The sequence below is a fragment of the Ceratotherium simum genome, chromosome 14 (genome assembly GCF_057802395.1).
Source record: "Ceratotherium simum simum isolate JZ-2026a chromosome 14, ASM5780239v1, whole genome shotgun sequence".
Taxonomy (NCBI): domain Eukaryota; kingdom Metazoa; phylum Chordata; class Mammalia; order Perissodactyla; family Rhinocerotidae; genus Ceratotherium; species Ceratotherium simum.
In genome coordinates this window covers 17174184-17318362 of record NC_141913.1, presented here as the reverse complement: position 1 = coordinate 17318362, position 144179 = coordinate 17174184, and positions in this window count along the sequence as shown.

The window sequence follows — 144179 nt, the reverse complement described above, 5'->3', positions numbered from 1 at the left end:
TGCTCTGACAGAACAGGCTTACAACAGAGCTCTCACCCCTATCTATTCATCGAAGGGAGATCAGAGTTATGGAGAACCAGTAACTGGCAACTGGCTGTGTAGCTGTTGGATTATATAGAGATATATGGAGAAGCGAGGGGACCAGTTCTCACGGTACTGAGCTATGCCAAGGCCACATTCATTTATTCAGCAAGAACATGGTGCGCCTTACTGCATGGCAGACCCTGCGTTAGACAACGGTGATATACACGTGAATAAGGCCGGTCCCTGCCCTGAGCCCGGGGAAGTCCAGGATGAGACAGATGCGTCTCAATTCAGGAAACATTGCGTAAAAGATTCATGCTCAATTGTTTTTCATTTCTTTTCTCTTTTACTTTATATTGAATAAAACATATACATGGAAAATTGAATCATAAGCGTAGAGCTTGATGAATTTTCACAAATCAAACCATCCATATAAGCAACAACCAGATAGAAAACAGAACATTACCCGCACAGTGGTGTATTTATTTTTTCCATTCCCACAGTCATTATTTTACACGGCCTGGATGATGCTGGACCTCGGTGTGATAGATGGATCCAGACCCTCCCTGTCAGTGAAAAAATGAGCTGATGTGTCCTTCCTGCCTTGGATGCTATCTCGGTGTCATTCTCTGCACACCCATATTCAGTAGTAGGTTCTGTTGGGAAGAGAACTTCCAGTTTTCCTTACTCGGGAGTCATGGCTATCCCAAAACATGTTGGAGAAGAAGCCAGCCAAGATTTATTTCACATACTCTGTGTGCAAAAACACATTGTGAAATATAAGCATTAGACATAGTTCTTTAGGAACAGTCTGCTTACAAGAACAGAATCTATAACAGATAACTAATATCATGAAGCAGAATATAAAAGATACTAATGAAAGACATACCAGTGTTTGGGGGGTTTTGAGGAGGGGGTTCCACCAAGGCCCTTCAGGGGCTGTTGGAGGAGCTTGTGTGTAACTGGCTAAGGGGGATCAGAGGGAGGCATGATTCTGGTCCCTCAGATACAAGTAGAATAGCTCTCCTTTTATCTGTTTAGCATATTGGGATTCCAAGTAAAATACGATTCGGAAAGCATGGTTTGTCAGTGAGAAAGTCTCTAACAGCACTGGTGGAGGCTGCAGGTGCCCGGGGGACTCAGAGGAGGGAGAGCTTGCTGTGCTTTGGGTTGGGAAGGTCTGGGATGGGACAGCAGGGGGTAAGTGCATCTGGGAAGGAGGGTTGGGTGAGGCGCATCCTAAAAGGAGTGTGTGAAGAGGGACTTGGTGTGGCCTTTGAGGCCACCCAATATATGCAGACTTTGTAACTTCAGAAGCCATCAGGGCCAGGCTGGGAAAATCTGCAAGAAAGAGGTGGGGGATGAGGGCTGCAGCAGCTACGTGCACTTGTCCTGGGTGGCAGGGCAGCTGCCACACAGCTCCACTGATTGTGGTTCTGTGGGAGTTTTGGCTCGGTGTGGCTAGATCTTCAGATTTTTCAAAAGAGGCTGGAAATCAAGATTGTTACGTGCAGATATCCTGGTTTTTAAAACATTGGTTTGTTTTGTTAAGAACACAGCACCCAGGCAAGGACTGCCCTTGGGCTGCTACCTTGTGACTGAATGAGTCAGACCAGAAGGCTCTCGAGGCTCGGGAGAGGCTGTGACTTGGGGTGGGGGGACGATGACATTCAGCCACACCACACAGCGCCCAGAGGACAAAGCTGCGCGCTGGTTTGGTGAGCGTTTTCCCCGTCAACTTTGAAAGGTAGACACATTCTGATTGGAGCAAGATAGCAGGGTAACCATGGAGAAGCATACAATAACCACCTTTCTTAACAAACAATTTGAATCTGCTAAGGAAAAAACAAGCCTCTTCCCTTTCCTGAGTCTGTTCTTGCATTAGTAACTAGAGCTGAGGATAAGTAGTATTTTCCTCTGTGACTGGGCGTTTTGTTCTTTGCCGGCTCCTCACATCTACATAACTTCCCAAAGCATTGTTGTTTGTTTTTTCCCACAAATATTGACTACCTCTGGCAATTTATGAAGATGTCTGATAATTTCTGATCACCCACAGACTACAGTACTTATCAGGCTGAGAAATGACCGTGTCATCAGACGGTCTGCAGTTTACAAGTCTAGATAGTCCTTTTGAAAAGTGAGATGGGGCCACCCCTGCTCCTTCCAGGGTGTTATTTGTACAATCCAAATGAAATTCGAGCATCTGCTGCCACTGTGTTGGAGATCAAAGTGCTAATTACTCGTTTCTAGAATCTGCTTTTCTGACGATGGCTCTCTTAAAACCTGTAATCACATAGACACAATTGTGGAATGATGAAATTTGCTTTTTCATCTGAGGTTGACTTAAATGTCATCTAACCCGACCCTATCGATCACACCTGTAAGTGCACTCCAATATGGTTCCAGATTGAAAATGAAACAACCCCCAGAGCCCCCAAAACACACACAGAAAACATCATCAGCACCAAGACCCATCCCTCCACCCCACCAAGACCCAATGAACTTTTAAAATGTAAGTGTATGATTTGCAGTTGAGGTAGCTCTCAGACACGGCGACATAACTAATTTATGGTTCCTTCCTTTGATTACCTCTGGTCATTACCTCTGATCGGAAAGGAGCTCTCGATTAGAGACATGGTTTTCACACATGTGGGTCCAGTCCACTTCCCTACCTCTCTCCTAATGGCTGCAGGACTTGGTTGCCTCACCTCTGCCTAATGCATGCAGATCAGACACAAGTGCCAGCAGATCGTTCCCCTCGACTATGGCTGTCCAGTTCTATTGACACCCATCTAGGTTGGCCCACTCATTTCCTCACCTGAGAAATCCAGAACCATGGGGTATATCATCGGGCAATAGCTCTTGATAACAGGAACTCTTGAAGGCTCAGAAAGTAAAATATGTGAATTCATATTCAGTTTTAACAAACTAGGGTAATTAGTCAGTTGAAACGCAATAGGAAGTGACAGCCTGTGACATATAAAAGACGGCCGGCTGACAAAGACAGAGCTGTTCTTCATCATACTAATATCCGTTTCTTCATCAACATTGAATTCCTCAATCTTTTGGCATTTCAATTACATTGCAAAATGAATTTATAAAATTTGCTCATCTATGCTTTTTTCTTGTTCTCCTGAGAACGTGAAAGGAAACTTTTCATGCATGTCTTCTGTTTCCTCAACTTGCACACATGCTATGGTTTAAACTAGATTTCCAAGAGTTGCGTGTGTTTTGAATATCAATTGTACTTCACAGATTCGAAGGAAATGTGTGTGTCTGAAATGGATGGACAAAACAAATGGGGGGGAGGATTATAATCCATAAGCTCTATGAGGGCAGAGATCTTGTCTACCTTGCTCATGGATTCATCCCTACCTAAAATAGTGCCTGAAATATTGTAGGGCTCAGTACGATTTGTTGAATAGATGAATTCATAAGTGAGAGGCCCTTTAGAGGACTGTAGTGGGTTTAATGGTGGCACCCCAATAGACATGTCCACCTCCAAATCTCTGGAACCTGTGAATATGATCTTATTTGGGAAAAGCAACATTGCAGACGTAATTAACTTAATCTTGAGATGAGATCATCCTGGATTATCTGAGTGAGCCCTAAGTCTAATAACAAGTGTCCTTATAAGAGACACGCAGGGGGGATTTGACAGACAGAAGAGGAAGAGATAACGTGACTATGGAGGTAGAGATTGAAGTGATGCCGACATAAGCCAAGGAATGCTTAGAGCCACCCGAAGCGGGAAAGACAAGAAACGCTCTGGAGCCTCTGGAAGGAACGTAGCCCTACCGATATTATTGACTTCATACTTGTGGTCTCCAGAACTGTGAGAGAGTAAGTTCCTGTTGTTTGAAGCCACCAAGCTTGTGGGGATTCACTACGGCAGCCACAGGAACTAAAGGGACTCAAGTGAGAGACGTGGGCTGCTTTAGAACGTGTCCTGGGCAGAGCTGACTGCCTTACAGTAGATCTAAGGTGGAGCTATGCTATCAGACATCACCTTTGTGTTTCTGCATCCCTTCTCAGTTTCAACAAGAGGTGATGCTTGCGTGACAGAGGTGTCTTGAAGAAGAAGCCGTTAACTGTTGTGAGACACACATTGGCCCCATCTGTGGCTGTAGGAAACGACATTCTCCAAGTGTGACCTGCTGAATGTGGAGCAATCCTGGATCTTTCATGAATGTCACACAGCCTGAGTTCTGAAATTTTGAGAAGTGGAGGATCAGAGAATCCCACACTTTGTAAGTTGGAAGCGATCTTAAAAATCATGTTTAACACAGATAAGGAGAATGGAAAGCAGTGAAATAAGCAAATGCTCATTGCAAATTCCAGGAAAGGAAATTGGGGGAGGTGGCTAGAGGATACTCCAGGCCCATCACGTGCAGAGGCTGCTTCAGCCGGTGGATGTGAGACAGATGTATTTCCGGCGAAGATCTCTTCATCATGGTTTGAATTTAACCCCACGTACTTTGATGTGCCATTCAAGTCAGTCCTTTTCACTAGTTGATTACAACTGCATTGGGGCAAAAAGAGAAAAACAAACTGACATACACGAGTTTACTCTTTCACCTTATGCAGCCAAGTGGTGGACGCGTTGGCTCATAACCAGTTTCACCGAAACTATGGCACGCTTCGAGGTCCAGCGGGATTCAGCTTTGATCTTGAGAGAGGCTGTGAGGGGTTTGTTTTTCACGGGGGCTTCAGCCTACAGTTAAGTGCAAACACCTGCTGAAGTACTGGTAATTAGTAGGTAATTAGTAGTTAATGTTCTTAGAATTTAAAAAGAAAGCTTACATAAGTAATTACTTACTATTTCTTATAATGTGCTGCTTTTCTTGAGATTTCATATCCCCAGAACATTTGCCAAGTTCCTAGGCTCCTCAACATACTAAATTGTTTATTAATTACACACGTATATTGCTTTCAGGAAAAAAAAGAAAATACATTAAATGTTGGAAATAGGAATGAGTTATCTTTTAAATTACAGCAGAGAACTCATTTAAAACAACAAAATATGGGACTGGTAGCAGCTCTGGAAGGTGGCCTTAATTTAAAAAAAAAATTGGATGTGACTGGGAAGGAAGAGATGGATAGAGAATGAATGTTCAAGACCATTTAATAAAACACTAAGTGTTAAATACATTTTACAGAAGGGTCCTTTTCATGTCAGCAGACACATGTCTGTGCCTTGGCTTGTCAGAAAGATGCCAGGACTCCCATTCTTAGGGGTGAGCACTGCCAAGCAAAGCTGAGTGGTTCTAACAATCTGAGGCTCTCGAGGTGACTGAAATGGAGGGACACTGGAACATGGTAATTAGCGAGCTGTAACTATATTTTCAAAGGATTTTTGCTTTAGAATTTTTAAAGCAAATTTCCAACCCCTTAAACCTGGAAAATCTCCATGCCAACTGAAAATGGGCATTCATTCATTTACTTCATTTAGAGGCTAGAGCTTTGAGAATTATGTCTAAAATCTGTTCCTCATTTTAAATCACCTCAGACCTTCAGCAAAATAATTTAATAACTTCAATTTTCTCATCCTTAAAATGGGACTAACAGGTATGTCCGTTTTCTCCTTTCATGCCACTACCTACAAATGTACCTCATAGGAGTGTCAATATATGTCACCTTTTAATACCAGGGTGGGGGAGGAAGTCCCAAAATCATATATCTATTCACCACAGCCATATCTAATAATATATATATGTAAGAATAATAACTAGGTGATAGATACATATACTTCAGATATTATTTATTCCACAGTGTGGCTTCATTACTTTTCAGTTAATCACTGGTTGTCTCTACAGAATTCCAAGTTAAAGAATCTTTTGAGAAATGATTAAAGCAGGATATTTGGATAGAATAGAAGCAACTTAAAATTGAAATCAAGATTTTGGGACCCAGCGAGTTCAGAATAGAAGCCCCCTTGTTACATGATGCTCAAAGAAGCTTTTTCCTGTTAGGGGAAATAACGCTTGTAATAATTGGTCAAAGGAGCAGAGGGAAAGAAGGAAAAACTAGGAGGAACTCAGAGAAAGCTAGACCCCGAGCTGGCAGACATTTTAAAACCGTTTGTTCTTCTCTGAACATTTGAGAAGCTCTTCTCAGATGAAAAGAACCTTCCCTTTTAAAATACTATCAGAGGAGAAGAATTTTAAACTTCCTGTTTTTTGAAGATATTTTTAAAAATACATATCTGATAAATTTAATATACTATTATCTATATCCATTTTACCTTGGGCATTGTCAATAAACAAGGATAACCCTCTGAATTCTTTGGGATTATTTTATATATATTTGTATTTATATAATATATATAAATACATTGTATTATACATTGTATTTATATATATTTGTATATATAAATGTATCATATATATACATTTTATGCATCTATATATCTCTATCTCTATATCTACGGCTTATAATTATGTCATTAAGTGGAGATCTCCCAAGTGTATAACAATCTTAACTGTATACAGTGCTCAGAAAAATTGATAAGAAAAGCAATAGATAAATGTGCATTAGTCATTAACAAACAATTTTCAAAAGAGGAAATAGATTGGTTAAAAAATACACGGGAAAACATTTGATTTCACTGGTGATCAAATACATGCAAATTAAAAGGATGGGAGGTATTTTTGCTTGTCCAATTAGCACAGATGCAAAGATTTTTCTGATTTTTTATCCTTAGAAGATTTCCTGGTTTATCTGGGCTCTTCCTGCACTTTTATTTTGTTTTTCAGTTTCTTTTGTTGCTCCTTTTTTGATCAATAAATTTCCCCCTTTTCCTTCTTATTTCCTTTGGAATTAATTTTTGGGAGACTTATACATCTTGTTTTTGGAATTTATCCTTTCCAAATGTATCTGTCTTTAAAATGTCTTTCTCCTTTAAATTTTTTTTCCCGATTCTTTGAAGCTGTTTACATTTGACTTTTTAAATGATTACTTTTTGAGTTTTCTTGGAATCTGTCGTTATACATCTTGACCAGGGTATTTTCAGGAGATGGAGGGTAACTGTACCATAGGGTTAGCTTGAGGCTCTTTCCAACCTGTTATTCATTCTGTTTTTAAGTAAGGCATGCTTTTTTTCCTTGTCCATACTCAGTGTTTGTAATGGACTACTCTAGAATTGTATATTAGACAAATGTTCTAGAAAGAGAGACAGGCAGTTGAATTTCAGTTTTTTAATGTGTCATGTGACAAGAGATTTGGCACGTTCACTTGAGCCAGAAGATTCAGTGTAGCAAAGTGGCAAATGCCTCATACTCCTTCCCTTAGTAAATAGAACACAGCCGTGAACAAATGCACTGAGGAGCCATATTTCACTGGCAGGAGAGGAACAAATGTGCCCTCTTGGTCTCCAACTTTTGCTAAACTGTAGTGGCACAAATCCAAGTTTCAAAGAAGTATCCTAAGCCTCTGGTTCTTTTGGCTCGTAGCTGTCTGTGGTTTTTACAGTGCTGAGACTGCCTGAGCTTACGACACTCCGGAGTGAGTAACAAGGACGGGAGGAGATCCAGGCTGTGGCTAGCGCTGTTTGCTCAAAGCCATCTTGGAAGTTCAGTGAAGCAGGGGCCAGATCTTTTCTATCCTGGGTGCCTTGGGGGGTTGATCACAAACACTGATTGGGATCAGAACTGCACTGACGTGGACAATATAGATACAATCATGTCCAGATTTAGAGCAAAATGCTGCATCATGTTCCGGATCAAATTAATACACTAGGTTTCGTTTATGTCTTTTAACGGAGAACAATAGTGGCTCTTTTTGCTGCCTTGTTCCCAGTGAAATAGTCCATGTATAGAGTTTCTCTTTTCAGCAGCAGTTGTGTCTACAAATGCTATTCTCCAAACGACAGCTATTCTCAAAGCCACCAGGCGTGCCATTGCCGGAACAAAGAGGTGCATTAAAAGAGTCTTGACAATTTCAGCTCCTAGAAACACAGGGGTCACACAAATCTGCCAAGTTGAAAGAAAACAAATCACTAGGGCAAGACATTTTATTTAGTTCTAAACAGCATCTAGCACATGGATAGCATTCAAAAGCATTAATACAGCCATAATGCAAATCAACATGGGCCTGCAGACCAGGAGCTGGAATAAATTAGGCTAAACCCTAAAGAAATCAGACCATGAGTAAAAAGGAATTTCAATAAAATTATCAGACATTATTCACTAATATGGCAGTCAGTCATCCATGTATATCTTGTACAATGGGGTGAGTTACAAAAGAAGTCAACATGTATAGGTTATAGACTTAAAGTGTAATCAAGGAGACAGGACAAGCACAAATAAATATAAAGAAAAGAGGCAGAAACCATTATCCCACAGGCAAAAACAACGTCAGCTCTACGGAGCTTGAGAGGAGAATCCTGGCTATTTACAGAGGTAGGAATGTTGCTGGAGGGTTGGAGGGAAGATTTCTGTATTGAAGGGAGCAAGGTATGCTTCTTTTATTAAAATACTAGTATAAATATGCATGGGATGCCGGACACAACTTAGATTGAATTAAACTGAAAAGAACCTATAGGTCCTGAATTGATTTAGGGATTCATTAGGCTAAGCTAATAGGATCCTGGGTCTGCTTAGACTCATTCCTTCCTTCCTTCATTCTTTTATTCAATCAACAAAAGTATTGACAGCTTACTGAATTGAAAATGATACTAAATGCTGGAGATGTGCAGAAAAGTAAGTCATAATCCCTGTACTTAAGTACTAGAGGTGTTACAAAGTGAACAGAGGGAGTGACAGCCTCTGCCTGGAGGGTTAGGGATGGCCAGGGTTTGTCAGCCAGATAAGGAGGAATGAAAAAGGAGGATGTAAAGATCATGTTTTGTTCCAGAAATGGTAGAAGTTCCCTGTGGCTGCCCAGAGTCCAGAGGGTGAGAAAAAGTTAGGTAGGTGGGATAGGGAAAACCTAGGGGGATTGGAAAGCTCTGGGGGAGATTTGGCCTTGGTCATATAAGCAATAGGGAGCCCAGTAAGTTTTAGAGAAAGGGAAAGATATGAGAAGATCTGTGCTTTCCAAAGATAACTCAAGCGATGAGAGAGAACTCAGTGGACTACACGTGGAGGACTGACTGCCATGGTAGTCAAAAATCTTGGATAATTTTATTGAAATTCTTTTTTACCCATTGTCTGAGTTCTTTAGAGTTCAGTCTAATTTCTTTCAGCTCCTGGTCCACAGGCCCAATAGATTTACTTTACAGCTGTATTAACGCTTTTTTTTTTTTTTTGTGAGGAAGAGCAGCCCTGAGCTAACATCCATGCCAATCCTCCTCTTTTAGCTGAGGAAGACTGGCCCTGAGCTAACAACCGTGCCCATCTTCCTCTACTTTATGTGGGATGCCGCCACAGCATGGCCTGACAAGCGGTGCGTGGTGCACGCCCGGGATCCCAACCTGGGCCGCCAGCAGCGGAGCACGCACACTTAACCACTACGCCATGGGGCCGGCCCTGTATTAATGCTTTTGAGTGCCATCACATGCTACGTGTAGTTTAGAACTTAATATGATGTCTTCCCTGATGATTTGTTTTCTTTTCACGTGGCTGATTTGTGACTGCTGTGTTTCTGGAAGCTGCTTTCCTGAAATGTCACCCATGACTGGAAACCATGAGAAGAAAGGAGCTAAGAATCCTCCCTTCCCTCTCTTTGCATATTCTAGGAGCTAAGCCTGCTCTGGGAGTTTCCTGTCTTGGGGGCCCAATCTTCCTTTTTCATGGCCTCAGTGCAGAGAGAACGTGATACATTTTTGAAAAGCTAACTGCCTGTGGTTGTTCTGTGTTCTGCAGAAAAAGTAGGAACTTTGATGATACCTACAAGGGACACACATTGTTGTTTCTATAGTCATTGGATGATAAAAATTGTGAAATACTAAAAACAAACAGTAATGCTTAGTACATGGCAGCTTCTTTTCTAAGTCTTTTACATATATTCATTTATTTCATCCCTTACTGTAACTCTATGAGATTGGTACTACTATCATGAAGAAACTGAGGCACAGAGAGGTTTAAGTCATGCAGTGTTTGAGGCTGGGGTAAGACTCAAGCCCAGACGGTTTGGATCAAAAGGCTGTGCTGCTAACCATTTAGCTCTACTCTGCAAGTCACCTAATTCCACTTTATGTCAGAAATATGTATCACCTCTACAATATCCTTTATAAACTTGATCACAACCAGATCACATACTTCCCCAAACAGTGTATTTCAGTGTTGGACAGCTCAATTTATTGTGAAATTTTCTCCCTGAATGGAGCAGTAATCTGCTTTGCTGAAGCATCGGGAAATCCATTGTGTTGATTTCGGATCTCCGAAGCCGTTCAGAGTAGGTCTAACCCTTTCTCAACATGACACTCCTTTGAGGATCTGAAAGATGTTATCCTGTTGCAAACTCATGGATCTATTTATGCCCTTAGCAAGTTGGAGCTTCTCCTCTGCTTGGCCACCTGTTTTTCTAAACTCCCCTGAGAACATCCTTTCCAGAATGGAACATAATCTCCCAAGTATGGTCTGACCAGAAGAGAATATATTTAAGACCATCATCCTTCTTGTTCAGGGCGTTTTTCCTCTTTTGGTGGAATCTAAGGTCCAGTAGGATTGCCTGGGATTTCTTTAGCTGGGCTGTGCAGATTTCCTTGGCTGGAGTGAATACCACAAGGTGAGATGTAAATGAATGAAGTGAGGGATGAGGGCAGTTAGATACAGGAGAGAGGTGGAATTTAAAGCTCATGATGAGAAATTTACATCTCATTGAGAATCGATTGGGGCCTGCTGAAGTGTTCCGAGAAAGGGAGTGACACAATCAAAGTAACTCTGGGGTTCTTCTGGCAAGTTCACTTCCCTCACCTCATCAACATTCCAATACTGGTAAAGGTGGAGGAGGCTTGTGAGCATTTTGCAGGCCTGTAAAAGGTTTTTTGCTGATAGATTTGTTGTATCCTATCTTCAAGAGGGTAATAAATAAATGATAATGAGACTGATCTGGAAAGGTGTGTTGGTATTTGAGTTCAGGTATTGGGCTGGGAGTTAGGCATTGTATATCCTGTTCCTGTATTTGCTGTGTGGTTTGGGGTAGGTCAATTTACCTTCTCCATCTCCCCCATCACACTCACTTGCTTGTAAAGTACTTTGTACTCCTTAAATAAAAGATGTTATAAATCACTTAAAGATTTATTTGCTGAATATTTTTAAACTTAAAAGAAGAAGGTTGAACTCAGGATTCGTGAACTTCTGAAGGTAAACTAATCTACCATTTTCAAGTAGAATCATGTCAAAAACTTTCTAAGCAGATGGGTTATATGGATGGTAATATTAAATGAGAAAGAAGAAGAGGAGAAAATAATGATGTTGGTGATAATGATGATGTTGATGATGATAAAATGCTTATTGAACCTGACACCATGGACCACACATTTTGATAAAGCATTTTCTTGTTTAATCTCCCAAACAACTCTATGAGTGAGATACATTTGTTCCCCCAGTTCATAATGAGAAAACTGAGGCTCAGAAAGGTAAGTACCTTGCTCAAGGTAATAGAATTAGAAGAAGTGAGGTTGAGATGTAAATCCTAAACTCTAAGATTCTAAAGATTAAACTTTTAAAAACTCTGCCATGGTTTTCCAAACTTGCCTGATCCCAAGGATCACCTGCAGTCCTATTAAAAATCCTGAGTCCCAGTTCCTTCCCCTAGAAAGTCTAATTCTTAGGTCTGGGTGGGGCCTAGAAATATGTTCTTTTAAGAAACACCCCAGATTATATTTATAATAAAGCAAGTTGGGGTTGTCATACTGCACAGCAGGGGTTGGCAAAGGTTTTTTTAAAGGGTCAGATAGTAAATATTTTGTAGTTTGTGAGCCACTTGGTTTCTGCATAACTACTTTGCCCTTGTAGTACAAAAGCAGTTATAGACAGTATGTAAATGAACTTGTGTGGCTGTGTTCCAATAAGGCTTTATTTACAAAAACTGTCAGCAAGTTGGATTTAGCCTGTGGGCTGTAGTTTGCCACCCCCTGCTGTATATCTTAATTTTCTCTAGAGGAATCACTTGTAATTTCCTTAACACCATCTGAATACATTCCAGGGATGGACTCTTGTATAAGGTTCTGTCCAGACCTAATCTGAATTTTGAAGTATAATTTTAGTCTATTTTCCCTTATTCATCCCTGGGAACTTGCTCTTTTAGGGACTCTCAGGACAAATTCTGGTCCATGGGATTTCATTCTCTGGTTTGCCAGGGTCTCAGACAGTCATTCCCTCTATAGCTCACCAGGATGTGTCTTTTCACATTTGTACCTGCCATGGTGCCTAGTACATAATTAGTGCTTAATAAATATTTACTAAATTCAATATTGTATATAGTAAATATTTATTAAGCAGTAGTTGTGTGCTAGGCACTGTGGCGGAGTGGATTTTCAGGTAAAGGTTTGGAAATGCATGTCTAGCCTGGAGAAAGAAGATAAGAGATGCAGATCTGAGATCACTTTGGGGTAGCACAGCAAGCTAGAAGAGGAGAGGGCAGTGGAGACAAGTCTGGGAGGAGGCAGGTCAAAACCAATCAGTGCTGAAATTTGAGATGGAAAGGCCAGAAAAGAAGAGAACCCTTACTGGATGAGAGAAACTAAGTGAGGAGAGAGTTTCAAGAAAAACAGTTGTTCGATAGTGTCAACTCAAAAGAAGTCTAGTAGCCATTGGGAAGGAGGACATTTATTCATCTTCGAGAAGTTTCTTTAGAAAAATATGAGCACAAGCCAGGTTGCTATGAATAGAGTCGCTTGTGGGAGGAGAGAAGTGAAAGAATTGAAAGCAGTTAGAGTTTCAGATCGTGAAGGTGATAGAATTCTTGGTGATGATGAAGTTCAGAGGGTGGTGATTGAAGTGGAGAGGAGATCAACTTGGTTGGAATTGAGGAGGGATGGACAAAGGAAGGGGTAAGGAGAGCAATTGTGATCCAATTGCCATGGTTCTTTTAGAAGGTAGAAAAGTATCCTGGAGATCAGAAAGAGAGAATGGGGAAAATATAATATCAGAAGACATTAGACTTCAGAAGAGAAGCTTCTGTTAAACACTAAGTCAGAACAGGGACTAGAAATGATAGCCTTGTATAAAATGTTATTGCTTGGACCTGGGCTCCCACTAAAAGTTTTTGGGCCTGGAAAGCTCATGGTCGATTTCTTTTATTAGCCTCATTTTCTACCACATGAATATCTAACTAGATAACATGTCCCTTTCTAATTTTTTTTTTAAACTAAAAGAAAACAACAGCAACAATAACAAAAACTTCCATCTCTGGAAATTCCAATTACTTGATCAGGAAGTTGTTTTCTTGAAAGACATATTTTTCCTAGGGAGAGATTATTTGTTGTTCTCTTTTTTATACTATTTGAAGGGGAATTCAAAAAACTGGAAAGGCGCCAACATGAGCAACTTTGTATAGTTAAGCATCAGATCACAAGCCTAGCTTCATAAGGTCAAGGATGGAGGTCATCTGTAGAAGGGCCAAACACCTTGAAACAGTCTGAGGAAGCCAACGGAATGCCACATAGTAACAGCTGCTAGAGACAGGAGGTTGTCAGAGAAACTTTATACTGACGAGTAACTGAACCATATATATTCTATTTTTTATCTCTCAATCGTTTATTGATCTACCTTTACTACTTATGTGTGTAGAGGGGACTGTAGCCAGCAATCAGCTGCCAGAGCAGTAGGTGAGGATGGATGGGCCAACCACAAATGAGGGATCAGGTAGAGACAATGGGATTCAAAGAGGAGGATTCTGAGGAATGATGGCGGCTCCCACATCGGCTTGCAGGTGCACATATTGGTGCCATATGCCTTGATTTCTGGGTAGAACTCTCGATGTGCTGCTCCAGCTTTAAGCAGTGGGGGCTGAAACGGTCTGGCAGATGTGAGCATCTTGCCAGGGGTTGTCAAGTCTCTTTAGATGCTGGACACCAGCAACTGCAGCCTAGCAAAGGATACCGTCACAGCTCTAACCCTTAGCTTCTTGGGATCTCTATTGAAAATTTTAGCTGTCCCAGCAATGAAGATGGAATCCCACAACTTTTGCTAAAATCAGAGTAGTCGAAGCTTAATTCTAAAGTTTTGTGTTTTGTTTTGTTTTTGGCCTGGGATCTTAGTTTCCTTCCCTTCACTCCTTGTACAAATTAATAAAGAATATGTTGTCATCATCTTGCCCCTCGTCTGTTTGCATACGCTGAAGTGCAGTTACTAAAGCACTCATCTTCCCCACCTCTATAATTAATCTTCTTACTAGGCTTATTTTCTAACCTTATATTAATCGCTCCTTTAGACAGCTAACAACATCTAGTACTGTGGGAGAGAGAGAAAAGAAGCAGAACATGTTTCCACTCTTGAAGGTCTAACAGCCCAATGCTTGATGTACAGCTACGTGATGCTCATAAACAGACATAAGCACACAAAAAGACAATGAAACATGTGAAACATCAATACAGCTGCATGAAAGTAACTAACTCAATCAACATATATTTGTTTGCTTGTATTCAGAGGGAATGGAGGAATGTAAGACATGGGACCTGTGTGGGCTTACAAGTGGGAGGCTCTGTAAAGAAGGTGCCTTGAAAAGGATTCAGGGCAAGGCAGGGACATGAGCCCTGAGGCCAGGTGGCTAGGCTGGCGTATCCGGGCTCTGGCCAGGATGGGTTTCGGGATGTGTAGCAGAGATTTTAGATCTAGTAGCTATTAGAATTTTTCAAACAGCGGGTTGTAATTTGTTTAAGCTAATTTATTTGCAAGGACAGTCAACTAAATATGTGCATGCGAGTCTGGAGTAAACATATCTCATTTGCTCTCATGATCTTTAAAACTCTTATTTCAGTCCTTACAAATTGCAGTTGTGTTTTCCATCCTCTATGTATCCTTGCCTTATACTTTTGGGTGAACAGTCCAGGCTCCCCCTCTTTCGCAAACAGTTGGGAAGATTTTTGTAGGGTTATTATGTAGTGCCCATGTTGCAGCTATGGATTTTCTACCCCTGTGACCTGTGTCCATTATCTTCTCTGCTGATATTTCACAGGATGAATGAAATGAGTGCCTCTTCCATAGCAGGTGCTTTGAGGGTAAGGGTCTTGTTGTATCAGCTCCGTGTCCCTCACTGGCCAGCACAGCACCCTGTGCATAGCAGGTACTCCTGGTGCACATGTGGCCAATTCTACTTGCCTGTCCTGAGGTTATAGGGCAGGAAAAGATGAGGACTTTATGCTTTTGTCTTGAGCAGACCATAGGTTCATCCTATTAATGGAAAAAGATGGCGATGAGTCTTCTTTGAGGGTTTGAGGATGAATATGTACCTTGTACATTAAGTATAAAGTTTGACCGACTCAATCTCAACACTGGCAGTCGCCTAAGTTATTATTATTGGTCCTGCAATTTTTAAAGCACTGCATAGAGCTTTAGCTGTTTGATTCCCACTGACTTCCAGCTATTGTACATTCACATAATGGAAGCAGTTTGTCCACATGAATAAAACATCAATAAGATGTATGTATAAGTACCATTTAAGAAAAAAACCGACAAAGTAAAGCATACTTATATATAAAAAAACAGGGAGGCAAAGGGACCAAGTTTCCGGTTAACAAAATGTTCTCACCTAAGTGAATGTCTCAAGTCATTCCCCTGGATCAGATTCAGGTGGGGACATTGTCGCCCACATGCCTAGGGAAATGCAAAGTGACCCATGAGAAAAGTGAGAGCCTAGACGGTATTTTTTTCCTACAATGGGTTTTTTTACTTTTTGCTCTTTTTAATTGATTTTAAAGAAGGACATGGCTGCAGAAAACTCAGGACTACCTCTTTAAGCCCCCTGAGCAGGACTTAAAAGCTGGCAGCCCCAGCTGGCTTTCCTCCGTCCCTAACAACTCTCACTGAAATTAATGTGGCTCAAGCAGGGGCCAGGGCTGCCAGTTGTCCAAAGACAAATCATTGGTTTTAAGAAAAATCCCCCTTTTAATGATTCACAGTTGAATTTGGATTTAAACTCAGCTCAACAAGCAAACAAAATAAAGAGCTGTTGGAGAGGTTGGGCTTGAAGCTGCCAATATGCTGTAAGTCATGGAAGCCTCCCATGTCCACAGGGTTCACAGGCTTTTGGCGCTGTGGAACTGGAGTATGCAGAATGGAAGAGGTAACAACGAGGACAGGTGACATTGGAATAACATGTGGGTGTGGTGAATCTCAATTTCAGCTGCTCTTGCCCTGGAAGATCCAGGTTTCATTTCAACCTCAATCTACTTTTACAGAGTCAGTACTAGATGCAATGCTTGCTGCCAGGTACTAAGTGGGTGACATACACATGTAAAACACAACTTCTGCCCCCAGGCTTAATATTTACCTAGGAAAACAAGGCATATACACACAAGAAGAAACACAAAATTGAAATCCCAGATTCTCAGACCTGGCTGTGTCAGAATCACCTGGTAAGCTTAATAAACAGATACACACACGTACATGTACACATTTGTGTACACATCCACAAGCACCAACAGCATAAATAATGACAACCACAAAACAATTCCCTGCTCCCTCCCAGACCTCCTACTGAACCAGAATCTCTGGAAATGGGGGTCAGAAAATTTGTAGGTTTAAAATACTCTTGTTGATTCCTATTTTCAGCCAGGTATGAGAACCACTAACCGGGTGGCAAATGGTTTTGGGTAAGAGATGTGGGTAATTCATGCATAGGGAGAAGTCACTGGGGTGCCGCTAGTGAGGGAATGCTTCCAAGGGAGACAGCAGAAGACTCACATATGCACCTGCTCAGCTCTATAAACCTGAGCATGCTCTGATGTGCCATGGAACTGGACCAAAGTGGAGCTCCCCAAACTGGGAAGAATTTGTACTCTCAATTCCTCTCATCTTAAGGTACACCTGAATCCACCTTAGTGGATTAGACTTAAGCGAGAGTTGGGGTGGATGCAAGCTGCCATACCCTTATGACTCCTTTACTCAAACCATTCAATAGTGACCCATGTCCTGGGGTAGAGGGCTTTTCTCTTTCACAGAAAAGTGTAGTAGATTTTCCCAAAGATAAGCTTGCCACTAACATTTATTAGGCCCTGGCAAGAGAACAAATGGGGGCCCATAGGCCATAAGTGTAAGTATTGAACACACTGTTAAATAAAATATGCTCTATCCACTTTGACAAGAATTCCTTCCTAATGACGTGGTAGATCGGGTTCAAATTTAGGACTCTCGGCCTGTAGGAAGAACATAGTGGAGCAGGGAGACCTCACCACAAGCCTGCTGCACTTTCCCCTCTTCTCCCTCCCCCGAGTCTGTTCTGCACCGTGAGGGGCTATGTGCCGACCCCTCAGAACACACAACCAAGCTCGATTCACAAGACCTGCAAACAATGGTTTCCTGGCTGTCCCAGAGCTGAGGGTGCCTATACTAATACCACAGGGCTACTATCACTCAGAATTTTGAAAAGTATATAGCTTCATATGGATCAATTGCATAATTATTATTGGTTTGCTCCTTCTTAGAGCCTCTACTTTCTCATCTGCCAGATAGGAGATAAGAATACATGCCTCGATGCTATGTTACTCATGGTCATTTTCACCATCAGAGTTATCAAATTTTATTGGATTATCCTATATGCCAGGTTCTTTGTCACTAATCCTCACAACTCTGATAGGCATGTCTTGTAATTTCCATTTGCCCAAATGAGGGAACTGAGGCCCAGATTAAAGTACTTGTATAGAACATGTAATTATTGAGTGATGGTATTGAAATGGGTATTCAGGGGCTATCTGGCCTTAAAGCCCAAGGTATTTCCACTGCACTGTGCTCTCTCTCTTAGTTCGAAAAGCCCCTAAAGTCTGAATATGAGGTGAAGTGTTTTTTCCTCGCAAAAGAGATAACTGCCTTCTGTTCAAATCTTTATAGTCTTTTATGAGGTGCTGCTTCAATTATTTTATTATGAAAAGAAATACTGCTTGAGGAAGACATATAAACCTAATATAAATTCAATCAATTCTAGTTTGGGCTATTCATAGAGGTCTCCTAATCAAATTGGTTTAAAAAGTAATAGAAAGCAAATTTTGGCAGTATTGTGGACTGGGTTCTCTGAGCATCCTGTGTAGAGCAGCTAAATCCCAATAGGACACACTTATTGATAAATGGCTGGGCTGGTAAGAGATTGAAGAGATACTTAACAAACTTCTCATCTTCTCCAAATTATATAAAATGAGCTGGGGTAGAAGCTTGGAGTGATAAGCAGCGGTGGGTTGTTCTGCCAGTGGCCAATAAAGTCACTGGGTCTGAGACTTTGAGCCAACACTCTTAGGTGGGTTAAAAGTGGTCTTTTGTCACTGGTGCCCTTTAGATTATAGAAGAAGCAGAACTAAATCTTTTTTGGAAGAAACCATCACCAATTTAGGCTCATAGGATTCCCACACATTGAAATCAGCACTGAGTTCACAATAAAAAACCAGTGAACACACCAGAGGACATCCATCATGAGTGGGCATCATTAGCTACAACAAACAAGAGATTCAGGTCCCCAGGCACAGGAAATATTAAAATTGTTAAAGGCCATAGAAAAGCTATGTATGGATTGTTTAAAGAAATAAAACACTTAATAGATAGATTAAATAGAGGATTAGTCCCAGCTGAAAACAGAACTGGAAGATATGTCCAGTCCAGTGTTGTCCAATAACGTGGCTACTGAGCACTGTAAATGTGGCCAGTGAGATTGAGGGACAAAGTTTTTAATTTTATTCAACTTTAAGTAACCTAAATTTAAATAATCACATGCATAGTGGCTATAGTATTAGGCAGCGCAGATCTTGTCAATAAAGGAACTTTCAACAAGTTTAAAGGGATCAGTATGAAACAGACCATATTCTTTGACCTAAATGCAACTAAAACTTGACTGCAAATGGGCACAACGGATATTTTCTGGGGTAATAAAAATGTTCTAAAAATGGATTGTAGTGATGGTTGGCAACTCTATGAATTTACCAAAATTTATTGAATTCAACATTTACCATGGGTGAATTTTATGGTATGTAAAATATATCCTAATTAAAACACAATTGTTAAAACACAATTGTATTATAAGTCAACAACATCAATAATAAATAATCCTTGTAGAGTAAAAGAAAATTAAAAGTCACTCTACTAAATAATCCATGGGTCAAAGAATAAACCATCATGGAAATAAAAGAAATACTTAGACTTGGACAATAATAGAAACATACTATATCAAAATTTGCAGAGTGCAATGAAAATGGTACTTTGAGGAAAACTTAAAATCTTAAATGCTTATACTAGAAAAGAAGACAGACTGCCAATGAGCTACAATCTGCTTAAGCTACATTAATCAAAACAGTATAGCAATTGATGAAGGAGAAGAGAAATCAATCAGTAGAATGAAATAAAGAGCCTAGAAACAATTTTGTCCAATGGAACAAATAGGGAGTCCCAAAACAGACTCATGAAAACTTGATCCATAATAGAGATGGCACTGCTGATCATTGGTGCTTGTGGAATTTTATTTCTGATAAAATTTCAGTGGTAGCATCATCCAATAATTTAAAAAGTATCATATTTCCCAACTTACAGCTGAAGGCAAAATTGAAAGGTAGGTCATACCAAGGATGTAGGGAGATGGGACCACTCTCCACTGCTGGTGATCATGTAAACTCGTGCAACCATTTGGAAAGTAAACTGGTTGTATTTCCCAGCTCCTTAAGAAACATATACAGGGACATTCAGCGTAACATTGTTTGTATAGTGACAAGACAGAGGCAGCCTGTATGTCTGTCACTAAGAGAATGGATAAGCAAAGTGGGATGAGGGCGAGGGTTGCCAAATTTAGCAGATACAATACAGGAGGCCCAGTTAAATTTCGATTTTGGATCAACAATGAATGATTTCTTAGTATAAGTTTGTCCCAAATATTTCGTGGGACTGATTAATATTACTAAAATATTATTTGTTATTTATCTGAAATTCAAATGTAATTGGGCATCCTATATTTTATCTGGCAACCTTAGTGGGGGCATATTAAGGAATATATCGACAGTGAGGAGCAATGACTAGATGTTCTACAGCAACATAGATGGATCTGGAAAACAGAATATTGAGTGACAATATGTCAGAAATACAGAGAAATTTGTAGCAAACACCATTTGTGTGAATTGAAAATATATACCCACAACAATACTACTTTTTTCACAAGCATAAACAGATATTTAAGGACATATATGAAACACATTATTGCGGGTGCCAGTTGGATGGGGAAAAATGTGAGTGGGGATTAAGGATGAAGGGAGAAAATAAATAAAACCAAGCGAGGGGCCTCATGTGGATGGATAATGATCATGCGGTAAGAAACGAGGAAATTGATTAATTTAATTCTTCACCTGAGATCAAAGAAAATAATTTAAAAGGACTACCTCTTATGCAACTTAGAAGGACATAAACATTATAGGCCCTAAAAAACAGTTAGGAGTCTTAAAAAGTGTCTCCAATTACAATGAAGGCACTAATGTAAAAAATACACATGAAGAATTTGAACACAGTAATTTTGTGATACGTAAATGTGGAAAAGTCAGTATTTCTAAGTTGACATCACTTTATATTACAGGCAACTGTGAATATATATGTACAAATTAATAAATTAAATACTGGAAACAGATATTTGAGTATTTTATCTACATCTCTACAATGTTATATATTCAAATTAATGCAATCTTTCGAAAATAAATACTCATTGGGAAAAAGGGAGACGACTCTTTATTCAGTGTCATCTAGTATTTGGACACACAGAATATCTTGCATAGCTGGGGACACATGGTAAGCAGCCAGTCAGTTGTTGTCTAGTCACATCAGCTTATGACTCACACTAACATTGCTTTCGTGATGTGGGTATAGTATTAACTTGAATGACAAATCCTGTATAACAAATTTACAACTATCTATTTGCAGAATACCTGTTCTTTCTGTTAGAGTGTTTATATAAATAACCATGTTTTAAAGTCTACACAATGTCGACTATTGTCAACAAATAAGACGTGATTTTCAAAAGGTGCTGGAAATGATAAGGAGTGAGATTAGAAGATGGAAGGTTGATGGTTATAAATGTTTCTCTTTTGGGTAAAGGAGCACCTAATCCCTGTCTGTTTTGCTTGAAAGCCTGATGAATTACTTTGCAAGGGAAAGAAAAGCTACGGTAGAGAGTATGAGGGTTTTGAAGCACTGTGGGTCAGGAGGCTGTGTGTGAGGTGGCTGGACCGGGTCTCTAATGGCATCAAATAAGAGGCCTGAGTACTCCATTGGAAACTGACTTTGAGCCTGGGAGTCTCTCCATGCTGTATCACCAGGACAATAAGTTATCATGTAAGGAACTGCATAGTTAGATGTAGACATGTTAACTCTCAAAACAACTTCGAATATTTTATGGTTTGTCAACAGCTAGAACATTAACAACCAGGAAGCACTCTTTTCTAATGTAAATCAATATGTTGTGTTGATCCTATTATTTAACCAAATCAGGAACATGACATTTTTTATCAAAGGAAGTTAGAGAAGCAAAAAACACAACTATAGCATTATTTATCTTACATGAAATTGCTTTAGAATTTGTAAAATCATTCCTTTAACGTTACACCTTCCTCCACTCTATTTTCCAAAAATAGTGTACTTTTTTTTTTTTGTGAGGAAGATCAGCCCTGAGCTAACATCCATGCCAATCCTCTTCTTTTTGCTGAGGAAGACTGGCCCTGGGCTAACATCTGTGCCCATCTTCCTCCACTTTATGTGGGACGCCACCAAAGTGTGGCTTGACAAGCGGTGCCTCGGTGCCTGCCCGGGTTCCGGGCCGGGCTGCCAGCAGCGGAGGGCGAGCACTTGACCGCTACGCCATGGGGCTGGCCCCTAAAAGTAGTGTACTTTGTATCTTTGTTTCATTTAATAACAACATCAAAATTATTCAGCATAATATTCTTTTCTATATTGTATTTTCACTTTACACTATAATTTGTAGTATCTGTCTCAAAGATTTTTTTCAGTAAATATGCTAAAGTGTGTTCTTCACAGAATGGTTATAACAGTGAAAAATATAAACAGACTAATTGCCCAACAATAGAGGAATGAGGTATCTATACAACGCAATGCTAAAAAATGTACCCCTGTAAAATAAAATTGCTCCTTAAACAACTTATGACATGAGAAATGCTTATGACATAAGTTTATGCGAGAAAAGTAGAATAAGAACTTCTGCATAAAGTACTGTCTCAGCTAGCAAGTATCTCTGGATGGTGTGATTATGGATAATATTTACTTTTAACTGTACTTTGGTATGCTTTCCAAGTTTTCCACAATGAGTTGGTATTACTAAAATTATTAGGAAAGATATTTAGAAAAAACCTCCACCCAAACCCAAAACAATGTAGCAGTTTTGACATGCACCCTTCATTTCTGCACCATACACATTCACACTTGTTAAAATGATTAACGTGTTGAGAGTGGTTAAGCATACATTTGATTACAACACTGTCAACACAGCAGTTAAATCTGATGTCAAAGTGTAGGTAATTAGCTTGCACATATGGAATTACTGACTTAAGAATAGTTTCAGAATGGTCAAAAATTTTGATTATATTTTAGACGGAACACATGCAAATCTGTGTGAAGACAGCAAAACCTTAAGTGTTCCTAAAATTATTAATATGCCTATAGTTCAATATCTTAACCATCATTTGAAAATATGTCCTCAGTTTACTCCCAGTTATCGAAAATTTTAGTTCCCTGTATTCTAACACCCTTAATTGACTTTTGAGAATACTTTAGGATTTAGTAAACTAAAGAGGCCTGATAAAAACCAATGTAAAATTCAAGCTTTCAGAAATAAGCTGAAATATTTACTCAGAAATGGTATGTATTGAAATAAACTCTATTGGAGGAAGAGGGAGCAATGCCTGTTTTCCTCTTATAAGGGAGAAGGCCAGTATACATTGCTATATTATAGATCATAAAATTTAGGAGCCTGAAAACAACTTACAGGTCTTCTAATTCTGTGGTTGCAATCTAGATACCTGCAGATTTCAGGAATGAGCGTGTTTTTTTTTTTAACCTGGAGTTTATGTTTTTGTTTTCAATTCAGGCAACGTTTAAAATGCAGCGATTTAATATACAAACCCAGGTTTGAAAAATCCTAAGGCCTGACTTCCCTGGTCTAGCCTCCCTTGGTCGCTGAAGCTGAGTGGTCCGCCCCTCTGCTCTGGCACATCCCTGGATTCTCAGGCAGAGCGCACCTGCACTTACCCTAGCCCTCCTCACTCAGGTTCTTCATGAATCTGACCTCCATAGCCTAAGATAGAGTTTGTGGCTCCTGCCCACGTCCAGCTCTTTGCCTCCTTCTCTGCCTCCAACCCACTGACCTTCTCTCCCTTCCTGAAACATACTCACCATTCATGCTCCTGCCTGCCTCCTCGCCTTTGCTTAGCAGTGTCCCCTGTCAGCTGTGCACCCTGCTTCCACCCCCGCTAGTTAATTCCCGTTCATCTTTCTAAATTCAGCGTACCCAAGAAGACTTTCCTCAGCCACTGGACTAGCTCCAGTTACCCGGTTACTCTCAAAGCATTCTGCCTTCTCTTTTGTTATAGTGAATAAAAGTGGATGATCAAATAAATGGTTTAGTGTCTGTCTTTCCTGTGAGAATGGAAGCTCTAAGAAGGTAGAGACCAGATCTAGTGTGATACCTGTGCGTAGTAAGCAATCAATAGATATTTACTGAATGAATGCATTCTTGTATTGAATTGATGAGGAACAGATGCCCAGAGGGTTGAGGGACTCAGGTAGGTGCCCAGGGAGCCTGGAACAGAACCTACACAGACAGCTCAGGGAAGGTAAGGGAAAGCCTGTTTGAGTGGCAGTCCAGCTCTCAGGACCCTTTACAAATGATGTCCTGTTTCTCAAATTCCCCTCTGTCAGGATTTGATATCTCCTCTCATAATCCCATCCCAGCTGCTTTGGTCTCCCCCAAATATCCAGCCTTCTCTGGGCCCCATTTTTTGCTTTTCTCATTGAGCTGTAACAGATGGGACCACGAGCTCACCGTGCATCCAACACAGGACCAAAGTCCAGACTCCCAGAATCTCAGTTCCTTCTCCTGAACCTCACTGCAACCTTTGATGCCCTTAAGAAGGAGCAACTAGCACAGCAAGGAATTATCTGCCTAACATAGCCACAGCAAATCCTAAACAATGGCTTTCTCATTTCAAGTATAATTTTATTTGAGGAAACCCAAACCATCTGAAATGCCTTGGAGAGAAGAGCAATGATTTGTATCAATTTCTGTAGTAAATATTAATTGTCTCCATTGTACTGCTTATACAAAAGTACTTGTGACTCCACAAATACTCTTTATAAAAAACTTATTTTAACATTGTCTTCATAACGATGAGAGGGCAGGAAACATACAGGTATAGCAACTGTCCATATTTGGGAAGAGATATTGACTTTTTTTAAACATCTAGAATGCAATTTTGAAAAAATAAGAAAAAGTTGGATTTCTAATTCATATCATAGTTCAAAATAAATTCAAGATGGAACAAAAATTTAAAGAAAACAAACAACTATATAAACTCAGAAGTTGTAAAGAAAAGATAAATTTGATTATAAAAAATTAAAAAATTTCTGTATTGATACAAAATATCATAGGCAAGATTAAAAGGTAACAAAATGGAAAGTTTTTTGTAATACATATGACAAAGGGTGAATTTTCTTAATTCACAAACTACTGTTAAAAATCAACTAGAGGGGGGCCGGCCCCGTGGTGTAGCAGTTAAATATGTGCACTCTACTGCTGGCGGCCGGGGTTTGGGTCCCGGGCGTGCACAGATGCACAACTTGTCAGGCCGTGCTGTGGCGGCATCCCATATAAAGTAGAGGAAGATGGGCACGGATGTTAGCCCAGGGCCAGTCTTCCTCAGCAAAAAGAGGAGGATTGGCATGGATGTTAGCTCAGAGCTGATTTTCCTTACACACACACACACACAAAAATCAACTAGAGGATTCATTGCATTAACTTTACCTGTTGGATTAAAAGATTTGGCTCAGCAGGAAGAAGATCAGAGGGAGGATGAGGTATCAAATAAATAAGTAAATGAAGCTGCATTTTCTTTACCAAAAAAAAGAAAAACCCAAAACAAAAAAACAACCAGAGTATTTTAGAAAGGAAAGAAACAGGTAATTTACATAAAAGACAAATAGCAATACATATATAAACTATGTTCAAATAAGTAGAAATTAGAGATTGAGATATTCTTTTGGAAAATACAAAAACTTTAACAATGTCTGGTATTCAAGAGAGTGTGGAGAAACAGGGACAGCAATTTAGAAATTTAGGAATTTCCTTGATAGGTCTACTTACAACCAGGCACAGAAATGCATATAAAATGTTCATTGCATAATTATTTATAATAGCAAAAACTGAAAAAAAGCCAAATGTTCATCTTTGGAGGATTAATTGGATAGATTATGTGGCCTATAACCTTAAGCTAGTAAACAAATACCATGCAGCCGTTAAAAATAATGAGTATGTATTGACATGAAAAGATATCCACAATATGTTGTTAAGTGGAAAAAATAGATCAGTATATTTATGGTATGATTCAACTTAAGTAAAGAAAAAGAGTAGACATAAGCATTTGAATATGCATAGAAAATGTATGGAAGACTAGATACCAAACCAGCAGCTACTTCTGAAATATGGTACTAATGAAAGGAATAAGGACTTCTACTTTTATCATATTGTAATATATAACACATAATTTTGTATTTTTTAAATCATAATTTTATCCCTTTCCCCCTGAAAAACCACCATATAGAAATAGACAAAAAGTTAACAACAAAAACAACAAAAAACAAACTTAGGTTATAAGCTACTAAAGAGCGGGGACACTGTACTATTAATTCAACATTTTTTGAATGAGTACTAATTCTCAGGAAACATCCTGGGAGTTTTCCATAACAAAAAAGAAAAAAATAAACCATGGGTCCCACAGTCATGGAGCTCACGGCTCAGTAGCTGCATATTTCTCTAAATAATACTAATATTATTAAGTACAATAAGACAGCCCACCAAGCACTGTGGTGGTGCAAATGATGAAGTGATGAACTCCACCTGAGAAAATCAGAGTTTCACATAGAAAATGCTTGCTCTGAATCTTAAAAAAGGAGTATCAGATCTAGGACTTGATTTTACTCTTGCTTGCACTCTAATAAGTTGGCCTAATACTGTTTCATGGATACTGGCAGAAGATATGAAACTCCTGAGTCAGAGACAAAGGACGTCATTATTCACTGCAGAGTAAGCAGTGTGGGTATTAGCATGTGCATCAGTTTCCTTTGTCTCCCAAGACCACTGGGACAATGCCATGGGCCCAGATGGGTTTGTGTTGCAGCTGAGGAATGCTGAGCCTGGGGAACTTGCTGTTTTATAACAGGTAAAATACCAGCTTGCTTGTTGTCCCAGAGGGAGACACTACTTTATCCCTGAAGGTTGCTCACGGCAAACACAAGCCTGAAAAATGGCATAGGTAAAGAATGGTCAGGGCCTTGCATTCTTGGCATACCCAGCAAGATGTGTAGGAGCTCAAGAACCCATGGAGGAATATCTCCTAAAAAAGGGCAGGCAGGAAGAAGCCCTCTCCAAGGCATAGGCCACGTGAGACTGGCCCTATAGGAGGAAGAGTAGAAGTGGGGAGGCAAGTAGAGTGGCAAGAGATGAACCTCAGTAGGTAAGCAAGGACCAATTCTGGCATTCTCAGAAGACTCAACTTTGCCATATAAGTTGGGAAGCCATCAAAGTGTTTTTATTAGGTTGAACTATGCAAGCTTGCTGCTTTTGTAGGTCAGAAATGGTTGAATAATGGCAATTTCATATTATTCCACCTAATAGATTTCTCTAGTGCAGTGTGGATGACGAATGGGGAAGGGGGAGAGGGCAAGACCATACATCTCTTTATCTCTGTGTTTAGCACAGGGATGTCTGATGAATATTTTAGTGACTCAATAATGTTTACTGAATGAATGAATGAATAAATAGTGAATGAATGAATTAAAATAGAGAATTGTTTTCTAAAAATGGAGGATTGTTTTCTAAAAAAGCAAGGATATTGTAGTAAGGTTTCAATTTCCTTGAGGATCTATGAAATAATAGAAAATATATATTTTGGTGTCTGCTCCTGGTTCCTGGCACAGCTCCTAAAATTCTTGTGATTTCTTAAATGATAAGAACATCAGGAGCATCTTTTGTTCTAATATTTGGTCTTTGATCCTGGTTGCTGACACAGACCTCCTAAGTCCCTTGGAATTTCCTGGGTTGTTAGAGTGTCTTTTGCTCAAATGAGGTGACTCTTGGTGGGCTCCTGAATAGTTTCAGGATGGGGGCTGATCACCAGAAAGACCAAGCCATGTTAGAAGCTTGGAACTTTCAGCCCCACCCCCCTCCTCTGGGCAGAGGAGAGGGGCTGGAGATTGAGTTAATGATTGATCATGCCTACATGATGAAGCCTCCACAAAAACCCCAAAAGTATAGGGTGTGGAGAGTTTCCGAGTTGGTGAACGCATCCATGTACCGGGAGGGTGGTACATCCCAACTCCATGGGGGTGGAAGCTTCTGCACTAGGAACCCTCCCAGATCTTACCCTGTGTGTCTCTTCATCTGGCTGTTCATCTGTATTCTTTATTATATCCTTTATTATGTAATAAAGTGGTAAACATGAGTAAGTGTTTCCCTAAGTTTTGTGAGCTGTTCTAGTAAACGATCAAATCCAAGGAAGGGGGTCATGGGAACCTGTGATTTGTAGTCATTTTGGACAGAAATTGTGGGTAACCTGAAGACCTACTACTTGCAATTGAGTCTGAAGTGGGGGGCAGTCTTGTGGGACTGAGCCCTTAACCTGTGGGGTCTGCACTAACTCCTTAATGTCGGAATTGAATTGAAGGACACCCAGCTGGTGTCCACACCAGCTTGATGTGTGGAAAACCCACACATCTGGTATCAGAAGTGTTGCGAGTGTGGTGGTAGTGTGTGAGTAAAGGAGAAACACAGGAGAGTTTTTCCAACTCAAGGTCATTGAAACCATAAAGATGAAACCTGGAATTACACAGTTTATATTATTTCAAATTCACTGAATGACTCCATGAAACAATGTGCCACACTTTTGAAAAGTGAGATTCTAGAGAGTTTGTCTAGTATAGTGGCTGAATTCGTGAACTCTGGAACAAAACTGCCTTAAGTTTAAATCTCAGTGACTTCTAGAGAAATAATCTTTCAGTGCCACAATATCTTCATGTGTAAAATGAGGATGACAATTCACTCTCCTCTTGAGATTATGAGGATAACACGAAACAGACAATGAAATGCAGTTAGAACAACGCTTGGGGTTATTACTGTGCTGTTATATCCATGAAGATTGGTTGAGACTGGTTCTCTTTGTTTGAGAAACAAAGGTTGCCCAAAAGACCTAGTAGAAACCCACGGAAATGAGGTCACAATCTTGAATCACTCAGAGGGTGACCGTAGAACAGAGAATTAAGGTTAGACTTTGTGTATGTGTGTGCGGGAATTGAGGTAGCTGGGTTCTCTGCGAAGAGCAGGATGTGTTTCAGTCAGATTAAATCGATGAGCTCGGGAAGTATGATTGAGTAGGGAAGAAAGAAGAAGCTGAGTTTGGGCACAGAGTCGCCAAGCTGTACGTGTGCACAGATTTCATCTGTTCCTGAGGTTTCTACTGGGTCTGGCTGGGTGGTCAGTAAATGTGGCCTGGCATGGCCTTCTCTGGGCTCTCAGGAGTGAGTACTTCAAATCGAAGAGCACACGTTTTTCACGTCCAAACGCCACGATATAATTTGTTATTTCTCATGTTCAGAACAAAATGACATTGATTTTTTAAGGTCACACCTGCTCAATCAAAGTGAAATAAACGTTTAAGCATGCGCTGGGCCACCGATTCAGATAATTCAGGCTGCCACGGTTTTTACTGCCTGAATTATGTAGCGAGGTCCTTAGATGGCCCTAAATTCATCAGATGTCACCTAATCTTTCACTTGGTTTTGTCTGTGGGGTATTTGTTCCTTACTGATTGATTATATACTCTCATTTTATAAGATTATTGCTTAATATTTGCATTTGCCAGTCAGCTTCAGCACTTCAGACCATCCCCTGCCAACCCAACATATTATTCAATTTGTGCCTCTCCAGGATGACTATTTGGTTATGCTCTGCTGCCCATACACCTAACCCTTTTAGTTATTCCTCAATCCTCTCTGGTGATGGTTACTGTTACTTTCCAATTCACTTCACACACTTCCATGGGTTTGTCTGAAGGTTCAGTTTAAAATATTTCTTTCTATGTACATAACAGTTTGTAAATACATACATTCTTAACTCACGTTTTGGGGAGGGAGGCTAAGGGATAAAACCCAGCCCTGTCAAAGTCCATGCACCAACAAATTTGATGACCATAATGTTGCCCTTCCTGCAGTTGGTACCTCACTAGGGAGGGCAGCAAATTGTTACTCCTTTGCTGTAGATTCCTTTGCAACCAGACGAAATGGAGGGCTTAGGGCTGAGTAAAAACAAAGAGCATAACCTAAGGCAAGTCGCGAAGAGGCAATTTCAGAGCCATAGAAATTCTAGCTGAGGCCAAAAGAGATGATTTCTAAGGCTTAGCACTGTTATTGGCCTCTTGCGATGTTAATAGCATGCTTAAAAGCCAGTACCAAGAAAGGGGGTAATGTCACTTTAACCAAAGGAGTAAGGCTCCCAGGCTTAGTGCTGGCCAAGTGTAAAGTAGAAAGCCTAGCAAAAAATAATTAAAACCCCTGCGAAATATTTCAATTTTTTTATTGATTGAAGGCAATTATCCCTTAATTGCATATTTAAATGAGGTATTAGGAGGTTTAACTAAGCAATGCCTCTTAATTGCTGCTGCACACTAGGTGTCACAGATTGTGTTTATTTCATATGTTAATTAAAGAGAAAGGGGTATTTTATTTTATTGACTACAAGGTTCTCTAAGGCTGTGTTGTTTAGGACAAAGTACGTCTCAGGTGTTTATTGCACGCTGGGTATTAATATCATCATTAGCGAGAGGTTAAAGTTTTTTAATGAAGAGGTGCGTCTCCATTTTATGTGTTTTCAGCCACATAGGCATCTCTTAAATGGGGAAGGGAGAAAAGTCCCAAATCCCAGGGAAACAATTATCTTTATGAAAGAAATATTGAGCCCCTTCCTCAACAATAATAAAGCAAATCTCAAGTTCTGATATAAACAGGAAAAACACCACCAAATTATTAAGAATTAGGACTGTTACAGGAAGCCCTAAAGACCTGCGGGTGCTGTGTTGGTATGATGAGCAGCAGTGGTCCACGTATTAATTTGCAAGTTGCGGCATGATTCTGTGATAGTAAAATGTATTATTGCATGTTGACAACAGAGTTGGTAGAGATCTTTTATAAAAAATCCACATTAGGCCTTGAAACAGTATTTGAAATTCTTAGTGAGAAAGCTGTTTGTAGACCTGAGCATTGGGATGAGATTTATCTGCCTCTAGGACTGAGTGGGGCTGTAAGACAAGATTAAGCATCACTTTCTAGCTCTTGCTTTCCTTCTTTATGGTGGAATGCAATGACCATAATTTTTAAAAATAAATTTGTTATTTACAGCCTTCTTAGACTGACCCATCTGCCCCCTAAGAAGGCAAAGAAAGTCAGTGTGTGTCAAATAAAACAGGGTGGGTGGGAGGTTCTACTCTAGGAACCCCTAGAAACATCAAAAATCTATTAAGATAAGAATAAAAGTTCGTAGAAATAATAGCAAAAATATCATTCAATTGATTTTTTCCTTCTCAGAACAAAAGATTCAAAGAGGAATATGTAATATTTCTATTGCTTATTCATTTATTTGTTCACTTGACAAATATCTATTGATTCTCTAGTATATGGTCTGAAGTGGGAATATAACGATGGGCAAGAAACACAATGCCCCTGCTTTTGTGGAACGTACAGTTTACCAGAGGACAGGGACATCAAAGAAACAGCGACACAAATAACACTATGGTTTCCAACAGTGAGGGGTCAGTGCAGAGTATTGTAAGGCATCTGATAGGAAGATTGGCCTCCTCTGGAGGGGTGGAGGGATAAGAAATAATATTCCTGTGTTTAGGTTGAAGTTTAAAGAACTTAAGAGTGTGGGTAGCTTATTAGGACGCCCTAACACCATGCACACATTTCTGAGCAAAGTTATGCCCTTCAAAACACCTCAATGACGATTACACTATTTGTTGAGTTTTATATAGATTTTAATGATTTTCCTTAATCTATAGAAATAATATTGTTTACATACTTTATTGAAATGCTTTGATATCTCTCTGAATCTAGAACTGATAAAAAATTGAACCAGAGGTTATTATCTACATTTTTCTAGAGCCACTAGGCTGTAGATGATGTTTCTCTCTTTCTCTCATAAAAAGTCTGTGAACAAATAAAATTCAAGCAGTTGGAAAGGTTCAAGCAGTTGAAGAGGGGAAAATTCTGCAGGAGAAAACTCCTGTCTTGCCTTTAATAAAAATTTTTGGACTGGTGAAACGCTTTGTGTTATGAAGGATAGTTCCAATTTACGGGCTCATGAGCTTATGAGTGGAATTTCCTTCAATCCTTATCTTTATGTTACAGCAATGGCACCCACATATGATAAGTCTTCTCTGGCAGAATTTTGAAAAAGTAATTCCAGTGCTGTGAATATAAAAAAGTGCTATCAAGGAAAAATATTTTTTCTTCCCTGGAATTGAAACCATTATTTAAACTCTTAGATGCCTCAGGGTTCTATTCATACAAAATCTATCCCTGCAGTCAAAACATGCTCTTTTCCAAAGATTTCACATACATGTGTGTGTGAGTGTGTGTGTGTGTATGTGCATTTCTGTGACCAAGACCATTGCTTTTCCAAATATTCATAAAAAGAAGTAATCAAATAATCATTTTACTTCAGTGTAGGTCTTGGTAGGGCCATAGATTCTCAAATAAAAATTATTATAACGATTTTGGTAATTTTGAAGTGGATGATTTTGCATTCAAAGACTAATTTTGTATTGAGCAGCTGGAAGAAACTCTATGCAGATTTTTACCCCCAACAGAATGTTATATTTCCACCAAGAATAAACCGAAGCTCAGAAGAAAACCACAGAGCATTATCTGTCAACTTCTTTTGCTTCATAAAGAATGGACACGAATTAGTTGGTTAAAAAAGAAAAGAAACATGGGCTAAATTGACAGAGAAAATAATGCCGGTAGTTCTTCTCAACCAAAAGAAAAGATCTGTTAGGTGATAAGAAACAGATCAATATGAAAGTTTTCTAAACTTCAGCTTTGGTCGTGGATATAAGTTTTAAGTTTATAGGTTAAACCCATACAACCTATTTTAAGCTTATACAATTTTGGAGGCTTTTTATATAAAAATAATGCACAAATAGCTTACTTTTGCAAAATTTGCAAAAACATACATGATTTTGTTAGCACAGTGTTAGGAAGCCTCCCAGGGCCTTGGAAAAAGCTGCAAGTGAGGGGCCCTGAAGCTAAGCGTCTTTGCTTTCATGGTAAATCCACCTTTGTTCTGCTTCTCTCTGCATGCATATTCCTCTTTTGCACAAAATTCCCCTAATGTATTTGGTGAAAAGTGGCTTAAATTTTTAGCATCTGAATTTTAGGAAAAGTTTTCTAGGGAAATAAAATGAAGATGCTAGGCTGTGTGCCACAGGAGATTAGGATGATATAACATAGCGCTGGTCCATTTTACTGAAGGGTCCCGTTTACTGAAGAATTTACTTTATAACTTGCAATGGCAATAACATTAATGATGTAATTGTTACAAATTCAAATCCAAATGATGAATGAATCCTACATTTTAAGATGTTCTTTGATAATCAATAGAGGGAAAAGGATATATTGTGAATATGTTGTACTTTGTACACTCCATGCTAAAAGCATCTTGGATATTGCCAACCAGTACTGTCTTTTTTGGCAGTTTTGGAATCTGAGTAACTCCAAACTAAGCCTAGGTACAATTGGCTGCACAACCTATGATGTCCAGGATCTTCTTAGTAGAGAGGGCTGGAAACTGATTCTTGGCTTGGCAGGGCAATGAGAAGAAGGTAGTTTATTCAAGGGACAGAGCCAAACATTAACTCACACGTGGGCAATTGGAAAAGAGATTCTATTGTGTGTGGCCCCTGATATTGGTAAGCCTGTAAGAATCCCCAATAGTCAAATGACATGGCCATGGAGGCAACACATAGGTAACCAACTTGCTTTATAACCTCAGAACCTCCATTCTCAAGGGCAAGGGCATGTTCTAAGTAAGAGGTCGATTTCCATCTCAATCTTGCATGGCCCAATGAATGAAATCATTCATCCACTGGGAATGCAGTGGTGAGAAAACTGATGAGGTTCCTACCTTTATGCATCAAACAGAAACACTAATGAGTACTGAGTAATAAGTTGTGATAAATGGCATAAAGGAAAAGTTCTGAGTGCTAGGAGAGTATTTAACAGGGAAACCTAATTGAACCGGGGTGGGGGGCGGTTAAGATTTTTGTGTTTGTGGTGGGCCATTTCAGCTCTGTTTTTCAGTATCTTCCCCCATGAGCTACCAAAACGGTAGCATATTAGAGATCCCATGGTCCTGCTCAATTTATGCCCCGAGAACACAGGCACACTTAGAGACTTGAGCTTGAAATGTCCTGGGAATTGAGGCTTTTATAGAGATTTTGAGTAGTTTGAGGTTTAGCTACATCAGAGCTACCCTAGGCTAGCTATCTGGGAGCTTTTCACGAGAAAGGAGATCGGCAGTTAGAGGAATGGACCCCAAGGGACGAGGCATTGTTCTGGAAGTCAGGTATTTCCAGTCTGAAAGCAGGTGTGTGTGGAAAATGCCAGTTAGAGAAATACATCTTCTCTATGCTTTCACTCCTCAGATGAGTTTCAGCCAGCAATTGCGGCCATGATCTGGAGAGTCTCAATGAGTTTTACTTTTTACTTTTTTCCTCTGTGGACATTAGCTCTCTGAAAGAAGCTCGGAGGGTTAGAAGTAGAAAAACCCTGCCCACTGAAACTGAATTGCTTTGGGGCCTTGAGCTGTTTGCACTCATTCGAATGGGGAACGGTTTCTTTCCGTTGTGAAGCTCTGTCAACCTCAGTGTGTTGGCTTTTGTCCCCAGAGATGCAAGATGGCTGCTGCAGAGCCAGGCACCACAACCTCAGGCAGCAGCAGGAGGTTGGTGAACAGCATCTCACAAGAATGCGTGCTGCTTGAGGGCAAGACTTTGAAGGTCTCATTCATTGCTGTGTCCCCTGTGCCTTGAACAGTCCCTGGCACACTGCGGGGGAGTGGGGGGGGTGCTTAATATTTATTTGTGGAATGAATAACTGAATGAATGGATTGCTATTTGGTTAGGTACTATTTCATTTCAGAACTCAAAGGCTTGCAGCCCTTCCTGGCCAAGAGTAGTATACTGACTCTAACAGTGTAATCAACGTCCAGCTCTGGGATAAAGGTTTCCCTCAGCCATATAATAAGGACAATACCTCCCACTATACACACCACTTCCTGAAGCCTTTCAGAATGGCTATTTATTTAAGAAAGTGTTATATAAGCAAAGGAGAGATTGATATTTATCAATGATTAACAACAATGATATGCTGAATTTCAATAACAAATGAGTGAGAGACAAAAACAGGAAAAAAAATACCGTGTTCTAAAATATAGTCCATTGTAGGAGAAGTTTTAGTGAGTGAGCTGGAAATCTGAATCAAATGTGTGCCTTAATTTATCAAATTAGCATTGGTGGTTAAGAATATAGACCCTGTTTTAAGAGATCAAATGACTCCCAGGTTCTTTAAAATGTTGCAGAGTCTACAGTCCAGGGGCGAGTGTGGGTCAGTTTTGCTGCATTTAAAACTTACCGTTTCCAAGTTTACAGTTACATTTCTTTTCTTTTTTCATGTAAAACAATAGAACTTCATTATCTTATAATTCCAACGGCAGAAGTCTGAAATAAGTCTTAGGAGGCTGAAAGACGTTGTCGGCAGGGTTGCCTTCCTTCTGGCGGCGATGGGGAGAATCCATTCCTCGCTTTTCTGGCTTGTAGAGTCTGCCCACATTCCTGGGCTCATGGCCCTCTTCCAGCAATTGCGCCACTCCTACCTCTTCTGCAGTCATCATATCTTCTTCTCTGACTGGGACTCGCTTGCTTTCCTCTTATGAGGACTCTTGTGATTACACTGGGCCCACTGGGATAATCCAGGATAATCTTCCTATCTCAAGATCCTTAATCACATCTATAATTCCCTTTTGCCACATAACGTAACACGTGCACAGGTTTCAGAGATTAGGCCGTAGAAATATTTGTGGGGGTTATTATTCTATCTACCACGTCAAGCAAAACTTCAAAAATCCTAGTATGGCAATATTAATGCCATAAGAAGAATTTAGTGCAAACACATTAATTGGGATGAATAGAGATGTTGCATAATTATAAACGAAACAGTCCACCACTTAGATAGAACAATCAGAAACTTGTATACACTTAATGATATATCCTCAAAAACAGAAAGGAAAAACTGACAATGATAAGCATAAATGGACAAATCCATAACAGATTTTAACACACTTCTTTCAGAAACTGATAGGTAAAATATATAAAAATTTATTAATAATGGGGCTGATTTGGACAACAGAATTACATAAGTTGCTATTTTTTTAAAGTTTTTCAAAGTCATTCTTTACTACATATTTCTTAAATTGACAGAAATAAAAAGATACATTTCCCCCCAATTTTATTGAGATATAATTAACATTTAACATTGTGTAACTTTAGGGTGTACAAAGTGTGGATTTGATACATTTATTTATTACAATATGATTACCACCACAGTGTTAGCTAACACCTCCATCACGTCATGTAATTCTAATTTCTTTTCTGTGGTAAGGACCTTTAAGATTTACTATCTTAGCAACTTTCAAGTATATAGTACAGTACTGTTATCTATGATAACAATGCTGTGCATTAGATCCCTAGAACTTATTCATCTTTTAAATGGAAGTTTATACTCTTTGACTGACATCTCTCCCATTTTCCCCACCCCTAGCCCCTGGTAATTACCATTTAACTTTCTGTTTCTATGAGTCCAGCTTTTTTAGATTCCACATATAAGTGATATCATACAGTATTTATCTTTCTCTATCTGACTTATCTCACTTAGCATAATATCCTCAAGATCCATCCATGTCATTGCAAATGGCAGGATGCCCTTCTTTCTCATGGCTGAATAATATTCCACATATACCACATCTTCTCTGTCCATTCATCTGTTGACAGATACTTAGATTGTTTCAGTATCTTGGATATTGTGAATAATGCTGCAATAAACATGGGAGTGCAGATAGCTCTTCAATATCTTGTTTTCATTTCCTTTGGATATATACCCAGAAGTGCGATTGCTGGATCACATGGTAGTTCTATTTTTAAGTTTTTGGGGAACCTTCATGCTAGGAGGTTTTCCATAGTGGCTGTACCAATTTACATACCCACCAACAGTGCACAAGGTTCCCTTTTATCCATACCCTCACCAACACTTGTGATCTCTTGTTCTTTTGATAATAGCCATTCTAACAGGTGTGAGGTGATATCTCATTGTGGTTTTGATTTGCATTTCCCTGATGATTAGTCATGTTGGGCATCTTTTCATATACACATTGGCCATTTGTATGTCTTCTTTGGAAAAATGGATGGATTAAAAAAAAGACCCAATTATTTGCTGCCTAAAAAAGACGCACTTAAACTTAAGGACACACATAGGCTCAAAGTTAAGGGATGGAAAAAGATATTCCATACAAGTGGAAACCAAAAGAGGGCAGAGGTAGCTGTACTTATATCAGACAAAACAGACTTTAAGCCAAAAATGGTAACAAGACACAACAAGGTCATTATATGATAATGAAGGGGTCAACTCAGCAAGAAGACATAACAATCATAAATATATATGCCCCCAACATTAGAGCACCTAAATATATTAAGCAAATACTAACAGATCTGAGGGAGAAATAAAACTTTGATGAAAGAAATTGAAGAAGACACAAAGAAATGGAAAGATATTCCGTTATTGGAAGAATTAACATAGTTAAGATGTCCATACTTCCTAAAGCAATCTATAGATTCAATGCAATCCCTATCAAAGTTCCAACAACCTATTTCATAGAAATAGAACAAAGAATCCTAAAATTCATATGGAACAACAAAAAACCTCGAATTGCTAAAGAAATCCTGAGAAAAAAGAACAAAGCTGGAGGTATCACACTCCCTGATTTCAAAATATACTACAAGGCTATAGTAACCAAAACAGCATGGTATTGGCGCAAAAACAGACACACAGATCAATGGAATGGAATTGAAAGCCCAGAAATAAACACACACATCTATGGACAGCTAATCTTTGACAAAGGAGCCAAGAACATACAATTGAGAAAGGAAACTCTCTTCAACAAGTGGTGTTGGGAAAACTGGACAGCCACATGCAAAAAAATGAAAGTAGACCCTTACCATACACCATACACAAAAACTAACTGAAAGTGGATTAGAGACTTGAATGTAAGACCTGAAACTATGAAACTTCTAGAAGAAAACATAGGCAGTATGCTCTTCGACATCAGTCTTAGCAACATATTTTCCAGCACCATGTCTGACTCTGCAAGAGAAACAATAGAAAAAATAAACAAATGGGACTACATCAAACTAAAAAGTTTCTGCACAGCAAAGGAAACCATCAACAAAACAAAAAGACAATCTAACAATTGGGAGAAATAGACAACAATACAATAATAGTAGGGGACTTCAGTGCCCTACTTTCAGCAATGGATAGATCATCCAGACAGAAAATCAATAAGGAAACATTGGACTTGAACCATACTTTAGACCTAATGGACCTAACAGACATATATAGGACATTCCATCCAACAGCAGCAGAATACACATTCTTCTCAAGCATGCATGGAACATTCTCCCGGATAGATTATATGATAGACCACAAAACAAGTCTTAGCAAATTTAAGAAGACTGAAATCATATCATGTATCTTTTCCTACCACAATGATATGAAACTAGAAATCAACAAGAAGAAGAAAATTGGAAAAGCTACAAATATGTGGAAATTAATCAACATGCTCCTGAACAACCAATGGGTCAAAGAAGAAATAAAAAAATACCTCAATATAGTTACATTTCTAAATGGAATGATAGATTGATTTTTTACATTGTGATTTTTATGCATTTGATCAGAGTTCTGGAATGCTCTTCTGCATGCAAATGAAATTGGCCATGTTTCATTCACTGAAAATATATATTAATATTTAATTTGTATTAATAAATTATTTTATTAATGTTAATCAAATAACTATTTAGCTTTTAAAAAGATGTTGAATAATTAGGGAAATGTAAATCAAAACCACAATGAGATACCACTTCACATATACCAGGCTGGTTAAAATAAAAAAAGAAAGATAATAAAAAGCCTTGGAGAGAATGTGGAAAAATTGGAGCCTTCAGATAGTCCTGCTAGTGGGAATGTAAAATGGTGCAGCCACTTTGGAAAACAGTTTGGTTCTTCTTTAAAATGTTGAAAATACAGTTACTATATGACCCAGCAACTCTGCTCCTAGGCTCAAGAGAAATGCAAACACACATCCACACAAAAACTTGTGTATGAATTCACAGTAGCACTATTCACAATAGCTAAAAAGTGGAAACAACCTAAATGTCCATCAACCGATGAATGGGTAAACAAAATTGGTATATTCGTACAACGGAATATTATTTGGCCATAACGAACAGTGAAGTATTGATGGATACTACGACATGGATGAACTTTTGAAGCATTAAGCTGAGTGAAACAAGCAATCACCATAGGCCACCTATTGAATGAATTCATTTATATAAAATGTTCAGAACAGTCAAATCCATAGAGACAGAAAGTAGATTAGCGGTTGCCAGAGGCTAGGGGCAAGGGAGAATGGCGACTGACTGCTAATGGGTATGGGTTTCTTTTTTGGGTGACAGAAATGTTCTAAAATTAGCTAGTGGTAGTGGTTACATAACTCTGTCAATACACTAAAAAGCATTAAATTAGAGTGAATTTTGTGGTGTGTGAATTATATCTCAATAAAGCTGTTATAAAAAAAGATGCTGAAAATTCTTCTCTGTGCCTAGAGTGCAAACTGGTCTTAAGTTGGGAATAAAAAAGGTTTGGGAGACTTTTATCACCACTTTTCTCTTCAAGTTCTCCTCAGCACCTCATTCCTTAGCTCTGCTTTTACATCCTACAGTTCACAGGGAGAGAGAGAAGAGAGTAAACTAAGGGAAGAGGAGAAAACAGAGCTCTTCTAGAGAATGTCTCTCCGCTTCAAAAGAAAGTGGCTGAAATTATACAACAGCAATAAAGAATTAAAGACATATTTCCACTACATTCAAAACCTGAGTATGATGGCTTCCTTTGGCATAGACAAAAATATCAGAATTAGACAAAATAAAATAAAAATGATTAAGCTTTATTAGCTTTTAACATATCATGTAGCAGTACTACTCACATATGATTTATAATTGAATATACATATGTCAGGGGTCCATGCTTGCAAACTTTTTCTTCATAAATGTGTGCAATCAAAGACATTAATAAAAAGTCTGGAGACTGTTAGCTTAGTCCACAGCACTGTAGAAATCAGTAGCTTTTCAAGGTTAAGGGCATAGACTTGGTCAGATAGCCTGAGTTCAAACCCAGCCTATGTTCTTTAAATTATTACTTGCTTACGTCAGTGTATCAGTCAGCATCCAATCCAGAAAAGACCAGGTAGTTCAATAGAGGGAATTTAATTTGGGGAACTAAGTGCAAAGGTGTTGGAAGGGCTAAAAAGTTGAAAAGGAAATAGTGAGGCAACACCAGGAAGCTGCTACTTCTGTTACGGCTAGAGGGACGATTGGAAGAGGTGGTGTTAACAGAGACCAGGATCCAGCTGGAGTGAGGACTGGAAGGGAGGGGCTGTCCAGTAAGAGCTGGAACCATTGAGAAGCAGCCCCTGTGGGAGAGAGTGCACCACGGAAGGGGAGGGAGGTGACTTCCCCCTTGCTGCTGCCCTCTAGTGTCCCGCCAGAGACTACCATTGGCTGAACTCTCTCAGAAGCCCCTGGCCAAGGAGCCTGAGTTTAGTTTGCAGGGATAAGCCTCCCCTACAAAACAAAGCCAAGCTAGGGAAGGGCGAGGAATGAATGCAAGGTTTCCTCCTCTATAAAAGAAGAATAACAGTGTGAACATCATAGCCTTATTGTGGAGACCAAATGAGATCATGGGAAACCCTTAGCACAGTCTGGCACACTCTAAGTGCTCAACAAATATTAGCTAATATTTCACAGTTTGAACTTAAATAGGGACACTCTGTCCCTGAAACTGACATTTTTGGGATTCTAAAATATCATCTATTCATTATATGAAATATTAGCATCATAATTAGACTAGTTTGGTGGAATTCTTTTATAATACTGATGTTGAAAGACAATTGAACACTGATATTATAGGTTAATTGTGTTATAATTGCAAAAAAAGATAACCAAGCCTTAGGCAAGTAAGTGATGTAGTGCAGAATGCAGACTGGGGAACCAGGAAACCTAGATACTCATCTTAGCTCATTGCTAACTAGCTGTTTGACTTTGGACTTGGGGCTTCAGAGGCTTCATTGATGAAATAAGTGGCCTAGACTTGATGATCTCTAATTCCTTCCCAACGTTTCTATTCTCCGACTAATTAATACTCACCACAGGGCCGGCCCGTGGCTTAGCGGTTAAGTGCACACGCTCCGCTGCTGGCGGCCCGGGTTCGGATCCCAGGCGTGCACCGACGCACTGCTTCTCCGGCCATGCTGAGGTCGTGTCCCACGTACAGCAACTAGAAGGATGTGCAGCTATGACGTACAACTATCTACTGGGGCTTTGGGGGGGGAAAAAGTACTCACCACAAAGACATCTTGTGCTCCTGTAGTGTTTTCAATGCATTTTCTCCTTTATTGCCTCTTTTAATCCTTATAACACACTCAGGAGGTGGGAAGGGCAAGCACCGTAGTTCATATTTCACAAGTGGGGAAACTAAGGGCTGGAGATAGAATGCGATTTGTCTAAATCACATAAAAGCTCAGTGGCAGAAGTAGAACTAGACTCCAAGCCTCCTGACTTTATTCCAGTGCCCAAGGGGGTTAAATAGTTGTAGAGGCTGAAGAAGAGTGAGCCATGCTCTAATGGAGTTCTGCTATTTTTGGCCGATGTGACCATGTGGATTGTCCATCTACATGTTATGTAACGACTCAGACAGTTGCACTCTTAGAATACAACAGGCATGCGGATGTTGAACAATAACACTACAGTTCTTTAGCCCATATTGAGGTGATACACTTTGTCCTTGTTATTGTTAAACGTACTTCTCAGAAGGAATAGTGCAGAGCACAGAAAGCCATTATTAAATTTATCGATAAGAATGACAACTACTCTTCGGTTTTTTTTCCTTCCATTGCTGTTTTTCATTCAATTAAGGGAAGATTTCATTGTGAAATTGTTCAAGATGGCTTTCTTGTCATGAAAAAAAGTCAAGCAATAGACTTCTTTATACCTATATACAAGTCTTTACAGCTATATACATGCAAGCAACCTAATAAAAGATTATACCATAGTGTATCAATTGTATCCAACTTAAAATGGTTAGAATCAATTTATGTCCAATCCAGTAAAAACAAATTGTATATCCAATAGCAAATAATTCACTTCAGATTCTGAAGTGAAAAGGGCACCCTCCTCTGTCTATTAACTGTCTCCAGAATTGATGGTAATTATCATGATCACTGGTAAGGCACGATCAATGTGCAGTGTTTAATGCCGTGCAATAGACACCATGTGCGGCACCCAGAACAAAGCTTGGCCTCTGTCTGTTAAGATGAAGCTTTTACTCACCAGGAACTTGCTGAAGTAGACCTGTCGAGCTATAACTTACACTCTTGGACTTTCCCTCTCTTCAGGATAGGTCTTTAAGAGAGATCAACTATGTCTGCAGCAGTAGATTCAAGGAAAATATTCTTTCACATTTATTGCTACTGAACGCAATTGATAGTACTTTCTATATCACTCATCCCATACAATAACATAGGAATTACTTGATTTGAGTATATTAAACATATTTAAATTCTAATTGTCTATGGCTGATCATTAACATTCTTATGCAAATATAAAAGTAATGTCATCTTGGTATTCTTAATATCCCATTCTATGAAAAATCTCAATTATTCCTTTAATTTCTCTTTTCTTCTGTCTCCCTCCTTTTATCTTTTCCCTACTGACTCTGGAATTATCTGTAATGTGTAGCAGCTGTTTCTTTTCTGGATCTGGTTTTCTTACTTTATTATTCTTTTTTCTTATTGTCCTTATAGTTGAACTGAAAGTTGGGAATGTAGATGCTCAGGAACTCTATCCACTTGGGGATGTTTTGGTTGCTAAGTTCATGCTACAGCCAGGGCCATGGTGTCAGCAGTTAAATCCTGGTTAAGTAGGAGATACTGGGCATAAGAGGGGAGGAGAGGAGGAAAAACCATGTGGAAAAACAAACAGGAGGTGCTGTGTGACAGGCAAAGAAGGGTAAGAAATTGTCCCTGACTCTGGAAATGTATTGCTGGGCAAATGCTACAAGAAGAGCAACCTGAAGTTGCACAAAAATGGGGAAGGGACAAACTAGTTAAAAGAAAAGGAATAACTGGCCTGTATAACCTAGCCTAACCACCTTACCATTCTTTTCGTTGTCCATCTTCCAGCTTGGTAGAGGTTTGCGCCCCATGTAGTTTGTGAGAGCAAAACAGGTCCTCATCCTTTTGTTATTAGTGTTTGTTTTTAATTTGCAGGTGCTCCTTGGAGTCGAGAATATTCTCTGAACCACGAAAAGAAGACTTGACTTGAACCGAGAGTAAAAAAGGACAAGAATACAGGTCCCAAATACCACAACTACGTTAGAAAAGGAGGAATAATGAAAACAAACCACATAGGTGGATGCTGTCCTGAGGGTAAGGAGCTCTCATAATGACTGAGACTGTTGGGTTTGCGGTTGAGGTTATGGATGATGGGAATTGATGTAGCCATTGAGGATTCCCCGTCTGGGCTGGGGGATTCCTACTGACTTCCAGAATCACTCAAAAAGATGTGTTGAGGTTGAGAGTGGGTCTTGGGAGCTGAGAAGAAGCTGAATCTAAGAATTGTGTCACTGATCTGGTCCAGGACCTACATTTTTAGGACAATTTCCTAGTAGTTACTTTTAGAGACTATCTTTAGAATGAAGTCTAGCATATTTGTACACCATCTAGGCAGTCAGTCCCTGAGATTATTTTTATTTATGATGGTGGTAGGTGACTAGCTCTGGGGATGGCAGCTGCATCAGGAGAGCAGAGAACATTTGCTGCGGGCTGCTTTTCCATCCACTGGCTTGTAGTTGGATGGAATCTGCCCTCTCCTCTCTTTTAGCTACTCAGAACCTGGAGCATGTACTTCTGCAATCTGGCTGAATCATCTTCCCCTCTCTCTCTTCCGATGAACCCCGGCCTTTCTGTCACTAAATGGTCATATTTACAAGCTCACTTTTCTCTTTATTCATTTTATACTTTTGTGTTATTGTTTATTAATTTATTAATTGCTTCCAGCCTTCAGCTTCATTGTTATTAACTATTGTGCATTTTAATGGTATTTAGTTCTCTCATTGCTAGTATTTATCGCTTCACTATCAATTCCCTATTCCCAGCTGTTGTTTTGAACTAGTGTTATATATTATTATGTTTCTTCATTGCCTCTTCTCTCTGTCACAGCTGACTGCTTTTTTACCTCTCCCTCTGCGGACTTCCCTACTGTTCTCCCTCTCCGAGTCGCTGCGAATACTTTGTTGTACCTCCCTCCATTCACTGCCCTTCCAATAAAACACGCCATGTTCTTCTATTCCCCTTTCTTTTCTCTCTAATAGCTTTCTCTGTCGCCTTGGGGGCATTTTATGGCGCATTTACTCCCTAGAGCGCAGCCAGGGTCCGACTCCTTCTCTCCCTCCGACCTGTCTGGTTCAATCCCAGTCTCCACTGCAAACTTCTCGTCAACATTTCCTAACATGCCCGTTCCCAGGGCTGCCATTCCAGCCTTCTTTCTGCTCTGGACTCGGCTTTCTGCTCTGGTGTTCACCTCGCTGACTCCCTTTGCTTCCACGTTTTCTGAACTTTGCGATTTTCGACAAAATGGCTCATCCAGTCTAGGCTTCTATTCTAAATACATAATATTCCTTCTCCCCAAACAAAAACTACCATACGTTTATCTTTTCCTCTAGAATTACGTACTAATATTTGAGTATTTATTGTATATCAAGTGTATGCTTAAGAAACTATTGTAAGAGACTTTAGACATAATATCTCTTTTAATCTCAGTGAGAACAATAGTAGTTCTGTGAGGGAGGTGTGACTCCTGTTTCACTGATGGAGAAGCTGAGACTGAGGGTGAGATATTGGTCCTCTCTTACATGTAGTGAGTGATGGGCTGGGATGTCCATCAGGTCTGACTCCAGAACACAAGCTCTCAGCCACCAGGCTCTGCCGAGCCCACTGACAACAGCCGTTCTGACCGAATGAAGGCAGCCTCTCCATTTCCTTGGCCTCCATCTTTAGCAACTTCCCTGTCCTGATAAAGGAGCTTAACTCATTTTCTATAGCAGTTTAGCTGGTGTTTTCTCTCTTTATACCACTCTGTTAAGAACATCCATCTGTTCTTTCCCCTCCTCGGGGAGGAGAGCTGTCTGGCAGTAGACAATAGGTGCAGATGCAGGCAGCAGGTAGCCCAGGGAATCTGTCACTGGGCAGCAGGAAGTCATAGGACTGGTGATCAGGCAAATCTCTGCATGGACTCGGGGATACGTGGACCCAGTTCCAAGGGACCTGGGGCATCAGACCGAGAGCTAAAGCAGAAAGTCAGGCAGCCAATAAGCTCTTGATGTAGTTACTGGAACTGGGGCATATGGTGAGCTTGTATGCTAAGACGGAGGCAAAGCCCAGGAATGTGGACCAGGGTCCAAGGTTAGGTTGACCTGAGGTGGGGCTGCGACCTGGGATTGGCTCTATCCCAGAGTCAGGTGAGACTCTCTTGGAGGCTGTGACCTTGGTATGATGTGAAGGCCTTGGCGAATGGTACCAAGAAGAGAGGTAGGCTTGGATGTGAGAGAGGCTCTAAAGGAAGTTGGACAGGACATGGTGAATTGGAGTAACTTGCATCATTCCTGAGGAATCCCTGATTGGACCCCAATTTTGTTTTTTTGTTTTTGTGTTTATATTTCTATGCATGAGTCAAAAACTCAGACTGATTTTTCTGAAGACCTGTTAAAAGTGGTGATTTTTGGATGAATCCATATTCTTGTTTGGGGGTATGCAATTAGTTTTTAGTACCTAGGCTGCTTCTAAAGAGTGGTACTGCATTAACAGGTTAAATAACCAGTGGATGCCTATTTGCAGAAAACATTTTGTTACTTGATGTGGCGGGAATCGTTTTTCCAGTAGTAGTGCAAAATTATATTGCATGATTCATGTTTCTTATCTTTCCCCTGTGGCCAAGTGCTGGCTTGAGTTAGAGGTTTCTTCTGTGGCCATGAGACCAAAACCTTCCCTTATCCACCCACCTTAATGAGGTTTTCTCTATTCTGATTCACCCCAGTACTTTGTTTCTCAAATATGGTGGAAGTGGCAGCAAATACCCAGAGAAAATGAGTGCTCTTAGGCCCTGCCTGCATCCCTGTTACAGGGCTGGTACAGCTCTCCCCTGCCTCCTGCAGAGCTGGCTGCTAACAGCTGGGCTGCTTCCCTTTGGATAGAATTGCTTGTGCTCCCTTCCTCACCCGCATGCAGCCTGCAGCCACAGGCTGATGGGTATGGGGTACAAAAGGCTAAAGATGGGATGGATTCTGTAGTGCCATTCTTGCTCCAGCGCTCCCTGTGGGATCAGACTCCCCCATGCATTTCCTTTTGAAAGCTCTCTCTCAATCAACCATGAGCATTCAAATGCTTGTCTCCGGCTTTTCTTCTACTTGAGGCATACACTATAGAGGACAGAAGTGGTAGAGATTGGAGAGTTGCTCAGTCAGCTCTCTGGAGATCAGGATTTGTCCAAGTTGGTGCCAAAGTCACAAGAATCTGACTTGAAGCCACTATGGTTTGATCTGAAGCATCTATGGGTCCCTTCAGGGGAGTGGGTTGAAATTCATTCACTTCATTCATTCATTTTGATTCCCTGAGTTGAAGTTTTGAACAGCCTTGGTAAATTGTGATTATTTTACCAGGAGGGCTAACATTAAGATAAGAATAACAGTTCTCATTATTGAGAACCTAACGTGTGTGGGTACCAGGCAGCAGTGTGCTAGGCAATTTATCTCCGTAATTCCTTTCACTCCTGAAATAACTCTGCTAGGTGAGTGTGGTGGGGACACTGCTGTCCTACCAAAATGCCCAGCCTGCTCACACAGTCATAGAATTGGAGGGAGGCTTCCGGTGAAGGACCACGTTTCCCAACCCTCTTCCAGCTGGATGGGGCCCATTGCTAAGGTACGTCTCACGGAGACTCTTTCCTGTCTGCAGCGAAGCTTCAACCATGAAGACAAGGATAATGCCCTAGGAAGTCACAGAAACATGCTGGGGAGAAGCTCACTTTCTGAAAGAGTGAGTATAGCAGAGCTGACCTCTAATTTCGGCTACTTCATAAGATGAAGACATTTCTATCTGGTTTGAGCCATTGCGCTTTTGGGATCTCTTTATTACAGTAGTTTGTTCTTACTCCTTAACTAATATGGTAAATATTATTATCCCCAGTTTACAAACTACAAGAAACTGAGGTGCAGAGAAGATAGATGACTTTCCCCCATAGTAATAGGAACATAGCTAAGATTTGGACTCAGATGGTTCTCCTCCAAAGGCCATTTGAGAATTAGTTTGTCAAATGGTTTCAGCTCCCTAGAAAATGGAATCCAGACAGGCTAGTAACTATGGGCAAAGGGCCAGAAGAGGTTTAGGTGGAGGTGACATCCCAGGGAGATTCTGACAATCCAGGAGAGAGGGCTCTGTGGTCCTGGGGGCCAGGCCCTGGATAGGCACCCACAGTGAGCTCCAGGGGTTACTCAGGGAGAAGAGGGCTACCTCCTGACTTTTTGTACTAAGTTTAACCTATAAAAACTCTAAAGCTCACTTCTCAAACTGCAGTACACGCCAATCACCGGAAGGCCTTGTTAGAATGCAGATTCCAATTCAGGAAGACTGGGCTGAGGCCTGCAGTTCTGCATTTTTCATATGCTCTCAGGTGATGCTGATGCTGTTGGTCTGGGGACCACACTCAGAGTAACACGGATTTATGAGTCTTTCCATTTCAAGGGCATCTTAGAGTTCAAAGTTCAATTCCCCAAGAGCTCCTGGTATTTAAATTAACCAATTCTGTCTATTTATGGTCTAAATTACAAAACTCCAATTCCCAGCATGCCTTTCAGAGAAGTGCCTGGCCATTAGGACACCTGGATTGTATCTTCTGTCCAATTCAAATCACTGGCTACAAGGATTTTACAGGTACTGGGCTGCAGGTGATAGGATTTTATAGTCATGAGATGCAGTGGTATGCTATAGATCAAAATATTTTTCACTTGTTTGACTGTAATCTATGGGGAAGGGGTGAAATGGCCAATTGATTATAATGCAGAATATAAAAAGATCAAAGTCCTACAGCACATAGCAACAGTGCTGTCTGCAGAAAAGGAGCAGGAGCTCATGGGAAAATGTTCATGTAATATATGAGGCATTAAAAATTCTGTTACATTATTCTTGCCACCAAGATTGTAATGAAAATGGGAACCTGCACCAACTTAACCCATTCTCATTACAATCGTTAGATTGTAATCTCATGTTCTCCCCTCAAGAGAATGCTAAATGAGATTTTAAACAAAAGAGAGGACAGAGAAGTATGGAGAATAAAGGAGCAAATAGAAATTGGAAAGTTAAAAAAAGTGATGCATGATAGACTTCCCTGTGTTCGTTTGAGGCTTTCTCTTTGCTTTAGAAACAAGAATGGAGAACAGAACGTTGCAAAGACCAATTTAAGCCTATGTGGAAAATCCATAACACAATCCAAACATGGTAACTGTTTAAAACAAAAAGGAAAATGTCAAGCACAAATTTGCTCTTACCCTTTGATAGCTTAGTTCACTTTAGATTAGAAGAAAAAAATGAAATTACCAAAAAAAAGAAAAAAGAAAAAACATTCAAAAAACCACCGCTGCCAACACCACCAAAAAACCCTGATAGGAAGAAACTTGTTGTAAAGGTGATTGTCTGCACATAGTTCCATTTTGAGCTCTCTCTTTTTTTTGCCACACTAGGAAAGTGAGCATGCTTAAATCCTATGAATACACTTGCTTCATTTGCTTTCATGTTGCATACCAGAATGAAGGCTCTTTGAAGGTAACATGCAAAAATGTATAGTATGCATGGAAAATACCATGAAAGATACATTTTCCAGGATTTATGGAAAACCTTGGTATGCCGGTCATACTGGTGAATTTTTCAGAGAAAGCCATATGTACTAATTAACCCTACAAACATTTATTGAACACTTACTAGGTCTAAAGTATTATGATGGTTACTATGAGGGATCCAGTCTAAATGCATTCATTACTTAACGCAAAAAAATGTTTATTGATCATCTACTGTGGGCCAGACACTATAGCAGGAGCTGAGGAAAGAGTGTTGAATAAGAGAGATAGGATCCTTATTATGTTTAGTTGAGTGGTAGGGGAAGGCATTACACAAATAAACAAGTAAATAAATGTGTAATTACAAGTCGTTATAAGAAATGGAAATGAGAACAAGATAATAAGAGAAGGACAGGGAGGGGAGATTGAATTAGAATGGGTGGAAAGGAAGGATTTCTCTAAGGAAGTGACATTTAAGGGGGACCAGGAGCAAGCCAAGTAAAAAGTGGGAGCGAGAGTGTTCCTGGTGGAGAAGAGTGACCAGTCACCACTCTCCTTTAACTTGGTGGAGATGGACGGGTGTATCATAAGGTCTAGTTAGATAAACAGAGCCCACTCAAAGTGTCTCAAAACAGAGTTTAATATGAGAAGCAAGTTTCAAATATTAGAAAGCATTGAAAAACCTCAGAGGCAATTGGGCTTCCACCCTGAGATGAGCTGCCATCATCTCTACGACTGGGGGAAAACAGGAAGAAGTAGTGCTCCCGGAGCCCAAGGACAAAGATGTTCCTGGGCAGCTGGGACCACTGAGGGGGAAGCTATGTGGGTGGGAGCTGAAGCCCTGGGGGAGACTGGGTCACTGCTTTCAATGCCACCTGAGAGCAGAGAGAGACAGAGGGAGAAATATCCTGGCCTCTCTCTTCTTTCTTCTCTCCGATCTTCAGCAAGTGCCTCCCATTGGCCAAACCTTGCAGGCAGTGAGTTGGCAATGGGAACCAAGCAAATGTAGTTTGCAGAGGGGAGGAGAGATGGGGAGTGGATCTGAAAAGCAAAGGCCCAAACACTAATCAAGATACAATACCTAAACCAGCAATACTTGCTGTAGTAAAAATAACAAAGTGGGTAAAGGGAGTGGAGAGAAGCATGGTGTGTGGTGGGTGTGATTTTGCATAGAATAGTCAGAGAAGATCACTCTGATTGGGTGACATGTACGGAAGGAAACTAAGTGAATGAAGTGAGAGAGGGAGCCAAGCTTCTATCTGGGGGAACGTTTTCCAGGCAGAAAAAAGCAAATGCAATGGCCTTGAGGTGGGCGCATGCTCCTTGAGGAACAGCAGGGCCTTAGTGTGGCTGAAGCATTGTGAGCAATGGGAAAGAAGAAGGGATCAGAAAACAACAGGAGAGAGTGGGGCTTGGCGGATCATTTCTAGCCATGGTAAGAATTTTGTTTTTCAACTAAGTGAAATGGAAAGCCACTGGAGGTTTTGAGCAGAGGAATGGCTTGACCTGATTCAAGTTTTCAAAGGATCAGTTTGGCGTGATGTGGGGAGCAAGAGGGGAAGCAAGAAGGACAATTAGGAGCAGTGGTGTGCTGGCAAATGTTTAACAACTGGCTCTCCGAAGAAAAAACAAGCAAATAAATGTATAATTACAAATTGTCATAAGAGACGGAAAGGAAAATAACAGGGTCATAAGAGAAAGACAGAGGGGAAATCTAATTAGGAGAGGTGGGAGAGAGAGGCCTCTCTGTGGATGTGACATTTAAGCAGAGACCTGAGGGATCCTGGTACACATCAAAGGTCATCGTCTGTGTCCTTGGGTTGGAGCAGGCCCATCTGTCAGCAAGTCCAGATGAAGAAAATGTACTTAAAAATATAAACAAACACACACTAGGGAACATATATTCTTCTGCTTCCTTTGGTAATGTATTCCAGTGTTTACCATGTTCTCAGAGGATTTATCTTTGCATCTAACTTGAATCTACCCAACTGCACTTGGAGGTTTTTCTTTTATTCTGAGTGGAGAATGGAGAGTAGTTCACTCAGCCCCAAATTCGGTCTCATTAAGTTATCCCCATGCTGGTGCTTGGGGTTGAAGCTCCGTGTACCTGAACCGCTCTGCCTGCCATATTAGTCCTTGATGACTGATCCCTTATTCTGGTGAAGTTAGGGAGAGTATCGACAAATCTGAATGATGTTGCGAGTCACCTGAGCTGTTGCGCCAGCCTGTTTGGAGTTACTTATAGCCTCTGGACACCAGCACTAAATAAGATGCAGAATGAGCCTCAAGGGGACCTGCCCTGAAGGTTTTGCAATTCCCACTGTCAAAGCCCAAGAATTCCTGAAGCGAGTGGAAGGAAATGAGAAGAAAAAGCAGCCGAAACAGTTCATTGAACCTGTTCTGAGTTTATACGTTGTGTTGTTTTGACAGCTTTTATAAGCAGGTTGCATAGATATGGTAATAGAGAAACAAGATGGAAATTGAACAGGCACAAAAATACAGAAAATTTACAAACACAGTGTATATACAATTATATAATTATATCAAAGCAATATTGTATTTCAGGAACACCTCTGCTCTATTTACTGTTTTTCAGGTAAATAATTTGGTTTTAAATGAAAGAGACTTTGAAGGGATAATGAATAAATTTAGGAGAAAAATGTTAACGTTGAGAGCATGTGGTGGTAATTCATAAGAAGAGAGAAAAGAGATTACCAAAAGGCCTAGGTTAGTAATGTGAATGTGTAACACTGGTAATCAAGTGTGGCACTAGGCCAGAGAAGGAAAAAGAGGAATTGAGAAGTGAGAGCAGCCTTGGGAAATGATCAAGGTTATGAACAGAGAAACAATAATGCTTTGTAGTGCTAGGTGGCTTTGCTGCAGGGATACTTTGTAGATGGCAGTTGGTTTGTGCCCATTTTACAGGTCAAAATGTGAACTTATTGTTTATTAACAATCTCATTGTCTTCTTTCTTTATTTTTTTTCCTGAGGAAGATTCGCCCTAAACTAACATCTGTCTCCAATCTTCCTCCTTTTGTTTGAGGAAGATTGGCCTTGAGCTAACATCTGTGCCAATCTTCCTCTGTTTTGTATGTGGGTTGCTGCCGCAGCATGACCACTGATGAGTGGTGTATGTCCATGCCCGGGAACCAAACCTGGGCCACTGAAGCAGAGCATGCTGAACTTAACAACTATGCCACCGGGCCAGCCCCTGTCTTATTTCTTGGTCCTGTGTCATATATGCATGTATGTGTGCATGCACATGCACATGTATGTATGTGCATATATATATATTTTTTGAATGCTGATTTCCTAGGAATAAAGACTCGAACAGAAACTGGGCAAATACTCCAGAATAACTTTTTACTCTCATGATGAACTATAATATGATACATCTTAAAGAAGAGAGAAAAAAAATTTGCTAACCATCTTTAAAATTATTCTGAAGACTTTCATGCAGAGTGGTGATTACATTTTATTATGTAAATATGTGCATATACACACATGGTCTTATTGAAGACACACACAAAGAAAACTCTTAATAAATATGCTATGAAGAAACATTATTGGCACTTCGGATAGTTCAGTATTGGAGTAGGCTACCAAAGAAAGCTGTAGAAAGTCTTTGGATATAATTTATATCTTATATCTTTGGATATAATTTTAAAACTGAGCATGAAAATAAGAAATCTAGATCAAGGCAGCTATTTTACTACCCAGAGATGAGTTTTTTGACCTTGACTAAAAACCAGACTCTTCAGATTTGATCAGAGTTATTTCCACCTCATCAGTATATATATATATTTTTTTTTTTGCCTGAAAATCACCAAGCATTCATTTTATTTTTATAAACAAAGCAGCTTTTTAAAAATGTAAATCACCATTGCACGCACAAGTATTTCTCTCCATATGCCAAGCCCATTCCAATGCAGCATGGTTAGTAGTTAGCATGTGCCCTAATTATGCATCCCCTACTAACTCCTTATCCCTTAGGTCTCAGATAAACTGTTGCTTCCTCAGGGAAGTCTTTTCCTTAATTGAATGCTCCCTACCCCCCATCCCCATTATACTCTCAGAAAACCCAGGTTTTTAAAAAAATTGCTAGTATATATTTATTTTTTTGTGTTTATTTGTTTATTGTCTATCTCCCCCATAGACTTTGAGCTCCATTAGGTCAGGGGTCATGTCTGTTATGTCCCTGCTGTATACTCCACACTTAAGAATGGGGCCTGACTCATAACAGACATTCAATAAATATTTGACCAGTGGTTGAATATAACCATTTTTTAAATTGTTTATTAATGAGAGTAATTGGTGTTATAAGTATGACCAAATATTGAAGTGTTGACTCAAATCCTAGAACCTTTTATACACAAGAACAAGGATTCTCACACACAATTTTTCAGCAAAAGGAAACAAAACTATAAAAGCTGTTTTTAATATAAAATTACTTATACAAAGGTTATGCTCAGGAGCAATGTGAAGGCTGAACACATATCCTTAAGGCTGTGAATTTTTCTTGGACCAGCTTTTCTCTCTCCTTTTTTCTTAGCTTGGATGGCTAAGACTATGATATAATTGAGAAACTCAGTCTGACCGATCCAGTAATTTACAATGTCTTTTTCCTACTCTGTATTTTCCATTCATTTTATGCCTAAGATGAATTGTCATTTGTTCTCTTTTTGGGCAGCTCACAGTGTCCACTCTTACTAGCTCCTGAAGATTACTTAATGGAGGCATTCTGTGTCATTTTATTGCCCTATGAAATCTTTGGTTCACCTTTCTTTCTTCAAGGTTAGTGACTAGTGCATGGGGGTGGAATGCCTATAGCCTTGGGCAGTGGTTTCTTTTCTAGTTGTTGAGTAACAGGAGCCCCTCTGCTCTCAGATGCTCTTTATTTAGCTGAGTATAGGAGGCTGCCTTCAGGCCTGGTGCTGGATGAGAAACCCAGAGGAATATTGTGACCCTGAGGGCCAAGGTCAATGAGGCTCTGTGGGAGGATTGAGGAAGAAGGGAGGGGCACACCTCATACCTCACGCTTCTGAAAACACTGTATACATCCCTTCATATTTCTCTGTGACCCTGATTAAAACAAATGACAAACCAAAGAAAACAGGAGTGGTTGTGTGTGTATTTGTGTGCAAGACGCAGGGGTAGAAGAAAACTGGAGGTGAAGAGGGGCTTTGGGGTAAACAGCTTAATATTGTCTCTAGATAACTTTATGGATGAACTTCTCTTTGGTCCTTATTATAGGACCTGCTCAATGAATTATTATTAAAAGAATAAGTGACAGTGGATCTACAGTAATGAATGGCATAGAACCAAAAACACCATGGCTGAAAAAGATGTCTCAAATAGTCTAAACTGGATCTCTGCTGATCATAAAGAGATTTATTCTCAGAGAAATTAAAGGACTTGGCCATAGTCAAAAGTAAGTTATGTGCAGAATTGAGATTAAACAATAGAGTTGGAATTTTTAAGGAGAGATATGAGAAATCATTCAGCAAATTTGACCAATATAGGCTGGAGGATTCTGACCAAATAAACTCTCTTCTTCCTAGCCTCTCTCTGCCCACACTTGTAAGCTATTTGTCTTGAATTATTTAGAAATTGTCTCAACATTCATCTCACATGTTTGTGTAGATATATCCATAAAGAGTTATATAAGCAATATTATTATCGTAATTATTGTTATCATTAGCTGCTTCATTTCTTATCATTTTCCTTGTGGTTCATCTAGAGTCTTCTGAGGGCTGTTAAAGAGCTTGAAAAAATAAGAATTGTACTTGTAGATATTTATTTTCATTGTATTATTTAGAACTCTATCCTAGGGAATCCTGCTAATTCCCTGTTCATTAATCCACAGAAATCTTAAATTCTCACCCTGCTCCATTGTAAGCTTTAACAGCAGCAAGATGGAGTGAAGGCTCTTATTACTAAAACTTCATTACTCATACAAAATATTCGTGAGCACTTGTATGCTGTGGTGTATGATCATAAATAATTAAAGCAGAACTACACTTGTCAGAATAACTGAAGCAAAGATATACTCCTCTGTTTGCAGACACTGTATAGGCAATGACTTCCTCATTAATGCAGCGATTCGCTAAGGATTGCCATAGTTAATGGGAATTAGCAAAGTGCTGGCATGCCCATATTCATCTTTTGAGAGGCTATCCAATATTCAAAGTGATAGGCCTTTTGTATGATACTTATTGAAAGTATCCCATTCTTAGGGTTCTTTTCAAATTAAAATCTCAGGAGTCACATTTTCAAAGGTGTCACTATAGGACTTCCCATAGGGGCTACACAATTTCTTACAGTATATAGAGTGAGTCCTGTCTTCCCTGGATTCTTTGCCTTCTTTCACTCTCATGAAGAGTGGTGACCTTTACAAATAACTACTTCAGGTTTGTGCTCTGTAGACCAAGACGCTGCTTATCGGTTCACATAATTGTACTCTGCTAAAAACGCAGAATATATTTGTTCAATATTTAATCAAACTAAATAGAGTGGGCAAGCACTTGTACAACAGAAAAAAATTAGCAGTATTAAAAAGAAAATTGTTACAGCTTCAAATTAGGTAAATTAAAATGACATTTCTGGAAAAAGTAGTTAATGATTTGTTCATTCATTCATTTATTCATTCATTCACTCAACAAATATCCATTGAGTATTTACCATGTGCCAGGAACGTGCAAGGCAGTTATGAGATAGACCAGGTTCCTACCCTTAGGTATTTACAGTTTAGCAGGTACAAGTATTAGCTTCAAATATATGAATTTTCTTTTATTTGACAGTTACTGATTTACAACAAGGCAATTTCATGTGTTTCAGCTTAAAACAAAGAAAATGTCTTACAGAAGCACATAGAAAGAAACTTAATATAGTTTCGAGATCAGACAACAGCTCCTTGAGGAAATGATATTTGAGCCAGTAGGAGTAGGATGAGTAGGAGTAAGCTACATGAAGCAGCAAATGTCCCAGCGGTGGCAATGGTTGTGTTCAAGCTCAGAAGCAAGTGAGACCTGGCTGTGTTGGAGAACTCCAGTACAGAGTATAAAAGGGAGGAGGCACGAGAGGAGTGTGGAGAGGTAGGCAGGGCCAGATGGTGGAGGGACATGAAAGTCATGTTGTTCGAACTGCATTTAAGAGCCAGGGAACAGTTTGAAGCAGAAAAGCAAACTGATGAGATTTGTGCTGTTGGAAATCACTCCTGCTGCAATATAAAAAGGGATAAGAGAGAGAGGCAAGTCTGGAGGAGAAGTGATTGGTTAGGAGACTGGGAGATGGTGCTAGTTTAGTCAAGATTGGTCAGGGTGGGGATGGAGAGAAAAAGACATTTGGGAGATAAAATTGACAGGACTTGGTGACCCAGTGGATGTGAAGAGTGAGAGTAAGGAGTCAAGGAAGAAAACTATGTGGTTTCTGGTTTAATGGTGGTGCCATTTATGGAGATAGGGAACACTGAAGGAAGAGTCAGATGGGGGCATTGTTGAGATGTTGAATATAGATGTGAACATATTGAACTTTATTCAATTCTTGGGGGTTCTTGGGAAACATTTAAGTAGAGAAGTCCAGTAGCAGTCAGTTATACAGGTTTGGGGCTCAGGAAAAAAGTGAGGTCTGGACAGGAGGTGAAGATTTAAGAGTCAGCTATAACTAGAAGGCAATTGAAGCTAGGAGAGCCAATCAGACTTCCCAGAGGGTATGTAAAATGTGAGAAGAGAAGGAACAGATGGAGGAAAAATAGGCTATAATGGGGCCAGAGAGGAAGGAGAGAAATTGGGGTGGGGTAGAGGCAGGAATTTGGTATCAGAAAACAGGAGAAATTCAGTGGTTTGAAAAGTTGTGAATAGTCATCCATTTCTAAAGCTAAGAGGTTAAGAAAATAAGGGATGAAATTAATTATAAAATTTAGTAATAGAATCAGATAATGAAATGCTTGACTGACTCAGAGAAAAAGAAATTTGTTAGAACCCAATTCTGATTACAGGTCAACAAAAACATATGGTAGATTTAATTTATTCATATTTAAAATTTTCTTTTCCATTTGGTCTTGTACCTTAAGTACTGAGTCATGTCACCGGCTGAGTGACAATGAGTCATGTAATGAGAAATCAATCACTACATAGGTTTGGATTCAAATCAATGTTGTCTTCAGTTGGGTAGGTCATGGGATGACCACACAGTGTCCAGTTTGCCTGGGACAATCCCATCATGACTGTTATTCCACTGTATTTATTAACAGTGTCTCCTTTTACTCTCAAAAGTGTCCCAGTTTGGACAATAAATGAAATGATTTTCCAAGCCACAGATATTACTTCTATGCCTTTCCAAAATTCAGCAATCACTGTTCAGGTGAGAAGGTGTTCAATTTACACAAATCTGATTTTCTTATGTGCTCCATGGCTAATTATAAGAAAATCATAGGAGACACATTTATGGATCTTTTTTATGAACACTCAGTCATAAGCAATGTGTAAAGGAAAAGACTACTTTTCTGCTTTGAATGAATAATGTTCAATCAGAAATAATCAATATTTATTGAACACCTGTTATGAGTTAGGCACCATGTTCAGATTTTCAAATTTCTTATTTTTTAGTACTTTGATTCAGTCTGTAACACTTGGTTCTGATTTTTATTGGCCTCTATATTATTCAGATTTTCTTTCCCTTCCCTCCTTTAATTATTAGAAATAAAATCTACCTTATTATATACGTGCATCAATATTCTACTTACATTCTGTTTATGCTACCTAGTAGAAGACAAGTTGTGCCTGGTTTATGATACATCATAATAAAGTTGTCTACAACTATAAAATCTAGAAAGGAGAGAGCTTCTAGAATAGAGGAAGGGACATGGTTAGAGCGGTTATAGTATTTTTTCTTGCAGCATGTTGGGAGCAATGAGTGGACCAATAAAATGGATGGAGGAGTTAGGGGGAAGCTAGTAGGAGCACAGGAAATTGAGGGCAGATCTGTGCCCCCCAACAGCCTTCCTCTCCCTGTCTACCCAGCCACATTTGACAATCGATCAGAGGCCAAGCCCCAAGGGAGGGCTGGCAGGTCCATTGTAGGCACAGACAGAACATTGAGAACCAAAGGTCTTTCAGTCTAGGGAAGAGACGAGAGTTTTAATAATAGAAGGAAGTCGCTGTACATCAGGCAAAGGAAGGATTTTATACGAATTTGACCTAGACCCAGGGCAAAGATGAATAACAAAAAGGCTGAAAAATGGAGCTGTCAGGAGCAAGTCAGATGTTCTCTGGCCAACTGGGACGAGGGGAACAGGACAAGGTTCCTTCAAAAACTGGGAGACCAAGGGAACAGGCTTTGGAGCTTTTGGATCTTGCTCCATCAGTAAAATTGGTTGAGCATGCTTTGCTAATATATGTGTACTTACTTGTTTATATGTATCTGTAGCACAGTAATAACATAGGACATAAAATATAAAACCTGCACAAATATAGACTTTAAAAAAGTGAGATAAACTAAATGTAAAAAGAAGTTCTAGTGTTTTCTTCTTGCATCCCAGTGGATTATCTTGGAGACCAACCACTATCCCAGGAGGGGCACAGAGACCAGATCAGAAGAGGGGTCAGGATACTGCCCTGGCAGCCCTTAAGAGTTTTCAGGAGAATCTCTATTGGGCTTGGTCTTTAAAAAGGGAATAGCAATTTCTATTTCCAGTTCCTGCTGATTTCTTATTAGGCTGGCCAGCTGATTTTAATATTCTCTTTCCAGTTGACAATCTTTGGGAGCTATCAAAGATGGGTTAATTAATGAGGGGGACAACATTGTAAGTGGTGTGTATTGGGATAAGCACAGAAGGGAAGGATTTGGAGTGAGGGTATTAAAGATGATTCACAGAGCAGAAAAGAATCTAGTGGAGCCTTGTGTTCTCGTAAGAAAGTGTGTCGTGAAGTAGCAAAGGGTCTTCCTCTTCTTATTGGAGTGGATGGTGAGAAGAGTGGGGTGCTCATGTTCTTTTTCTTCTACTAGAAAATAATTAAAGAGAAATAAGGAATCTATAAGCCTATTGAACAGGCAAAAAACCCCTTTGGTAACCAGCTTTGATTGGTGTCTGAAATCCAGTCTGTGCCAACCTCATTGACCAGAGGGGAGTGAACAACCAGGCGGAAGTTTTCCTCCTTTAGATTCCTGATTTATCTCTTCTATTTCCTTTTTAAAGGAGACACTACTTTCAGCTCCAGGCTTGGTTGGTGAGTTTTCCTTCCAGAGGGTAGTTTAATCTTGTACCTTTTGCCACCTTCTCATCTTCATTTAATTATTCATTCAAATGTATACTTGTTCACCTCATTCATTAATTAATGTATTTCTTCACTTTATTCATTCACTCAACATTTATAGAATACTTACTATATTCTAGGAACTGGGGACATCCATAAGTGTCTAAATAAGGTAGGAAGCTGTGTCATTCTAAGTGTAAAGTCTTGCAAGATGTCTTTCCAACTGGAGAGAATTTTTCAAGGAGTAGTCTACTAACCAACTTGACTTTCTTCCTATTGGATTTTGAATTTCAAACTTACATGAAAGCAAATTTTCACCAAATTGTTTAAAATATTTACCATTGTTGTTCTCATTTTGGTCCTCAGTTGCAAAGGATTGAGTAAATCACTAGTTCACGCAAGTCTCCTCTGTTTTATTTATTTTTCTCCTTTCTTTCTTTACCTGATTTCCATTCCCCTGTCCCTCTTTGCTGTAGGCAGTCACTCTAATACATTTGATATATGCCCTTGAATGTGTGAATACTTATGTTGTAAAATATGCCGTGTGGCTTGTGTTTTTTAAATGGTATTACACTATAGACTCTTCTTTTTAAAAATATTTTTCACTCAATCCTTTGTTGTTGCTTTTTTTAAAACATCTTTTCATGTTTCTGTGTGTATATCTAGTTTATTGCTTCTAAATGCTTCATAGAATTCTATAGTTGCAGCCACTGTATTTTGCTTATGTATTTCTCTAATGATGTTCACCTAGTTTACTCCTAGACCCCATTACCACAAACAACACTGTGATGAATATCCTTGTTCATATAACTTTACAGACCTATGTGAGAGTTTTTATGGGATTGCTGGGTCATGGGGTACATGTTTACTTAATTTTCTTAAGTACTGACTGCTTGCAGAATATCGGTACCTATATTGCTGTCAGGAGTATATGAATGTTCCTGTTTCCCCGTGCCCTTGACAATGTGAAGGCTGTAAGAGGTAGCTAATTGTTTAAATTTGTATTTACCTGATTATTAGTGAACTTGTATATCTTTTTCTATACTTGTGTAATGGATGCTGTCATGTATTGCCCAGATCCTCCTTCAGGAGCAGAATTATTCCTCCAGCAACTGGGAATGCTCCTGGCTGATGGCTCTCAGCTGTCAACCCTCTCCAGGCATTACCCTTGGGAGGAGTAATTGTCCAAGTTCATGTGACCTTCCAGAAGCAGTTTACATCCAATAAGTGGTTTATTTGGGGGTACAGGCCCAGCCCCCTCACCCTAACATGGGACAACACAGGAAGACCAGCTCACCTACAGAGTTCTCTGTAGGCTCAGGTAAAGACTGCATTGAAGCTCATTTTCTCCCTCTATCCAATCCTGCTTCTTTCCTTTCCTTCATATGTGTTGATCTTGAGAACATTCTCTAATAAACTTTCTTCATGCTAATCTCCATCTCAGAATCTGCTTTCTTTCGGGAACACAGTCTATAATGGTTGGTGCCAAAGGTGGGGTGGTTTGAGAAAGCATATGCTAAGAGAAGATTCGAGGGCTAGATCACCCTCTGGCTGGCTGGCAATGAGGACCCTACACTGATGGTAGGTGGATCAGAGCTAACCTGATCCTGCAAAAGGTACCAGTGAGATTGTTAAAACCTTCATCAGTTATGAGCTAAAATGGCACACCAATGAAAAGAAATGCACTGGTGGGTGCAATGTATCCAATGTTTAATAAATATAGGGGAAATGATAATCATATGAACAATGAAATAGGATGGCTATTGCTAGGGGAAATTGGTGCCTTAGCAAAAGATAATGAATGGTGCAGATTGATTAATCAACAACTACAGGCTAGGTATGAAATCAAGAAGATCTTTTTGGCTGCTGGAGAGCAGAAAAAGCCAAAGCACAGACCCAGGACTCGAACATAAGAGTAGTAAAAACTCCAAAGAAGTTTTAATTCTCAATCTAGACAGATCTGCTGTGCCAAGACCAGGGCACAAATTGGGAAGGAATGGACCTTGAGATATCTTGGTTGATACAGTTGAAAATCTGGAAGCGGCCCACTCCTTCTTGTTCAAGACTAGCACTCTACTTAATTGGAAAAACAGATAACTGGAACCAGGCTCACAGATAGTAATAAGGATAATAGGATCTCAAAACACAGTCATGAGTCGCTTAATGACGGGGATACATTCTGAGAAATGCGTCATTAGGTGATTTTGTCATTGTGTGAACACTATAGAGTGTACTTACACAAACCGAGGTGGTGTAGGCTACCACACACTTAAGCTACCTGGTGTAGCCTATGGCTCCTAGGCTACCAACCTGTACAGCATGTTACTGTACTGAATAGTGTAGACAATTGTAATGCAATGGTAAGTATTTGTGTATCTAAACATATCTAAACAGAAAAGGTACAGTAAAAATATGGTATAAAAGATAAAAAATGGTACACCTGTATAGGGCACTTACCATGAGTGAAACTTGCAGGACTGGACGTTGCTTTGGGTGAGTCTGTGAGTAAGTGTGAGTGAATGTGAAGGCCCAGGACATTACACTACTGTACACTTTATAAACACTGTACACTTAGGCTACACTACATGTATAAAAAAATATTCTTCTTTCTTCAATAGAATTAATCTTAGCTTACTGTGACTTTTTGACTTTATAAACTTTAAAATTTGTTTTACTTTTTGACTGTTTCATAATAACACAGCTTAAAACACAAACACATTGTACAGCTGTACAAAAATCTTTTCTTTCTTTACATACTTGTTCTATAAACTTTATTTTTAAAGTTTTTTATTTTACTGTTAAAATTTTTTGTTAAAAACTAAGACACAACCACACACATTAGCCTAGACCTACACAGGGTCAGGATCATCAATATCACTGTCTTCCTCCTCCACATCTCGTCTCACTGGAAGGTGTTCAGGGGCAATAACACCCACAGAGCTGTCATCTATGATAACAATGTCTTCTTCTGGAATACCTCCCGAAGGACCAGCCTGAGGCTCTTCTTCAGGAGGTGTCACTCTTTTCAGAAATATGTCCATGGTGGTTTGCTTGGTTTGTTTCTTTTTTTCGTCATAGATTTGCTCGTAGGCAGATAATGCACCATGAACATTCCTCTCTATTAATAAAAACCTTTCAGTTTTGGGGTCCATGTTTTCAAAATTTTAAGGAGCTTGTTGAGGTCTGCAAAAGCTTCTGCTAAGCCCTTCACTATGAAAGTCCTTGGGAGGTTCTTCTTGTTTTTCTTCTCCTGCAGTTTCCTTTTCTCTTGCCTCTTCTTCAGCTATGCGTTCCTGTTCCGGTTCCAAGAACTCTTCATTAGTCAATTCCTCAGAAACCACCTCTAGGAGCTCCTCAATGTCATCTTCATTCACACCCAGGTTAAAGTTGTTTCCCATCTCAACTAGAGCCTTATTGATTTTTGCAACCTCCTCGTCCTTGGCAAATCCTTTGAAGTCATGGCTGACCCTCTTGAGTGTCTTCTTCTAGATGCCATTCATACACTCCTTGGTGACATCACTCCAAGCCCAAGCAAGGTTGTTGATGCACTCATAGATGTTGTAATCCTTCCAGCATTGCATCAGTGTCCTCTCAGTGTCTTCCTCAGTTGCAACAATAGCCTGGGGAAAGGTCCTTCTCAGGTAATAGGACTTAAAAGCTGCTATGACTCCTTGATGCATTGATTGAATCAAAGAGGTGGTGTTTAGAGGGAGAAACATTGCTTTGATATTGGGATGAAGATCACCAATAAGAGGAGGACATCTGAGAGCATTGTCAACAATAAGCAAAATCTTGAAAGGTATGTTACTCTCCAGACAGTACTTCTCCATTTTGCTGGTATAGCAATTCAGGAGGGCATCTGGGAAGAGGAGCTGGGTCATCCATGACTTCTTATTGCTCCTGTAGTATACTGGCAGTGTGTGCTTGCTGATATGCTTGAAGGCCCTGGGGTTCTCACTGTGTCAGATTACAAAGGGTTTCAATTTTTAGCCTGTAACATTGCCTTCAAACACGACTGTTATCCTATCCTTAAAAGCTTTGAAACTTGGCATTGACTTGGCCTCCTCATGAATGAAAGTCCTTTTAGGCATCCATTTCCAGCACAAGGAGATTTCTTCCATTTTGAGTATTTGCTCTGGCAAGTAATTTTCCTCCACATTCAGCTTATCTAGAGTTTCCAAAAAATTCCTCAGCTGCCTTCACGTCATCACTCGCAGGCTCACCACTCACTTTCACATTATGTAATGAATAACTAATCCTGAATTGTTTAAACCTCCCAGAGCTAGCAGTAAATTCAACATCATAGTTGGGTCCAGCTTTTTCTTTCAACATGCTAGCAACTTCTTGCTTGGCCATGATTGTCACATTGCTGAGAAGGATATGCTTTTGTGTCTAGTCTTCAATCCAGGTCATTAGAAGTTTCTCCATGTCTGATATGGGCCCTTCTCAAATTTTTGTTAGTCTGATTGCCTTCAAGGAAGGAGATCCTTTAACAGCTTCCATCACTTTGTCTTTGTTCTTCAAGATGGTAGCTATTGTGGAATGGGACGTGACTGACTGGTGAGCAATAACTATCACTGATTTTCCATATTCACTGTCCTTAATCACTTTTAATTTTGTTTCCTGGTCAGCTATTCGATGTGGCCTCTTATTGGCAACATTAGCAGTGGATTTTGTATGCTTAGTGGCCATGATGAACAAAACAGCATGAGATTAAATCAAGCACATGAGAAAATGATACAATAAAGAGGCATGGTAAACATGAGATGTATGAAGCTGCTGCTGGTGTAACCTGGCATAGTGCTTTATATGGCAAACTTTTTTTTTTATAAGTAGAAAGAGTACATTCTAAAATAATGATAAAAAGTATAGTAGAGCAAATACATAAACAGGTAACACTGTTGTTTATTATCATTGTCAAGATTTATGTACTGTACGTACTTGTATGTGCTATACTTTTATACAACTGGCAGCACAGTAGGTTTGTTTACCCCAGCATCACCACATACACGTGAGTAAGGCATTGCGCTATGGCATTACGACAGCTACAATGTCACTAAGCTATAGGAATTTTTCATCTCCATTATAATATTATGGGACCACTGTCGTATATGCAGTCTGCAGTTGACAGAAATGTCAATATGCAGTGCATGACTGTAATAGAGGCATGAAATGCCTGGGTCAGAGACACAAACATGGTTCCATTCAGCCATCAGTAGCAAGTTAGACATGACTGCTGTAATGAGTGGCAGATCAGAGTGTCAGCCTAGGAGTTGGCAGAACCCGGTATTGGTTCCTTTTTCTGTGAGGTAAAAGCTATCATAGCAGGGAAAAGCCAAACTCTGAAAATGTTCCCACCCCATCAGAACAATAATTAAAGAAAAATTGTGACCCTGGGGGTTAGGGGATGGCAGAAATTCATGTGTCTCTTAAGGTCCGGAATAATTCAGAGGTGGTCCCTATCATGTCTCCATTTAATCCATAACTCTTCCACCTACAAAAGCTAGGTGGCACCTGAAGGATGACAACAGACTACGGTAAATGCTACCAAGTATAACCCAATTGCATCTACAGTGTCACGTGTGGTATCTTTTCTAGAGCAGGTTAAGAGGAATTCAGGAGTGTAGGCTGCAGCCTTTGATCTGGTGGTGTATTCTTTTTCCCCTCAATCAGAAAGGAGGATCAGAAACAGTTTGCATTCACTTGGAACAGAAACAGTATGCATTTACAGTCTATAAATGACAAATGTTAAGAGCCCAACCTTTTGTCACAGTCTAGTCAGAAGAGGCCTGGACTGTCTGGACATCCTGCAGAACACACTTTTCTGTTACATCAATGATAATATGCTAACTTGGTTAAGGTAGCAAGAAATAGTCTTGCTACCTTAGAAGACACAGGTAGGACATGTGCTTAAGAGGATATCAGATGAACACTATGAAGATTCAGGAACTAACCATGTTAGTGAAGTTTCAGAAATCCAAAGGTCTGGAGCATACCAGTACTTTCCATTCCAAAGTAACAACAACAATTGTTGCATCTCACACTTTCCATCACAAATAAGTAAGCACAGTGGTCTTTCTTTGGATTTTGATAGCAGTATATTCCACATGAAAGACTGTCAGTTTTGCATGAGGCCCAGACCAGAGAAAAGCTCTGTCGCAGGTCCAGAATAGGCTAACAGTTCTGCCAATTGGGATACACAACTCAGCATATCCTGTAATTTTAGAGCTATCTGGTGAGGGAAAAGATGCTGTGTGGATTTTATGGCAAGCCCTAGAGTTCTGGAGCAAAAGCATGTCGTCTATAGTGAATAATTGTATGCCATTAAAAAATGAGCTCCTGGCTGGCTACTGGGCCCTGGTAGAGATGGAGCACCTGACCATGGGTCATCAAGTGACCATGTGGCCAGAACCTACCATTATGAGATAGGTTCTGTCAGATCCACCAAGTCATAAAGTGGGACAAGCCCAGCAGCCATGCATTGTGAGATGGAAATGATGCATCTGGGATCTAGCTCAAGTAGGACCAGAAGGCAAAGTAAGCTGCACAAGCAGGTGGCCTAGACTACCGCGTCGTCCACACCATTACACTAGTGCCTCACTGTTAGCTCACACTCATGATTAGCTAACAATGGAAGAAAAAAGCCCAGCGTGGTTCACAGATGGATTGGCTTATTATATGTGTAAGCTGCGGTGCTTTTAAAACATGTCTGAAAATTCTTTGATATTCTATGATATTCTTTTGACCCTATCAAAAGATAGACTCTAATTCTCTTCCCCTTGAATACAGGCTGGCCTTAGTAACTCACTTCTAACCAATAGAATAAGGCAGAAGTGACACTGTGTGATCTCCAAAGCTAGGTCATAAAAGCTAGCTATATTTCCCTCCTGGCTTTTTCTTCTTCTTGAGATGCTTGCTCTTGGAACCTAGCCACCATGCTTTGAGAAAGCTAAATAGCCATATTCAAAGGCCATGTGTAGGTCTTCCAGCCACAGCAGCACCTGAGGTCCCAGCCAACAGCCAGCATCAACCAGAAAACATGAGAGTGAGAAGCCTTCTCATGATTCTATTCCCAAGCTTTCAGCTGCCTCACCTCTTCTCACCAAGTCCTGCTCAAATTTCAGATATGTAAGAGAAACAAACATTGCTATTATTTTAAGCCATTGCATTTTGAGTTGTGTAGCAATAGATAACAGGAGCAAAAGCTGCAACACAGCCCAATCATGGATGGCCTTAAAATGTAGGGAAATTATCCAAATAGGCTAAATTTTGGATGGTGCGCCCAGTCATCTTCTTTATGTAGGAGGAGAAGTACCCCAAGGTTTGAGTGTATATGGACTTACGTGTAGTAGCAAATGACTTGGCCAGTTCATCAGGGACCTGAAAGAGAATAACTAGAAGATTGGAAACAAGATCTGGGGTAGAGGCATGTGGGTTGATATATGGGAATGAACATGAAATGTGAAAATCTTACAATATACTAATGCCCACCAGAGAGCATCTACCCTGGAGGAAACACTAAATAATCAAGTTGACACAATAATTTGGCCAGGTGATGTGAACTAGCCTCTGTCACTGGCTAGTCCAGCGCTGGCACAATGGGCACACGAATGAAATAGCTGTGGTGACAGGGATGGAAGCTATGCATGGGTCCAATAGCCTGGGCTCCTACTCACTAAGCTACTGTCACTGCTGAAGCTTGAGCTCCCAACAACAGAACCCACCAGTGAGCCTCCCTCGGTTTGGCACCATCTCTTGAGGAACCACCTGATGGCAAGTTGTGTATCTTGAACATCTCCACCAGGAAAGGGACATCAACCGTTTTCACTGGAATAGACACATATTATTCTCTTGCAACCTCTGCCAGCACCACTCTCTGAGGGTTTGCAGAGTGTTTGATCCACCAACATAGGATCCCACATAACATCACATCAGACCAATGGACTCTAATTCAGGAGGACGTAAGCCTTCTGTTATAGAATACGGTGAGGAAGAAGGTATTTAGCACCCAGAAGACACTTGGGCATGTCTTGGCACTCCCTTGACTAATTTTGATGTAAATGGATACTTGTAGCTGCCACAGAATGTCCTGACAAGGAGTTTGAACCCCTCAGTAATGATGGTCTGGGTCATCCCATCAGGTAAGTCACCTAGACCAGGAAAGGCTCTAACTGAGAGTGACAGAAATCTAGAATAGATAGTAAAGAAGGGGAAAAATGAGAATCACTTGGGGCCTTAAGACAAGCTGCAGCTGTAGAGTTGTGGGTCAATCCAATAACCTTCTTCTAAGTTTCTAACAGGAAAAGAGGCCCACCAGAATGCTGGAGTTGCTGTTTGTAGAACTTACAAAAAGAAATAGATCCAAGTGGCACAAGGGGTGGACTGTAGTGGATGCTGTGATATGCAGTCTAGATCCTGCTTTAAGACTGAATGACTGGTTCCCAAGTTTCTGGGAGTTCTGCTGGTCAACAGCTCTCAGCTGTCAGCCATTTTTGGGGATTGTCCTTGGCTGAAGAGTGCCCAAAGTCACTGGCCTGTGGGATGGTCCTCATTCAAAGACTTGTAAATGTAGGGACATAAAGTCTAGTCTTTTTGCCCCAATTCAGGACAATTCTGTAAGGCCATCTGTTCCAGTTACCTATCACCGCACATCAAATCACCCCAAAACTTAGGGGTTTAAAGAAGAAAAACAACTTTATTATTTTTCAAGGTTTTTGTGGCCCAGGAATTTGGGAGGGCATCAGCAGGGAAGTTGTAGTTTAGGGTCTTTCACATGATTTCTGTCAGATAGTGGCTAAAGCTGAAGCAACAGAGGACTAGGGCAAATGGAGGTTGGCTGGGCATCTCTCTTCATGTGATCTCAGGGCCTTGCAATTTGCTTCCTTCATATGTGCTAGTTTGGGCTTTGTCATAGCATGGTGGTCTCAGGCTAGTCAGACTGCTTATATAGCAGCTAAATACTTCAAGAACGAGTATTCAAGCAAACAATCTGGAAGCTGCATTCCCTTTTATGACCTAGCCTTAGAAGTCATGTAGCATCACTGTAATCATTCTCTATTAGCTGATATAGTAAAAAAAAAACTAACCTGATTTCAAGGAAAGAGGATATAGACCCTTCTTTTCCATGGGACGAGTGTCACAGTCACATGGTAAAAAAAGCACATAGCATAGGGGTCATTTTTGGAAAACAGAATCTGCCACGCTATTCCAGCTTTGGAGCTCCCTTTGGATGCTATGGATTAAATTGTGCCCCCACCTCCAGCCCCTTGCCCCAAATTCATGTGTTGAAACCCTAATCCCAAAGGTGACTGTATTTGGAGATAGAGGTTTTAGGAGTTAATTAAGGTTAAATGAGCTCATAAGGGTGGAGTCTGATCCTATAGGACTAGTCGCATTACAAAAAGAGGAAGAAAGAGATAGCTCTCTCCGCACATACTCAGAGAAAAGACGGTGTGAGGACACAGCAAGAAAGCAGCTGTCTGCAAGCCTGAAAGAGAGCTTTCACCAGAAACCAACGGTGCCAGACCTTGATCTGGGACTTCTAGCCTCCAGAGCTTTGAAAAAATAAATTTCTGTTCTTTACGCCACCCAGTCTATGGTACTTTGTTATGGCAGCCCGAGCAGACTAAGATAGATGGGCTGAATCCTTTGCTGAGATTGCACCACAGACCAACTTCTCCCTTTGCCTAATCCTTCTTCCTTCCCTTCTTCCACAGATGCTGATCCTGAGAGAACTTTCTAAGAAACTTTCTCCATTATAATCTTCATCTCCTAGTCTGCCTTCCAGAAAACCTGACCTGCAACAATCTGATAGCCATTTAAGTTTCCTTTCTATGAATTGCATGATAATGTTCTTTGCTTATTTTTCTACTGCATTTCTTATCTTTTTCTTGTTAATTTCCAGGAGTTCATAGCATATGCTAGATATTAATCCTATCTTAGTTTTAGAAATAGCAAATATCTTCTCCCAAATTGTCATTTGTCCATTAACTTTGTTTACAATGTTCTTTATGTTATCAATGTCTAGATATATTATGATTTGGGCATCTATTTTAAGAAGTCCCTCCCTACCCCTTAAGTTTTAAGTGTCTTTTATACATTTTCTTCTATTAGCTTTATAGTTTTACCTTTCCTCTTTAGATCTTCATTCCATTTGGCATCCACTTTGAATACGGTATATGTAGAAATTCAAGACTATTTTTCTCTATAGAGTGTATGAGTTTTCCCTATATTATTTTCTTAACAATATGTCATTTTTCCATTTTTTCTGAGAACTTTTATTTTCTATTGATCAAGTTTTCTCTTACTGTTATACTGTTTTTCTTAAAAAAGCTTTTTACATATATTACTTTATGTTAGAGCATGCTTCTTTGTCCTTGATCCTCCTTTTCAAAATCGACTTGGCTACTTGTATACTCTCATTCTTCCACAAACATTTTAGAAGAATTTGTGGAGTTCCTTAAAAAATTTCTGCTGGGAATTTTTATTGTAGTTGCATTGCATGTGGAGATTAATTGGGGAGGATTGACATCTTTACTGTTAAGTCATTCCATCAATGAACATGGTATAACTCTTCACTTATTCAGATTATTAAAATGTTTTTCAATTGTGGTAGAACTGAGACTCCTTACCTAGTGATGCTTCCATTATTTCCTGTTATTCTTTTATCAAAGCAGACTTAGGAGACCTAAGCAGACTTGGAAACCTAGATTGTTCATCTGATACTTGTTCTAAAAATAATAAGCAAATAAATAAATAAACACTCTCTTATAGTTTTTTAAAATCTATTCTGTAATTAAGAAAAGAAAAACAATGATAAATGGACACAGACTGTGTGCAAATAGCTTTTTGAAAAAAAATACAAATGAACTTAAATATAGGAAAAGATGCTCAACCTCACCCATAATTAGAGACATGCAAATTAGAAAAATAATGATATGCCCACCACTATTTTACCTGCCAAATTTGACAAAATTTCAAAAGTTTGATAATCTGTATTAAGAGGCTGTGAGGAGGTAAGTACTCAGATACATTGCTGGGAGGATTCCAAATTGACGCAAACTCTGAAGGGAAATTTTTCAATGTATTTAAAAATGAAAAATACACATAACATTACAACTCACAGTTCTACTGGTAGAAATTTATCCTTCAAGTGAACTTACACGTCTGTGCAAAGTTGTATGAAGAAGGCTATTCATTACGCATTATTGATGGTAACAAAAGGCTGGGATACACTAAATGTCCATCAGTAGGTGTAGCTAAAAATTCACTTGTAGATCCATACAACAAAAAATTACTTAGCCTTTAAAAATAATTAGGTATATCTCCTTCCAGTGATACGGAATAATTGCCAAGACTGGTAAGTGGAAAAGGCACAATGCAAAATGTGTGTAAAGTATACCTCAGCTGCACAAAGAAAAAGGATGCATTAATATACATGTTTGCCTTCCCATAGAACATCTCTGGAGTGATAATTAAGAAACAGATAATAACGGTTGCCTCTGGGAAGGACAGCTGGGAACTGAGGGTTGAGGTGAGAGGAAGACTTTCTTTACGTTCTGGATCCCTTTGAACTGTTTGACTAGTTTTTTAATTATATGTACATATTAGTTTAAAAAATAAATTAACTAAAACTATTCTACAACTTAGTTTATCTTCTCACACAAGTTGTAGAATATTATCCCATATTAAGGAGGTTTTGCTGTATTTAGATTTGACCTAAAGATTTTATCCTCACAGTTTATTATATGGTCTTATGTTCTTTTCTGCACATTCAAAGAGATTATTAGGAGAAATGTTTTTCTAGTAAAAATTGGAGAAAGAAATGTCATGATTCTAAAGTCTATAGCAATGGTTACTTCTCCTATTTAAAGTGAGTCAGGCCTGGAATAACTTTTGAACAACTTTGAAGTGAAATATGGAGAATTCTTAATAGGTGTGTTATGGGGCTGAGTTGTGTCCTCTCCAAATTCAGATGATGAAGTCCTATCTCCTAAAGCCTCAGAATGTGATTGTATTTTGAGATAGGGTCTTTAAAGGAGTAATTATGTAAAAATGTGGTCATTAGGGTGGGGCTTAATCCAATCTGACCAATGTCCTTGTAAAAAGAGGAGATTAGGACACAGGTACAGAGGGAAGACCATGTGAGGACACAGCAATCTGCAATCCAAGGAGAGAGGCCTCAGAAGAAACCAAGCCTGCTGACACCTGATCTTGGACTTCAACCTCCAGAACTGTGAGGAAATACATTTCTATTGTTTAAGCCACCCAGTCTGTGGTACTTTGTTATGGCAGCCCGAGCAAACTAATACAACATGATAATAACTCAAAGCAATCTATGTACTGGGAAAAGAGCAATAACATCAATTGTTTAATAGTTGAAGCTTCCAGGGTGCTGGGTTTGGAATGTTTCTAGCATAGTGACCCTAACAGTCTTTGTGGAGCTTTTTCAGAGGATAAGGGGATCACCTCCAATAATTAACATTTTGAATTGGAGTGAGATGATAGTAAAGAGAAGGTTAACATTGGCGAAACCAGGCAGAAACAGATGTCGTGAATGTGAATGTGTTCTCTAAAGCCAAGATTTGCAGGAAAATGGGGGACTCTCGGTGATCTTGCAAGTAATGCTTTAAGACAGATAACAGAAGAGACTAATTTACACATTAGGCAGGCAGCTGAGCTCAGGTGGATGTCTTTCTCTCCTGCAAGATGTTATAGAAAAGATTAAAAAAAAAATAATAAAGTATTCATAGCCACTCCTAAAAACAAGAATGAGAACTCTCTGTGGACTAGAAAAAAAGAGGCACTCTGAAAAAATGGCAGTAGATGGGCAGCGCCCACTGCCAGGCTAAATTGGATGCTGCTGCTAAAATGCTGGGGTTGATGTCACTGCTCAAAGGCCACACCTGCAGAAAGGTTACTCTATCAGGAACTATCACAACCCAGGACACAAGCTGGAGAATTCTTCCATGTATGAGTGCATGCAGCAGATCCTTTTGGCCACTCTAGTTTCAACTACAGCAGCCTTGTATAGTTTCAATTATGTCTGGACACACACTGAGCAGGTCCAATCGTAAGTGCGTGTATTCTCTGCTTTATGCCCCAGGGCCGTCTCCAAAACTAAGGGAATCCCTTTGGCCCATGGGTAAACACAGTCCAAAAGTGTGAGGCAGTCAGCACTCCCAAGGGCAACCCTCAAATAACAGGGGGTGGTAGCCCTTTAGCAAACAGTTCTGAGAGGATTCCATATGCTTCTCAGAGGTCCTGGGTGAACTGAGGAACCACGAAATGATCCCTTGTATTGGCTTCTCCTGCTTACCTAGCTTGCTCTTATTGCTCCTTGGCTTACATTTCTTGGAATTCCTTTTAAATAAACTACTTACACCACTTTCTCAGGCTCTGTTTTGAGGAAATCTAAACTAAGACAGTGGATAACCAAGAATTACTCAATATCTGAGGATGGCCAAGACAATGAAAGAGAGACAAATGGAAAATTTTTATACTCAAACAATGAGAAATAATATAAACAATCCAAAAATGATTTTTAAGAATATAAAATATCATCAGAGATATAAAGGAGGTTTTTGCAAACATTATATGTGAACAGGAGATTATTACACTACAAGAGGTACTTCAGAAACGAGAACTGGCAGTTACAACTTCTTAGGAATGAAAAACGTGATTGCTGAAATAAAAAATTCATTAAGTGGGTTGAGTAGCATACTGGATACACCTGACAGTGAATCGGCGAGTGTAAGTGAGAGGAGATATTCTCTCTGAATGTAGCCCAATGGCATTAAAAGATGGAAAGTATAAAAATTCGGAGATATGAAGGGGAGATCTGAGGGCTTCACCATTCATCGAGTAGGACTTAGGGAAATTTGAATTGGGATAGTGAAGGGGAGTCAACACAGGAAGAAATAATTCTAAGGATTTCCATATCTGAAAGAAGAGTCCATCAAGTGCCATGCAGATGGAATTGAGAGTCCATCAAGTGCCATGCAGAATGAAAAATAAACAGGAAAATACATGCATATATGAAGGAATATTTCAGGGATATAAATTTGAGCAGTTTGGTTTGATTCACATAGTATTATTTATGTTCTTATGGTTGGGTGGTTTCAGATGATACAGATTTTGTTTTTATTCTTGAGAAAAGACTCTGTAGATAGCAATAGAGGCAAATTGAAACTAATGTTTAAGTAATAACCAGGTAAATTGAAGTTTTAAGGATAATTTGATTAACTCTGGCCAGGAAAAGTTCCCAGCTTAGCCTCTTTATTAAAGGATTGGACAATAAAAATATCTGTGTATTAATGGATCTGATCCTCTGAATGGAGGAAAAGCAACTTTCAGAAGGATCATTGCTAGTCATCTTACTGATTAATTGGACCATATCAAGATTAATGAAGCCAGCCCTATGGAGCAGACTGGCCACTGGAATTCACACTTCTGGTGATATAGTTTGCTTCTTACATCAATCTCATTTTCCCCCTCAGTCTATGAAATGGGGAGTGGTGGTCTATACCACTGACATTCAATGACTTCTCTTTGGGTGCCAATTATTTACACGGTGGCTGTGCCTACATGATACCAAAATAATTGTTCGCTCCAGTTGCAAAGAGAAAGCAAACATACCAGTTAGGTTATAGAGACAAAACATTTGTGGGTGTTGAGTTTTTCACCCTTCGATTGGTTGATTTGATATTGTACAGACACAGCCTGTACTTGGCATTGAGGTGCTGTTGTTTCCATTGTGCCTGCTTTGTAGGCTGCCTTCCCTTTATGTAGAGGGATCTATTTACTTTACTGGTCTTTTGACACCCTGGCAGCGTTGTCTCTTTCTCATAGCTAAGTACCGAAGAAGGGCAAATCCATATGCTCCCCACAGTCTAACCCTCTCTTGCCATGTTAAGCAGATCGTGGCTGAATCTGGAGGAAAGCATTCCATGAGCTCTGTAGAGCTGAGCAACCAGAGGTAGTGCACACACTTTTACCATATCTTAAGGGAAGCAGCAGTTTGTCGGTGATGTTTGATGGCTTTCTTTATCTTAACACAAAAATCTCTGGGGCACACTATGGTCTCTCAACATGTCCCTATTTAACTATACTCCTTACTTTTAGCTGCTTGGGCTCAGCTAACCAAATGGTGGCAGAGATGTGTATAGGTGATCTTAAATCATTCTGATTTTCCCAAGTCCCTCTGCAGTTTTCGGATGGAACATATGGCAATGTTATGTCTATTTGAAAAAGCCTTTGCATCATATGTTTATACAACTGCTCACTATCCCAAGACAAAAATTCTTTTCCTGTTATTGCCCATTTGCTGACTAAAGAAATTATCCTCTTTATGTATTCTGGTACTTTACCTTGATATCTTACATGTTTAATTATGTAGCCCTCAGTCCATAATCTATATCTTCATCATCTAAGGCCATTTTGCTTCTGCGAATCCAAAGCTTTATGATATGTTGGGAGATAAAGGAGAGATATTTAAAAAAATTCTTCTACTATTACTCTTTCTAAGATTTTTTTTTTAAATCATAGAATTCACAGGTAACAGAGTCTATAGGGAAAGACTAGTAATTTTCAGATGTTTCTTATACATTCTTCAATTATGTTGTACTGCTAAAAATGATAATACCTGAAACCTTTCACACCAAATAATCCAACTGAGACTTTACAGATTACATACAAGATAATGGGAATAGTTCTACTCACCCTACAAATGCAGTCACCCAGAATGCTGTAGAACGAAATGTTGTGAACATTTGTCCCATGTCAGCACCAATCTCCAAGAAAAAGAAGGCAGGAAGAGCCTTGGGAAATCCAGTTGAACCTAATTTTTAGATGGTAAACTGACTGTAGGAGAACAATAGTGAGGCTCAACCAGCATGGAGATTTCAGAATCCAATATGGGTCACAGAACAGCCTACGAGGCCTGTTGGAGGTTTTCTTATAAATGAGATTTACAACTTGCCCACCTCACCCTAACTTAAAGCCCTTTAACTATTTCCAGGAATAAGTTTTCTTTCTGGAGCTCCTTTGTACTATATGCTTTTTATCATGTCATAGCTGAGCAAATGATTCTGACCTGAATTCTTGTTCCTATGATAGGAACTTGCCTCTATTGCACTAATGGAACCAACTGTCAATTTAGGCCCATGATTTTCATGAATGCTTATCAGGAACGTTGGGATGGGGGCAATGCAACATTTAAATATTTTAAGGTTGAAATTCAGCAATTACATGGCCATTCAGCACTTTCTCAAGGTTTTGCTGAGGTCTCAAATAAAAGTGTATTTGAAATGTGGGGGTTAAATTGGTTGACCTGGGAACTTCTTGGAAGAAGTTCTATTACATTAGCTAATGCAGTACGAAGTCTAACCTGAATTGGGCATCACGTTTTGCATGCAAACCAAAGGTATCGAATTTGTGGCTTTTGCTAGCTTTGCAGAAAAGGTTTTTTAAAAATACATTTCTTGATGGTACAAAACTAGCAAAAGCCACAAATGGAATGGGTTTGCTTCTCATGGAAAACCTTTTGCATCCTGGAGCTCTAGCAAGCCTCTACAGTACTTTGCGGTTTGCAGCTCCAATCTCAGAGCAGGTCTGTTATCATCTTAGCTCCTCAAGAAGCTGAACAAGTTCCACATAGACCACCAGAGTGGTCTATGGGATACTGCCCATCTCATTGGCAGGCTAATGTTTCTCCATCTGTTTCCAGCTTTATAACAGTAGGACCAAGAATCGTACTCAGGAAAGTAATTTGTTGGCCCCAGATGAGTAGATGGTGGGAATGTCAGACATCAGTGTGTCTAAAGTTGGATTCTAGGGTAAAATGAAAGAAATCAATCAAGCTGAAAGAGAGAAAGTGGCAGCTATTAGAGGCCATGGCCACAATATTTGAAAATTCATGCAATATCCATTACACTTGGACAAAAGTGCATAATGTATATAACAATATAGGACAATTTATCTTTCAGACTATCTATATACTATTTGTCTTCTTATTTATCTATTTATCTATCTACCAGGAAAATCAATGAAAGGGCTCTAGATTATCTATGCTCTTATCTAAAGAGGAGAGTTAGAGATAGAAAAAAAGAAGTGCTAAGTTTCCTTCCACTCCAGGCTATCAAAAGCCATGGTCTAAAATCTTGGGATTTATCTTTGATTACACTGCATTGCTGGCCTCTCACCAAACCATTGGTATTCACTTTTTATCCCTCAGTCTATGGTCCTATCTTTCCACCCTTTGTTGCTAGTGACCCTTTCAATACTCATTAGGAGAGTTGACACAATGAACTGGGAACAAAGAGAGAAAAGAAACAAAGATAAGTTACTTCTGTTCCTTTCTTTAGCTTGTACATTGATGAGAGATAAAATGTGGAGAGGCCTGGACCTCTTAGTTAAAAAGTGGTCTTTAAATTATCTGTGGATTAATTGATTTTTGTATCTCTACACAATTGATAGAAAATTGGCCATGTGTACAGAATACAGGCATTCATTACATTTAGTCTCCATTTATTGTTTATGACATGAATCAAAGGATGACTTACTCAAATAATGTAAAATTATACCTGTGATAAGTGGTAGAAAAGAGATGTGCATGCTTAGAGGGCATATGATAAGGAGCCATCAGAGAAGGCAATCCTAAAGAAATGATTACTGGGCTAGGATCTGCTGAAAAAGCAGAAACTAATTGGACAAAGCTAAGGGTGGAAAGATGTTCCGGGCAGAAGGAACAGCATATGCTATGCTGTGTGGGAGCTTGGTGTGTTTGAGAAATGTGAAGATACAATTGGCACTTCCATAAGTATTTATGCTCCTGGAAAATCGTTGTATTGATTCAGAGTGCACTTTTTTCCCCCAGATATGTTGGCCTATTTAATATTCATGGAGGAAAATAGGAATAGAAAGAAGTTCAAAAAGGCTGTTTGGTTCATATGACTAATAGTACCACCATGTTAGAACAAAGACTTAATCCAGAAAATTCAGTGTGCTCTGTGTAGGCCTCTCTTCCCATTCTTTCTCATTAGCAATGGCCACAAAAAACAAAGACCAAAACCTCAGAGTTTCAGTATACAATAGTCCAATTCAATACAAAAGAGTATATTTTACTTGGAAATGGGACTATTTCCCAATCAATTCCTAGAATTGACTTTGAACTCCTATCACTTCAAAAATTTGGGAACTTTCCATCTGTTGCAAGCTCTGGAGGGAGAAATCACACAGGTGCTTTCTTGGGTATTAGAGCTGGATCCCACTGTCACACTAGACCCCAGGTATACAAATCAAGAAAAGCATGGGGTGGTGCAGGATCCTGGAAATGAGCTGGGGCTCTGTCCTAAGAAAAATTTGAGATTGGGGCAGGAGAAGTATCACCACTGGACTGCAGTGAGTCAAATCATGCTGCTGTGCAAGGAAAGGGAAGCCTGGATGCTGTCTTGATTAGAACTTCAATCGTCTCCTCCTGGGCAGCACTTCCTGGAGAATCTCATCTGGGCATCTCCTGAAAATTTTCCAAATTGTGGCCACCCTTTTGTCACTATCAGCCAAAGCTGCTTTCATTGTGGAAGTTTTAATGGCAGGCTTACTGCTTAGTGTCTGTCACGACCAACCCAGAGAATCTCTGAGAACCATTGATCATTTATTTGTATCAAAGTAATGAGGTTGTCCTTTTTCCGAACATGACGCCCGAATTGTATGCTGACTATGGGGAAAACGTCTGTGGATATCGAGCTTTGCCTTTTTTTACCCCCTCTCCCAAAGCTTGTATAATCGATGATTCTTCCTGCCAAGATAAGTTTCTGAGCACAAAATTCATTTTAATAGCAGTTTTTGCTTATTAAACAAACCACCACAGGTTTTTTTTTTCCTGTTTCCTTCCACAGGCAGAATCACAGAGGCACAAAACAAATCAGCCTAATTTTGCCATGAACTTTGCTTTTGACATCTTTCTATTTTTCAAAGAGAATAAATGTGCTGTTACTTGACTGCTCTCTTTCAGACTGAAGATGCGGAGAGCTATTCTTGAAGCTCCTTAAATCAGAAGCTATGGCTTTTTACAAAAGCAGCCCCACAGGACATCAAGACTGTGTTTGGAAACATATGTGATAAAAAAAAAAAAAAGAAACAAACCGTAAAAATGAACTGGGATCACCTTGTAATTGGGCAGAGAGGGCTTCCTGCTGTTCTCCCTGTTTTTTCAAAAGCCATTGCTTCTGCATTTCTCACCTCTTGCTGTAAGAGATTGTACACAAAATCTCCAATTGCCAAGCAAACCACAGCCGAGAGTCAGACCCCCTGTTTGGAAAAGACCTTTCTCCCCTCAATATTCTCTTTTATTGATGTTATGGAAAGAAATTAGAGACACACAAAGAATCAACGGTAGTTATAGTGAAAATGCGAGCCTTATACAAAGAACCCTGAGCGAGGTCTTACAACACGCCAACATCCACACGGGGATGACATTAGACAACTCAATAAAGTTTAATTGTTTCACTGTTGTGCTTCCAGGCAGACACCTTGCGTGCCAATGGAGGATAAGTGCCTTATAAATAAACTGCATTATTATTATTTTACTTAATATCACTAAATAGCTGTTATCTCCCCAGCCAGTCTAGGAACAGGAAAGACTGGGGTGCGTGTATCTTGGGAATGATAAAGTCCCACATCTCATCCCAGAACCTATCCATGACTCTTAAAGTGGTAACTTCAATAAGTATTCCTCCTCTTCAGTTTCTCCTTCTCTGAAGTGGGGTCAAAAAATAATTGCTACACCTACCTTTCACAGCTCAGCACAGCGGGAATGACTGAATATGCATATGGTTATTAACCACAAATAATATTTATTAGCTGCCGCTATTTTAATGGTTCAGAATTAGGAACAATATAAGGATGTTTTTTAACATAAAGAGAGCATGGTTAATTTTTAAGGTGTTTGCCAATCTTTGAGTTATTCTTTCAAGAACAATTTTGACTGAAGTCCAATTTTGCAGGTGCGCAGGCACAGAAAATTAGTAGCATGACAATCTGTGAGAATCTTAGGACAAGACTCTTCAGAGGTGAATAGTATGTGAGAAGGCTCAGTTAGAAGAGAGACTATCTGATTATGCTAGGATGATCTCTCCAGTTATAATTCTCGTCACACGTATACACTAGCTATAATGTGAAGAAGTTAGGTGGAAGCTTTCTCCTTAAAAAAATTTCTTCCTGAAAAAATTGTGTACAAAGCCATGCACAAAAATAAGCACTCACTACGAGAAAACTAACCAGGCACAGAAGTAGGAGAAAAAACTGAAATTTACGCATATATACTATGCTACTTCTACTAAAATGAATACATTGATAAAGGTTACTCTCTTTTTAGGAGACTAACAGTTTTTGCCTGAGTACAAGCCTAAAGAATATACATTTTACATTAGGTAATCCAAATATATTTTACAATGAGTGAGGAATAAGATGCAAAATTATGGGGCAGGAAGATTACATTCTACCTTTTTTCAGCAAGGTTTTAAATTTACTGTATTTTTCCCACACTTAAAAAAAAGACCTTCTTGTGATGCTGGTGAATTACTGTTTTCATCCATATGTTTATGGCATGTAAACTTCCCTGTATGGATGGATAGACAGGAACGTTATTCTTGGAATTTGTTGACAACATGGGTACGATTTTTCACTTCACCTATTCTCAGGGAATTCTGCAAAGCCATAAATCCAGTGTTAGCTGGCTAGAATGTTTCTAGAAAAAAAACACCAACTTTAACATAGTGAACTGCTTGATTCCGAAGAAATTTTAGTGGCATATTGGAAACTGAATACATCTTGGCTGCCCAATACAAGACAGATCTGCTTGCTGATGGTGGAAACAGAGGCAGCTAGACTTGAATTCAGCCTCTGTGCCATTGGTGATGCTTCATCTATTGCTTTATAGTTTTGAGCGCATAGATGTGTAGTGGGCAGGGCACGACTATAGAATACAATGAAAAAGAATATCCTGGACACAAAGAAATAGAGGTGGCTAGGTAGAAAAAAGAGGCCTTGTTGCAAAATGGGGCTGAATGCCCTCTTCTACGTGCTCACTGGAGTTTTCCAGGCAAAAATGCTAGCGCTTTATGGTCCAATTCAGCTACCTCTTACTGTGTTCACCAGCTATCTGTCGTAGAAGGTTTTTTCTCTCGACTTTCTATTTAATACCGAGTTGTGCTCATGTAAGAAATACCCACCATCTGAGGTACCCTCAGAAGTTCTTTTCTCCTTTCTTCTTATACATGCAGACTTGTCTTGGAGGTAATTTTGCAGCAAATGATTCTTAGCCCCAGAGCTCTTTATAATGCCTTGTATTTGCTCTTCTGATAATTAGATGGATGTCTTTTTAGGTATCCATACGTGATACTGTCTTATATTTACTGTAAATACAAAGCTGAAAGAAACCCAAGGAATCCTGCCCTTGAGTTCACAGCTCAGTGGAAGACATTGTCACACAGTGCATTGTGGTTATGCCACGTGCTGTAACTGAAGTTCTCTGGGGACGTGGAGGACAGGGTGGCTGAGTGACTGGGAACACTGGGAAGGCTTCACAGAGGAGAGAGCACTTGAGTTGGGTTTCTGCTAAAGTTTCAAGGTCTGGCTTCAGTGACCAAACGCCACCACTCACACCTCTTTCTTTCTGGGGTTCTGGCTGTTAGGGTTTTGTGCACAAAAAAATGAGCCAAATGGAGCAAAAGTTTCTCTTAATACCAAATGTATGAAAAGGGAAGGGAAGGAAAGAAAAGAGAAATATCTCTGTTTTGAGAGACATCAAAAGATGCTCATTTGTGGCAAAATAACCCCATTTCCATTAACAAAAAAAGGCCCTGTCAGATTAGCTCTCCCCAGTTAGATTAGCGGCTACTACCCTCTTCTGTCTTTGAGGAGGAGAAAGTCAGGAACGACAAGAAAGGTGCAGTGCCATCCCAAAGATGTCTGCGGAGTGTCGTGGGCATTTTCCTTCTCTATGGGAAGACGCCAGACAGTGGGGAGAGGAGAAGGATTCTCCTCTATATTCGTGGAGGATGGATAGGGCTTTGTCAGGGGAAGAAGGAGGGAAGCAATAATCTGTGCAATGACATGGCTGCATGAAGAACACAGGGTATTTGGGAAAGAGCAGTCTTTGGTATGTGAGGGGAGTGAAAGGGAAATTGGAGAAGATGGGACAGGGAATGCAGATTTGGAAAACATTTTGAAGAGTTTGAATATTATGCTAAGCAGTGTAGAGTTAATTCTATCAGCAAAATGGAGTCATTACAACGGGGAAGGGACAACGTCACGTTTGTGTGTGTGTAAGAACTTTTATTTTGAAATTGTCTAAGACCCACAAGAATTGCAAAAATAGTGTACAGAGTTTTCATGTACACTTTACCCAGAATCCCCCGATGATAATATCTTAAATAACCATAGTACGTTGTCAAAACCAGAAAATTGTCATTGGTACAATATTATTAACTCAGACATAGACCTGATTTGTTCAGATGTCACAAGTTTTTACATGAACTATTTTTTTAAATGTATGTTTCTATGAAATCTTATCGTGTGTAAATTCGAGTTACCAGCGTCACAATCAGGATATAGAACTTTCCAACAGCACAAAGAAACTCCTCTACATTACCTCTTAATAGTCACAGTCTTCCCCCAAATCCAACTCTGGTGGCCATTAATCTCTTCTCCATCGTTAGGACTTTGTTTCTTTGAGATTGCTATGTAAACGGAATCATACAATATGTAACCCCTTGAGACTGGCTTTTTTCTTTATTTTTTATTTTATTGGGGTCATACTGACTGACAACACTGTGTAAATTTTGGGTGTACCTCACTATATTTCAGTTTCTGTATAGATTGCATCATGTGCACCATCAACAGTCCAGTATTTATCCATCACCATACATATGTGCCTCCTTGCCCCTTTCGTCCTGCCCCCACTACCTTCCCCTCTGGTAACCGCTACTCTGTTCTCCTTATCCATGTGTTTGTTTATCTTCCACATATGAGTGAAATCATATGGTGTTTGTCTTTCTCGCTGACTTATTTCGCTCAGCATAATACCCTCAAGGTGCGTCCAAACGACATGATTGTCACAAATGGCATGATTTTGTCTTTATTTTTTTATGGCTGAGACTGGTTTTTTCCACTTAGCATGACTGCCTTGAGATACACCTAGGTGGTTATGTGTATCAATAGTCTGTTCCTTTGTATGGTGATTAGTGTTCCACGCGTGGGCGCACAGTGCTTTGTTTAATCCATTCACCCATTAAAGGACAATTGACTCATTTCCACTTTTTGTCTATTATAAATAAAGCTACTATGAATATCTGTGCACAGGTTTTTGCATAAACGCAAATTTTAATTTCTCTAGGATAAATTCCAGGAAATTGATTTCTGGGTCATATACTAAATTTACATTTAACCTTAAAAGAAAGTTCCAAACTCTTTCCAGAGTGGCTGTATCATCTTACATTTCCACCAACAATATATGAGAGATACAGTTTCTCTATATCATTGCCGGGGGTACTGACAGTATTTTTTATTTCAGCTGTTCTAGTAAGTGTGTAATGGTATCTCATTCTTGTTTTAATTTACAATTCCCTAATGGCTAATGATGTTGAAATCTTTTCATGTGTTTATTTGCCATCTGTATATCTTCTTTGGTGAAGTGTCTAAGTATTTTGCCCATTTTATAGTTGAATTGTTTGTTTTCTCACATTTGAGTTTACAGAGTTCTTTATATATTCTGGATACGAGTCCTTTGCCAGAGTTGTGATTTGCAAGTAGTTTCTCCTAATTTTTGACTTGTCTTTTCATCCCCTTAACAGGGTATTTCGCAAAGCAAAAGTTTTTAATTTTCATGAAGTCCAATGTATTAATTTGGCTATTATGAATTCTGCCTTAGGTATCATATCTAAGAACTGTTTGCCTAACCACATGCCACAAAGATTTTTTCCTTTGATTTCTTCTAAAAGTTTTATGGTTGTATGATTTATATTTAGATCTATGAAACATTTTGAACGAATTTTTATATAAGATGTGAGGCTTAGGTCAATGTTCTTTTTTTTTCTTTTCTGCTTATGATTGTCCAAATAGTCCAAAACTATTTGTTGAAAAGATTATCCTTCCTCCTTTGAGTTGCTTTTACATCTTCGTCAAAAATCAGTTGGCTGTCCTCATGTAGATCTACTTCTTTTTTTTTGTTTAATTTTTTTCTTTTCTTTTGTTTTTTTTTTTTTTTTGTGAGGAAGATCAGCCCTGGGCTAACATCTGCCAATCCTCTTCTTTTTTTTTTCCCCCCGACTGAGGAAGACTGGCCCTGGGCTAACATCCATGCCCATCTTCCTCCACTTTATATGGGACACCACCACAGCATGGCTTGCCAAGTGGTACATCAGTGCACGCCCGGGATCCGAACCGGTGAACCCCAGGCCACCGCAGCGGAGTGCGTGCACTTAACCGCTTGTGCCACCGGACTGGCCCCTAGATCTATTTCTTGATTCTCTAGTCTGTTCCATGGATCTATGTTTCTCTCCCTCTTCTAATACCAGACTATCTTGATTATTATAGCTATAAAGTACATCTCAAATTACATAGTGTGATTCCTTCAACATTTTCAAAATTATTTTGAGTATTCTAGTTCATTTGCCTTTCAATTTAAATTTTAGAATCAGCTTGTCTGTGTCTAAAAAGCATCTTGCTTGAATTTCCATGAAAATTGCATCAAACTTGTTGATCAATTGTTGAGTTTTCCAATTCATGAACACAGTGGTTCTATCCATTTATTGAGATCTATCCATTTTATAGTTTTAACATACAGGTCCTGTGCATGTTTTGTTAATTTTATACTTAAGTGTTTTTATTTATCTTGGAGTGATTGAAAATGGTATTGTGTTTTCAATTTCAGTTTCCAGTTGTTCATTCCTAACATATAAAAATGTGATTGACTCTTTAAGGAACCTAGCTAAAGTTATTAGTTTTAGGGTTTTTTTGTGTGTGTGTGTGTGGTAGATTCCCTAGGATTTTCTGTGTTATATACAAATAGCAACATTTTTAGTTTTCCTTTCTAGTCTACATTACTTTTATTTCAATTTCTTGCTTTATTACACTGGCTAAGAGGTCTAGCACTTGGTTGAATAGGAATGGTGAGAGTAGACATTGTTGTTTTGTTCCCAATCTTAGGGGAAAGCATTCAGTTATTCTCTGTGAAGTATGATGTTAGCTGCATGACTTTTTTGGTAGATATTCTTTAGAATAAGAAGTCTCTTTCTATTCCTAGTTTGCTGTGGGAGTTTTATTGTGAATTTTGCATTTGAATTTTTCAAGGGCCCTAAATTCATCCAGAGTTTGAAGAGGCTGGTGGTGAGGATTTTTCAAAAGAGAATGATCGGTGTGCTGTGTGCCCCCTATAAGGGAGGGAAAGGAAGTTGCGCTGTCTTCACTTTAAGCCAATGAGGAAGACTTCAAGAGAACCATTTGGAGCACATAATAAGTATGACACCACAGAATTTAGGAGATGCAGTTTCTGGAATGCCTAAGAAGGGCAAAGTCTAACTCAGGCAGTATGCTGGTGGCAAAGAAATAAGGCTACTGACTTTTCAAAGTTCTATGGTGTTTCCTATAGGTCAGAAGAAAGTAGAAGGGGAATATATATAATTAAGAGGACTGTCAGAAGGCGCAAGGTGACTCCCTAATAGGAGTGAGGTATATGTGTGCAACCACTGGAAGTCAGAGGTGGCGGGGAAATCATAAGCAGCCCACTGAAAGAGACATTGTCCACGTCAAGAGAACTGAGGCAGTTGATTCCCAGTGATGGTAGAGGCTCTCCACCGAATGCCAAAAAGCACCCCACCAACACCAGATTCCAAAGGGAAGACTGTTCTGCTCCTTGCCTCTTTCCTGTCCACTTCTCTGGTTCTGTGGAGTCAGAGGCAGCATAATGAAAGTGGAACCAGTAGAAAATCCAGGTGGGAAAAGGGGGACATAATGGAATTATCCATGCCCCTTCTCCCAATTCAGGTTTCTTAGCCTGTATCAGACCTGAGCTGGGGGAGGAGTGATGTTATAAATTGGATTAGAGTTTGGGGTTTTTTAATTAGACTAGATTGTATGTTTTATTATTTGAAAATTGAGATTATTTGATAATATCTGAAAGTGATGGGAAAAAACTATATGATTTACCTGAGATTTCAATAAGGTTGAAGTGAGACGGTTTGGTCGAGTGGATTTGCAGGGGTGGTGCAATGAAAGAATAAAATTGATCTTTGTTTGCATCTTAGTGAGTCAGACTATTTTGGTAAATCAGTGATAGTCATTTGAGTCACAGGAAATCTAGGTAACCATTTGTAAATGTGGACTTGGAGGAGGTCAGAGAAGGAGACATCAATTTTGAAGTCCATCCAAACTCTCTTGCTCCATTAGGATCAGATCAACCTATAATATTTCCTCAGTGGTATTGCAGTACATAATTTATTTTTAAATAATTTCAGTCAAAGTAGTCCACTAAAAAAATAATTTTTTTAAAGCACAAGAGTGATGTAAGCAAGATTTTGGAACAGGAAACCCCAGCCCTCATTCCCCCACAGAAACACCAATTTAAAAACTGTATACAGACCAACACATAGTTATGAGATTTCCAGAATCCGGTTAAGAAGTTACAGTACCCTAAGTGAGTACAAAGCTGAGAATAGCTACATTGAAATAGGTAAGAAGACCAATTTCACTTTAGTCATGTTGGTCCCTCCCCCAAGCTGGCACAGCTTAGTGCCAGGAAAGAACATACCATCTCGTGACTTCTTCTTTAGGAGGAAAGAGAAGAGCAGAATGTGCATCCAATGTTCCAGCTTTTCAGAGGGCTGCCTGAGGGACTGGCATCTGTCTTGTCTGACTTGAGGTGCTGACATGGAGTTGGCATAATTTGGATGCCTGGTGGCTGTTGAAAACAAGGGAGAGTAGGGTAATTTATGGCTGTAGAATCAGAGAACTTGCAGTGCTGCAGATAGACACCAGAGGGAGCAAGAGATTATGAGCTCATGAATAAGAAATAGACAGGCCTATCTAATTGAGAAGTTGCAGACACAGGCCCAGAGAAGATGAATCACCCAAAAAAAGGTTTTAGAGGCCCCCATAATCTCTATCCAGGCCGACTGGTGAGAGTCTTCCCCCGTAGGAAGCCAGTCCATAAAGACTGGGAAAGTGGCTGTTTTTTCCAATGCGTGGATCCCAACTCAAAGTTATGAGACACATGAAGAAACAGGGGAACATGGCCCAAAAAAAGAAACAAAATAAATTTCCAGGAACCAGTCCTAAAGAAATAGAGGTATATGAATTACCTGACAAAAAATTAAAAATAAAAATGCTCTATGAGCACAAGAAAATGATGCATAAACAAAATGAGAATATCAACAAGAGATAGACAGTATAAAAAAGGACCAAACAGAAATTTTGGAGCTGAAGGATACAGTAACTCAACTGAAAAATTCACTAGAGGGCTTCAACACCAGACTTGACCAAGCAGAAGAAAGAATCAGTGAACTCAAAGACGTGTCATTTGAAATTGTCCAATTAGAGGAACAAAAAGAAAAAGGAATGAAAAAGAGTGAAGAAAGCCTAAGGGACTTATGGGACACCATCAAAAGAACCAATATACACAATACGGGAGCCCTGGAAGAAGAGAGAAAAAGGAACACAAAGCTTATTTAAAGAAATAATGAAAACTCTCAAAATCTGGGGAAGGAAATGGACATTCATATTCAAGAAGCCCAATGGGCTACAACTAAGATGTACCCAAAGAAATCCACAGTGAGACATATTATAATCAAATTGTCAAAAGTCAAAGACAGGGGCCAGCCTGGTGGCATAGGGGGTAAGTTTGCACACTCTGCTTTGGCAGCCCAGGGTTCATGGGTTTGGATCCCGGATGTGGACCTACACACTATTCATCAAGCCATGCTGTGGAGGCATCCTACATACAAAATAGAGGAAGACTGGCACAAATGTTAGCTCAGTGACAATCTTCCTCAAGCAAAACCAGGAAGATTGGCAACATATGTTATCTCAGGGCCAGTCTTCCTCACCAAAGAAAAAAGTCAAAGACAAAGAGAATTTTGAAAGCAGCAAGAGAAAAATGATTTGTCACATACAAGGGGAATAACCATAACACTATCAGCATATTTCTCAGCAGAAAACTTGCAGGTCGGAAGGGAGTGCAATGATATATTCAAAGCACTGAAAGAAAAATGCCCTACAAATCAAGAATGCTATATCTGGCAAAAAGATCTTTAAAAAATGAAGGAGAAATAAAAGTTTTTGAGATAAACAAAAGCTGAGAGAGTTCATCACCATTAGACCTGCCTTATGAGAAATGCTAAAGGAAATCCTTCAAGTTGAAATGAAAGGACACTAAACAGCAACACAAAAGCATATTAAAGTATAAAGCTTGCTGGTAATGGTAAATATATGGGCAAATACAGAATATTATAATACTGTGTTGGTGGTGCATAAATCACTTTTAATTCTTGTATACAAGTTAAAAGACAAAGGTATAAAAAAAACATGTCATAGTTATAAAACTGTTAATGAATACACAGCATAAAAAGAAATAATTTGTGACATCAATAACATAAAGTGTGTGTGGAAAGAAGTAAAAGTGTAGAGTATTTGTATGCATTTGAAGTCAATTTGTTATCAGCTTAAAATAGATTGTTCTAACTATAAGAAGTTTCTAGTTACCCCCATGGTAACTACAAAGAAGATACCTACAGAAGATATACAAAAGAAAATCAGAAAGGAAACAAAGCACGTCACTACAAAAAATCAGCAAAACACAAAAGGAGACAGAGAGAAAGGAAAGAGTAACAAAAAAAGCTATAAGACAGAAAACAAGTAGCAAAATGGCAATAGTAAGTCTTAGCCTATCCACAATTACTTTTTTTTTTCAATCTTAGAAGACCTAGGTTTTATTTTCAGATCGATTTCTAGGTGTGTGTTTATTGGCAAATTATTTAAATGTTCTCATTTCAATTTTCTTTTTGTAATTTTTTGTCTTGTGTGTCTTTTTTTTAATCGAGGTGACATTAGTTTATAACATTATATAAATTTCAGATGTACATCATTACATTTTGACTGTGTAGACTACATCAAAAGACCTAGAATAGCTGAATGGATAAAAAACAAGCTCCAACCATATGCTGTCTACAAGAGACTCACTTTAGATTTAGGGACTTACATATGCTGAAAGTGAATGAATGGAAAAAAGATATTCCATGCAAACGATAACCAAAAGAGAGCAGAGGGTACTGTACTTATATCAGACAAGATAGATTTTAAGTCGAAAACTGTCAAAAGAGACAAAGAGCATTATTTAAGGGTAAAACGGTCAATTATTATATCTTCTATTTGGAGATATAATAGAATTGTTATATCTACTAGGAAGAACTATTCTACTAGAATATATTCTAAGAATATAGCTACTAGTAGAATTATTATATCTACTCAGAAGATATAATCATTATAAATATATTTGCACCCCACATCAGAGTACCCAAATATATAAAGTAAACACTGACAGAACTGAAGGGAGAAATAGACAGCAATACAATGACAGCAGGGGATTTCAATACTCCAATTTCAATAACGGGTAGAACATCCAGACAGAAAATCTATAAAGAAACAGAAGTCTTGAACAACATTATAGACCAAATGGATTTAATAGACATATACAGAACATTCCACTCAACAGCAGCAAAATACACATTCTTCTCAAGTGCATACAGAACATTCTCCAGAACATATCACATGTTAGGTCACAAATCATACCAAGTATATTCCCAACTTCAATAAAATGAAACTAGAAATTAATAGCAGAAGGGAAACTGGAAAATTCACAGACATGTGGAAATTAAGCAACATACTCTTGAACAACAAATGAGTCAAAGAAATAACAAAAAGGAAATTAAAAAATATCTTGAGACAAATAAAAATGAAAATGCTACATACCAAAATTTATGGGACGCAGCAAAAGCAGTGTTAGGAAGGAAATTTATAGTGATCAATGCTTACATTAAAAAGAAGAAAGAGCTCAAATAACCATCCTAGCAGTACACCACTAGAAAAAGAAGGACAAACTAAGCCCAAACTTAGCAGAAGGAAATGATTAAGATGAGAGCAGAAATAAATGGACTAGAGAATAGAAAAACAATAGAAAAAAATCAACAAAACTAAGGGTTGGTTTTTTTTTTAAAAAAAAGATAAGATTGACAAACCTTTAGCTAGACTAAGAAAAAAAAGAGATGATTCAAATAAAAAACAATCAGAAATGAAACAGAAGACATTATAACTGATGCCACAGAAATAAAAAGGATCATAAGAGACTATTATGAATAATTATACACCAATGAATTGGATGACCTAGAAGAAATGAATAAGTTCCTAGAGACATACAATCTCCCAAGACTGAATCATGAAGAAATAGAAAGTCTGAACAGATCTATAGTGAGTAAGAAGATTGAATCAGTAATCAAAACCTCCCAATAAAGAAAGGTACAGGACTAGACGACTTGATTGATGAATTCTACCAAACATTTAAAGAATTAATGCCAATCCTTCTCAAACTCTTCCAAAATATTAAAGAAGAGGAAACATTTCCAACTCATTTTAGGAGACTAGCATTATCCTGATACCAAAGCCAAAGACACCAAAGAGAAAAGAAAGTTATGGGCCAATATCCCTGACGAATATAGATGCAAAAATTTTCAACAAAATACTTACAAACTGAGTTCAAAAGCACATCAAAAGAATTAAGCACCATGACCAAGTGGGATTTATCCCTAGGATTCAAGGATGATTCAAAATATGAAAATAAATCTAAAACAAATGTTGGCAAGGATGTGGAGAAAAGGGAACCCTTGTGCACTGTTGGTGGGAATTTAAATTGGCACAGCCACTATGGAAAACAGTATGGAGTTTCCTGAAAAATTAAAAATAGAACTACCATATGATCCAGCAATTCCTCTTCTTCATATTTATCCAAAAGAATTTCATAATCCCACTTATGTGAGGCATTTAAAGTAGTCAAATTCATAGAATCAGAAAGTAGAATGATGGTTGTCAAGGGTTGGAGGGGGAAATGAGGAGTTGCTGTTTAATGGGTGTAAATCTTGTCATGCAAGATGAAAAAGTACTAGAGATCTGATGTACAACATTGTGCTTATAGTTGACAATACTATATTTTGCACTTAAAAATTTGTCAAGAAGGTAGATATCTTATTATGTGTTTTTACCACAATTGAAAAAAAGCACACATGGTGCTACTTTTAGATTTTCTCACAGATAAATTCACATTTAACCCTCGCCAATGGTGTGGCTGATGTACTTATGAAGCACAGTTCTCGGATTCAGGCAGTTGCTGAATTCAATTTGAGTTCCCATCTCGAATAGGGATTATACAATCTCGGGCAGTTTCCCCTTTCTAATGCTCAGTTTTTTCTTTTGTAAAAATCACATGATGGTACTTGCCAATGTAGTTAGTTCTAACAGCTTGTTTATTACTTTATCTTGTTACCAAATCACATACAAAGTATTTGAGAGGCAACATTTCATTGAATGTACTGTATGGCCCTCTGTCTTTACATTCTTCATTCTCTCTGGAAACTACTTTTTTTGTGTGTGAAAATCTATTCTTATGTGCTTTAAGAAAAACAATATATATACACCATGTCATTACTTCTCTAGAAACACTGGTCTATATATGAGTACAGTGATTATCATTAAATCATTTATGAAGCACCTATTGATTCAAAGGGAAATGAAACATTTCCTTCCTTTAAAGGACTTAAGAATCTACCAAGGGAGAAAAATATATTAATATTATTCATGAATATATTAGCAAATATTACATTAATGTAATTTATTAATATCAATTAATATTAATATGTTAATATTATAACTTTAAGTAACCATTCAAGTCCATCAATGCTAACAACCCAAAAAGAGTAACAGACAGAAAGTGGTTCAGGGGGTCAAGGAAAAAAGCTGTCACTGAAGGCTGGGGCGTAAGGGAAGATTCGCCAAGAAGGAGGGATCTGACGACAGCTGCCGGTTCAGTGTTCCTCACGGTATGGGGCACGTGCTGCAATGTGGGCCCATAGTTTCAGGCAGCATGTGCTATGATAGTAGTTAGGGTGTGAACAGGGCTTCACAGAGCATTGGGTCTGCCTATCACGCACGCCCATGTGGAGTGGTGCTGGGACAACTCCAGTGAAAATGCCTGAGTTTGAAAACTGGTTCTGCCACTTTTTAGCCAGGTGACCTTGAGCAAATCACTTAACCTCTTTGTGCCTCATTTGCCTCATCTGTAAACTGAGGATAATGATAGTGCTCTCTCACAGGGTACTTATGAGGATTAGATAAGTTAACGATTGTGAATTACTTAGAAGAAGGCTGACAGCTGGTGAGCGAGTACTATCCATGTGTTTGTTAAACAAAAATAAATAAACAAATGAATAAATAAAAAAATACAATCACACTGGGTGGAAGCTATGTCATTTTCAATTCCCTTTCAATCCTTATGGTAAAGTCAAGGAGAAAGTCTCTGTCTGGTGCTGGGATGACTTTAACACCTCTCTAGCCTTTGCCAATCTCCCTCTGCAACAGAAAGAAAATATCTCAGGCTCCAAGCTTTGACAGCAATTCCTCAACTGCGACAGTACTAATAACATGGTTTTCTTGTCATACTATTCCTTTTTATAGTTATCTTCTATTTGCATAAAGCGATTCTGATTTTCCATTTATGTTAGTTACATACAGTTTCCTTTAAAATAAATTTCAGTAAAACTTTTGACTCATTTTAAAGAAAGTCGATAATTTGTATTTAAAGAAAGTAAATAATTAAATAGATAATAATAAAAACAAAAAGAGGGAGTTTCTTAAAAATTGAAGTTTGGAAAGTTTTGGATTACAGCAGAGGCACAAAACTAGTAATTCAGAGAGAAAGGAGAAAGTTCTATTCGTCAACATTATGCCTTTCACATGGTTTCCACACACACTGGCCTCAAGCTCCTTCTTTATCCATCTGGGCAGAGAGCATGGTTTTGTCTGCCTTCCAAGATCACCACTCACCTTGTCTAAGACACTCTGTCAAATAGAAGTGGGCAGAGAGTGTAAGCACTTTGTATTGTTGCTTGAGTGGACCTCTTCTGTCTGCCGAAAAGTGTTTGGTCCAGCTATCTGAGGAGTTCCACTAATTGCCTCATTAGGCAATCTCAACGCAGAAACAATATCTAAGTACATCAGTGTAACTCCTGGGTATATGTAGGATTTAATAGCAGATGAAGCCAAATGAGCTGAAATGGAAAATTTATTTCTTTCTTAATAAACATTCTTAAATTCTCATTAAAAAAAGACAGCAGACAATTCATGCTTTTTAGCAAGATGTAGTCTTTTCTTAAGTTGTAAATGCTCTGAGCCATTTAGAGAAACTTTGAAATATTTTCTGAACATTATCCTAACATTTTCAAGCATGGGACATTTAATAAGAGCTTTACTTCCTCCAAAGTTAGATGTACATTATGTGGATCATAATATCAAAATGCAAACTAGTATGTAAATTTATATGTAATGCATGCATTCATAGAAGAGAAGAATTGCCTCTTTTTAATATTTAAGGCTTTTAATAATTATGTTAAAAATATCCCCAACAAGGGTATGAATATCCACATTTGGTTTTGTAGTTGTCTAATGTAAGTATTGTCCCCGAGTCAGGGGACAGAGGAGAAGGAACACTGGCAGGACCAGAGAGACAATCTGCGGCCACCCCTTTGCATTTTGCAATTGACCATATGAAGAAAGGGCGACTGAGGGGCAAAAGCCTCCACAGACCCCTAAACTCGGCTGTTTTGATATTTGCACTTCCTCCCCTCCCCCTTCTCATTGAATCTACCTGGTCTTCAGCACCTAATTACCCCACACCTGGAATATTACCGCAGTCTCCACACTGGCCTCTTGATGTTAGTCTCTCTCCTTCCCACCACCCTCTCAACCTGCTCTCAGTAGAGATTGAGCTTCCTAAAATCCTGTCCTCACCTGTACCTCTTTCCTCTAAAATCTTCTCTGGTTACCCATCGCCTTAGGATGGAGTCCTTCATCCTTAGCTTTGCTTCCATCATGTGCAACAAGCTGGCTTCAGCTGCTTTTCCAGCATTTTCTTCCTCTTTTCTTCACACTGAACCCTGCACTCCAGCGAGGTCGTCCTGGGGTTCTCATTGCTCCTCCTCCCCAATATACCCTGTACACCAGCTTCTGAGGCTTTGCTCAGGCTGATGTCCTACCTATATGCCCTCCTTCATTCATCCGCATTCCACCATCTATCTGTTAAGACCAGGCCCAAGTTCTACTTCTGACCACTGTAGCCCACAGCAAATCAGACCTCTCACCCAGCTGAATCTCTCTCTGCAGCCCTTTCTCTCTGTACCATGGATTGTCATTTAAATTTTTGTGTGCGCTTATTATCAAGTCTTTTACATTAGATTTGAAGCTTCTAAGAGCAGAGACCATCTCACAGTATTTGGTATGCTGTGTGTATAAAAGCTGCTCAATAAATCAGTTGATTAATTAACCAATTATGTGCTTTGCTAATTTGATTTTGTAAAACAATCAGTTACCGTTTTGGACAACTACAGTCGTGTGTCGCTTAACAACAGGGGTACGTTCTGAGAAATGTGTCGTTAGACGATTTTGTCATTGTGTGAACATCATAGAGTGTACTTACACACACCTAGATGGTATAGCCTGCTACACTCCCAGGCTACATGGGATAGCCTATTGCTCCTAGGCTACAAACCTGTACAACATGTTACTATACTGAATACCAGGCAATTGTAACGCAATGGCATTTGTGTATCTAAACATATCTAAACATAGAAAAGTACAGTAAAAATATGATAAAAAATGTTAAGGAATGATACACCTGTACAGAGCACTTACCATGGATAAAGCTTGCAGGACTGGAAGTTGTTCTGAGTGAGCTCGTGAGCAAGTGGTGAGTGCACGTGAAGGCCTAGGACGTTACTGTACAGTAATGTAGACTTTACAAACACTGTACACTTACGCTACACTAAATTTATTTAAAAAATATTTTCTTTCTAATAATAAATTAACTGTAGCTCACTGTAACTTTTTGACTTTATAAACTTTTAAATTTTTTTAACTTTTTGACTCTTTTGTAAAAACACTTAGTTATAAAGCACAAACACATTGTACAGCAGTACAAAAATATTTTATTTCTTTATATACTTATTCTATAAGTATTTTTCTATTTAAATTTTTTTTTTTTTTTTTTTTTTTTAGTTTTTAAAATTTTGTGTTAAAAATTAAGACGTAACTGGCACACATTACCCTAGGCCTACACAGGCTCAGTTCGTCAACATCACTGTCTTCTACTTCCACATCTTGTCCCACTGGCAGGTCTTCAGGGGCAATAATACGTACGGAGATGTCATCTCCTGTGATAACAATGTCTTCTTCTGGAATACCTCCTGAAGGACCTGCCTGAGGCTTTTCTTGAGGAGGTGTAACTTTTTTCAGAAGTATGTCCCTGGTGGTTTGCTCAGTTCGTTTCTTTTTTTTCGTTGTAGATTTGCTTATAAGCAGATAATGCACCATGAAAATACCTCTCTGCAGTATTAATGAAAACCTTTTGGTTTTGGGGTCCATGTTTTCAAACATTTTAAGGAGCTTGTTGAGGTTTGCATAAACATCAGCTAAATCCTTCACTCTGAGTTTTCTTGGGAGTTCTTTTTCTTTTCCAGCAGTTTCCTTTTCTCTTGCCTCTTCTTCAGCTATGTGTTCCTGTTCCAGCTCCAACCATTCATTATTAGTCAATTCCTCAGGAACCACCTCTAGGAGCTCCTCAATGTCCTCCTCATCTGCACCGAGGTTAAAGTAGTTTGCCGTCGATACCACAGCCTCATTGATTTTTGCAACCTCCTCATCCTTGGCAAATCTTTTGAAGTCATGGCTGAATCTCTTGAGTGTCTTCTTCCAGATGCCATTCATACACTCCTTTGTGATGTCACCCCAAGCCCACGTAAGGTTCTTGATGCAGTCATAGATGTTATAATCCTTCTAGAATTGCATCAGTGTCCTCTCAGTAACTTCTTCAGTTGCAACAATAGCCTGGGCAAGGATCCTCCTCAGGTAGTAGACCTTAAAAGCTGCCATAACTCTTCGATCCATTGGTTGGATTGAAGAGGTGGTATTTGTAGGGAGAAACACTGCTTTGATATTGGGATGAAGATCACCAATAAAAGAAGAACATTGAGAGCATTATCAACAATAAGCAAAATCTTGAAAGGTATGTTACTCTCCAGACAGTACTTCTCCATTTTGCTGGTATAGCAATTCAGGAGGGCATCTGAAAAGAAGAGCTGTGTCATCCATGACTTGTTATTGCTCCTGTAGTATACTGGCAGTGTGTACTTATTGATATGCTTGGAGGCCCTGGGGTTCTCTCTCTGCCAGATCACAAAGGGTTTCAATTTGTAGCCTGCAACATTGCCCTTGCAAGATAGTTATCCTATCCTTAAAAGCCTTGAAACCTGGCATTGACTTGGCCTCCCCATGAACGAAAGTCCTTTTAGGCATCCCTTTCCAGCATAAAGGGGCTTCATCCATTTTAAATATTGGCTCTAGTAAGTAATTTCTTCCACTATCAGCTTATCTAGAGTTTCCAAAAAATTCTTCAGCTGCCTTGACATCAGCACTCACAGACTCACCACTCACTTTCACATTATGTAATGAATAATGATTCTTGAATCATTTAAACCTCCCAGAGCTAGCAGTTAAGTTCAACATTGCAGAAAGGTCTAAATTTTTCTTTCAACGTTGCAAAGAAACTTCTTGCTTTGGCCATGATCATCATGGTGCTGAGAGGGATACGCTTCTGTGTCTGGTCTTCAATCCAAGTCATTAGAAGTTTCTCCATGTCTGATATGGGCCCTTCTCAAATTTTTGTTAGTCTCATTGCCTTCAAGGAAGCAGATCCTTTAACAGCTTCCGTCACTTTGTTCTCATTCTTCAATATGGTAGCTATGGTGGAATGGGACATGCCTGACTGGTGAGCAATAACTATCACTGATTTTTCACTTTTGTCATCCTTAATCACTTTTAATTTTGTTTCCATGTCAATCATCCTATGTGGCCTCTTATTGGCAATATTAGCGGTGGATTTTGGATGCTTAGTGGCCATAATGTACAAAACAACATGAGATTAAATCAAGCACAGGAGAAAATGATACAATCAAGAGACGTGGTAAACATGAGATGTAAGAGGCTGCTGCTGGCATAACACGGCACCGTGTTTTACAGCAATTTTTTTTATAGGTAGAAAGAGTGCACTCTAAAATAGGGATAAAAAGTATAGCATGGTAAAAACATAAACCAGTAACACAGTTGTTTATTGTCATTATCAAGTATTACGTACTATATATAATTGTATGTGCTACACTTTTATACAACTGGCAGCGCGGTAGGTTTTTTTGACACCAGCATCCCCACAAACACGTGAGTAATGCATTGTGCTACGATGTCATTAGACAATAGGAATTTTTCAGCTCCATTAAAATCTCTTGGGACCACCATCATATACGCAGTCTGTTGTTGACCAAAAGGTCATTATGCAGCACATGACTATATTAGAAGCTTCTGAATTTTTGAAGAGATTACTGGGAAATATATGATCTATTATAAGAACTGGATTTTTAAGTTTCTCTTAGTTTTGAGCTTCCATGGAACCTAGTACAGTATGGTGACAATAGAGATAGTCAATGAATGTTGAAAGAAAGAAACAATGAACGAGTGAATGAAGCACTGAGTTTGATTTTCAGTTCTTCCTCTGCCCCTTAGGCCACCTGTACTAAGACCTCTCTATTCTATGCCTACAAAAGTTAATTATAAAATGATATAATATTCTTTCTTATGTTTATTGTTTGTGATTGTAGCAACTCTCAGATACTAAATTTATATTTATAGAAAAATCTTTGATTAATAAAACATGTTAATTTTCATCATCATTAGAACCTAACTAATAAAAAATCTTTACGATAAAAGTGTTGAAATTGTTACTGTCTACCACCAATTTGTGTTGGGGTCAGAAAAATAAAATTACCTTTTTTGGATGAGATCTGCTATTGGATTCTTCACTTTGAAGATATATGTATGCCCACTGCTGGTGGCAAAGTCAACTGATAGAAGCTTTCAGGGTATTAAGTTGGCAATATAAAAGAGACAACTTTGAAAGGTTGAACACCTCATCTCATAATTTCATTTAACAGAATCAGAAAATAATCATGAATGTACACAAAGCTTTAGCTCTGAAAATGTTCATCTTAGCATTGTTTCAAATACAAATAATTGGAACCAATATAAATATCTGATGATAAATCAGACAAATTGGGTAAATAATATTTTATGTACTCACACAATGGAACACATGCATTTATTAAAAATAAATTTTAGGATTTTACATAGAAAGAGATTCATGGAAAACTATATTGTTAAATGAAAAAAAAGCCAGGTACAAAATAGTACGCTGACAATGATTCATTTTAATACAATTAATTATAAATACATATAGTAAGGAATGTATAGATCCCAAAATGTTAAGAATAGTTATGTCTGATAGGTGGAATTATGTAAGAATTTTCTTCTTTTTGTGTATATCTGTATATGTTAATGTTTTAGAATAGGTATAATAGTTTAAATATATATATGAAAAAATAAAAGAACATGGATGTTTACTTAATGTTGTACTATCAAGCAACATTTAATTTATTTTTTTGCTCATCGTGTTGTAAATGTCATATCTATTACCAGCAAATATGTTAATGAAGCCTACTGCTACTACTACTAAAATCTATTGCCCTCAAAGAGCTTCAAGTTTTTAGCAATCTTACATGGATCTAGGCAGTCAAATTTAGGAGATAAAAAATAAAGTTTAAGGACACAAAAAGTTTATTTTTTTAAAACATGGTCTTTCATTGTACTTTTGCAAAAGAAAGAGATACATAGATCCTTAAAATATAATTCCTGGGAGAGAATTCTGATGCTTGTAACAAATATATTCTAAAATCAAGTTTACTGTAGTTGATAAAAGCCAAGGAGCAACTTCCTCTGGGAGGCAGATGGTGACTGTTTTCAACTACCTGGAGGGGCTTTGAGACGTGAGGGATTCAATTTTTGCAACTCAGAAATTTCAAATGCAGTCAGGACAAATAAAAAATACTATACATATCACTTGCTCTTTCTTCTTTTTGTGTCTCTTCCTCTGTGTCTTTTTTCTTTTCTTTGGGTCTCTCTGCTTTCATCCACTGCCTTTTTCATCCTCTGGCCTACTAGAAATGACTGAGTTAATACCCGCCAGAATGAAACCTTGTGCATGATTAACAAAAATAATTACTCTCCTTCTTATAACTTCTTATCTTACTGTCATCTTTTATTAAGGTTTAGGTTTGTGGATCCCAGTGTTCCCAGAGTGAGGTCCCATCCCGACTGTAAGTTAGGCACTTCGGGAGGTAGATTCACTCTTTCCTGCCACTAGGGGACCATTCTGTATAATGCTTCAATGGCCTCATTATCATTTATTTACACTGAACCCAATTCTTCCCAGTCTATGGAGTGAGCAGGCTGTCAGAAGAGAACCTATGTAAATGCAGCTTGGGTAGCTTTACTGGAGGGTGAAATGGAAGTGAAAATGAATTAACCTCATCCACCTCTTTATTTTTTTCCCAGCTTTATTGAGATATAATTGACGTATAACATTGTGTAAGATTCAGGTATACAATGTGATGATTTGATACATGTATATACTGCAAAATGTTTACGACAATAAGGTTAGCCCATCCTTCACCTCACATAATTACCCTTTTGTTGCTGCTGTTGTTATTGTGAGAACATTTAAGATCTGCTCTCATAGTAACTTTCAAGTATACATAAGAGTTTTGTTAACTATCCTCTCTCTTCCTCATGCTTTGCTAGCATCCTCCTCTCTTTGCCAAGAGGATAGAACCCATCATTTTACTTGTCTCCTTGCAATTTGGCAGGATTTTTTTGGAGGAGTCTGCAAAAGATAGTGGTAGGGGTAAAGCAGTCAGAAAAACTGAGAAACAACAGGTTACAGTTTGATCTTTTCTGGGTAATTGAGACCATTTCTATTACTGTAAGTACCACAAAGCGAGTAAATGGCCATTGAGAAAAGAGACGGGGGGAGAAACAGGAAGGGCCGATGTAAGAAGCCTATGAGGGCACACTCCTAGGACTTCCATTTGCATGAAAAATTGGAGAGTTGTACATCTCAAACTGTGCAAGCCGCATGAACAAGTGACAAAATGTAGCAATTACCTTCAAAAGTAAGTCTCTTGCTACTAACAGTAGACAGGAATAGCATTCAAATTAGAAAATCCACAAGCATATTGGGCCAGTTTCTCTTGGTAAGTCAAATCCATTCGACCCAACACTCTTTTGCCTTCCACCTGGATCCTTGCGTCCTGCTGACACTAGGCACCCTCTCCAGTCAGTGGTTGAACCGGAGTGTACAGAATCTGAGCTCACTGGTGGAACAAGGATGCTCTACTTTTGTAGAAGGCTTTCTGGGCTTCTTTTTGCCTCTGAGAATTCCAGTGCATTGCTGTGAAAACTTAGGGTTAACGTCTTTTGCATCGAGAATGGTGTCACTTAGTCTCTTAGTTCCATCTATTTACACAGCAGGCAGCTTTGCATTTGGTTGTAAAGAGGAAATGCCCCAGTAGGTTTTCCTTCTATGCAGAGAAAGTGTGCTTCTGGCCCTTTGTGGGTCAGACAGAAAGCAGAGGGGTGAGCTGAGGGAAAAGGGACTCCCAGGTATCCTTGACCGCAGCCTCTAACTAAGGAGAAGCGAGAACTCACCAGTAAATATTTAATCATGTTTTGTTCTAAATCAAACTAGTAAATGTTGATATATTCTTTACGTTTATTTACAAATCTGTTTACTTTGCTGGGATTTTTTTTTCCTCTGGAATTTGGAGACATGAATTATTGTTTTTCTTTGTTGCTTTAGGCATTTCCCATTAGGCTAAGAAGGACTACATGTTTTCTAAGACCCTTGCATGCTCATTAGTGCTGAGTTTGGAAAAGTATTTGAGGAAGGAAAAGGATCTAAAAGAAGTGAATAGGAAAGGGTGGAGGTCAGCAGATTAGCACCGATGCTTAGAGGTGAAGAGAGTCGGAAAGTGTTCAGAAAAAGCAAAATGGAAGCCAGCCTTGTGATATTATTTTGACTCTCTCAGGCATGATATTCGAGGTGAAAACAAAACTCAGCTTGCCTATGGAAGGCACTACTGGATCTGATGGCGTTAAGCAGTCCATTTGATTTGGGGGAATGATAAATGGAAAGGTTCATTGCTGTTGCACAAAACTATCCTTGTTATTTTAAGCTGGAGTTTCATTTGGGCTGGAAGAATTGTCCATTGCCTGGAAATATGTGCTGTAGCCACGGCCGGCACCCGTCAGTGGGAATATCTGCCAACTGCTTTCCTCGGAGAGCAATTCTGTGCCCTGGGATAAGTACAAATTTTATTTTATTATTTTAGCTGGCCAGAGTCCTGGTTTAAAGGGGGCATTGTAGCTATGAGAGTGGTTTGTTTTGTTTAGATTGGCGGTTCCCAAACTTCAGTGTACGTATGGATCACCTGGGGAGCTTGTTAAAATGCAGATTCTGGGGCCTTGCCCTAGAGATTCTGATTCAGTGGGATTATAGTGGGACCAAGGGATCTGCATTTTTAACTAGCATCCAAGTGATGCTTGTCAAAATGATGTCAGACCATTGAGAAACACAGGTTTGTGAATTTTAAATCAGCATAATCTTATGAAAGAAAGACTTCTCTTCTGACCAGAAATCCATTTATAAGTTAGATTTTTCTAGCTACTTCATAGTCTAAGTCTGGCAGAATGGTGATGTCCTCAGCACAGCCCTTATCACGAGATGTCACAGCAAAATGCTTTGTACTATTGCAATGAAAACAAGCAAGCGTTGTGTCTGGGCATCCCTTTCCTCCTCTCCCCCCAGAAGTCAGTGCGCCAGTGGCTGCAACACTTATCTGGCTGTTGAGAACTTCAACTTTAGACACAGCTCTGTCCTGGCCTTGGGACCTTCTTTCAAGCATAGGGTATCTTAGCAATGGGAAGTGGAAAGGTGGAATGGTTTCTTGAAAAATTCAGAATTTTTTCCCCAAATTACTTGATGTAGGTTTTTTGTCCAAATAACCCAAATGATAGTCTTGTCCCTTCTTGTTTCTTTGATACTGGAGTTCTGTTTAATGGAGAGTTACACGATGGCAAAGTGAATCAGAATGCTTGCAAACATTTTCATGTGGAAAGAGATTTCTAGGTGGACACTGTGAAGAATTTGTGATGCACTGGGTTTTGAGGGAAAGAGCCCTGGACTTAGAAGCTGAAGCCCCAGATCTATGTTTATATAACAGAGGAGGAAACAAAGGCTCAGGGATTGAAAAGGATTTGCTTGAAGACTTAGTGGGCAGGACCTGGAATTCAGCTCCGTCGCTCCAAGTCCAGCACTCATTTCCTCTACAATCAGCCTTTTAGCTCTTTAAGGACTTTTGTTCTGGAGAGAACACCCATATCCTACCATATCCTAGGCCGCACCATAAGCTGCCCGACTCTGGGCGAGTCAGGTTCCCTCTCAGAGCATCCATTTCTCAAGTATAAATCAAAGATGATAATAACCTACTCTGTATGTCATTGTAAGCATAAAAGAAAATGGGTGTTACGATGCTTGGTGAGTATGGACATTCAAAAAAACAGAATAATTATTTTATTAAAAAAAAACCCTGGGTTCAGATTTTGCTGTTTATCAACTATGTGGCAATGGGCAGGTCACCCTGGACCTGATAGAGGGATAGCATTGCCCACCTAGTTCAGGTAGTAAAGAGGAGTGAATGAGATAATACACGTCTGGATGCTTTGCAAACGAATGCCACTGCCCACACCTTATAATTATTTATGAACTTCTCCAAGACATTGAATATTGGATTATGGAGCCTTTGGTTTTCTGTACATAGTTTTAGCCAGAACACAGTCTTAGGCCCTGTACCTCAAGGTGTTCTGTAAGCTTGAATTTATTCATCTTTTTAGTATTCAGTGTAGGAAAAGAGGTGTCATACAAGCATTAACTATGCAAGTGAATGGTTTATTCTAAAATCCAAGGCCTGCAGATTATTTGTAAAAATGTCAGAGTATGTTCTCTAGGTGACCAATATATCACTAATGCCGGGCCCTCTCCCTCCACCTTGGGCCAAAACCAGTGTCTGTGAACAAAGTAGAACAGGTCAAAGTGAATGTAGTAAGAAAGTCTTTACTTCTGAAACTCCCCATTAAGCAATTTGCACCCTGCAAAATACAAAGTCCTAACTCTTCACTCTATGTGTTGATTTGCTTCCTAGTACTTTTCTCATCTGCCCATGGAAAGAGTAAACCTCAGTGAACATGTAGCATGTGCCTGAAAAGAATTCTTTTTTTAATTTTAAAAAATATTTATTTATTGTTGAGATATAATTGACATTCTATAACATTATATTAATTTCAGGTGTAAAACATAATGATTTGATATATATTGTGAAATGATCACCACAATAAGTTTAGCTAACATCCATCACCACACAGAGTTACAAAGTTTTTTTCTTGTGATGAGAACTTTTAAGATTTACTTTCTTAGCAACTTTCAAATATGCAGTACAGTATTATTAACTATAGTCACAATGCTGTACATTACATGCCCAGGATTTATTTATTTTATGCCTGGAAGTTTGCACCTTTTGACCCTTTTCACCCAATTTTGCCCACCCCCCGGCTTTGGCAACCACCAGTCTCGTCTCTGGATCTATGAGCCTTTCTTTTTTTTTTTTTAATCTTTAGATTCCACATATAAGTGAGATATTACAGTATTTGTCTTTCTCTGTCTGTTATTTTGCTTAGCATAATGCCCTCAAGGTCTATTCATGTTGTTGCAAATGGTAGGATTTTCTTCTTTTTTTATGGCTAAATAATATTCCATTGTATACATATATATATATATATATATATATAATTTTTTCCATATATTTCTTTTTTCCACTCATCTGTTGAGGGACACTAGTTTGTTTAAACAATTCTTTTTTTTTTTTTTTTCCTGAGGAAGATTCACCCTGAGCTAACATCTGTTACCAATCTTCCTCTATTTTGTACGTGAGTTGCCACCACATCATGGCCACTGACCAGTGGTGTAGGTCCACGCCTGGGAACTAAACCCGGGCTGCCAAGGCAGAGCATGCCAAACTTAACCACTAGACCACTGGGGCTGGCCCCAACAATTCTTAGCCTTAGTTCTACTTCCCATTCCTTTCCTCCCATGACCAGTGCCTATAGTCATTGGACTGGGAAAACTAGGGGAGATTGGAAAGGCCAATACTCAGTCCCCCTAACACTGGCTTGAGATCCTTGGGTGTCGAGAAAGAAATTTCTGGCCAGTGCCTCAATCAAACCAGCCTACCACTGCCTCCCAAACATATTTTTTCCCTATCCCATTTATCATCTCTTTATTCTGTGGTACCCTCTATTGTTCATCATGGAGTTTTATGGTAGTGGTGCCCCTGATAGCATCTTGGTCTGAAGCTTCTTAAAGGAGAATCCCACATCTTCTGTATCCTTGTTTCCCCTGGTGTCTGGGCCAGTGCCTGGGACAGAGGAAGTGCTTGGCTGTGGAACTGGATTTTCTTTCTCTGTGCCTTGACTGTGATTGTCCTCTGCCAACCCTCCTACTCAAACTGCTCTTCTCTCTCTGGCTCTGCCCTTCTTTGGCTGTACAGCCTTGGGAAAGTTAGGAAACATTTTTGGGCCTTAGTTTACCGTTCAGAAAGACAACTTATCTAAGGGGCTTGGCACACAGGCGCCCAACAAATCTTTATTCCTGGCCTTAGTGAATCCTTTTCCGATCACTCAGCCGCTAAGGAATATTCCACCTCCAAACTCTCCATAGTTACCTGTATGCACCACAAATATCACAAATCCTTGACATTTAACTTATGTCATATTAGGGAGACTAAAACATCTTTTATACATTTTCTTGTATATGCTATTTCTTTGCAAACTAGTTTATCTTATACAACAGAAATGGTAACACTGGGGCCCTGCATTGGTGTTTTTGAGACTGTGACCTGACTCTGTCCTTTAGCTGTCAATACTAGCCGTCCCAAAGGGGGACAATATTTTGACTCCCCAAATCCCATTTATTCCATTCTCTGTGCAGTCTTGGATGTCACTAAAACCCAGATGTTTAATAACACGTGTTTTTGAAGCTGTTGATAATGAAAGACGGGGGTTTCAAGAAATCGTGGAATGGAAAGTCTCTGTATTCCAGCCCTGGTCTTACTCAACAACCAGCCTGCAAACCGCCCCCACTGCAATTCATTTTTATCTGCTATGGTAAACGTGCTGGGGATACCTGTGGACAGACACCCAGGCCAGGAAAAGGCAGTATTTGTGTAGTTGTCTTCTAATAAGGTCAAAGGAACAACGTATTATACAGCTCTGCGGGCAGCCAGACTCATTAGAGCAGGAGTGGGCCGTGGGACCTGTGTGGGATAGGCAGAAGCGGGGGTTTCATTTGGGGTCTGTGCCTCGTGGGTGTCCTGGACTCTCTGCAGAACCTGAATTGGGGGTGGGGGGGCCACCGAAGAAACCACAGCCCTGAGCATCCGGGAGCCCCCCAGGGCCCTTTGCTCTTCTGAATCTGAGGTTTGATTTCCACCCGGTGCTAACTAAAGCTGGAAGCACAGCAAAATGCAAAGACCCTGGTGCTGTTTGCAAACCCCTGGTCACTTGCCTTTACCAGATCCTGCTGTCACGGCCTCCCAGGTTGGAAGTGGGTTTTCCTGCTTAGTGTCGGCTGTTCAGGGAAGGTGAGCAAGGGCATTGAGCAAAAGGAGAGCCCTGCAGGTTGTATTTTGGTGTTCTTAATGAATAGTGTGAGGGAAGGAGCTGAAGGCCAAAGCCTGACAGGCTGACAGGCCTGATTGCCATTTGCATGAACGGCGCTCTGCAAGTGGAAGTGACTGAGAGAGTGATTGATTTGTTTTGCTGAGCCTCCTTTGTGGTCTTCGGGGTGGATTTCTGGCCCCACCTCTCAGCCTCAAAGCCCTTGCTTTGCCTGCTGTTGCTTTTTTATTTGGGGGTAATGAAAATTTGTTATAAGCCTTCCCTTTCATCTGTGCGTGGCAGGCTGTCACAGAGAAACAAGCCATTCTGCAGCCTCACTCCTGTCCAAATTGCTAAATGTTTTTTTTCCAATTGCTTCCCTAATGGGCCGGGATAATGGGCGCGGCATGTTCTCTGCCCACGCCAGAGATGCCAGCGCACTTGTCCAGCGCACATGTGTGGTGGGCACCCGGCCCCCTCTGTCCACGGCCGGCCAGCTCCTTGCAGCTGAGCGCCCGCTCCTGCACCTGCCCCTTGCCCTCGAAGCCGCCCGGGGCTTAGCACCCAAGAAGGCGGTTCCCGGCCCAGCCCTCGCAGCATTACCATCCCCGCAGGTGAGGATTTGCTGAGGGGGCGGGCGATCCAGGCCGGAGCCCCAGACCCAGGCCACTAATGGACCGGCCCGGCCAGCTTTTTATGGACTCTAGTTGCTGCTTTTCGGAGGGGCGGGCTCTGGAGCTCCCCATGGCCGGCTGTTCCATGGGCTGGATGCTCAACTGTGGCTGACCCACAGCTTTACGAGCCTAAGTGCTTATCCAGGAACAGAAGTGAGGAGGTTGTGTGTGATAAGAAAATAATTTGCCAAAACTGCAACAATAAAGAGGGCCTGGTGGGATCTCTTCTGGTCTGAATAGCCCTGAGCAGCTGCAGATTTCTCTCTGCTTTCACAATTATTTTCATTTTTATAACAACTAAAAGCTAAATGCCTTGTACAAGCCTGGTGGATCTTGCTTCGGCTTCCAATCCGACGTTTCTTTCTTTTTCTGGGAATCTTAACACCCGCACAGCCTGGACAGAATGTTCCTTGGCATGGTGGCTTCAGCTGGTTTGCTCCTTGGCCTGCTGACAACTGCTGCACAGCTCTGCTCTAATGTCACCCTCCCCCCTAAGCAGTTCCCTCCACAGAGAAAGCTCTGGTTGCACCCTCTGGGGCTCCGGAACAGGTGCCCTTGTTACCAAGTTCTGGAGGCAGGCAGCTCTTCATCAGAACCCAGTGCCTTGTAAATCACAGCGGTCGCTCCATCCACAAGGGACATGTGTTTGACTTAGAACAAATGAGGCAAACACGTTCCTGCCTCTTCACCCACTTCACTGTGTGCTGAAGACATCTCCAGCACTGACTGAGAGCCCCCCATCTTCGTATTTGGGGTGCTGAGTGTTGTCATCATTCGCATTTATTAAGCATCCTGTACAAATGGGCACTGCACTGGCATTATCGTGTAGAAGGCAGGCCTTAACGTGAGACAGAACAGGTCCAGATCTTGGCTCCAACGGCAAGTAGCTGTGTGACCTAAATCCCTATTTCCTCCACGCTGTGGGGATAAAGTAGCACCCCCCTCACTGCACCGTAGGTGTTATTATTAATTAAATGAGGAAATAAATACAGAGCACCTGGGGGGGTGCTTGGCACCTTATTAGCACTCAATGCAAGTTAGCCTTAATTATTACATCTACATATTCCTTTCCGAGGGCTCTGGGTCTAGTAGGGAATACACATGTGCAACATAGAATAATAGCACAAGAAAGCATGTGCTAAAGGAATGCATTACATGAGTGATGAAGACCACCAATGCTATGGTAGAGGTAGGGTCCATCACTCAGGGCAGATTTCCCAAATTTGTCTCATGATTGGAATCTTCTGGGTACGATAAGATACCAACCCCAGAACCTTCTCCTAAAGATGATGATTCATTCAATCTGGGGCTGGGCCTTGGATCAGTGTGGAAGTCTTTATGGCCATGAGGACATTTTTATGAAGATGATACCTAGACGAGCACTGTCCAAAAGAAATATTATATGAGTCACATGCGTAATTTAAAATCTGCTAGCAACAATATTACAAAAAGTAAAACAGAAGAGGTAAAATTAATGTTAATAATACATTTTATTTAACCTAATATCTTCAAAATAGTATGATTTCAACATATAATCAATATAAAAATTTTATTAAGATATTTTACATTTTTTTTCAAATTAAGTTTGCAAACTCTGGTGTATATTGTATGCTTATTGCACATCTCAATTTGGCCCCCAAAATTTCATCACAAATACTTGATCTGTATTTAGATTTCATAAAATTTACAGTTGAAAAAGAGATTTGCACATCCAAGTTGTTCCAAATATGCTTACACGTTTCTCAATAACTGAATCAAATATTAGTTTTAAGATTAAATTTAAATTAAATAAAACTAAGAATTCAGATCCTCAGTTTCAATAGCCACATTTCAAGCACTCAGTAGCCACATGTGGCCTGTGGCTACCATATTGGACAGCACAGATTTAGACAGCCAATATTTTATAGTAGTCAATATCCTTTCCCCTATTTCAAGACTTTAGAGTGGAGGGAGGATATATCAAGGAAAAATAGCAGTCAGAGAGCAGAAGTGTTCAGTGGGAGCAGAAGTTTTACATCAGGAGCAGCAGGAAATGGCGTTACTAAAGGGAAAAGACCGAATTTTAGGTAGGCATTGTCCTAAACCAAGGAGTTCAGACTTTACTGAGTAGGCAATGGGAGTCAAAGATGGTTTTTGAGCAATACCGTGGTGTGGGCAAAGCATGTTTCAAGATTAACTTAACTGGATTTACTGGAGCAGACAAGAGAGTGGAAATGGGGGGATTAATCGATAGTAGCAACAATAGAAAGGGACTTAAATAAAATATACAATAAAATTAAAATAGAATGTTTCTGGGAGAGGTGGGAGAGGTTTGGAGAAGAGGGAGAAATCCAAGATACTTTTAAGCATTTTTTTTTTTTAAGTGAATGAGTAAATATAATGGTGGACATAGAGAAATGTAGAAGGAAAGCTAGTTTTGGAGAAAAGATTGGATCAATTTGAAGATTTGGAGTAGATGTTAGACTATCCAAATAGACGACTTCATACTGTAATTAGCACATATATAATATAGAATAGACAGAGTAAAGCAGAGGGCTAAGATGTAAACTTCGGAGAACGTCAAGGACACAGATTTAGTACATAGGAGCAGTAGGAAGATAACCAGAAGTTCAAGGCTGCAAAAGTTGTGGGAACACAGAGTTCACAGAAGGAAGTGGTCAGCAGTGGAGAATGATGACAGGGCCAAAGAGAATGAAGACTGAGAATTGGAGTTGAGGATTAGGACACCAAAAGAAATATGGAGAGATCAATTTCAGTAGTATGATGGGGAGTAGAATTAATATTGTCAGGTGTTAGGGAGTGAGAAGGTGATGAAAAAAACAGAACTACATAAAAGCTTGGGAAGTTACGCTCTTTGCTGACTTACACTGTTGGCTTTGTCTCTACCTGAGGCAGTGCTTCCCCAGTATTTTCAGTGGTCCTATGCAACCTCCCAAAGCCCCCAGGAGCTTTTGTAAATCTGCCTTCTCTGTTATTAGGTTTACATTTCTCATTCAGAAAAGTAGCTATTACCTATAAGATTCTTATAATAGGATTCTAAAGTTCCTTTTTATTGTATTCATTCATTCATGTGTTCTTTTTTCCAACAAATTTTTGTAGAGTTCCCATGACATACCCTGTTCCAGAAACTCAGGATATAGTGGAGAACAAGACAGAAAAAGTTTCTTCTCTCGTAGAGCTGTTATTATAGTGGATGGAAAGATAATAAGCATATAATATAAGATACTTTCATAAGTAATAATGTCTTGGGGTTGGGGAGCTAATTTAGTTCAAGTGATAAGGGAAGCCTCCTCATGGAAGTTACATTTGGGCTAATTCCTGAATGACAGGAAGGAGTTATCAGTGAAGATCTGGAGTTGGGGATGGCAAACAAGTGCAAAGGCCCTGTGGGGGGTGGAGCATGGCTTGACATGTTCAAGGAGCTGAAGGAAAGCTAGTGCATCTGGAGCGTAGTGAGCAAAATGAAGATAGACAGGAAATTTGCTTCTGAGACATAGGCAAGGCCAGGTCATGTAAGGACTGCAGGCCAAGGAGTCTGAACTCCAAGTGCAATGGGAAGCTATTGGAGGGTTTTCAGAAATGAAATGACTTGGTCTATATATGGTTGTAAAAGATTATATTGGCCACATGGATTAATGGAAGGGGTAGTGAGTGACAAAAGTAGAAGCCATTGGAGGGTTGTAAGCAGGAGGGTGACATGATTGCTTGAGTTGCCTAGTGGGCAATGGATTATGGTAGAGCTGGGAGACAAGAGTAGAAGGGAGGACGTTATATTGCAGTGTTCAGGGCAGGAAAGGTGATGAGGATTTACATTTGGGAAGAAGCAGAGGAAGTGAGGGGAAGTGGACAGATATGAGACATACATTGGAGGAAGAGCCAACGGGACTAGCTGATGGATTGGATGTAGGGAGTCAATAAGGACTCTAGGGTTTTTTATTTTAGTGAATTGATTGGATGGTTGTATCTCACCCTGAGATGAGGAAAACCCCATGACAAATGCTCTTGACACTGTGAACTTTGTACTGCCACTATGGAGAGGGACCCATTGTTCCCAGAGAATCAACCAGGATCCTTAAAACTAAAGATATAAGCAAGAAAAAGAAAGTGTAAAATCAGTAACAGGCATGTAGAAGTTTATAATATTATCTCAATATTTGTGAATATTTGAAAATATCTATAATAAAAATATTTTAAAAATTGGAATGGCACGAAGTCTTCCTTTTAGACAATAAATCCCAATTAGAGAAATAGGAGTCTTTTCCTGATCATTGAATTAATACCCACCAAGAAGCACTAGGTGGAAAAGATTCCTCCTTTGGCCCTCTGAGGCACCTTCAAGGGCAAACTGCGGCTGTGGTTTAACAGGTTCACACACTGTACCCCAGCTCATGTCTGGAAGGGAAAAAATTAATAGCAGGGGAATTAAATGGCTACCAATTTGTGAGCACCCAGTCCAAATACATTTATTGATTTTGGGTTCCAGTTTAGTGCTTGAGCTGTCTCTATTCATCAAACTTTCCACAAAAGGGCATAGATCATCCTGGAGAGGGGAGGGTAGCTTGACTCTGGGGGCTGGAGTTGGAAATGTGGAGACTGGGTTCAAATCCACACTCCATGCAGATCCATGTGGGATCCTGAGCAATCTGTTCACTGCTTTAGTGTACTTGATAAAGATAAAATTGATCACCAAGGGAGTGCCTAGTAGTGTATTTACACAGAAGATAGATTTTAAGCCACAAAATCAAGGGAAAAATGACACCTGCTACTAGCATTTAAAAAAAAAAAAACATACAATAAAATGTTCTGCCTAATTTTCAGATTACTTTGTATCTCAAGGGAGACTTGAGGATGTTTGGATGGGAGCTAGGAGAAAAACACATTGTCTATTGAAAGATTTTAACCATTCCTCACGTGGGTCCAGAATATTCTGTGCATCAGGGTGAACAAGAAAATTTCCCAAGTTCTTCTTCTAATACAACTGTTTGGCTCTTGTGAAAGGTCCTGATAGTGAGAGGATTCAGGAAATTAAAACATTAAGAGGTGGTTAGTGGAGATGTATCTTGAAGTGAAAGATAGTGATTAAAAGTGCAATGTAAAACATTAATGCCGTTTTTGAAGGGTTGAGGTTGCGATTAAAACACTCAATCTCAGATCTGGGTGATCATTGTAGAGTTACAAGTATCAGCTACAAACCGTTCCATTTCGGTTTACTCCTAGCAGACTAGACTCATCTCATGAGGTTATGAAAAATTATGACGTTCATGTATACCTATATACATATATGTAGATGTAAATATATATGTGTATGTGTCTGTATGTATACAGAAAAAAGACTGGAAGGAAATATACCAGAGAGTTATTGTAGTAATCCTTGGATGGTGAAATTATGGGTGGATTTTTCTTTATGTTCCAAATTTTCAGGAGTGGGCATGTGTTACACTTACAATAAAAATATTATTATTAATTTTTAAAACACTGCTGACACCACCATGAAAAACAACGTCGTAAAGTCAAGCTTTGGCTGCAGCTCCACCAGACTTGCTCCTTTGTCATGTGGGCATTTGTATACGTACCCGTATATGTTTCTTTTTCATGTCAGAATTTAGCCAGACAGGTTGGAGCCTCATGTCTGCAAAGCTAGTTCCGCTTGCTCAAGGAGAATATTCCTTGTTTATGCTGCAGGCAAAACAAGTAGTTTTTTTTTAAACCTCAGGTCTATTGTGAAAATGAGCCATCTGTGGCAGCCGTGGTGTTTTTCCCAACCTAATAGCACCTTTCATACTGAACTCTTGGGTCCAGGTGCTTCTGACAGCTGCAGAATGATTATGTACATTTTTTTCATATAAACTGGTATAAGATGGTATACTGGGAAACCTTGTATACGTATGTAGTGTGGGGAATAAAAAATGAGAGTAAACCAAATCCTGGGTTTGGTTTGTAGATGGAAGAACATCTCTTCTGAGTAATGTTTGGTTGTGGTAACAAGGTCTCATGACTTAACTTCATTACTTCAGGAGTGGGAGGAAGGTGCTCCCATCAACATTTTCTGGAAATATGTTAGTGTTGGGCACATAGTAGGTATGCAGGAAACTTTTAATTTTAATAAATGAAGGAATGAATGAACATTCAGTTAAGGTAATTTCTCCCTCCAGGTGGCTGGAGGACTCACATTTCCATCCACCCACTTGCACTGGTGAGGAGCAATGGAGATCCATCTGCTCGAGAGGAGGCTGGGTACCCAGCATCCGTATAATCGGGAGGTAGGCGTATCATGACGACCTAGATATTTTGAGCAATCCAAGGATTATCAGTTCCTCCCCATCTATGAAAGCAAGCATTTGCCATCACTGGTGTTATTTTATTAATATCACATCCTCATTGTTTCTGTGATTAGACTTGGTGCTTCAAAAATTTATAAGGGAATGACTGATGATTGGATCAAGAAGATGTGGTATATATATATACAATGGAATACTACTCAGCCATAAAAAAAGACAAAATTTTCCCATTTGCAACAACATGGATGGACCTGGAGGGTATTATTTTAAGTGAAATAAGCCAAAAAGAGAAAGACAAACACTGTATGATCTCACTCATGTGTGGAATATAAACCAACAGATGGACAGAGAAAACTGTATTGTGGTTACCAGGGGCAATGGGGGTGGGGGGTGGGCACAAGGGGTGAAGGGAGACATATATATGGTGATGGACAAACAAAAATGTGCAACCAAAATTTCACAGTTATAAACTCTTAAGACATCAATAAAAAAAAAAAAACCTTAAAAAAAAAAGTTATGAGGGAAGATTTGTCCCTAACTATAGCAGGAAAGAAACTCGGTGCAAATTCTGTGTCAAAGCTGGCTCCACTCGGTCCTCCATATACTGCCCAGGGGCTTCTCCTGTTAGAGCCATTTTCCTGATGCTATATTTCCCTGCTCCCCTGCATCCTTAGAGTTTTGAACTTTGGCAGCCTTCCCTTTAGCGGAAGAAAGCTGGAAGTAACTCCTGCTCATTTTCCTTGGCTCAACAGTGTCACTCTGTACATCATCTAGCAGTTGAGATTGTGGATCACGGAGCACTTTGGATCTTTCCCCGCCTGGGGCAGCTGGAGAAATACATAAGGTGGCCTAAAGCTTAAACCCTAGGCTCTTCTGCTAGCTCGGCACTTCCACTTAATCGTGAAACATATCTTTGACAGTCCACAAAAGTCTCCCTTCTGGGCCTTCTTTGTCTAAACTTAATATTTCCTGTATTAAGTCTTATAACAATCATCACCAGGAAGGTTGAATGCTAAAGAATTCAGAATCAATTAAGACTCCACCAGGAAATCAAAACCTTCTGTTAAGCTGTAAAATGCTCTGGGATGAATTGGTGTCACCTGATAATATTGCACTAGAGATGTATTGTAAAGCCTGATACTCAAGGCCAAGTGTCTCTTTCTACAAAAGCTACAATCCCCTCACTGCATGAGGTTTATCAGTGCTAGAAGAAAAGAAATAATGAGTGATTATACAGCACCTTAAATGGTGGTTCTTTTCAATCGTATTGATAGAAAAGATGCTTCAGCCTTATGACAACTTTCACTGCTTCTAGAAAAAGATTCTTCAGTGGCAATGAGAAGGCAGGGCTGTCCTGTGGTCAGTCATGAGTGTCTAATAGTAGGGTTCTTTTTTTTTAAGTGTAATTCCAAGATTAGTAGCCACAGATTAAAGTGATCTGGATAGGAGCTCAGCCAGTGAGGACTAGCGGAACTCTCAGTGTCTGAACGTAAGGACAAAATCTTGATGTGCAATCACAATACCTAGGTCCCGGGTAACAAGAAAACATTTACCTTTAAATCAACAGTTGGGCAGAACCAAGAAATTTTCACAGAAAAGTAAAAATTTGCCATCAGAATTCCTTTTTTTTTTTTTTTTTTTTTTTTGTGAGGACGATCAGCCCTGAGCTAACATCCTTGCTAATCCTCCTCTTTTTGCTGAGGAAGACCAGCTCTGAGCTAACATCTATTGCCAATCCTCCTCCTTTTTTCTCCCCAAAGCCCCAATAGATAGTTGGATGTCATAGCTGCACATCCTTCTAGCTGCTGTATGTGGGACGGGGCCTCAGCATGGCCAGAGAAGCAGTGCGTCGGTGCGCGCCGGGGATCCGAACCTGGGCCGCCAGTAGCGGAGCCCGCGCACTTAACCGCTAAGCCACAGGGCCGGCCCACCATCAGAATTCTTAATGAGCCACAAAAGTTATGCTAAAAAGACAGAGGCCATGTTTACACGTATTCCCCATCTAGAAAGTTCCAGAAGAGACCATTTGAGGGGCAGTGACAAGGCAGGTAAAACAATTCTGAATATTCCCAGATTTAGGAATTCTGATACATGAAAGATAATGTCATGAGAAAATGCACTTTTACTTCAAAAAAAAAAAAAAAAAGTCAACACTTCTTCCTTCATCAATCATTAATCGTTGCTTTGTGTTCTTTTTTACATGATGTTTAGAGATGGGACCTCCAGGTCCCTTCCACATACTAGACTGAAGAATAAGAGACATGTATTAACAGCTCAGAGGCTGTGATTGCTAAATGCTTGTCCATGTTTCCTGTGCTAAGGCCTTTTGTTAGCCTGGCTTGATTGTTTTAGGGGGGCCTGCTTTTCCTTTAATGGGCCAGACCTCATTTTTATTCCCACTTCTGGAAAGGACTATCCGGCTCACAGGAAACTTTGCTGGGCTTTGTTAATGGGGAAGGCATGTTGTTTGGGGCTGGTAGGTAATTTTAGTAGTGTATAGGTGGTTAATTCCATTGCCAGGGATGTTGAACTCTCTACATGGTCAGTTTGCTGTGTGCTCACTTGGTGTATATACACAGAGCACACTGCAGAAATACTTACCTACTCTCAACGCAGCATGCAAGCTGTTAGCAATCTTCCTTACGTTACCCGAGGCCCACTCCATCACCCCTTTCACTTAATATGATAGATTGCAGGACGTAATATAGAAAAATGTAGTGTGTGTGGCATATAAACTCACAGTGCATATCGGATTTAATATATAATGCACAGAAGCCACTCTATAATACATAGTCAAAAAGGCTGCAAGCTGCTGTATTGATGCTGTGCCCAGTTCAGGAGAATAAGGCAGGTTTCCATTGCCAGAAAAGAGCATAGTATTCAATTTCTCATCCAGTATAGAGTATAAATAAAACATGGTGTACGGTAATACCAAACTGCATGAAATGATTTCCCTCAGTACATAAACTTATAGCACCCCAGTCTTTGCTTCAAGTTGAATTTTCCCAGTTCTCTCAGATGGCAGCAGGGAATTATACGACCTTCTACAGCAAGAACTTCCCACTTAACAGATTCTAGGGCTCCGCTGGGTCTCATGCTAATGGACAGCCATTAACCATTTGGAGCTCCCTAGAATTCCCTGGAGCTTTGCAAGCTGAGTTCCTGGATCTCTCCAGAGTCAGAAGTTGACAGGCAGCTGTCAGTCAATTGGAAATTTCTTAAAGCTATACCCGGTAGCAAATAAAAGTGTTCAGTGTTTGTAATGAGAAAAAATTATTGTGCCAACACTGTTATGATTTAATAAAAACATTAACCCAGTAGATGTAGTCTTCAAGTCTAGTTATCTATGTACAAATGCATACATAGTATGCATTTCCTCTTTATTTATGGAGAGCCATGGATTAATTTTGCTTTGTGGTTCTTGAGGACAATCAGTCAATTCTGCTTCTATGACTGTACTTTGAAATGGGTAGCTCTTGGCTTTGGAAGTCCTCAATTTCTGTGAAATTCGGTGAAAATTACACAACCAAAGAACATATATTACAAAGCAAATTTTAAAATATATTAATATTACTGCTTTCATAGGGTAATGTGGTCTAAAGGGACAAAAGAGGACTAATGCCAGAAACTTCTGAAATTAGTTTTAATGCTTGTTCTTCCTTCAGTGTCATGGGTAACTTACTGCTGCTTTTTTTGGTCTCCTTCTCCCCATAAGTGTGGCTGGTAAACTTAGGCCTATTCTACATGATCCATTGGTTCAAGTTTGGGTGCTACTTAAAAGTGAGAATGCAGTAGTTTGTTCAGGAGGAAAAAAAATGGTCTGGAGTGCTTTCCTTAAGGCTTACGCAGAGACGTTAAGTCAATCATTCTTTTGAGAACAGCTCTTAAGCTGATTCAAAACTGGTTGTGAGGTCACAGTTAAGAGGAATTTTAAGTGGCTACGGCTATCACTCTTTAATCTAGGTGATTAGTGTACAATGTCTTTCACCTTTCATATCACAAACCTTTTGTTATTTCTGCCTCTGAAGTATAGGAAATAGATACCGGCTGGAGCAGAGGAATTAAGAACTGTCTTCTCAAATCTGGGACTTTCACTGACAGAGCAGATAAAGGACACAACGAGTACTGAGTACTGAGCAATGAGTACTGAGATCCTGATCATTATGCTGACTTGTTGCTGATAACACCAGCCAACAGACCCATTTAATTAAGGTCAAGGCCTTCTTATGGTCAATTCTTAAGTTCTAAATGTCTCTTTTTAAAAAAAATCTGAAATAATTTCAGACTTAGAGGATGTTGCAAAACTAGTGCAAAGAATTCCTGAATATCCTTCACCCAAATTAACCCCAAACATTAACTTTTGACCATATTTGCTTTGATTCTCTCACTCCTTATATATTATTACTATCATTATTATTAAGTGTATATACATACTATTATTTTTTATTTAATTGCCAGTAAGTTGCAGATAAAAAGGTCCCTTACTCTTAAATGTTTTTATATGCCTTAAAAACAACAGCATCTTCTTACATAATCATAGTAAAATTATCAAAATCAAGCAATTAACAATAAAATGCTATTATCTAATCTACAGAATTTATTCAAATTTTCCAATTGTCCTAATACAAACGTCTTTACAGCAAGAGAGAGAAAAAAATTCTGGTCCAGAATCCAATCTAGAATCAGATGTTGCATTTAGTTATCATATCTCTTTAGTCTCTTTTAATTTAGAGCAGTTCCTTACTCATTCTTTTTCTTTCATGACCTTGCCACTTTTGTAGAATGTCCTTCAATATGGGTTTTTCCAGCGTTTCCCCATCGTTAGCCAAATACCACTTCAGTGAAATTTTCAAAAGAAAAGTTTGGAGGAATTTCCCATTTTTCTTAGAGCATGTGATATTGTCATTATCTAGCGTAGACAGGTATTAAAACCAGAGCATGAACAGTACAAGATAGAAAGAGGGTCACCCACAGAATTATCTTCATAACTGGGTCTGAGATTGTTCCTGCCACATATTCCCCTCACCTTCAAAGCCCTGCATTGAATTTCGGATTGCCAAAACAATAGGCAAAAACTGACAGCTCCTGAGCGTGGGTACCTGAGCTTAGAATTTGATATGGAAATGCATACCTCACAAATGAAGGTCCATGCCTATGTGCTTTTGGTTTCTTGCTTCACCTTTCATTATCTTAAGACTGAAAAGTTAATAACCCGGTGTGTAATCACGCCATTATCAGTTTACATTGTAGTAAAGCCCATTCAAATGATGATTACGTATGTTAATGAGTGTCGTTATAATGCACTACACAGTACATTACCTTCAATAAATATAATTGTTTATGCACTTTAATGAGGGTATATAATGCCCCAAAACTAATGGTATTGACTGAATTGTGATTTATTGCTCCAAAACTTTGCCATTAGGAAAGGAAATCTTACAAAACCTTTTATGTTTACCTAACTTTCTTTCGCCCCCTAAAAGCTGCCACTCATCTCTCCCTCCCCCTGTTACAACAAGAAAATAGCTCCAAGACGCTTCCACAATGTTCCCTGTCATTGCTGTTCTCAACCTGAAGAAGCAGGAGGTGGGTTCATTTAAAGGGTTTAATGAAGATCATTATGTTTACCCCTTAGTAAGTTTTAATGCATTATCTGGCAACAAAATTGATGCCACGTCAGAATTTTGGCTTCAAATCAAATAACAAAGAATAAAAACATTGTTTGTTAAACTACACACTAGGAATAGAAAATAAGGCCAGGGATAGCATTTGGCCCAGGGTCCTGCATCAGGCCATGGAAGGGACAGAACATGATTAAATTGTCTCTGAATGTACAGACCGCCAGCTGGGGACAAAGAGAGAGTGGGTGGACCCCACACAGTTAATTCTAATCCCATGAGCTTCTTTCTTCCTTTCCTTGGAATCTTTTCTATAACGAAAAACTTAGTCTCCTCTTGACAATGAAGCTAAAAAAATCCTCATATTTGATAAATAAAAAAAAAATTGCTATTGTGTATGATGAACGCTGTTTTCAAATTAAAAGATAATGAGAACAAGGACTACAGTCTCCAAATGGACTTCATAGTGCCATACATTTTGGCTTTAGTAGTCTTCATGTTTCTAAGCAGGCAGATATCCTGTAGCTAATGTCCTCTGCAAAAATTTCATTAATTAGAGTTCTAGGAATTACTGGCTAATATGTACAAACACTAAAGTCACTGCTTCTATGCTGAACCTGAACCGAAACTCACTTATGCCAGTCATAACCATAATTCCTTTTTCTTCACCCAAGGAATAGAATCTCATTTGGAGCATTATCTGGTGTCTGGTTTTAGTGCACATATTAACCAGCTAATTTCCAGCGTATCTACTATCTGGTTCTTGCCCACAGAGCGTGCATCTGAACAGTAATTGAGGTGTGACCCACTGCTCTCTGTCATCATATCCTTCAGCCCCTGGGTGACACAGACTTCCTCGTGAAAAGCAAGCTTATAGGAGGAACTTTCCCCTGAAATCACTGGAAATGGACTTCTGTCACCTTTGGACGCAAATTTGCATATAAGGTCTCCTGGTTTTTTTCCATCTCCACAGCATACTGTCCGAAAGAATTTTCAGGAGTCTTTATGAATAAATAAAACTGTGCAACTTACAGAAGAAGATTAATTCATCTAGATACTGTAAATGCCCAGTAGAAATGACAACAGGGGATCCGTACTGGCATCTTGAAAGGATTTTTTGAACAATAGCAGTTTCTTAAAACAGATTCCCAGGATGGAAGGTAATCACCTGAGAAACTTTCCAAGGTTTACAATAGTGTTCCAAGTAGTTTGAAAGTCAGTAGTTTCGAAAAAAAAAATTGACATTGAGATGCAATTTGTGGTAAGATCTAATTAATTTTTTTGCTCCTAAGAATAATTTATTATTTACACTTCTTATTATATATGTATTTTAGCTTCATTAGTCTGCAATGCTGGAAAAAATTATACCTTCAAGTCCTATTTATCAAATTAATGGTGCAATTTCATAGTGACACATTCCACATTCATTAAACCAAGTACAGTAAAAATGCATTTAAATTAGATTAGTGTGATGTAATAAAGATTCCAGTGTACGGGGTGATATTCTAGCTGAAGAGAAACACACAGATCGAGTTGAAAGCAACTTTGAGATAATGCTTCAAAATCGATTTTGGCACCGGTTAAGTGAAAGAATAAGCAATGATGACTCTCTTCTCTAACTGCCTCTGCTTAGCTGTTGTTATGCTTTACTGTGACAAGAGAAAAAAAGACTCAAAGACGTAGTGCAATCTTCCAGAAGAATGCTCCAACTTTGCTCAGCCAAAGGCTACGGTAGTAACTACTCCAAAGCTTCTGGATTGTGACAGACTTGTGCATGATACAAACAAACGTTGTACCCATCCTCATCACTGATTAGCTTATATTTGTGGATGAAAAGCACCATGTACCCACCAAGTCTTATGTTACTACGCACACTACCTCACTTGCAGCGATTAAGAAGTGGTTGTAACCTGTACTATTGCCCAAGGTGGGCATGTTACATTTCCATGTTAAATGTTGTGGTGCCCACATTGGAGGATGTCCCCTCTTAAATACACATAACAGAAGCACTTAAATAATACTCTGAAAAATGTATGCACTTACATAGATACGCCTGTGCTGTTATGTTGCAAGACCCTAGGAGGTTCTGAAATGGTTTCTGTCCTGAATTTAACACAGCACATATTGCAGATTAGTGCTTAATAAATACTTTCAAGATGATGGGAATTCTTGGAGATTAAGTGAGATAATATTTGTGAAAGCACCTGGCATATAAAAGGCATTTACAATGTTAGCTAAATCGGAATCTGAATCCATAAGACTCGAGGGCTTTGTACGGAAAGCCTGGCGCAACTCCCATGATAGAGACAAGGCGGTGCTGCTCTGTAAAATACATCCAATAAGTTATTGTTTGTTTATTATAGGCAATTCTTACTAATAGATATATCGTTAGAAGTTAGGAGAAAGCAATGAGGGGGACAAAGTGGGCAGTTCATGGTGGTCCACATGACCCCAGCTGCCTGCTCTCAGAGTTAGGGGGAAGGGAATGAGTTGCTGGAGCACACTGGTCTTGAGTGGGTTTCTCTGAACCTTAGTGATGGGGTGAAGGAGGGAGAAATTGAGCAGAAAACAAACCACCATCCTCTCGGCCCCGGGGCCAATATCAGATGACTAGCCATCTTAATGTGTGCTCACCACTCAAAGAGAAGGATCGATAAGGAGGTTTCGGGAAAGAAATGAAAGTTAAAGAAGTGAGGGGTGATACGGAGCTGACGTAAAAAGGAGGTTTCTAGTTTTAGGGCGTGTGTGTGGGTCAAAGAGACCAAGAAAAGCATAGATTTCAGAAGGCAGAAAAGAGCAAACAATGGTGTTAGAACAAATTGAATCATGGCCAATAATCAGTTTGCAAAATACTTAGAAATGTGATGAGTTGACAGCTCCCTGGGGAATTTGAGAAAGTATAGACAGCCAATTTGAATAGTTGACAGAAAAATATTTCTGGTCAACCAGGATTATACAGATTGTCCATTTACAGCTGTCATGTCCTCTAAAGGATTGCCAGTCTGTCATTTCACTCTGCTGTCAGTGGGTCCAGGGACCCCCAGGGACTCTGGGGGCAGGATTCAGTGATAGGATGATACTAGTCTGCAGTCAGGACGTGCCTCTGGTTCCTGGACTCAAAATCGGCATTTTAAGATGAAGCTTAGGGTAACAATTACTTTTGGTTCAATTTTGTATCTCTTTTTGAAAAAATTATTTTATAGATTATCAGACTAAAATGGATATTTTTTAAGGTGTACAGTTTTGTGAATTTTAACAGATGTATTGATTCATGCACCGATTGCTATAATCAGGATACAGAACAGTTTCTTTCCCCCTAGCACTCCTTTGCTATTCCCTTATAGTCACCTCCTTCCCTCACCCAAACCTCTAGCAACCTCTGATCTGGTCTCCTTGCCTACAGTTTTATCTTATTGAGAAATTCCATATAAATGTAATCATACAGTATGCAACATTTGAAAGTGGCTTTTTTTTAAATGTAGAATAATGCTTTAAGATTCATCCAAATTGCTGCATATATCACAACTTTGTTCTTTTTAATTGCTGAGTAGTATTCTATTATATGGATATACCACAGTTTATCTATTTAACTATTGAAGGATATTAGATTGGTTCCAGTTTTTGGCAATTATGAATACAGCTACTATAAACATTCATGAACAGGTTGTTTTAAGAATATACATGTTCACTTTTCTAGGGTAGATATTCAGAAATGGAATTGCTAGATCATAGGTTAAGAGCATGTTTAAACCGCCGAACTGTTTCCATGGTGGCTATATTATTTTGCATTTCTAGCAACAAGGTAGGAGAGTTCTGTTGCACCACAGTGTCAGTATTTTTTATTTTAGCCATTTTAATGAGTGTGTAGTAGTATCTCATTATGTCTTTAATTTGCATTTTTCTAGTGATTAATGATATTGAACCTCTTTTCATGTGCTTGTTTGCCATCCTTGAATCCTCATGGGTGAAGGGTCTTTTCAAGTCTTTTGCCCATTTTTTAATGTTTTTTTCCTTCTTATTTGTTGTTTTGAGTTCTTTTTATATTCTGGATATAAATCCTTTGTTATATCTGTGATTCACAAATATTTTCTCCCAGTCTGTAACATGTCATTTCATTCTCTTAACACTGATATTCACAAATCAAAGGCTTAAATTTATGAATTTTTCTTATATAAATTGTGCTTTTGGTGTCATGTCAAAGATCTCTTTGCCTAACCCAAGTCAGGAAGATTTCCTTCTCTATTTTCTTCTAGAAATTTATAGTTTATGTTTTACATTTAGATCTGTGATCCATTTTGAGGTGATTTTTGAATATGATGTGAGTTTTAGGTTGAGGTTTATTTTTTGCATATAGATGTACAATTACTGGTCACTACCACTGCCTTAGTGGGTTCTCTTGAGGCTGGTGCCTGAGAGAATGGAGAAAAGAGAGGACAGAAAACATAACCACAGAAAATGGAGGATTTCTACACTGTCTCTGAGCACTAGGAGTTCCCTTTTCCACTCCTCCAGCCAGAGCTGGAGGGCTTCTCCCAAACCTCGCTGTCTGCTCTCAATGCTCACTCCTGGTTTCCACTGCGTTTAGTTCAGGCTGAGGGATACTGGAGAGGAATGGATGGCAAACTTACCACCGGTCCAGTGGTACTTCAAATCTGGGATTCTTCCCTGATGAGCCTCTGCTATTTACTCCTCAGGGACCTCAAAAAGAGGCTCCATGCATTCAGTTCAGGTTTTGCAGTTGCATTCAGTGGGAGAGATGGGCTTAGTGTGCTTATCTCATCGCACCTGGAACTCTCCCACCTTCCTTTATTGCCTCTTTCTAGTACATTTATATCTTCCTCTCCCACTCCCTTCATCACCACCCTACCTCAAAGCTTATCATTAAAATTCAGGTTGGGTTGTTCCAATCGTTTCATTTGTCTGATAGGTTGATATTTTCTCATGAGAGATTAGGTCTTTTGACCCATTATGTTATTCATGGTCTTGGACTCATAAGTAAAACAACACTGAAGTGATATTTTAGATTTGTGAGCCTCGTAGCCAATGTTAGCCATTAGTGAACAGGATGAGGAAGTGTGGTAGATACACAGCAGTCAGCTTGAGAGCATGGAGCACTTAAATCTTTAGCAAAGAATTTTCTACAACTTTCCCCCAAATTAGAACGCAGTCAGAGTCCAAGTCCTGGATGTACTAACATTCCAGTGAGCATTAATTTTTATGGAAAAATTATGTAGTTTTTTTTGCACTTTGAATGAATTATATTCGTTTCTTTGCATTTTCTTCTTTATGTCAATGCAAATGCATTTAACTATTTAAAGTAAAGATGGTTTCATGTGGACAGGTCCTATGGTAGTCCGGTTGCCCTCTTTGCTCTTACAGGCAGTTTGCTTCCAGGTTGCCATAAGAAAGTGAGACCTTGGCATGGCTTCCAAAATCTGGGCTCAGATTCATTCACTTCTATCACCCCTACCTCTCTGTCTGTGATCATTGATGTTGTATCTCCCTATTGTGTATTTTGCTCAGATTTATACATTCAATAGTCATTATTGACTGATTTGTAGCATTGACAATAAAAGTTTAATGAAAAGTGAGTAAGAACTCAGCTCTTTGTTTTAACCCCGGTTTTTCTTCTGTTTAAACCAAAAGCTTTTGGGGCCGGCCTCGTGGCTCAGCGGTTAAGTGCATGCGTTCCGCTACTGGCAGCCCGGGGTTGGGACCCCGGGCGCGCACCGACGCACCGCTTCTCCGGCCATGCTGAGGCCTTGTCCCACATACAGCAACTAGAGGGATGTGCAACTATGACATACAGCTGTCTACTGGGGCTTTGGGGCAAAAAAAAAAAAAAAAAGGAGAAGGATTGGCAATGGATGTTAGCTCAGAGCCGTCTTCCTCAGCAAAAAAGAGGAGGATTGGCATGGATGTTAGCTCAGGGCTGATCTTCCTCACACACACACAAAAATAATAATAAAAATAAAGTGCTTCTGACTTTGAAATAATAAAAAAAATAAAATAAATAAACCAAAAGATTTTTTATAAAAAAATAGAAGAAAGGACAATGGTTGGTCTTAGGTTGCTTAAACATATGATTTCCAACTTCTATTTTTATCAAGCTCTAGGATCCAACACTGGTTCTCTCTCTTGTGGACCTGATTGGTCTGACCATGCTGTTAGAAGGACACTGATAGATGAGACACAAAGAAGCTCAAAGTAAGACCAACAGTTGGTAACTTCAGGGCTTGGAAACAAAGGCAGTTCACAAGAGGGCTGTGAGAACAAAGGTGCCCTGATTATTACAGGGAGGGGTATGCTTGATGCCAGAGACTCCCCCAGCCAAAATAAAGGAGTTAATTCTCTGCCCCGCGCAGAACTATATTCCTTTTATGCTAGCCTTTATTGGCATTCTTTCTTTGTCTGTTGATCCACTCCTACTAGGGTTTAAAGTGATAAGCGAATTAAAGCTATTCTTTCTCTACCACAGCCTGCCTTGCACTCAGGACATAAGCAAAGACTTGGCAAAGTTCTCTGGAAATCACAAACGTCATTTATCTAGGCTGAGTTTAAATTTAATGTTCAAAATACATAAAAATTTACTATTGTAACTACTCTAATGAGGCTTGATTTCTCCCTGTGGTTCTGGGGAAGAATGTTCTGGCAGTTTTGCCCCAATGAAATGTCAGAGCAGGTGCCTAAAATAACTAACCCATTAACTTTTGAAGTTTTAAGATGGCTTTGCTCTGATCCTAGATAAATGACTACAAATCTCTGTGTTTCAATTCCCTCATCTAAATCAGGGCAGATGCTGCTCATTTGCCCCACATGATTGTTACAGAGAAAAGTTTTTAAATGATTCTAAAATACTTAATAAGTACAAGGCGCTAGAAAATGCCAATTAATGGCAATATATTTCTGCTTATAGAAAGAAAAATATTGGTGTAAGAGATAAAGGAACACAACATTCCTAGAAAAGATAGGAGAAGAATTCTAAAATATTCATAGCCTGAAGCTAAAATTTTTCCCTGGGAAAAAGAAAAAGAAAAAGAAAACCAGCTATTTCTAGTTTCTGTTTAGGATGAAGAGAGTTGGAAAGAGCATCACTCATACTCTTAACAATAACAACAACCAAAAAAAAGTGGACAGACCTCAAGATCACAACTTTTTTGAACCCATCAAGGAGCTGAGGACACATGGCAAACAACTAGCCCCAAACCTAAGGAGATACAGGTTTCTTTTAGGGAAAGACAAGACCTGAACACTTGCTTATCTGAGGCAGATACAGCTAGACACAAGTAGGAAAATTTCATCAAGAATTGTTAATGAAGAGAATGACTCTGGCTGGTGAGACACTACGTAGCTCCTTGGGACCAGAGATATAGGGAGAATTTGTGCCAACTTTTAGGCTCTCCTCTATGGACCTCACCAGGGACTCACAAAAAAAGGTTGCAGGCAGTCCCAAAACCATCCTTGTGGTGCAAGTGTGAGGGAGGGAACAGCAGCTGGTATTAGAGGGTCACAGAAGCCTGCCCATACCCTTTTCCTCACTTGTACAATGAAACTATAGGCTTGAACTGCTGGGAGGAAGGCATCAAACACTGTCACCTTTAGAACACTGGAGAAAACCCCATTGTAGCTGAGAGAGGCAAACATAAAATTACCCTCTTCCCCTGGAGGAGTGGCAGGACTCTGTGCTGGGATAGAACTATAGCTGAGGGTGGGGCAAAAGCACTGAGAAAGCCACATTCCTGAGACCCAGGGAAATGGTGCCTGCCCAAGACTGCAGCTTAATGATCACAACAGAGAATGCCCCTAATGCCCCGCATCATCAGGCTGACAAGCTTCAAGTACAAGCAACAGTTGAGTACTGCTGTCATAGTGGCAACATCATGGAGAGAGATCCTCTCTACAGCACAGCACAGGGAAAAGCCTCAAAGCTGAGGATGCAGTAGATAGTTAGAAAACCTCTGAGAAACCAGTCCCCACCCCAAATGCAAGGTACCAATAGAGGAATTTCAAGCCTGTGGTACACTGAGGGTGATCAAAGCAACAATAAACCTCCAAACAGCTCAATTCCTAACTAATTGACTCAAACTCCCCTGCTAAAAGCTTCACAGAAAAAAAGTGTGCCCATCTTTAGGTGAAGAAACTGTTTACCTTACTTCAATCTTTACTGCCCTACATAAGATAACAGGTTTTTAGCAAAACCTTATGAAAACCCTTGCATATGGAGAAAAAAAAAAATCCCCAGCACATTACCAAGACACAAAGCAATTGACAGAACCAGGCTCAGATATGATATAAATGTTGAAACTATAAGACAGGGAGTTTTAAATAACTATGATTAATACATTGAAGGCTGTAATAGGATAATTGGACAAAATGCAAGATCAGAAGGGAATTTCAGCAGAAAGATGGAAACTATGAGTCAAATAGAAACACTAGAATAAAAAAATACAGTAGCAAAGGTAAAGAATGTCTTCAATGGGCTTGTTAGTAGACTTGCATAGCCAGGGAAAGAATTGATGAACTTGAGGACAGGTCAATAGAAATGACCAAAACTGAAAGACGAAGAACAAAAAGGGTAAGGCTGAGAATTTTCCGAAATTAATGGCAGACAACAAAACACAGATAGAAAAATACCAAAGAACATCAAGCAGGAAACTACACACCTAGCTATTTCACATGTAAACATCTGAAAACAAGAAGAAAAGAAAATTTTGAAGACAGCCAGAGAAAAAAAGAGACGTTACATGCAGAGGAATTAAAGACAAGAATTACATCAGACTTCTTGTCAGAGACTATGCAAGTCAGTGGGCAACGGAGTGACATGTTTAAAGTACTGAAAGGAAAAAAACCTATCAATCTAGAAATCTATACTCAGAGAAAATATCTTTCAAAAATTAGTAATTGGTTAAAAAATTAGACCAAAAATTAAGCAAGATATAGAAGGTCTGAACAACAGTATCAACCAATTTGACCTATTTGACATTTGTAGAACACACCACAAATAACAGAAAAATTTACATTCACTTCAAGTGCACATGGAACATTTACCAATATAATCTATATTTTGGGTCAAAAAACAAACTTTACTACACTTAAAAGAATAGAAATCACGCAAATTATGTTTTTAAACCATAACTGAGTTAAATTAGAAATCAATAACAGATATCTGAAAATACCTAAATATTTCAAAATTAAACAGCATATGTTTAAGTAACTTAAAGGTAAAGGAAAATTTAAATATATTTTGAACTGAATAAAAACAAAAATAAAAATGTAATATATAAAAATTTGTGGAATATAGCTAGAGCAGTTTTTAGATCATAATTTATAGAATTAAATGCTTATATCAGAAAATAAGCAAAGTCTTAAATCAACTGATTTTTAACAAAGGTGTAAAAACAATTTAATGGAAAAAGGATAGTTTTTTCAACAAATGGTGCTGAAACAATTGGATGTCCATATGCAAAAAAGTAAACCTCAACCTGTACCTCACACTTAATACAAAAATTAACTCAATATAGATTATAGATCTAAATATAAAACACAAAACTCTCAAATTTCTGGAATAAAGCATACGAAAATTTTTGTGACCTTGGGTTAGGCAAAAAGTTCTTATATAAGATGCCAAAAGCCTGAGCCAGAAGAGAAAAATTAATAAATTTGTCTTTACCAAGATTAAAATTATTGCTTTATCAAGAACTGTGTTAAGAAAGTGAAAATATAGGCTAGAGACTGGGAATTTATTTTTTTGCAAATCATGCACCTCACAAGAGACTTGTGTCCAGAATATGTTTTTAAAAACTCTCAGAACTCAAGAAGAAAACAAACAACCCCTAAAAATGTGCAAAAGATTTGAAAACTTGCCCAAAAATGATATAGAGATGGCAAATAAGCACATCTGAAAAATCTCAATATCATTAGTCGCTAGGGAAATGCCGTTAAAAACCACAATCAGCTCCCACTATACACCTATTAGAATGGTAAAAACAAAACAAAACAAAATAAAAAATATGACAAACTATAAGACCAAGTGTTGGCAAGGAATTAGAGCAATTAGAGCTCTCATATGGTGCTGGTGTGAATGCAAAACTGTTATAGTCATTTTAGAAAAGAATTTCACAGTTTCTTATGAAGTAAAACATATATACACTTACCTTATGATGCAGCAATGCCACTTCTAGGTATTTTATCCATAAGAAATGAAAACTTATAACCTCACAAAAACCTGTATTGAAATGCTTATAGCAACTTTACTCATAATCACTAAAAATTGGAAACAACTCAAATATCCTTCAACTGGTAAATGGATAAATTGTGGTATGTCCATACAGTGGAATACCACTTGGCCAATAAAAAGAAATGAATTATTGGTACACACAATGGCACTGACAAATCTCAAATAATTTTGTTACATGAGAGAAGCTAGACCTAAAAGGTTAGATAATATATGATTCCATCTATATGACATTCTGGAAAAAACAAAATTATAGGGACAGAAAATTGATCAGTGGTTTCCAAAGATTAGGGTGGGAAGTGGGGCAGACTACAAAGGGGTATTGCTGGGGAGCCTTTGGGGGTGGTAGAGCCGTTTTGTATCATGATTGTGGTGATGGACACACAATTCAATATGTTTGCCAATATCCAGAGACTCGTATACCACAAAGAGAGGATTCTAGTGTGTAAATTTAAAAAAAAACAAAGAAATGAGTTGCAATAAACCTCCTAATAAGTACACAGATTATATCTTGGGGTATGCAGACAACACAGGAGAGGCTGAGCAAATTTTCGCAATCATAGGTTATCAGGTGGAATTGTCAGGGAGTAGGCATAAACTCTTCCATGTAATGCTTCTGATAATAAGACAATGGGCAATTTACCCCCAAAGATCAGTACCAACATGAACAGTTATATTTGAGGAGGAAGTGAGTTATTTTTACATCCCATGCATTTTGCTAGACACTTTTTCACTTAGAGTAATTGATTCATTTCTCACCATGACCCCAAGATATTACTATTCCCTTTATATAGATGAAGAAATTAAGGCATTGAGAGATTGAATAACCTACTCAAAGTTCTGCAACGAGCAAGAAGAATAATCTGGATTTCTGCTGACAGTTGTCTGTCTTGTCTTTGCTTTATTGGGTGGTACCACTATCTACATGTAAATGGAATGAAGAGAGCCAGATGTTGGTCTTTCTTGTCTATTGCCCTTGTTCCTTTCTCAGGGAGCTAAAGAGTCTGTACACAGTTACAATGACTTTTCAAAATAGAAGATTGTAGGCAATAAGGACCTCTCATTCTATGGTTAATATGTTGCTCTTTATACTTGATATTAAATATGATATTAAATTTCTAAAATTTTCACTTAAACATTCATAAGCGAAAAAAGCAGTGTTTCATTAAGAGTTACAAGATTTACAAAATTTAACTCTCATGATTTGTTCCTGTAAGTTCAGAGATTTAGAAATGTCTTACTTAAAATTCTACACTAGCATTAAGAAATCACATAGAGAAAAAATGTACCACTTTCTAGAAAATGGAGGACAGAGCTCAATGTCAGAATAGGGAGGGTTAGGAATATTTAGTTAAAATTAGTTTCACTGGGCTGAGGTGTAATACATTCATATTTTCTCTTTTTATGATAAAATATTTATGGTAACTATTCTAATATATATGATGTTTGACCATCTTATACTACCTTTAATTAAAGAGAACTTCCTAGCACAAAATTTAATAAGTGCCTTATAAAATCAACAATTCCAAAAGGTTCATGCACCCCTGTGTTCATTGCAGCATTGTTCACAATAGCCAAGACATGGAAGCAACCCAAGTGCCCATCAACGGATGAATGGATAAAGATGTGGTACATATATCCAGTGGAATACTACTCAGCCATAAAAAAGACAAAATAGTGCCATTTGCAGCAACACGGATGGACCTTGAGGGTATTGTGCTAAGTGACATAAGTCAGACAGACAAAGACAAATACCGTATGATTTCACTCATGTGGAAGATAAACAAACACATAGATAAGGAGAACAGATTAGTGGTTACCAGAGGAAAAGGGAGGGGAGGGAGGGCAAAAGTGGTAAAGGGGCACACGTGACTAGACTATTGGTGGGGCTGGTCCAGTGGTGCAGCAGTTAAGTGTGTGCGCTCCGCTGTGGCTGCCCAGGGATTGCAGGTTTGGATCCTAGGCGCACACCGATGCACTGTTTGTCAAGCCATGCTGTGGCGGCATCCCATATAAAGTAGAGGAAGATGGGCACGGATGTTAGCTCAGGGCCAGTCTTCCTCAGTAAAAAGAGGAGGATTGGCATCAGATGTTAGCTCAGGGCTGATCTTTCTCACAAAAGGAAAACAAAACAAACAAACAAAAAACTAGACTATTAGTGGTGAATATGATGCAATCTATTCAGAAATTGAAATATAATAATGTTCAACTGAAATTTACACAGTGTTAAAAGCCAATATGACTTCAATAAAACTAAAAAAAATTTAATAAGTGCCTGAAACCATCAAATACTTAAAAACACAGGGAAATAATACATTTCTGAATGTGAAGACAGTTCCTTATTTTTTGGTTTGATTTTTCTTTTTTTCCCCAGTTTTATTGACATACAATATTGCATAACTTTCAGGTGTACAACATGATTTGATATATGCATATGTTGTGAAATGATCAACACAATAGGTTTAGTTAACTTTCATCACCTCCCATAGTTACAAATCTATTTTTTTTGTGATGAAAACTTTTAAGACCTACTCTCTTAGAAACTTTCAAATACGCAAGACAGTATTGTTAACTATAGTCACCATGAGCTCATACAACTCAATGGCAAAAAAAAACAAATAATCCAGGGGCTGGCCCCTTGGCATAGTGGTTAAATTCGGCAACTCTGCTTTGGTGGCCTGGGTTCGCAGGCATCCTACAATAAATCCTGGGCATCCTACAATAGTTGGTGGCCATGTTGTGGCAGCGGCCCACATGCAAAATAGAGAAAGATTGGTAACAGATGTTAGCTCAAGGCCAATTTTCCTCAGCAAAAGAAAAAAAAATCCAATGTCCCACAAAGACAATATTTAAAGTATATAAGAAATTAATATGAAATAAAAAATATACTTCCAAATACTCTGCAAATAATTAATTCTTCAGTAATTGGTTTTTGAGACCAATTTGGAAAAAAAATCACATCTCTACTTCACATACCAAATAAATTTTAGAAGAATCAAATATTTAGCAATAAAAAAGTGAAACAAAATGTACTAGAAAAATTATTGATAAATATGTCTATAGCATATATCATAAAAACATAAATATATTTATACTCTTGGGAATCAAGAAAGCCTTTCTAAGTATGACATCAAAGGCAGAAATCAAAAGAAAAAAACTGATAGTGTCAACTATATATTAATGTAAAACTTCAGTAAATAAAAACTTTTATGAAGTAAATTAAAAGAAAAATGCCTAGAAGTGAAAAAAACTTTGCAACATATATGGCAGAAAAAAAATTGATATCCCAAAGTTAACATCTCAAATATCAATAGTATGGAGATAAATAACCCACTAGAAAAAAAATGGCAAAATATTTTAGCAAAATTTACACAAAAGAGTATAATTAACCAATAGATAAATGAAAAAATCAAATCTTACACTCTAATAATCAAGTAAATGAAAATTTAAAAACAACAAGATGCCCTTTGGAGTTATCACTTTGGTGAATAATTATTTCAAATACCCAGTTTTGGCAAAGATTTCAGTGAAACTAACATTCTCATTCATTACAGCAGAGAAGTTTCTATATGAGCTTTTGAAAACACATTTTTTTTTTTTTGTGAGGGAGATCGGCCCTGAGCTAACATCTGCCAATCCTCCTCCTTCTTTTTTTGCTCAGGAAGACTGGTCCCGGGCCAACATCCATGCCCATCTTCCTCCACTTTATGTGGGACGCCGCCACAGCACAGCCCGACAAGCGGTGTATCAGTGCGCACCCAGGATCCTAACCAGCGAACCCCGGGCTGCTGCAGCGGAGCGCGCGCACCTAACCACCCGCGCCACCGGGTTGGCCCCTGAAAATACATTTTAAAAACCCTAAATGCTGCAAAGTTTTGACCGAGAAATTCCAGTTTTAGGAAACTATCTGAAAGAAAACAATCTGGACAAAGACATAGGTAGGTTCACTGCATTATCGTTACTAATAACAAAAAGTGGAAATAGACTACATATCCAAAAATGGGGGATTGGTTGAAGAATTTATTGTATACACAATGGAATACTCTCAGTGATTTGCTGGAATTGTCTCATACTGGTTTGAAAGTGTCAATTGTTAAGACTTCAGGAATTTTACAAGCCAGTTGTTGAATGTTAGTATCTTGAAATCAACCATGGTGTGAATATTTACACCAGGGAAATCAGAAAATCCAAGCTGGTTTTATTCCTCAGAGAGACAGTTGATAAACATCTAGCAGCATTTTACCACCTTGCATCTATTATTAATGATATTTGTATAATATTAAATGACAGGAGAAAATGTTCACTGTTTTTTTCTTATGTGAGGATGATATCTTCTAAAGCAATATGAATAATTCCAATTACTTAGAAAACAGAGAAAAAAACACTAGAATATGAGCCATGTTTTATTTTCCTAATGGTTAGATTAAAAATGTCTATCTTCTTACTTTCACATATCTGAATTTTCTACTTGGAACATATGATATTTTTGTAATAAAAGTTATTGTTTAAATGAGCAATTTTTGATGTTTCTGACTATTACTGCATTACTCCTAAATATCACTATGAGAATCCCTGTAATAATCTAGAGCAGGAATGGGCAAACAGCTGTGGGCCAAATCCAGACAGCTACCTGTTTTTGCAAATAAAGTTTTATTAAAACACGACCATGCTCGTTTGTTTGCATATTGTTTATGGCTGCTTTTGCACCACAATTTAGTAGTTGTGGCACAATTTAGTAGTTATGACAGAGACTGTGTGGCTCACAAAACCTAAAATATTTGCTCTCTCTTCCTTAACAGAAGAAGTTTGCCAACCCCTGCTCTACCATACTTTGGACTGCCTGCACGGCTTTGCTTCTGCCCACTTCGTGAGGAATCTGTTCTCACCCACAGCCCCTCCCGAGGGGGTTTGCCCAAGTTCTGTCCCTTCCTCCAGGTCTTGATTGATTGGACTAACACAGGAACCTGACTCAGGGACCGACTGTCCTTAAACTGGCTTGTGACCTACAACTTACATGGCAGTCAAGTTCCTCTTCCGGGAATTTTGTGCTGGGAAATCAGCAAACTATTGGAATTGGTCATGGATGCTGCAGCCAGAACCCCAAAGCAATCTTAGATTTCAGTTACGTGCAAACTGAATTTACAGAAGCAATTAGCTGACCGGGAGAGAGAAAAACCCCCAAGTGGTAGCCCAGATGGAAGCCATGAGATGAGAAAGACCACAGTGCTGTCTGAGAGGAGAGAGAAGACTTGGTTCCTGCTTTTATAGTGCTTGGTTTTTGTCCCTACGAAGCCAGGGTTATACTGGGTCTTGTGCGCGATTGTCTGTCAGATTCACTATTTTTTCATATTTTAAAAATTCTCCTCTTCTTGAGCTAGGGTTGAATGCAATCGGATAAGCCTTGAACAAGAGAATATATTCTTAGAAGTATTTTAAGACTCATGGAAAACGTTCATTTTTCCTGAATGGTAAAGTAATTTGTCAACCATGACCAAGAACAGTGAGTAATTTGCCTACAGAATAATGACTTATATGTCACAACAAAAAAAGTCATAGTAAATATAATTTTGTTACAGCCAACATTCCATTTTATATCATTGTATTAAAATCCAATATGCAAATACTCATGCTGCACAGTGATAGGAAAGGGTATTTAAGGCCATTGAACACTCACTTCGTTAAGATGTAATTAGCACAGAGACACCTATGCCAAAGAGCTTGAAGCTCATCCTCTGTGAAAAGTCAGTAACCCCTCAAATTTCTCATTTTTTACCTCTATATCACAGGAGTATCTAGTCTAATAGTTGAATGTTGGTTCGCCCAAACTTCTGAAATCTTTTTTATTTATTCCCTGTGTGGTGCGAAATGCATTCTCTTAATTTGCACTGGTCTTTGTCTATTTCTTCTACAACAAATTTGAAAAGGGAGAAATGAGATTTAGAGATGTGAAGATGCAGCTGTTCTAATTGTAAAAGCACAGATAAAAACAGAGCCACTCCACAATAAGGAGAATGTAAAATACTCACCTGAGAGTATAAGGAGGGATTACCCACTGGAACTGTAGTGTTCTGGGTGCATGCAATGGACAGCGTGAGGCCATAAACATACTGGGCTTTTAGAGCTGTGCTCCCAGTATGTGTGTATCTGTGAGTGTGCACAGTGGAGGGGAGGAGGAGAGGATGAACACAAATCAGATATGTTTACATTGCATTTTTTTTTAAATTTTTATTTTATTTTTCTTCCCCCAAAGCCCCAGTAGATAGTTGTATGTCATAGCTGCACATCCTCCTAGTTGCTGTATGTGGGATGTGGCCTCAGCATGGCCAGAGAAGTGGTGCGTCGGTGGGCACCTGGGATCCGAACCCGAGCCGCTAGCAGCTGAGCGAGCGCACTTAACCACCAATCCACGGGGCTGGCCCTACATTGCTTTTTAATTTTCTTTTTTTCAAAGATATTCTTATGACACAGTTATAGAGCATCGATCATGTGATAGCCCATGGTGATAGCAGTGAGTAAGACATCCTCTCCACCCTTGAGGGACTTAAAATTTGGCCAATGAGACAAACACATAAATAATTAACAGATAACTAGCATTACACTGGCCAGGTGAACAAACAATTCTGGGAACACAGAGGGAACCATTTATTGTCTTAATGGGAGTGGGAGGTGAAGAGAGTTAGAGAAAGTTCCACAGAGGTGAGCATTTGAAAGATGAGTGAGATTTCACTTGGCACAAAAATGGGGCAAAGTCACTCTAGACAGATGGAACAAAAGCACTGGTGAGCTCTGCAGTACGGAGTGGCCAGCACACGTGGAGAGCAGTGGGTCTGGTTCTGCTATGGTTTGTCAGGAGATGGAACACATTGGGTAAGGAGTTCAGATCCGAGAGTAACAGTGGATCAGGGAAGAAGTAGGATCTAAAGGTAAGCAAAAAAGCAAAGCAACAAAAACAAACTCCAAACCTGAGCATTTTTATACTTTTTAACACCATGAATAAAGTAAGACATGATGAACTTTCTTAAAATCTAAGTATCCCCTGGTTGTTTTTTTGAACACGGCAAGATGGAGTGAGTTGTGTAACATCCTTATGATTCCATTCATATTCATACACTTTGTGAAGCATAAAGGAGAGGAGGTGACCGACTTCATTCACTGCTTCCACAGATATTTATGGTGCATGTATTCAGTGCCTGGAATTGTACTAGGCACTGAGCAAACAGAATCAAACAAGAGAGACAAGGTCCTGCTCACAGGATCCTGGTGTGTCTGAGCTAGTCCATAGGAAGGAGTCTCTGCTCTGTGTCTTGTCCCACAGGAATGGAGAATGGAAGTCAAGTGTTGAGGTTGAGCACAGTGAATGCTGCCCTCTCCTTTGTCCCTTGATCACCTGCCTGCTCAGCCAATAAAAGGAGGAAAAACAAAAAGAGTCCAATACAAGAGGTCAGTGGCATGGGCTCCAGAAGTTCTGACAATAGCAGAGAATTTGTCCTTGGCCCATGTCAGAGCCCTTAATATCAAGCAGCACTGGTGCCATCACGGTGAGCAGCAGCATGGGGGTGTGTGTGTGTGTGTGTGCGGGCCACGGTGATGCCTTCAGCAGGAATTGGCAGCATGGCACCTTGCTTTTGATGCTGGCAGCAACAGGAGAGAGAGAAGATGGATGTTGTAGAGAATCCAAGACACCAAGAGAATCTGAGACACACATGAGAGCCCCTTCCACCTGGGGGCCTCCCTGAAGTGTTCAGTCTAGTGGCTTGAACACAGTGTGCATTCAATAGATTTTTAAAAATCTATTCATTGGTATGACCTCGTCAGATTGTCCAAAGAAGGTGCCTAAATTCTTGTCCTGTATTCAGGGAAGCAATGGCACCAGGGCGTCTCACAGGACACTAATCCCTACCTGGGTCAGGAGCTTCAGCATCAGGCTTCTATTCCCTGTATCTTGTGAGCCTGACCTTGTGAAGACTCAGAAGGAATGTAAAGTTATGTGCCTTTTCTATCATGGATCAGATCACACTTTTTTAAATAGATAAAGGCATCAATATTATTGCTGGTAAGAATAGATTTTTTTAAAGGGTTTCCAAGGTCAATACATATTAATTGAAAGTACTCTGATACTATAGTGGCTTTTCTAAGAATTACCTGGGCATTACCAGAAAGTAACAGATCTTACGGGTTTTCAGTCTCTATTTCACTCTATTCACATCGGTAGGAACTAAGCAGCATTGGGCTTAAAAAAGAAATCTGAAAATTGTGGATGGCAGGCAGATAGGAGCCACCTGTTTAATTGTATTCAAACTCGTCTGAACTGGTTTCCAAAGACCTTCATCCTTCTCCTCCTCTCCAAGAAAAAGAGCAAACCAGCATTTTCTTTTAACTCAATTCTATTTGGGAAGAGTTTTGAAACTAAAAAGAGACAGGGTGGGGGAGGAATCTGATCTACCGGCTTTTGCAATACGCCGGCCGTGCTGTATACAGAATAAGGAAGCTTCATTTCAGATTGAGGTTGCGAAGGTCACAAGATAGCAGTGTGAGTCCCCGCTTTAATGCTGAGCGTGACATTTTTTGTATCCTTTGTGAGGTGGTCCATATGGAACAGCATAGCACCTAGTCGGAGCTGGGCTAATTCCTCCTGGAATGAGAGGAGAGGGTGTGAACCAGCCAGGAGCAAGCGGAAGCACTTGATTCCGCAGGTTTATGCCAAGATGAAGGCTGCTGCCTGCTGTGTGATGCTGCTCTGAGCCAGCTCCTCCTAAAGCCAGCCAGCGGTACAAGACGACACTGGTTTCTCCCCGGCTTCATAGACAAAATCTCCAGTAATTATTTGACTGCGCAACTGTCTGTGCCGCTAACGCTCAGGTGCGTGGTGGCGGTGGGGGTGGGAAGAAAGACGACCTCTGTGACACCCACTGATGTGGGGACGGTCGCTGCAGAGATGTTCACAGCCCTTTGCTTTCAGCCGTGGTTGCTGTTCTCTCCCTACTTCCTGTTCAGAAAACTGAACCCTCAAGAGCGCCACCTCTTAAAATGACTCAGATTCGCGTTATTTCAAATCGTGATTATCTGAGAACTAATTATTGCCTTTCACACCATCGCACGGCTTTTTCCTGCCTTCCCCCTTTCCCTCCTGCTGCTGACCATTTCTCTGTCATTAGCACATCCACCGGAGATTGTGGAAGGGACAGCAGAGGAGGCCATGCTCAAATCAGCCCCTTGTGCTGGAGCATAGTAGTTTAGCAGCTCTCTGTACAGGTTTCAGGATGGAAGGGATTAAAGTTCTGAGGTTTGCTCTCCTCCCACGTATCAGAGTTCTCCCTGATATCATTTGCAGAGACAACTGAGAATTGTGTGGGTAAATGCTTCATGTCAGTAGCTACCCATAATAGTGCTGTCAGTTGGTTGAATTATGTGAGTTCTCTTTGGATTGGTCCTGGGTCTTCTGGTGTCTAAACTGCTGCCAGGCAAAAGGTGGTTACTGTGGAAATTGCATTTATTTACAGACCACCGGCGGGCCAATTTGAGAATGCAGGTCTGAATTAGAATCCAGGTCCACCGCTTACTAGACCATTTGAACTCAAGTCCCTTGATATGGAGGACATTTGTAGTTTCTGCCGGCCCACTATTCATTCCCCTTCTGGTCACTGAACCCATGGTTGGGATGGGTGGACAATAGAAATAATCTCCAATTCTTTCTTTCTAATGAAGTTAAAAGCTTCAACCCTTAGAAGGGGATTTGTGGGTATGGTGGAGTAAGAGAAACAGAGAGAGGCAGAGAAGGAGAGAGACAGAGATCTGTAGGCCCTGAGACAGAGAAGCAGTGAGACCCCAGAGAGAACGGGCTGTGTGGTACATCTTGGCAAGAGAATGTGTGCCCCAAGAAAGGCTCTGAAGTTGTAGAGTCACTGGATCCAAAGCAGCCTTAGGGCCAGGAACTGTGCTACATGTCTAGAATGAGAATCGAGCCACAAGAAAGTACACCCCAGCACTCATCACCTGTGCCTTCTCTCTGCATAAGACTTCAGTGCAAATTCCCAGAAGGAATTAGGTTCATTTTCCTAGCAGTGGAGAAGAACAGGGACTCAGACACAGAAATGAAGTTAAGGTATAGAAAACATATAAGATTATCTTTCCTGCATACCTGATTTTATAACTGAAATTCATCCCTGATACATTTATATTAATTATTTAATAAATATACATTTTTCCTGAACCATGAAATAGAATTAGTAATTCTCAAATGATTTGTCATCTTTATACATTTTGAGTAAATTACCTTATTTGTGTGTGTATAGATAAAGAGCAGATGAAACCATGGCAGTTAAGATCCTGATGTCTATTCTCAAACACTTTCAGTTGAAGTATAAATGGGAAGTACCTTTCTGGAGGATGATTTGGCAAAGTCCCTAAAAATGTGTATATCCTTTGGTCCAAAAATTCTGCTTTGAAGAATTTACCCTAAGGTAATAATTATGAATATATTTGAAAATTTAATTTGTTTGTAAGAGTGACAAAGTTAACCTTTTAAAAATATTTTTTATTGAGATATAATTTATTTACAGAGAAATGCACAAGTCTTAAGTGTACAGTTCAACGAGTTTTAACAAATCCACATACCCTTGTAACCCACATGCCTTCAAGATATAGACTATTTTATCTCCCCAGAACATTCCTTAGTGTCCCTTCCCAGTCAACATCCCCACCAGAAGCAACCACTGTTCAGATTTCTATCACCATAGTTTAATTTTGCTTCTAGAGATACTATGGTGACAATATTAAATGTATAATTTTTAAATTTTTGTCCTCCATAAACCATGATCCCCAGCAGCCACTCCAGGCTTACAACTCCAGGGAAGGAGGAAGCATGAAGCCACCTCAGGAAAAAGGTGGTAGGATGCTTTCCCAGGCAGAAAGGAAGAGAAATTGAGAAGAACGTCTGCCCTTCTGCCCTAGTGCATTGTGGGAAAAGATGAGGTAATGGAATCAAGCAAGATGGCCCGTATTTCTTGATCACCCCAGAGTGGGGAGAGGTGCTAGATAGGAAGAAGTAGAATCCTGAAGCAGACGCTCTTCTCTTGCCACCATCGAATATAAAGGCTCCCTTCTGGTCAGTGAGACATCAACAGAAAAGGTGGTTGGGGGCTTTGGGGACCACTTCTGCTTTTCTTATAGAAGGGATAGACATCACTTGTGTCACCTCTTAAGTCCACTTTTTGTCTTGAGACCACTAAGCAACAAACTTGAGGAAGAAAATCCAGCATGCTAAAGGGTGGCAGTTGAAAATATGGAAAGAGACTGGGTCCTTGGTGGCAGCCAAAACAATGTTAGAAATTGCTTATCCCTGGATTTCAAATTACATGAGAAATAACAAATCCTGATTCCTTAAGCCACTGATAGCTGGGTTTCAGTTACTTGCAGCTGAACATTTTCCCGATGGATTCACATCTGGTTCCCATTTGGAACTCCAAGAGGAAATTGCTTTGCCTGGCTTACGATTCCCGTTTGCACCAACCTAGAGTGGCCACAGCAGACCACAGCGTTGGTGGCATGGCAGAGTTAACCAGAAGAGAAGCCTGAGTTAAACCACTCTGAGTTTCTATCAGTGTCCATGTGGCACAGAAGCAACCTAGAAATTCTTACTGTCTTCATAGAGGGAGGCAAAGGTTAGCTGATGTTGCTGGTGGGTGAGGTTATGGAGGAAAATGACCCTGAGATGGGAAGCTTCGTGGCGGATCACTGAAGCCAGTGATTGAATTTGCAACACACAAATAACTCAAGGCAACACACAGGTCCAGTATGAGCTCAGATGGGGTCAAGTCAAGCAGCAAGAACCAGCAGACACTAACAAACCAGGAAAAAGTAAACTATGAATTACTTAGACATTGGCCTCAACATTGTGTGTTCACAGAGCTCCCCAAGGATGAGACCACCCACAGGACAATCTGAGTGAGTGGATCCGAGGCCTTGCTTTTTCCTGCCACCATGTGGACATATGTTACTTGACCCCCTCCATAGCAGGCATTAATTTAGAGAGGGGCAGGAGGAGGAATTCTGAAAGGTTAAGCATATATCCAAAGGGTACTGAATTACTCGGAGTAAATATTTAACTTGTAGCATTAGATTGAGTGGACGAGACTGGACTTTCTGCACAACTACATCCCCAGTCCCACAGTCTACTCTACAGCAGCATTATTTAAAATATCAAAAACAGAGAAATAGTATAAAAGTCAAAATATAGGTCATTGTTTAGATAAATTACAGAAGATCTATAGTACAAAATATTATTTGACAATTAAAATGGATTAGTCTTCCAGTTAATCAAAATGGATTGAACATACTAATCCACTGAAGGACAAGGAATGGGAGATGAGAAACAGAAAAAAAAAAATCAGAAGCTAGAAAAAGATCTAACAAATGGTAAGTGACTTTAATAGACCCAAAGAGAGCTACATTCTTAACCACAGTGGAGCAAGACTAGAAGTTGGCTGATGCAGAATGTCAGAGGAGCTCAGGAATTGGAACATCTAGGTAACTCTGAAAGTGTGTGTGACAGTGTTATGTGACACTGTGTGTGTATGCGTGTGTGTGTGTGTGTGTGTGTGTGTGTGTGTGTATAAATGGAGCTGGAAAATGACAATTGGTTGAAACTCTATGAAACTCTAAGAAAAGGTATAGACCCTTAGATTCTTTCCTCCTCTCCTTGAGGCCCCCTGACCTGCTCCCACCACAGCAGAAGACTAGACAAAAAGACCTATAGATATTGAAAATTGGCGGTCTTCCTCCCCTCGCAAAGTCACCTTAGAGTGAAGCCAATCAACCAAGCCTTCCCGTGCCCACAGAGCTTCCAATAAACTTTTTAGTTCCTCATCCTAAATAGAAGCACACGACTCAACCAAACTTTTTGGGGAAAGCCTATGTATTGGTCAGTGTCCTTAGTTACAAACACAGAATCCATTCTTGGATAGTTTAAGCAGAAAATGAATGAACTAAAGCATATTACATATAGCTCGCAGAATTGGAAGGTGATGTATAGATGGGATTAGAAACCAAGGGTGGCTGATGGGCTCTAAAAATCAGTGGCAACTGAGTTAGCTTCGAGGGCAAGTTCGGTTGGTGGCAACAGGCAAACGAAAATGACTGCACTGTGTCAGTGTAGACAAACCTGGCTGTGAATCTCCCAGAGTTGTAGGGAGATGAACTCTGGGAAAAATCAAGACATCATCCTAATTTTTCAGGTGGGTGCTGGAGGAGCTTATTTTTACCTCACAGGCTGGTGAAATCTGATGACATTAGGTTCCATACATGTAAGGAAGGAAATGAAATCAAATGTAAACTGTAGCTATTTCTGCAATAATGGGGTTTTGATGACAACATTTTTCTCTATGTGCTTTTCCTGTGTTTTCACATATCATTTTTGTAATCAGAACTCTCCAAAAAATTACTGGATAAAAAAAATATTTTGATGGCCAGAGTGGGCAGATGAGCTATGCAAGCCCTGTAGAATCACTTTGCCTTTGGAAATTTCTTCCTGGCTGTTTCTGGTGTAAGCTGCACTTTGAGAATAGTCACCTGCCTATAGTAGCTCTTAGCTACTGCTCCGGACTCGCTATGTTACTCTCCGCTTATAACCAGCAATAAGAAGTCTGTCCGAGAGAAACCTTGGTAGAGCAGCACAGGAAGAGGAGAGCAGCAAATGGTGAGAAGCTGTTTGAATGACCACTGCAGCCCGGAGCGCAAGAAGGCCTTCCCATGTGAGCAGCGGGTTGGGGCAAGCAGAAGCAGCGGTGGCGCTCAACCATATGGAAGTCAACATGGTTGGCACTTTATAATCCCCGAGGAAGTCCATGTTTGAAGGGACTATTGACTCTCCTGAGTTCCCCACCTCCCGTAATGTCATCCTGGTTCACCCATCACCCCTGAGAGTCATCCTTGACTCCTCTCTTTCTCTCATCTCCCACTTTGAATCAATCACCTAGCCTATATTTTCAATTCCAATCTTGTCTCTGAAGTGACTTTCAAATCTGTCCTATCCTCTCTGTCCCCCTGGCAGCTGCCCACTTTCAGGCCTTCCTTGTTGCTTCCCTGGACTAATGCAAGACCTCCTAACTGTCTGGTTGGCCTCCAAGACTGAGTTACCTTTTCAAAACTCTGCGTATCAAAATAGAGTCCCACCATTCCCTGCAAGGTCAAGGCTGACCCCCACTGCATGGCGTATAAAACCTTTCATAATCTGACCCTAACCTATTTAGCTTCTGCTCTGAGGGTGACCAACTCGTTCTGGTTTGCCTGAGACTTTCCAGGTTTTAGTAGCTGGGAAACCCTCAGTCCTGGGAAAATTGGGATGGTTGGTCATTCTACCCTAGCCCTTGCCACACACCCCCTCTCTGCCACAGTAACTAAACCTTTGCATTTAATTAAACAGATATGCTCCCATCTTATTAATTTTTACCTTCCTCAAACTCGCACAAGATCTGGCGTGTCATAGGCACTAAATGTCTCAATCTCTGACAATTTATGACGTCAATATGGCTAGTATTTTCTTCAAGATTTTCAACCTCCTTTCTGTTATTGGTCTTGAGAATAGAATTGTTAAGAATTCCATTGTGACGCTCTTTCCTTTAGTAAATGACACAACTTAAAATGCTGTGCTAGTTTCGTGTGTCTTCTCTACCACCTCCTAACAGAGGAACAAACAGCGATATTCATTTGCCTAGAATTACTAAAGAGAATGTATTTTATCACAAAGAAGAAAGTGGACACAGCTCCTATACTCCACTATACTGAGGTGCCTCTGGAACCTGTCTACTAAAGAACATGTGAATGTCATTTCCTAATAAATGGTCTTGCCATGATCCTAATTCCTGAAGAAACACCAGATTGGTGAAAACCTTCAGACTCTGGAAGCATGCTTTACAAACTCTGTGACTGTTAATTCCCAAGGACCGTATTGTCATTGTAAGTAGTAGATTTAATGAGAAATCCATCAAACACAACAGAAAGAGCAATATTTTTCTATCTGTTTTTACATTTTAACAAATGTTGTTTTATCAAATGGATATTTAGATATATTCGCCATCAAAACACTTCAGTACTACTGTGAATTCTATTAGCCAGCGTACTTATTATATTAATCTTCAGAGCAGGGATCACTGGAAATGACATTTATTTGAGAAAATTAGGAGAGAATTCTCCAAAATTAAACAACTTAATCCTTGTTTCTGATTGTGATTCACTCAAGTCTGCACAGCTCCCAGCTCCCTTGGTAACCTGCCTTTAATTCTGTCTTGAGAAGCTTTTTCCCCATGTGGGGCCTTCCAGGAGTCAGAACTTGCTCTGGGCATTTGTTCAGCTGTAAGTTCTTGCACACATTCTCCAAACAAACTAGGACGTCCTTGGGACCTCATACCAGAGCTCATCCTTTAGTATATTTGGGGATTTACCTACATCCCCTGGTAAGAGGATCGGAAGTTTGTAGTTGCATCTATTGCAAAGTTTCTTATGTCCTCCTGTATGCTGAGGAAAGACTAATATATATTTTTTTTTGCTGGGAAAGATTAGCCTTGAGCTAACATCTGTTGCCAATCTTCCTGTCTTTTTTTTCTTTGCCTCCCCAAAGCCCCAGTACATAGTTGTATATATTTAGTTGTAAGCCCTTCTAGTTCTTCTATGTGAGCCACCACCACAGCGTGGCTACTGACAGATGAGTGGTGTGGTTCCATGCCCGGAAACTGAACCTGGGCCGCCAAAGTGGAGCATGCTCAACTTTAACCACTAGGCCATCAGGGCTGGCTCAAGACTAATTCTTTTAAAGGACACTTTCTGTGATTTGGTTTGAATTACATAGCTTTTGCTCTCACAGTATCTTTTCACCTGCAATCCCTTCCTCCTCATCTTTTGCCCTCTTAGGAGAGGCATCAGAGAATCCTGCTGGCAGCCATTCTGTAAAGAACATTTGTTTAGATTTGAGGAAGTGATCCAACCAGTCAGCTGAATAGTGCCTTGTTTTTATTTCTTTTCACACATGCGGGGCTCTACAGAACTTTTAATCTATTAAATGAGCTATTCTGTTTCCATTTACAGATGTTTGAACATTGTCTGGATAAAATCATTACTTGCTAGGGATTAACCCTGACCAGCCTACTGAGGTTAGATGGCCTCAAAATATTAATGCAGAAGCCCAGGTGGTCAGTGAGGTCCTGAAGACCTGGAGTCCAGAGCAGACCACAAGGCAAGAGTAGGATGTTTGTTGGGCTTGTATTAGGATGTGGAGAACAGCTTCGTCTCTTTGTCTAGAGAGAGGAGCAGTTGACATTTAAAGAAGAGTTAGAGTAAATGATGAAAAATGATTGAAAGGCTAGGAAGTAGGAACTCTAATTTAGGAAGTCAATGACATCTTCACGTGCAGGGAATTGAATAATGATTAAAGA